At 41.7% G+C, this 144,179-nt stretch overlaps 2 protein-coding genes across 2 annotated transcripts in view; both read left to right on the forward strand.

The window, feature by feature from the left end:
- Window positions 1–11,638: 11,638 nt before the first annotated feature.
- On the forward strand, window positions 11,639–94,109 carry ADAMTS5 (ADAM metallopeptidase with thrombospondin type 1 motif 5). The gene is made up of 8 exons (XM_033940150.1): window positions 11,639–13,252; window positions 44,025–44,157; window positions 62,949–63,116; window positions 64,457–64,740; window positions 66,850–67,033; window positions 72,100–72,275; window positions 78,282–78,457; window positions 90,793–94,109. Exons 1-8 carry the CDS (start codon window positions 12,260–12,262, stop codon window positions 91,352–91,354), a joined length of 2,676 nt encoding a protein of 891 aa, XP_033796041.1. The 5' UTR covers window positions 11,639–12,259; the 3' UTR covers window positions 91,355–94,109.
- Window positions 94,110–131,848: 37,739 nt separating this feature from the next.
- The window catches only part of ADAMTS1 (ADAM metallopeptidase with thrombospondin type 1 motif 1), a 14,479-nt gene continuing 2,148 nt past the window's right edge, over window positions 131,849–144,179 (forward strand). The window contains exons 1-9 of the mRNA XM_033940149.1: window positions 131,849–132,854; window positions 133,508–133,854; window positions 135,075–135,207; window positions 135,751–135,918; window positions 137,527–137,813; window positions 138,727–138,913; window positions 141,222–141,397; window positions 143,261–143,436; window positions 143,670–144,179. The exon at window positions 143,670–144,179 is cut by the window's right edge and continues 2,148 nt beyond it. Coding sequence (XP_033796040.1) covers window positions 132,371–132,854; window positions 133,508–133,854; window positions 135,075–135,207; window positions 135,751–135,918; window positions 137,527–137,813; window positions 138,727–138,913; window positions 141,222–141,397; window positions 143,261–143,436; window positions 143,670–144,179 — 2,468 coding nt within the window. The 5' untranslated portion in view covers window positions 131,849–132,370. The remainder of the gene's footprint in view (window positions 132,855–133,507; window positions 133,855–135,074; window positions 135,208–135,750; window positions 135,919–137,526; window positions 137,814–138,726; window positions 138,914–141,221; window positions 141,398–143,260; window positions 143,437–143,669) is intronic.

The raw sequence follows: 144,179 nt of genomic DNA on the forward strand, positions 1-144,179 counted from the left end.
ATACCTGGACATATAAGCATGTCTAGCTAACAGGGTCCCCCTCCCTCAGTGTGTTTTTCCCTTAATTATTCTTTTCTTTTGAAATTGTAGTTCTACCCTTTGCCCCATCGTTTCATGTATGACGTCTTTAGTTAGTCCATTGGATGTCTCTATGTGATTAATTTTAATGTACATTGCTTTGAATTTATTATAAAAGCATTTTTATCAAATTTTAATAAAATTTGAAACTTGAAATTTTTAGAGAACTGTCTAGGTGTCCAGATGGATTTTTAAAAAGCAGCACTTCATTCAGGCTTTTAAGTTCGGAGCCACGTCTGGAAGCCTCTGAGCATGTGCAGGTGTGACACGATGATATCACATCTGTGTTTACTCAAAGGCTTGGGCTGAACAGGGTATGACTTGGGTAGAATGGGGTGGGTCTAGGTAGAATACGGCGGGGTCATGGGTGGGGCCATATGTCCGGGTTTTAGCTTTAAAAAATCTGGTAACCCTACCCGAGGTTAAAACCTGAAAAAGGCCTTGATGAACAGCTCTTCGGGAAAGCCAAGAAATAAAATTATACTTCTCACATTCATTGTACTAATAAATGCAATACCTCAGTCTTACAATAAATACACATATTTTTGTGTCTCACTTTATCAGTAACCTTATAAGGCACTGTTTAAAGTCTTATTCCTGGAATTGTCACCAAATAGCATAAATCCAATATCAAATTCCAAGCTTCCAACTTTTAGAATATTCTTTCTATGTTACTCCTTTAAATCCTTAACTGATGTTGCTACTTCTGTTTTAGCCATAGACCTCAGAAACACCTCTCCTCCGTCCCATAAAGGTTATGATCTCATAACAGGGAGATTCATGTGTAACCTCCTCATCAGCCAAGGCTTAAATTTTTAATGGATGATGCACAATAATTTTATATTTATTTTGAATACTTTTTATACTTTAAAACAACTAATGAAGTTTATGTACTTATCTTCAAAAGTGTTGCTGTACTTAGGCTGGTGGACCCGACATGTTTCGCTGCCGCTTCGTCAGGGATGCACTCTTGCCGTTAACCACCATTCCGCATAGACTCTTAGGTTATATACCTAAGAGTCTATGCGGGATGGTGGTTAACGGCAAGAGTGCATCCCTGACGAAGAGGCAGCGAAACATGTCGGGTCCACCAGCCTAAGTACAGCAACACTTTTGAAGATAAGTACATAAACTTCATTAGTCGTTTTAAAGTATAAAAAGTGTTCAAAATAAATATAAAATTATTGAGCATCAGCCATTAAAAATTTAAACCTGGGCCGATGAGGAGGTTACACATGAATCTCCCCGTTATGAGATCATAACCTTTATGGGACGGAGGAGGGGTGTTTCTGAGGTCTATGGCTAAAAACAGAAGTAGCAACATCACTTTATCAGTAGCCATGAATGTAATTTCAGTTTTGTAAGAGGACACTCAGTATTCTACAACTAGAAATGGGGACAGAGAAAACATTTACAGTTGTTTTGGGATTTTTAGGGGTTTATCCCCAATTTTTGGATTTCTACAGTTCATTTCACACATTTGTAAATACAATTTTAGCATGCAGAAATAAATTTGATATGCATTACTTCATAGATTAATATGTATTAAATCAATCTTACAGCACAAACTTTTTGCAAAGCAAATTAACAAACTGAATGTAAGCTATCAAATGCATACACACAACCTATCCCCCCCCCCCCCCCACCCCTCATCCACTACAACAGCAAACAAATGCATGGAATACTCTTGGAAACAATTATCAGGTTGATAGATCTGTGATTTTTGGTCCAATATGGCACTGGCTCCTGCATTAAAGAATAGCTTTTGGAACTAAGGGCTAGATTCACTAAGCTTTGCGAGCCTTCTCCAATCCCAACCCGATTCACTAATCTTCTGCCCGATCCAATCCGCACCCGATCTGATCCACATGTGCAAATGAGGGGAAATTGCATGCAAAGTAGGAAGGCAGCTATTCACTAAACAGAAGAAGGAACACCGAATGGGCTTGCCGATCCCAAAAGAAGCGACTGCTGAGGACCAGTCGCTACTGTCCCTGTCGACTCTCCTGCTCTCTGCCGCCCTGTCCCTGCCATATTACATCAAATGTAGCCTGCTAATATTTGTAATTTTTGCTCTCTAAGTTTAAGCACAAGAAGGCAAGCTCTGCCGACTCTCCTGCTCTCTGCCGCCCTGAAATTTGTCCCTGCAGTGCAAGCCTGTGGTTTTAACCCATGGATTAAAAGCGTATTCTGTTCCATATGATCTGGCTACAGTATGTTCTGTTCCATTAAAGCCCCACCCCCCTTTGTTTTAACCTCACTTGTGCGGAGAGCAAGCGCATGTGCGGATCGCATCTACAGGCAAAGAAGATGGTCTGCGCATGCGTCTGGATCACTCTGCAGTGATCCGGGGGGTCACTGTGGGATGTGCCTCCAATCACATTAATTTGCATGAGGACTCGGAGTGAATCGGTCGCCCAGCAAGACTCGGCCATGGATTGCCCACGGATCGCCCAACAAAGGTTAGTATAGTGAAACTAGGCCTATGTCCCACTAAAAATTATGATGCAACAGAACTGATCCCTTAGTTTGTTTTCTCCTTCCAACAACTTTCAACAGGAAGAAAAAGAATCATGAGGAATTTGTATTATAAGCAAAACCCAAGAATAGAGACTTGTTCATAAATTCACATCGTTACAAAATGTCATAAAATCTGTCTTTTGCAAGCACTACAGTACAGCAACAAGCTTAATCATAGGGTTGCCAACTGTACCTGGCGAGTGATGAAGAGAGACCAGTGGCTGACAAAACCTTTGGCAATGTAAATGTCAGTAATGTGCCAAACATCAGCCTTCACAGTTGCAAACAGTCTCTCTCCCTTCCCAGTGTATTGCCTACTCCTCTGAAGCTCCAGCCCTGTCATGCTTGCTGCCACCATTCACTTTCCCTCTTCCCCTTCAGAGGCAACTCTTCTGAATGTGAGGTCAGTCCTAGGCCTGGCTGGCAGTAGCAACAGCCTGTGAAGATATCAGAATAAGCCAGGGCATGCTCCTCTCTCAAACCCAATGGGAGGTCCTGTTCATGCAAGAGGCATGACTGGGAAAGAAGTGACTCCTGACTGAATCCCAGATCCGCATGCCCTCAAAAACTATCACTGCTGTCACAGCTCCAACCTGCAGCTCCAAACAAAATGCATCAGTTAGGAGGAATAAGTGGCAATAGCATGGATAAGAGGGATTTAAGGGAGTGATTGAGTGAAGATCTGGGGAAATGGAAGAAAACAATTCTGTCTGTTTTTTTCCCTTATTTTTCAAAGTTGGCAATCAGAAATCTATCAAAGCCAGTAAGACCACCTTCTCAAGCCTTAAGGGATGTGTACAGGCTGATGAAAAATGTTCAGCCTGTTAAAACCATTAAACACAAGATATGTTACTTATCAACCACTTACAAAACATAAGGACTCGGCCAAAGGCGTCTCCCCAGCTGGAGCTGAGAAAGATGTCACAGAAGTAAAGAGGAAGGAATGCTTTTCATACAACTATAGAACTCTATTCACTAAGCAGTTTTTCATTAACACAATGACAGAAAACCTGCATGAAACTGGGCTTGTTCATTTTTACATTATATACATTTTTACAGTATAGTATTTCTATTTTCTTTTGATGGAAGGAAACTAACTACAGCACCAAGTCAACAAAGAAAATATAAATCAAATACAATTTGTTGGGGGGGAGGGGAAGCATCAATTTCCTCATGCTTTATGGGTTTTCCGCTCAATTAGAGCTGGGGCTGGAGTCTAATCTAATGTAATACACAATTTATTAATCGCACCATACCAAAAAGGTTCAAGGAAATTTACATTCAAAAAGGTCGTAAAATCTACAGGAACATACAAAAGCAATCAATAATTAAAACATCATCATAACATGAATATTACAACAAGTCATATAAAAAAGTTTTCAAATTTAAAGCTGCTTAGGCCGTTATTGCCCTTTATTATTTATCCTCAACTCACCTAGCCCAGTTACCAGCTGCAGTGACAGCTTTAGATCAGGGGCCAAGCGCCAGAGCTCCTTCTAGCATCACGCAATCAAAGGCCCTAATTCTAGTGACTAGATATCATTGTACAATGAGTGAGACCTCTTCTGCCTAGGCCAGGAGTAGGGAACTCCGGTCCTCGAGAGCCATATTCCAGTCGGGTTTTCAGGATTTCCCCAATGAATATGCATGGGATCTATGTGCATGCACTGCTTTCAATGCATATTCATTGGGGAAATCCTGAAAACCGAACTGGAATACGACTCTCGAGGACCGGAGTTCCCTACCCCTGGCCTAGGCACTACAAAAGGCCTTCTCCTTAGCATCTTCCACCCCAGGCAGTTCAAACAGCAGAAGACCAGATTGATTTTTATTTATTATTGTCAACATTTACCCCCTCCTTTACAAAGCTGCACTAGCATTTTTAGTTCAAGCCGTCGTATAACTGCTCGGACACTCATAGATCATTATCACTTATAAAGGGTTTTAGAAAAAGTATATAAGCTGAATCCTATATAATCACAGAGGGGCAGTGATCTGCACCTAAAGGCCCTGATTCTATAAAGGGCGCCTAAGTCATGCCTAAAGTTAGACGTCCAATCTAAGTGGTTAATGAGTGAATTAAGGGTCTTAACAAGCGATAATTGGTACTTAGGCGTGGGTGTAGAATGGGCGTAGTTTGGGCAATGACTCAGTTTGGGTATCCTTTGATTCATTTACATAACACTGAGCAACCGAGGGCGTTGTATGATGCCTATATTGTAGGCGAATGAAAACCAGGTCTACTTTTGAGTTTAGTTTGGGCTTTAGTTTTCTTGCTAAAAAGCTACCCTTATTTTATGACTAAACAGTGCTCCAGTGTTAGGAGTTTGGGCAGATCAGGGGCTGTATCTAAAAGTTAGGCATGATGTTATAGAATAGTATGATTTGCACTAGATTTAAACCAGGTTTTAGCAGGCAGCTAAAGTTACGTACAAGAATTGGCTTTAAGCACTATTCTATAAAGGGATCCTGGATTGTCCTTTATAACATAGTGCTTATCATCAATTTTTTTTTTTAGGAGGGGGCAACATTTATAGAATCCTGACTATACACTTTTGTCTTCCCAGTGTTTAGTGTATTTACCCCATCCTCTCCAATCATTGATTTTTATTTTTTTATTTTATAATTTTTTCTTTATTAATATTTTTCAATATAATAATCACATATTAAGTGTGATAAAAGAAACAAGGAAATTAAATCCAAAGGAAAAGAAAACATAGGAAAAAACAATTCTTCCAATTTGTTCTCAGATTATTAAGAGTGGTGGAGGAGCCAATACAGAATTATAATAAAGAAAACAATTTAAAATAGTAGAACACTAATCTAGGGAGTATTCCGAGCCAATCTAAACAGCACAGTGACATCATACCTTAATATTCAATTCTTCTTTAGCAGAAATAAAATCTGAAAATTGTTTGGGGGTCAAAGGAGGTATAAAGTTTACCATTATAAGTAAACACACAAGTCCCACTATTGGTTTATGGAAATATATGTCTTTGTGAACATTGGCTGAATATTGTTTATGTCTCTTCTTACTGCAGCATCACTTTGGGGTCCTAGAATGCGCTTACCACAGCTTAAAAGGTCTTACCGCAGGATGCACTCAAGCATCTTATGGGAAGTTCCAATTGATGCATGCTATACAAACACTAAAATGTATTTCATATTTTTTGGTTAGGAGGCATGTCTAAGGGACAAAGAGTGGGTGTGTCTGCGCTAATCAGTTAGCACATCTACATTACTGCTTGCTAACTAATTGGTGCAGGATTACTGCGTGAGCCCTTACCACTTACAGAATGAGTGGCACAAAGTTCCAAGCGGTAAGTGGAGTTTTTTTGCACGACATTAACACATGGTCATTAATTGAAGAAAAAGAAGAAGAAGAAGAAAATCAGCCATTTTACTACTGTAGTAAAAGTAGCTTTAATGTGTGAGAAAAACATACGTAAGAATGCAGTAAGGCATTTTCAACAGTAGATTACTAAAAGGACTCCTTAGTTAGGTGTGAGGGAATACAGGGAGCTTGTAGTTGTAGCACTAATTTAATTAATCTTCCCCAATATATGGAGCATTTTCTTCACAACTCTGAAAGATTTGGGGCCTAGAGAAATTTAGACAAGTAAAAAGTAAGTCATAAAATGCAAACTATTGAAGGTACAGCCATAATGATCTTGTACGAGGGGCCGCTGAAAAGTTTTCAGCCCAACCAACAAATCTGGGGCAGTCTCCATCAAGGGCTATACACTTATGAGCAAATTTTATAAATAGCGTCCCAATTGTAGGCAGCAGTAGGCATCCTACCACTGTTTAACTAGTCAATTGGGACACACATTTTCAAAAAAAAAAAACAAAAAACAAACCGAAGCAAGCCGCCTACACTGTAGGTGTCTGTCAAGGGTACAGAGAGGTGCCAAAGGAAACTTAAGTTAGCCCAAGACTAGGCATAGGCATGGTTTTGCCCAGAAGTGGCCTTAGGAGAGCTTGTGGCCCTATGTTTCTCCCTAAGGCACGATAGGCCCATGGGAGTGGTTTTAGGTATCTGACCAATTGGAATCTTAGGCCACTCCCAGTACATCCCAGGCCTTAGGCTCCTCCTGGTGCATCTCAGAATGCACCAGGAAGGGGGAGTCCAGCCATTTTGCCTGCCAGCCATAGGGTATATGCTTCCCTCCGGCCAGACCTTCATTTTAAAAGATACAGGGGGTGGTCTTCCTGTTAGGGGGATGCTGGGTGGCATCTCCAGGTTGCCAGGGGACGCTTTGCGGTGGGGGGGCGATGCTTTGGGGGTGGGGTGGCAGGAGAAATTGAGCATTTCTCCTGCTGAGGGATGCTTTGTGGTAACAACAGTTATTGTATCTGGGTTTTAAAAGGTTTGGAGAAGTTCCTGAAGGAAGAGCCCGTTGTCTACTATTGAGACAGACATGGGGGAAGCCACTACTTGTCCTGGGATTAGTAGCATGGAATATTGCTACTATCTGGGTTTCTGCCAGATGTTTGTGACCTGGATTGGCCACTGTTGGAACCAGGATACTGGGCTAGATTGTCCATTAGTCTGACCCAGTGTGGCTACTCTTATGTTCTAATGTATGTTCTATAATGCATTAGATGCAGTGCCTTTTATAGCATCCCCCCCTTAATGTATATGAAACTAAAGGATAAATATAGGTTGTAGAATAATTTTAAATTGCTTGCATTAATCTGAGTGGGCTTCACAGCTGCAACTGAGCTACAAAATAGTTCAGCGTAAAATACTAGTCTATAATCTAATAGAATTCAAGGTCACAACTGTAACTTAAAACTAATGGAACAGTTGTAAGAGCAGGTGGTGTTTTGTAACACAGAGCTGTGAGCCTGAAGACCCCTTTGGGGTAGAGAGATTCCCACTGTGAGAATTATTCTGTTGCGTACTTTGTACGCTGAAAGAGTTATACAATTAGGAGATGCAGTAGTATTACAAGGATTATAAGATAGGTGGAAGGGGACAGTTTTCAAAATGCCACGTCAAGAATAGGTCCGACGGTACTCCTTTGAGCCCATAGGGCATGCACCGAGTCTGAAAGCAAAGTGTGTTTGCACCTGCTTTTTAATGGAAAATGGTGTGCAGCCGTTGTTTACGGACCTCATCTGAATTGATAGCACTGCCAGGAACTCCTCTTCCAATGTGGCTTGCAGCACGCATGCTATGAAGCATCAAATGCACCTCTTGCCACGTTACAGAAGGATAAAGTTTAAACTCTAAAACACATAATACACTGGAAAATGCCACTGAATATTATCCTCTAAGACACTGCACATACTATACTAGCCATTTTTAATTTTTGTATTAACATCCAAATCCATTATATTTCTTTGCATCTGCCATGTCTGGATAATATATAGAACTACATACATTCTTATGCTTTAAAATATTTATGAATGGACCATGACAATGAATAGCATAGAACAATGTAGGGGCAATGATGAAATAGTCTATGTAGCTGCAAATTACATGGCTATTTTTACTGCACATACGAGTTCGTACATGCAGCTGATTTTCAATTAGAAACTCTGTGGTTAGTTTCATTTTGAAACTTAACTAATGACCTGTAAGGTATGAATGCCAAAAGTACTCATGTGCAGGTGACTGAAGTGGATAACATAGTACTTCTTAGGGACAATATCTACGACTGGGTTAGTTTAGCACATACCATGACATAAATGAACTTCACCCCTAAGCTAGGACACATTTACTGCTAGCGCTCACCGTAGAACTTGCATCTTGCCAAGGAGAGCTTTTCTCTAGGGTTGGAAGGATGAAACAAGTATAGGCAACCTATCCAGATGGGCTTGGAGGTTCATTTCAATCAAGTCTGTGGCACCCAAATCAATGGGAAATATTTCTGTATCTTTCTGCCAAAGTTTTCTTGGTCTCAGATTGCATTTCTTGGTGCTTAAGGATCTTCTTTCCCTCAGTGTTATTCACAGAGTAATTGCTCAGGATTGACACCTCTATGATTAATGCTGTTCTGGTGTGTTTCTCTTTTACCGCTCTGTTTGTTTTCCTTGCATCCAGCTTTATAGGAGCCAGGCTGGGGATGTGCTAGGTTAGCAATTCTCTTAGAGTTATGATCCCCATGCTTTAGGTGCCATAAACAAGTGCCACACATTAATTACATTACATTACATTACATTAGGGACTTCTATTCCGCCTATACCTTGCAGTTCAAGGCGGATTACAAAAGAGCTAACTGGACATTTCCAGTGAAGTTACAACAGTTTTTTTTTTGTTTGTTTGGTTTTTTTTGGTTACAAGGGAGGAGAGGTAGCTGGATTAATTCCGGAAGAACTTGCAAATTGGATGTTAAATTGACTGTACGTTACTGTGTGATATAACAAATAGATTACAGAGTACAAATAAGATTTTGTTACATTTCAGGGATCTGAATACTTGGTTGGTGTTTTGGGGAGGAAGAGATTATTTAAGTGGAGGTTTTGGGGAGAATTTATCTAGGAGGAGGGGGAAGGGTTGGGTTAAGATATCTGGATAAATTTTTTGAAAAGTAGGGTTTTGATTTCTTTTCGAAAAGTTTTGAAGTCGCCCGTTGCCGTCAACAGGTTGGAGATGGAGTGGTTAAGTTTTGCTGCTTACGTCGCCAGAAGGTTATCAAACATCTTTTTGCGCTGAGTGCCCTTGAGTGGAGGGAAGGCAAAAGGGTTCGGAGTTCTTCTTTGTCTTGAGGTGAGGATCTGGTTTAGGCGGTTGTTTAGATAGGGGGGGGGCGGAGCCGTTTAATGCTTTGAATAATAGACAGTAGAATTTGAATTGAATTCATGCTTGCATAGGTAGCCAGTGAGAGTCTAGGAAGGCAGTTGTAATATGATCATATTTTCTCAGGGAGTAGATCAGTCTGAGGCACACAACCTACAAAAGAAAAGAGTGGGAAAATTCCCAATAGGTGCCACGTTAAAAGTTGCAGCTACCATATGATAAAATCCCACATTAAGCCACAGTAACTAAATATATTACTATGGTTTAGTGGAAGGACATCTATGATCTACTGTGGGGCAGATGGATGTTTTTCTACTACTACTATGTACTACTATTTATCATTTCTAGAGCGCTGAAAGGCGCACACAGCGCTGTACATTTAACATACAATAGATGGTCCCTGCACAGAAGAGCTAACAATCTAATTTGACAGGCAGGACATCTCAGGGTTGGGGAGATTATGGTAGAGGAAATGATACAGTGGGTATAGGTATCTGACTGCAGTGAGTGAGAGTTAAGAGTTGAAAGCAGGTTCAAAAAAGTGGGCTTTTAGCTTCGATTTGAATACTGCTAGGGATGGAGCATGATGTATTAATTCAGGCAGCCTGTTCCAGGCATATGAGGTGGCAAGAAAGAAGGGGCGGAGTCTGGAGTTGGCAGTGGAAGAGAAGGGTACAGATAAGCAGGGCTTGCTCAATGAACAGAGTTCACTGGGGGGGGGAGCATGGGGGAAATAAGTGAAGAGATTGGGGGGCTTCAGAATGAATGCACTTGTAAGTCAGTAAGAGGAGTTTGAATTGTATTCGGAAATGGATGGGGAGCCAATGAAGCGACTTGAGGAGAGGGGTAATGTGAGAATAGCGGCTCTCACGGAATATGAGTCATGCAGCAGCATTTTGAATGGATTGAAGAGGTAATAGATGGGTGCGCGGGAGGCCTGAGAGAAGTACGTTGCAGTAGTCTAAGCGTGAGGTGATGAGAGCATGGATAAGGGTTTCATGAGCCATGAGACACTAAACTGGCGGCCGCCCTATAGACGAGGCCCTGAGCCACCAGTGGGGGGTGCAGATGAAGGGGTGCAAAGAGGAGGAGAGACACCAGGGAGGAGGAGAAGTGCTGGTGGCTGCTGACTGCTTACAGGATGTTCCTCTTGCCATGAGAGGCACATCCTGCAGTTAGTCAGCTGGCGCTGGTACCTCTCCTCCTCCCTGGCGTTCACGGCATCCTGAAATCTCATGTGCCATGGCATACAGTTTGCGATACACTGATCTACAGTATACAGTATACTAGCTATTAACATCTCTCACATGGGTGGTAGACGAGGTAGTATGAGAATGGCTAGCTTTTCCAACAGGTGGAGGGAGAAATTCATACGTTGATTACATTGAAATTGCCAGCAAGTGAGGGGGTTGAAAAACATAATTGATGACCTCAGTGCTAGAACAGACATAAATAACATGTCCATATTAAGAATGGGGAAAAGAGTGCATTAGGTCAAATCCTTTCATGTAATAGTGACCAGCTTCCTCCACTAAAAAAATGAACACCTTGCAAACAGATGATGCGAATGGAATGCTGGATGGTGACAAGTCACCCTTGCTTAATTGCAAAACTGGAAAGGCAGACCCTTTTACGAGGAAGTTTAAAGGCAGTTCAACATCGAGACTATCAGTTGTAGAAGGACTAGAACTCCGTGAGAGTGCTCTTTCTGACATTCTCTTAGAAAAAAAAAATGTGGCTTCTTGGAGAATAGATATTGACAGAGGGCTGACCCACTTGTGTGCTGTATTCAGTTACTGAGGTCATCACCCTGTCCCGTCTCACAGAGCAAAGCTATCTTGTAATTTTTTGTTTTGGAGAACAAATACCTATTGACTGGGAGAAAGGCTTACTCGTACATCTAGAGAAAATTGCACCACAGAACTTGACACAGATAAACACTTGACATTTAATGCCGACGACTCCTCGTCTCACTGGTGCTTGCACAACATGGCCACATTGTGCAGGACTAAGCACATTTCCAAACAAAAAAAACTTTTAAATTCCTTCCCATTAAAATGGCATCAGCTTATCCCAATGTACATAAACTAAAAGTAGGGGGGGAAAAACAAAGCCTCACTTCTCACCCCAGGCAAACAATGAGGTCAGCAAGGTTAGTCAAAGGTGGGTTGGAAATAGCAGAGCAGAGACAAGCTATGTGGCTTTAAAAGCTTGAAGAGAAATCTCAGTTTTCTGACCCAAACATTCTTGCCTTTGCTTTTTTTTTTTTTTTTTTCTGTCTGATTCAATGAGAAGGAAGTGTGGGAGTGGTGCCTCAGAAGCTCTCCCTTTAAGAGGCAGCCTGCAGTGACGAATTGTTGAAATTGCCATTCCAGGATAACATTCCAGTATAAAATCATCGCTCCACCTCCTCTCATCTTCACATTTCTCTCTCTCTTCTCCTTGTTCACATCGTCAGACTGGGGCTAAATCCTATAGAAACACGTTCAGGGTTAATCCAGGACAGCTTTGTGTTCCCAACTCTGCTAGAGGGAACCGGCGTGCACTCCTCCTTCAGAAAGGGAAGAAAGGCAGCAGCCTGTGCAGTGAGCAGTACCGGCGGGTCCTTCCGCACAAAAGCAGCAGGATGCAGTTCTGACACTTCTATTCCACAGCCCAACTGCAGCTGTTCACCGTTTGCTTTTCAGATTTTTTATTTTTTCCCATTGAGAAGGGGTTTGTGTCCATATTTTTTTTTTTCCCTGTAGGTTTCCCCAGAGAAAACAAGCACATGAAAGGAAATTCTAGAGTTAAAAGCTAGTGGAGCCCCAGCTTGTTCCAGGGTGTGTTGAGAACATTACTGTTATTATAGCAGGGTTGTTGCTGGTTGTTCCTTCCTGAATTGCCTTGACTTACAGACAGTATCAGTGCAGGATGCTGAGGGAGTTTCACCTGTTCTTAACACTTCTTTTGGCCTTTGCTGCTACTCTTTCTGCCAGCAGCAGAGACTCCCAGCTGCATCTCCAGGCCACCACTCCACTAATTGCTGACCACCCTCGGAGGAGCGGCATTGTGCAAAATATTGACCAGATCTACTCTGGGGGTGGCAGGGTGGGCTATATTCTCTATATGGATGGCAAGAAATTTGTATTGGATCTGGAGCATGATGACTCAATCCCTTCCCCCTCTTTCCAAAGCAGGTCCACGAATGTTCTGGGAAGTCCACTGCAGCAGATCCAGTACAAACACTGCTACTACAGGGGGCAAGTGGACTCTAGCCCCCAATCTCTGGCTTTCCTTAATTTGTGCAATGGGCTAGATGGGTTTTTTGCTGTCAGGCATTCTTATTACACCATCAAGCCTTTGCTTAAGGGGCCGACTGAAAAACAGCAGGTATACAATGATGGCTCACAGAGGGTACTGCATCTTTTCATCAAGGAGCGCTTCAGCTTCCAGACCCTTCGCCCCCGAACCAGCTGCGAAACACCTGGAGCTAGGAAGAAGGATCAAAGTGTCCCGACTCCAACAAGTGCATCTCAGTCAGGGCAGCACTCCACGATGTGGATTCAGGAAGCCCATGTAGATCACAGGATCAGGAAGCGACGCTCCATTTCTAGGTCACGCTACGTAGAAATCCTCCTGGTTGCCGACGAGTCCATGGTCAAGAAGTATGGAAAAGATCTCCATCACTATTTGATGACCCTGGTGTCAATCGCCTCACGTCTCTATGGGCACGCAAGCATCGAAAACCACATCCACCTGGCCGTAGTAAAGGTGGTGATTGTGAAAGACAAAGAAAAGGGGCCTGAGGTCAGCAAGAATGCTGCCTCGACTCTGAAACAATTCTGCAAGTGGCAGCATCAACACAACTCACTGGATGATGAACATGAGGAACACTATGATGCTGCAATTCTCTTTACACGAGAGGTAAGTCAATAAGAGGGTAGGAAAGGTCGTGAAGTTGTTGTTCCTCTCTCTGCTGTGCATGTCTGCAAGGAAAGAACACTGAATTGCAGGTAGAAGTCATTGTCTTAACTCCCTCCATTCTACTGTCTGCTTTCTGTACTGTTCATGCTCATTCACACTCCAGAGATCCTCCAGCCACATTACAAATAAATAAATAACCCCTTAATATTCAGCCGATGGTGATCAGTGATTTTCTACATGCCATCCCAATGATTTTTTAACCCTGATATTCAGTTTTGGTATTTGGATACCAGCTTGCTCTGACTATCTGGGTATAACTTGGTCAGAGATGGGATAAAGTAATAAGGACAGCCTTTTTTTTTCCTGTCCTAAATTTCTCTGGGCTGTTAACCAGTCAACACATTGAATTTCACTGCTAACCAAGAAAAATGCCAACTTGGCCATGATCTTACCCTGGCACTATCCAGATAGTGTCAAGGCAATCTGTCTGCATTTTCAGCAGTATTATCTGGAAAATGCCATTGAGAATTCATGTATAGACCAGGTGAACAGTAAATATCCAGGTAGAAGCCATTCCTACCCAGCTAAGTATTAAGTTCTTATTTTAAAAAATGTCTTTAATCCGGCCATTGCGCATATGTGGGGGCCATCTACTAACAGTCAACATGCACTAATACCACTATTGCATGTTATCACTATTATTGCATGCTATCTGCCTCAGACCCATTTTATTCAATCTGCACTGCAGCAGATAATGTGCAATAAATGTGTCAGCACATGCTAACTTAATAAATGACCCTTTAAGAAACTATTCTTAAGGTATTGGATTGCTTTACTGGTGTATTTTAGCATGTACCATCACCTACATCTTTCGAAAAGTTTATATGAAAAACACATTGCATGATTTATTACTATTCCTTCCTACACAAATTATGTTGCTGTATAATTTACTATGTCCCTTAAAAAAAAAATCTGTAGCCTGCCTCATTCTCTGTGCATGCTTAAGGGGTAAATGCATATCTTCTAATACACCAACACATTCTTCTTAAATGTCCAAGCATTGGCAAATCTGCCATGATAAACTAGGACTGAAGTGCAAAGTTTACAAACAGGGCGGTAGGGGGTAGTGAGGAACATCTTGAAGTGGTACCAGAACGTGGCACTGTGTGACTTACCCAAAATTCCTTTGTTGGCAGCAGATGGTTGTTTTTATACTGTTGTGCCATAGAGGCACATTTCTTTCTTACCACAGTTCACATCCTATTTACCTAACGTTAACTAAGAAAAGCTTAGAAAAAAGAAGAGTCAAAGTTTGAGCCAATATCCACAGGGGTAGGCAATTCCGGTCCACGAGAGCCGGAGCCAGGTTAGGTTTTCAGGATATCCACAATGAATATGTACGAGATGGATTTGCACACACTGCCTCCTTGAGATGCAAATCTATCTCATGCATATTTATTGTGGATATCCTGAAAACCTGACCTGGCTCTGGCTCTCGAGGACCGGAATTGTCTACCCCTGTCCTATGATAACCGTACACCAAACCTCCTTACTGCACCAGCCAAATGGCTGTGTTATTCTCTGCATATCCCCAGAAGGAAAGGCGTCTGGAAAGCTGCAGTTCAAATGAAGGACAGAATCTGAAACCATAAGAATGCAAACATCAAAACAATGTGGGTTTTATATATCGTTTTACTGTCATTTTCAAAAAGTGATCAGTCTTTAGACATTTTAATTTGCCTCGCATTATAAAAGTCTTGCGTCTGCTGCCTCTCTCCTCACTTCCGATGATGGTAATGTCTCTTTTCCTTAGCTCTCACGTGTCCATAGGATACTGCTGCTACAGTAGATGCTCTGGTGTACTCTATTGGAAAGTAATCATTCAAAACGCATAGCTGTGTACTTGAAGATTTGTTAAAAGAGCAAATTCCTTCAGTATTCTGTGCAAACTGATTCACCCTGTTTACATTTTGGTGTCAGCTGTTTTCAAATTCAAGTCGAAACTCGTTTTCATAGTAATGGACCACAGTTGCACTAGGCAGACCTTGAATCGTGAATGATTCTGCAGCTGCTTATGGGAAAACAAGAATTTCCTGCACGGCCAGCTTTGAAGTTTTACCGTTTGCGCTAGCCAGACTTTCAAAATGATCATTCACAAGTCTGAGTGCCCCATCCTATAATCTGGACATAAACCAATAAAACATAGAGAAGGTTTTAGAAGGATAACATGAGCGTATATTTCTCATTGAGAAGTTTTTTTTTAAAAAAAATGTCTAGAGGACAAGGCATCCCCTTCTCTATTCAAGGGAAAGATCAGCCTCTAGCAGTCCATTTCAAACTTTTTTTTCTACCTCTATTTTGAATGCACGAAGGTAGTTGCTTAGCAACTGGACGCAAAGTTTTGGGCTCCATGTATTGATGGGCTGTTACTGCCACTGATCTCTTCCTAAAAGGCATGTTTTTCTTTTCCGTGCAGCTAATGTGTGAGGCATACTTTCCATTCCTGTTTAGGAGCTACGGTCACCTGGAGCTTGATGCATCCGCAGAGGTTAGCTAGCCTTTTGCATGGCCTCAGGATTTAACACCACATCAGACGGGATTCTGGCTCCAAGAGTACTTGGAATTTTATTCCGGAATGGAGCTCCTGCTAGAATGTACAAAAAACATTTTGCTTGAAAGAACACTTTTAGAACACTGTAGCCATGCCTGGATTCCAGAGGATCTCTTTTTCCTTGTCTCTGTCAAAGTGTTATATTTTTGCCACCTGCTGAAAAATACCTAGCAGTTTGTTTGTTTGCACAGATAAAATTAGGCTTCTTTTCACTAGACCTCTCATTCTTTAAACTACTGCACGGTTACACCTGTAGTACAGAGACCGCTGAAAACTTCTCAGCCAATCCAAGAAAAGAATGATGTGGAGCCATGAAACTTGAAAGTTATTCCACACTTTTCGTTTCTATGAAATGAAACAAAAAGTGTCAAGAAAAGTGTGGAATAACTTGTAAGTTTCATGACTCCATCATTCTCTTCTTGGTTGGGTTGAGAACTTTTCAGCAGCCCTTCATATACCATCACTTATGCTCATAATTGGTTAATGGCCCTGAATTAGTTAATTGGCACTAACTACCAATGATTGACATTAACTACTACTAATAGACACTTATTTAGGCAGTTAAGCACATAAGAAGATTAGATGCCTAATTTATTTTTATTAAAAATGTACATAATATACAAAAAATGACACTTTTTTTTTAACAACCAAACATAAATAAAGCAATACCTAGTTCATACTAGCGATGTATTCATTGGGGCCTGGGTCACTGCCCCCCCCCCCCCCACACACACACAAACACTCTGTGTTCAGGTCCTCTCCAAACTTGCAGAAACCCATTAAATGCCTGATGAGGATGCTGAAGCCCTGCCAGCCAAAGAAATTTGGGGTCTGAGCCACTCACCTTCTTCTTGTGCTGTAATTGAAAGCCAGCGTTGTGCCTCCAGCTGCCCATGCCAGGACTTTTCCTCACGCAGGTCAGGTTCATGCAAGAACTGAGCATGTTCGGGGAGTCCCAGAGATGGCAGCTGGACGCAGGCCACTGGCTTCTGATTACAACAGCAGGACGAGGAGATGAGTGACTCAGAATTTGAATTTCTTTGGCTGGTGGGGCTTTAGCATCCCCCACTGACAAAGATATTTTAAACATGCATGAGGTGGGGGGAAGGGGAGGAAGTGTGTCGACCCGGCACACCAACAAATGCGCGCAGGACACTTGTGCTCCGACAAATGAGCCCCGACACTTGCACACATGGACAAGTGTGTGCACAAGTGTGGGCTGTCAAGGATATCTGGAAGGCCCTGATTTGCTCACACTCCTCAGGCCACCTCCCAAGGGACGGGGCCTGAGGAGTGTGAGCAAATAAGGGCTTTCCAGATATTCACTAAAAGGGTTACCAGGGTCCACCCCCCACCCCATAAACCTAACCCTAACACTAGATTGAAAATTCATATTTTTAGTGTAGTGGAGGGGTCCCCCCTCAAAAAAGATCAGGCCGGTCACCACTGGTGCGCACATTTGTCAGTACAAAAATATTATCCTGTGTCGGGGCAGTCACCACTGGTGCACACTAGATTGAAAGTGAATATTTTGAGTGTGATGGGGGGTTTTCCCCCAACCCCCCTCAAAAAAGTTCAGGGTGGTCACAGCTGGTATGCACATTTGTCCGTGTGTGCAAATGTCGGGACGTAATTGTCGATATGCAATTGTCCTGCACGCATTTGACGGGTCACCATGGACCTCACCCCAGTCCTCCCTATGCCTTCCCAAAATTGGAGGAGTGGCTACACCTCTGGATCATACCCCAAACAGGTGTATTTTAGCCACATCATAGGAGCCTAGCTGCCAATATAATTCAAAAAAGCAAACATTTTAAATAGGTATCACAAATTAGAATACACTTTCACAGGGCTTAATTTGTACAGAAAAAAGGAAGTGGAACTGTGGAGTCAGGATCGGGAGCAGATTGGCCAGGAGTGGCAGCAATAGCAAAGAGGGACTGGATTAGGGAGTGATGTGACTGTTCTCTGTTCTGCTTCATGTTCACTCCATCCCATCCTGCTCTCTGCAGGCTTCCTGAAAGGGTGGTACCGGAACCTGAAAAAAGGTCATGGAATTTCATTCCAAGTTGTTTCCCCAGAAATTAAGCCCGCCTAACCATAAAACCTAATTCAAAAACTATGTAGTTAGGCAACAGTTTTATCAGTTTAGCATGTAACTTTTATAGTGCATATATAAAAGGGGGGCATTGGCATAGACTAGGTATGTGTGGGTCACGGGTGTTCCTACTGTTTTGCCATGTGCGTTAATTCTGTCATTTATGTGCACATCTGCTGCGTTTTAGGCACAAACATGGACACCTGCCGTAGAACAGGGATAAGTGGTTGCACCTAATTTTAGGCATGTGATTGCCAACCTACGCTAGGGAAGGGCATTGAAAGGCAAAGCCCACACTTATATGCTTAGCTGCGATATTCAACCACTAAATAGTTAAGTAATACATTTAAAAATAAGCTCTGTTGAATGGCAAGCCTAGCTTTAAATTTAAATTGTGCCATTGCCTTTCTGTGGGTAAAAGTGGAAAATCCAGGGATGGGTTCAAGTAGGCGGGCTCATGTAGGTGAAGGGATTTTATTTTGAAATCCCCACTCCTTTAATCTCATATACCCCCTCCTCCTTTAATCAAGCTGCGCTGGCAAGCAGCGCGAGCTAAATGCCGAGCTCCCCATTCTGTTCCTATTGCCAGCTCGGCATTTAGCGTGCGCTGCGTGGCAGCTCAGATTAATAAAAGGGGGGATAATTTGCACCTGCAAAGCATGCAGGTTAAAATTATCCGAGCGGCACTGCTTTGAAACTCAGCTCGAAGGCTTGCAGGGATGAGATATCTGTGAGCCTGCTTGCGCTCCATATTCTCTGAAAATTACCTTGTGATTTTCACTACGATTGATTGCACAATACACACATAATTGCACAAAACTCCACCAAAAAACTGTTATACATCTATATATATAAAATCGGAGGTATGTATGTGTGTATGTATGTGTGTGTGTGTATGTGCCGCGATCACGCAAAAACGGCTTGACCGATTTGAACGAAACTTGGTATGCAGATCCCTCACTACCTGGGATGATATGTTCTGGGGGTCTCGCGGCCCACCTGCACACGTGGGCGGAGCTACAAACATAACATCTGATTTCACCCATTCATGTCACTGGAAAAAATGTAAAAAGCTGCCATTCTTACAGTATTTAAAAAACTGCTTGACTGATTTGAACGAAACTTGGTATGCAGATCCCTCACTATCTGGGGTGATATGTTCTGGGGGTCTCGCAGCCCACCTGCACCCATGGGCGGAGCTACAAAAATAAAATCAGATTTCACCCATTCATGTCAATGGAAAAAATGTAAACAGCTGCCATTCTCACAGTAAATCAAAAATGGCTTGACCGATTTGCACGAAACTTGGTATGCAGATCCCTCACTACCTGGGGTGATATGTTCTGGGGGTCTCGCGGCCCACCTGCACACGTGGGCGGAGCTACAAACATAAAATCAGATTTCACCCATTCATGTCAATGGAAAAAATGTAAAAAGCTGCCATTCTCACAGTAATTCCAACTACCTGGGGTGATATGTTCTGGGGGTCTCGCGGCCCACCTGTACACGTGGGCGGAGTTACAAACAGAACATCAGATTTCACCCATTCATGTCAATGGAAAAAATGTAAAAAGCTGCCATTCTCACAGTAATTCAAAAACGGCTTGACCGCTTTGAACGAAACTTGGTATGCAAATCCCTCACTACCTGGGGTGATATGTTCTGGGGGTCTCGCGGCCCACCTGCACACGTGGGCGGAGCTACAAACAGGAAATCTTATTTCACCCATTCATGTCAATGGAAAGGATGTAAAAAGCTGCCATTCTCACAGTAATTCCAACTATAAAACACTTTATATGACACTATAACCACTAGGGACATCTTTTCTATTCTACCACGGACACCATACATATAGAGTTTGTATGTTCTAACTGTGTTTGTAACTGTTTCCTTCATGCACCCCAGTTCATAATGTTATTACATTACATGAGTACTCACTTATGCTGAACTAGGCACACAGGTTCCATTCTGAACCGGGAAAAAACTGCATGGATTTCTTTTCAACCTGAGTTTCCACATATTGAGTTGTTTAAATCAATACTGAAACTTTTGGATGCCACTTATTCCAACAGATCTTCCTTTTCAGTTTAAGAGATTGCTAATTCCAGTGAGACTTGCATTCATTCACCACTATAAAGTATCTTTATTTGAATCCATTTACAGTGTTATTGCTATAATTAAATACCCGTGCAACGCCGGGGCATCAGCTAGTCCTAAATATAAATGTTTACAATTCATTACTGTTTCTATCATTTTTTTTTCCACATGTATCTGAACTGGATGTTCAAAAAGCACTTATACATTCAGTATTGTGCCTAATGTTAAAATGCCTCTTTTATATGTGATAATCGGAGGGAAACAAGATTTTATGTATGTGATATGGAAACCGCATAGTTGTATGCGGTATATAAATTTTTAAATAAATAATATAACAGTGAACTAAGGCCAGTACTGGGCAGACTTGCACGGTCTGTGTCTGTGTCTGTATATTGCTGTTTGGGGGAGGATAGGCTGGAGAGGGCTTCAATGGCTGGGAGGGTTTAGATGGGATGGAGTAGGTTTTAATGGAGATTTCAGCAGTACCAGGTAGAGCTTTGGATTCTTGCCCAGAAATAGCTAAGAAGAAAAAATTAAAAAAAATTTAAATTGAACCAGGTTGGGCAGACTGGATGGACCATTCGGGTCTTTATCTGCCGTTATCTACTACGTTACTATGTTACTATGTTATGTGAAGTGTTACACAGATGTAATTTTAGACACTTCGAGGTCTTTTTACTAAGGTGTGCTAACCAATTTATTTATTTAAAACATTTCTATACCACCTAAAATCTAGGAAGTTTACAAAACAACATACAAAATAAATAATAACAATACAGTACTCCCCCGAAATTCACGGAACCCCCGCAAATTTCAAAAAACCACAAATGCGGTTTAAGGGGCTGATCAAAGACAGGAGAGGCTGGAGAGGGCAGCTGGGGCACCGGCTGGTGCTGAAAATTATTTGCGGTATTCTCCGATCGCCTCTTTCTGGTACTAAAGGCAGGCTACACCAATCAGGAGCTGCTTTGACACGCCAGATAGCGTGTCAAAGCAGCTCCTGATTGGTGTAACCATGACTTTAGTACCAGGAAGTGGCAGTTGGAAAATACCGCGAATTACTGAGTCTGCAATTTGCGAACTGCAAATTTGTGGGGTTTGTACTGTACAGCATACAGTATACTCTATAAAAGCTGTCCTACATCGTCCATTACTAACAATACTCATTTCGTTCGCATGAATGCATTAACAAATAACTGTGTCTTTAAGAGTTTTTTAAATATATCCCTGGGTTTACATAATCATAGCTGACCTTTCAATGAGTTCCAGAATATTACTCCTACTATTAAAAACATAGAATTCCCAACCCTCACATGGTTCACATTTCTCTCTCAGCAATGCCAATCTCATACCGTGTTCAAATCTTAATTCCCATATTGGACAATATAACTCCAACAAATCTTGAAAACGTCCTGGGGCTTTATGATACAAACCCTATGGGCATCAGGAAGTGATGTCAAAGGGAGAGCAAAGGCCAGCATCGGCAGCAAGTTGGAGATGCTGCTCATGCTGGGGAAGTTAAAGAAGTATGGAGGAAAGGAACGGAGGCATGTGTGTTGCGGGGGGCAGAGAAGAGGACAGGGGGTGCCACCACCCCGGGCATTTCCCACCCTAACTAAGCCACTGCATCTATCTCCTAATATTCAGCAAAGATAGCCAGATTCTCCCACTGAATATTTACAGTTAGCCGGCCAAATGCTATAAAACTGGACAGGAACCATTCCTGGCCAGTTAGAGTTGAATATTGACCCCAGAGAGCCAGATTCTATAAATGACACCAAAAATTCCATGCCAATAAGATTTGGTACTGAATGATATTCTAAAACAGCACTCCGGGCACCAGACTTATGTTTTAAGGAAGGTTTGGACAAAGTTCCTGGAAGAAAAGTCCATAGTCTGTTATTGAGAAAGACATGGGGGAAGCCACTACTTGCTCTGTATCGGTAGCATGGAATATTGCTATTCCTTGGGTTTTGGCCACTGTGAGAACGGGCTACTGGGCTTGATGGACCATTGGTCTGACCCAGTAAGGCTGTTCTTATGCTCTTACATGTGCCAAGTATAGAACAATCAAGCCATTGTAACATCACTGATGAGGTTGGCTCTGAGGCACTGTGGAATGAGACATTATGACATCACAATCTCAGCTCTGGAATGTTGCTCTCATTGGGGTTCCGGAATCTTGCTATTCATTGAGATGCTGGAATGTTGCTACTCCTTGGGTTTTGGCCAGGTACTAGTGACCTGGATTGGCCACCGTGAGAAAGGGCTACTGGGCTTGATGGACCATTGGTCTGACCCAGTAAGGCTATTCTTATGTTCTTTGCATAAATGCTGGTGCCTACATTGTGCACATTGACCCATCATTCTACAATACAGTGTGCAATTTTTCCATGCCCATGCCTCTCCAGTTGCCTGCTCCCTTTTGAATTGTGCACTATAGGATTTAGGTGCCCAGCAGTATAGAATAGAATGCTGTCATATGCTTGCACAAATCCTAATTGGTGCCAATTGACATCAGTATTTTGTTTCTAGTATCCAATTATCAATGGTTAACAGCTCATTAGTCAATTGTTGCATGCATGTTTTGGGAGCACGCCCAGATCTGACTGCTATTATCGAATCCAGAAGATAGAGTCAATGTTCAAGAGGGTTTAACTGAGCAGGAGATGTTCCTGCCCAGTTGAATCATACTGAGCTGGCAAGGTATTCAGTGGCTCTTAACCAGGGAATGCCACTGAATATTGCTGGATTAGGGGTGCTCCAGGAGCAGAGGTTGAGTGGAGTGAATACTTAGGTGTTTAATGGTCAAGAAACCCCCTTACCCCCATCCCCCTGATATTCAGTGCTATTTAACCTGCCAGAAATAGCTTCTGGCCTGTGGCCTGTTAAATAGCTAACTACTAATATTTAGCTGGAGATAGCAGACTATTTCCACTAAATATTCATGGTTGTGGCTACCCACTAGAGAATGACACTGGGACAAATATTGTTTCCATCCCCATCCCATCCCCGCAGGCTCTGTCCCTATCCCCACCCCGAAGATATAAAAAGACTGTGGGGTGGTCAACACCAAAAAAGGCAGTCCAACTTCACACAGCCAAGGACCTTGGTGCCACAAAGGTAAATGATGAAACAAGCAAAAAAATGGAACCCAGTCCTGGACTTGCAGGAGTAAAAAACAATATTTATTGGTTTATATTAAAATGCAATAAAAATGCAATAAAATGCAATAAAAAGGTTATACTATGAACTCTGGCCGATGCCAACAGTGTATAAAATATAAAAATAGTGCTATATATGAAATCAACAGGCCCTGTCTGAATTCAAAAGGGCCTGGGATAGGCATGTGGGATCTCTCAGAGAGAGAAAGAGATAATAGTTACTGCGGATGGGCAGACTAGATGGGTCATGTGGCCTTTATCTGCCATCATGTTTCTATTAAATGTTGGAAATGTTCCTTGATGCCATCAATGATGGTTGGATCTGTTGCAGTAACAGTAAGATGCTTGAGCAGCTGGGCACATAATGGAAGAACTTTGCAGATGATAAGAGTCTGATCAACAGACAAGACTCTTGTTGCCACATCAAAGGCAGACAAGACACAAATGATGTCATTTAAATCCAAAAACAGCTTCTGCAGTTTTTTTAATCATTGAATTCAGTTGTCAATTGTCTTTAAGTTTTTACATATTGATACTAGTCTCAAATTTTTAGAGAATGACATGAGAACAAAGTTTGTCCCTGTCCCTGCGGGCTCTGTCCCTGTCCCCATCCCTGTCCTATCACTGTGAGCTCTGTCCCCACCCCCACACCATGGGCTCTTTCTCCATCCCTGCCCCTGATTAACAGCCCCAGTGTCATTCTCTACTACCCACTGACTGGCTAGGTCATGCAACTTAACCACCTAGCTACAAATATTCAGTGTTGCCAACTAAGTTTAGCAGGCAAATTGAACTACATAAATAGTGGTCCTGTCTTTGCTTGCTATCGACGCTAAATATTCCCTTTGCTGGTTAAATTAGAGCTAGCCAAAAAAAAAAAATCCCATCTTAAACTTGACCAGCTATATTGCATGATAGTTGCCAATTTTAAGCGCTGACTGGCCAGGTTTAGCAGCCAAATTGGGCAGGTCTATATTTGGTCACTATAACTTAGCCAGCAAGTGCTTAAAATTGACTTAGCTGGATAAGTTTGAGCCGGTCAAAAATAAACTTGATATTCAATGCCAGTCACCGGTCCCTATTTGCCAGTCACTAGAAATAGTCTAGCATTGAATATCTAGGTTGAGCATTGACATCAGGTGGACAGCACACTACTTAGTGTCTGCTGAAAATCACCCAGATTCAGTCCACTGTCTTGGTATCCAAGCACATATGGCTGTTCTAACTCTCCCCCCCCCCCCTGCTTTTATGAAGCTGCATTAGTGTTTTTGATCGCTGGCTGCGGTAGCAAAAGCTCTGACGCTCATAGAATTTCTATGAGCGTCTGGACTTTTATTGCTGCAGCCGGCAATAAAAAACGCTAATGCAGCTTCATAAAAGTGGGGGTTTATGCACTAAGTTATCCTGGCACCGAAATAAATATCACCTAGTGCTCTGTTAATTTCCAGGTCAGCGCACATACCCGAATATTCAATGCCAGGAACCACGCATGCCCTAGCTTTGAATATCTGGAGTTAGTTCAGCCTTCACTTGTGCGTGGCTTACAAGCAGCATACCACGACGGGCTGAAAATTATCCCAATAGATTGGAAGTGCCCAAATTCAGCTGGTATATATAGAACATATTACCTTGCTGTGTTACCTGAAAACCAGGTATAAATCAGGTAGCACAGTGAGACATATAAACTATAATAAAAGAACACTTCTTCATCTCCTGTATGTATAATCTAGCAGGAAAATATTACACCCATGGTGGTGAGTAATTACAGAAGTACCAACCACTGTAGGCAGAAAATGATCCCAAGTCTAATCTATCACCGGCACCTAATTTCTTGAAGTTATCTGGCTGATAATCAGACTGGTGCGCAGGTAGCTAACCTGGTTAAGTTAGGACATCCTTTTTATTGACTTAGTATGCTGAAAATTGCCACTTACTGGATATGTCCACCCTGACTCTGCCCCCTGACCACTCCAGCATTAACCAGATAGTGCCACAGAGGCTTTGCTAATTTTCTGTGGCACTCTCCATTTAAGTGCCCTGGATTTCAGTAGCAGCGGGATTTAACTGGGTAGAAGCCTTCCTACCCACGTAAATCCTACTGAATATCTACCCATATACGCATAACAGGTATGAGGTGCATCTGGAGAGATAGCTGCCCCGAACCTATGTGTCATGCTTTCCTATCCCAAAATTGTAGTTCATCTTACCCCCTACTCTGCCATGTATTATCTTTGACCCTCCTCCCTTTCTCTTACTCATTCTGTATGTTTAGATTGTAGGCCACCCAGCTATCTTTGTAAAATGGGCGGGACAGCAAATCCTTAATAAACTTGGAAAAAGAAAGTCTCTGTTTTCATGCATATTCAGTGGTGCTTAGTAAAATTCAGGTGACTTGCATAATGCATGTACATTTTACACACTGATTTTTCTACATCATACTTTCTTCGATGTTCATTTCAAGGTGTAGCATCTTATAATTTTTGGGATTATCAGTAACAGTTTGAAATGTACTTAAAGGGCAATTCTAAATGTCTAGGCATTCACATTTACATGCTCTTTGCGTGCTTGAATTTCTAGAGTGCTAGAACTTGTGTGCATATATGCCCACATACCCATAAAGGAGAGGATTCAATAAAAGGCACTGAAACTTAGGTGTCAAAGATGTTTAGCACTAAGGGCTGTATAAGTCGCATGCGAGTTATACAGAATAAGGCTTAGGTGTGGAGAGGTTGCCCAACTTTTGGGCGCTAGACTTACGCCTGCTGAAACCAAGTAAAAATGCTGGCACCCAAGTTAGGCAAGCTTAGGTCAGATTCTGTAATTTTGTGCACAACTTGTTGGAATGCCTCTGACATCCCCCCTCCCCCCAACCATGCCCCTCTTCAAATATATGCTAGAAAAGTTGGGTGCCAATCCTTATAGGATAGCTCGCAGCCAGATGAGCATGCAACTTCTAATCAAAGCCAATTAACTGCAACAAGCACCCAACTATTGCTAGTTAAGGGCTTGTTAATTAATTAAGTTGCGCACACATCTTTGGCATGTGTCTAAATTTCAGCATGCAACTTTTGGTTCAATATATAGATTCCAGGGGATAGTGCTACAAGTGTTCCTACGAGCTAACCTTAAATACCATGTATTTGCCTAGGAGGAGCATGGCTTAGATTCCCACTTATTCTCATAAATTACAGAATACTGTAAGTGATGTATATCCCTGCTGCATTTAGATGCACAGGCTCATGCCAGCTATAATCGTATGCATGCAAATACCAGTTTCCGCTAGGTTCATAACATAAAAACATAAGAATAGCCATACTGAGTCAGACCAATAATCCATCTAGTCCAGTATCCTGCTTGAAACAGTGGCTAATCCAGGTCACAAGTACCTGGCAGAAACCCAAATAGTAGCAACATTCCAATAGCAGACTATGGACTTTTTCTCCAAGAAATCTGTCCAAACCTTTTTTTAAATCCAGCTATGCTAACTACTGTTACATCATCCTCTAGCAATGAGTTCCAGAGCTTAACGATTCATTGAGTGAAAAAAATATTTCCTCCTGTTTCTTTAAAGGTAACTTCACTGAGTGTTCCCTAGACTTTGTAATTTTTGAGAGAGTAAAAAAAATCAAATCACATTTACCAGCTCTATAGAAAAAGTTCATACTATGCAACCTCAGGGTGCCTAACAGAGATACTAAAGGAAAAAAGAGGTTAATAAATGCTGTCCTTTTCTCTATAGTGAATGATGACATCATATCTGGTGCAGATGAAAGAATTCACAATATCAACTGATAGGCTACAGTCTTGATTCATTGTCCACGTAACAATATAAGTCAGCATATTCCATTCTCTATAATTATCAGGTTCACAGGGCAGCTGAATGCCTTATCTCAGCTCAGTGTGTGATAAACTCATTGAGCGGAACAAGTGCTTTGGTTGGCCCTTGCTATGTTCTTTTTAACTTCACCGCCTTATCTAAATGGTTATCCTGTGTTTGTAAAGTAGAAGTCATTCTGTATTAAGCCAGCTGCCATCATTCCCATCTTGATTTGGGAAAGTCCTGAGTTCACACCTGCTTTTAGATATTGCTTATTAGTTTATAGGTTGGCATGTCTGTTCATAAAGTGGTATTTATATACACAAAATCTTTAAAAATGTAATTGAATTGAAAGTAATCAAAAAAAATATACTCCTTTCTCATTGGGAGCAGCTCACCCCTCCTCTCCCAGACTAATCGTTTGTTACATTAATCTCTTGGGTAGCTCGGTCAATTAGCCTTTGGTCCTGTGATTTACAACACCCTACTTTTTATAATATCCATATAAAACACTTCCTCTTGTCTCTTGCCGATGAAATAAAACAAAGCGTTAGCATCATAAATAGTAAATTAGGAAATCTGAAAATTGTCATCATTGTCAATGGAGTCAGACATTACTGTCTGGGGGGTGGTGAGCAAAATCAAACAGAAGGGTCAATGGAGTGGGCAGACTTGATGGGCTTTGGCCCTTTTCTGCCGTCATTTTTCTATGTTTCTATGTTTCTATGTTTCTACTCTCAGATAATGGTGGGGGCAGAAGTCCTTGTGGGTTTTGCTATCCCAGGACTACAAACCAGAAGCTAATTGTTACAAGGAAGCTCCTTGTGTTTACTTTTGAAACTCCCACCGGCATGCAAATTGTAGGCACATTACATCCTGTATAGAAGTAGATACAAAGTCCATGCAGAAATGTACGCATGGAAGTTGAAGGTGAATTCTCCATGTGTACTTTTCCCTTCCCGGACCTTAACGCCTCACCTTTTTGGAACAAGTATAAGCAGGTGTGCTTATACCTTTACTGTCACTGATGTGAAGGAGATGATGGCACTGCCCTGTTGTAAGGATAAATACACATCTACCATATTTTCTCATATATACCCCGTGCCTATATATAACCCACACTAACATCATAAGGACAAACTCATTTTATTTTCTTTCCCTTGTAATTTTGATATCGTCGAATCATTGTAAATGCAGAAATAGAACGACTTTATGTTTATTTTTTGTTTATTTAAAATCATTATTCTGCATGTAAAAGCTTGTATTGCCCCCCCCCCACCCACTCAAGCATAACCCATGGCATGCCCCATGAAAATGTAAAATCATGTATTACTCAAGGGGTATATATGAGAAAATACAATTGATATTTAAAAGCATCTGACTATTGTCCCCAATTTGTATGAGTAAAAAGCCATTCTGGCAAATTCATAGGTAACAGAAATTCTAAGGCTTCCTGCCTGTCTAAGATTACAAGTAGCATGGAATGTTGCTACTTTGGGAGGGGGGAGGGGTTCCAGGTACTAGTGACCTGGATTGGCCAGAGTGAGGATGGGTTACTGGACTAGATGGACCATTGGTTTGACTCAGTAAGGCTATTCTTATGTTCTTAATAGCAGATGAAGGTGTTTGTGCACCCCACTCTGGATTTCAGCTGATCCTAGAGCAGGGGTGTCAAAGTCCCTCCTCGAGGGCCGCAATCCAGTTGGGTTTTCAGGATTTCCTCAATGAATATGCGTGAGATCTATTAGCATACAATGAAAGCAGTGCATGCAAATTGATCTCATGCATATTCATTGGGGAAATTCTGAAAACCCGACTGGATTGTGGCCCTCGAGGAGGGACTTTGACACCCCTGTCCTAGAGGGTAAGGGAGGGAATGCTGGCATAGTGGCTTAGGACACTGTTGAGGTGATAGTGGTGCAGCACAGGTAGAGTGGCTTGCTCTCTTTTTAGGCTGAGTCAGCATCTGTACATTAGATTCTGGAAACAGAAAATGGGAAGAGTTCAGAGGCAGGAATCATTTTGCCTTTGTACCCCACTCACCCTACATTCAGCAAAATGTGGACGGCTTTGCCACAGTGGTTTTATGAAACTAAGCTAGAATTATTTTGAGCTCTCATTTCTTTGTTAGGGGTCTTGTATGAACGACCCCCTTCAGGAACATAACATAAGAACATAAGAATTTCCGCTGTTGGGTCAGACCAATGGTCCATCGTGCCCAGCAGTCTGTACGCGCGGCGGCCCTCTGGTCAAAGACCAGCGCCCTAACTGAGACTAGCCCTACCTGCGTACATTCCAGTTCAGCAGGAACTTGTCTAACTTTGTCTTGAATCCCTGGAGGGTGTTTTCTCCTATGACAGACTCCGGAAGAGCGTTACAGTTTTCTACCAGTCCCTGGGTGAAGAAGAACTTCCTTATGTTCATACGGAATCTATCCCCTTTCAACTTTAGAGAGTGCCCTCTCGTTCTCCCTACCTTGGAGAGAGTGAACAACCTGTCCTTATCTACCAAGTCTATTCCCTTCAGTACCTTGAATGCTTTGATCATGTTCCTTCTCAATCTCCTCTGTTCGAGGGAGAAGAGGCCCAGTTTCTCTAATCTTTCACTGGGGACTACAAGATGAAGTGATACAGTGTTTTCTTTGATGTACATGTGGTACACTGTTATCACACTAAGATGCACTTTCACAAGGAAGTATGACTGATTGGGTTAGGAACTGGTTGAGTGGAAGGTGACTGAGGATAGTGGTAAAAAAAATAGTGCTCACTCTGAAGAAAGGGATGCCACAAAGTCTGGCTCTTGGGCTGGTTCTTTTTAACATTTTTGTCATATAGCTGAAGGGATGTCTGGTAAGGTTTGATGCTTTGAGGATGATACCAAAATCTGCAATAAAGCAAACACCCCTGATGGTGTGGATAATATGAGGAAGAATCTAGCAAAGCTTGAAGAATGGTCCAGAATTTGGCAGCTAAGATTTAATGCTAAAAAATGCAAGTCATGCATTTGGGCTGTAAAAATCTAAGGAAGTGGTACAGTTTAGGGGTGAAGTACTTTTTGTTCTAAAGAGGAGCAAGACATGAGTGGGGCGCAGAGAGGAGAAGTAAAGCTTTTGTCATTTGACTATTAGGGCTCCAGTATACCAGAGTTCGTGCATTAGTTTTATGTTATATTTGTGGTTTAATTGTGAATGGTTGCTATAAGCCACCTTGATTTATGAGCATAGGTGAGTTAAAAATGAAATTAATGGTGTGAGGAGCTTTGGAACACTTCTAAACACAGTTGTGGTTCTGGGATGGTCCAAAGAACTCACATGGCTATAAAGTTTTGACTAGGGGCTTCTTTTACTAAGCCGCGTTAGGGCTTTAACGCACGGAATAGTGTGCGCTGAATTGCCACGTGCGCTAGACCTTAACACCATTGAGCTGGCGTTAGTTCTAGAACTGTAGTGTGCAGTGTAGCACATGGTAATTTCCTGCACGCGCTAAATACGCTAGCACACCTTAGTAAAAGTAGCCCTAGGTCTTGAAATGTGTCTATATCAATAGAATTTTCAATGTTAGGTAAACTTATGACTTTAAATGTGGAGTTGTGCCTTATGCACATGATGGTTTTGGGGATAGTCTCTCATACTGGAAGCTCCTCTGTGATAGCTGCTGCTTTCAGTTCCAAGGATCTTTGTGCCAAAATCTGTGGTATAGTGGTATCCAGCCTCCTTATCTTGGTGGCATCTTGTTCATTACTTTTTCCATAGCACAACTCCTTCTTTGAGGTGAATTCACTCCTAGGAGTTAAGTGGCCTCTGCTCTCCTCACTAGTATGTGGGGCATGGGATTGTGGTCTGTTGAAACTGTTGCTTTTGCCTTTTTCTATTGACTTAGGCTTCTCCATGCCTGAAATAATATCCAGTGAAGAAAGGTACAGAGCAAAATGGGAGTTTACAAGTTAACTCCTGTAATGACAAGATCTCTGAGATCTTCTCAGTGTTATCTAACTCAGCACTGTTTCAGATTTCTTTGTTAGAGACCTGGAAAAAGCTTTTAGTTATATAGGTCCCCAGCTTTGGAATCTAATGCTGGAATATTTATGATTTATCAATAATTATTTGATCTATCAAAAACAGTGTAGAACTTGGATAGTTTTAGGTGTTTTGAGAATTAAGACAATAGGAAGCAATGTTCCCTCTAAGCCGGGGAAGCAGATGTGCACGTCACGATGTGTTCTGAGTAGCAGTTGGTTTGGGCTGGGCTGGCTCATGGTGAGAATGTGGGGTGGGGAGGGGAGGGGCCCAAAGGCAATCAATTGTTGAAAATTATGTCAAATTATATTTAAAAATTGAGAAGTTAAATTATTTCTATTGAACTGAAAAGAAAATATTTAAAAAACTGTACATAAAATGTGTCTCACTACATGGAATAGTTTTTGATCTAAGAAAGAAATGTATACTTTTTACCTTCATTCATTTCTCTAAAGATAGCAATCACATTGCACCTCAGTTGTAGAAAAATCATTTGCTTCCTGTTTTGTTTAGGACAAAATATTAAATCCTTAACCTAAATTTTAAGGTCCTTGCCTCTGGCTAAATGATATGTTTATCAAATCTTCTGGTCCCCCATTTGCATGCCATGCAATTTGAAGAAGAGAAGGTGCTTGTTATCTTCTCCTCCCCCTCCCAAGTGCACATGTTAATCAGCTTTTTAATTTGCTGCACACACCCCCCCCCCCCATAATTCTCTACCAAAGATTCCAGCTAACTCCACTTAGAAAGTTCCTATTGTGGATTCAAAGTTTTCTTAAAGGCATATTAGGTTAGATTCCTAGAAAGTGACAAAAGTCAGGCACAAAAAATTTAGTCAGGTGCTATTGCAAAACTTTGCACCCAAATTTATAGAATTGGCTGGAGTGTACCAGCCAAAACTGCCCTTACAAACTTAAGGCAGCCAAGATCAGGGTAGGAGGGCAGTTTCCAAATTTTCAATCATGAATCTTGAATCATGGCTATAGATTTCTTTACAATGTATATTTTTTTACCTTCAGCATGTACAGTGCTTTTACACCTGAACGATGCAGGTTGTGCAGGAAAGATGATCGCCAATTAATTTAATTTAAAGAGAATGCTGTGCCTCGTACGATATGTTCCTTCTCTGTTGTGGTCCGGCATCATTTCTTCCTTCCATTCCCAACCCCCCCTCCCCAAACCCCCTCCCCTCAGCTTACCATTAAGCCATTCTTTGGTCCTGCCAAGCAGTGGCAGCCCTGTTGAAAAGCTGCCTGCAGCCTACACCAGGCCTTTTTCCCTGTCCTGACCAGGGCTGCCCCTTTCTGAGGGAAAGGCCTGGTACAGGTCATAGGCAGCTTTTCAACAGGGCTGCCACTGGCATGGCCGAAGAATGCCATAATGGTAAACTGGTAAGAACATAAGAACATAAGAAGTTGTACCCGCCGAGTCAGACCAGAGGTCCATCGCGCCCAGCGGTCCGCACCCGCGGCAGCCCATCAGGCCCATTGCCTGAGCAGTGGTCCTTGACTATTTCTATAACCTATCTCTACTCCTATCCCTATAACCTAACCTCAACCCTTATCTGTACCCCTCAATTCCTTTGGCCTCTAGGAACCTATCCAAACCTTCTTTGAAGCCCTGTAACGTGTTCCCGCCTATCACAGCCTCTGGATGCGCGTTCCATGTATCCACCACCCTCTGGGTGAAAAAATACTTATTAGCGTTTGTTTTAAACCTGTCCCCTTTCAATTTCTCCGAGTGCCCCCTTGTACTTGTGGTTCCCCATAATTTGAAAAATCTGTCCCTGTCCACTTTTTCTATGCCCTTCAGGATCTTGAAGGTTTCTATCATGTCTCCTCTAAGTCTTCGCTTCTCTAGGGAGAATAGCCCCAGCTTTTTTAGCCTGTCAGTATATAAGAGGTTTTCCATACCCTTTATCAGTTTAGTTGCTCTTCTCTGGACTCGCTCGAGTACTGCCATGTCTTTCTTGAGGTCTTTCTTGAGGGGATGGGAGGAAGATGTGATGCTGGATTGTGATGCTTCTCTCTTAGAGAAGGCTTAAGGCGAATCGGGTGGGATCAAACTGTGGCAAGGCGGGGTCGAGTATTGAGCCGTGATGAGCGGCATTCAGTAACTGGTGTGCTGCGGTGTGAAGGAAGCTGCGCAGCTGCTCAGCTTAGAGGGAACATTGATAGGAAGTAGTCCAGAAATCTGTGTTTTTTTAAATTTGATTTCATAATAAGGGTTGCCTTTTTTATGGTTTTATATTGGTGTTTTACATATTTTTATTTGTATGGTAACTCTGGGGTGTATTTTATATATTTAATAGTTTCCCATGTTATGGATTTACATTCTATTCTATGTTATAAGTTATGGAAATAGTATGGAGGAGTTTATTGATAGGCAATTAAGAAATATGAGTATAAATCATGAAACCAAGCTCTAGTTTCAGGCATCTGTAGCAGGTGGCATGTGTATTCATAACTGACATCAACTTCTAGCCAATTGTGCATCTTGAGAAACTGTACACTCTGTCAGTGGAGAGTCTGTCAGCAAAGCCACATTTTCAAGAAAATAGGATGAGAGAAAATTTAAAGTGTTCTGTATTAGAAAAATATTTTTCCATGCGCCAAGTAGAAGTTGGGGGGAAAAGTAAAAGAAACATAAAAGATTGACTGCAGCTAAGATTCAAAAAGCATTGCAAGAGCAAAAACATGTCTATGCAATAACAAAGGTAAAAAAGGAGGCAGCTTTCAAATAAAGCCTGCATGTGTACATTATTTGAACATTTTCTACCCAAGTTTCAAGTTTTTATTTATTTATTTGCTATCCCACCCAACGGCAGCTTACAATCGTAATTTACACTGGGTTTTACTATGCAGCATAAGAGCATTTTACCATGGGCCAGTGAGGTAAATGCTCTGACACTCATAGAAATTCAATGAGCATGATCAGAGCATTTACCTCACTGGCCCGCGATAAAATGCTCTTATGCTGCTTAGTAAAAGGAGCCCTTAATGAAACACGCAAAAGGACGGGGTTATTACAAAGACATGATTTTAGCGGAAGGAGAGTAAAACTACAATGGAAAGTGTGGGGGTAGTACAAAGGGGGCGCTGAAGTGGCGGTGGAGACAGAGACTGTGTCTGAATTCAAAAGGGCCTGGGATAGGCACGTGGGAACTCTTGGAGAGAGAAAGAGATAATGGTTACTGTGGATGGGCAGACTAGATGGGCCATTTGGCCTTTATCTGCACATCTCCTTACGAGAGGCATACAGGGATATGGGTGACTAAAATTACACCAGGTGTACACCTGGTTGGGCCTCCGCATGTGCGGATCACCGGACTTGATGGACCAAAGGTCTGATCCGGAGATGGCAGTTCTTATGTTCTTATGTTCGTGTTTCTATGTTCTATCAGATCTTGGTGTTATCTCTTAAAGTCTGACAGGATGGAGTTTCTAAGAGAAGGGTCAATTTTTATTTCTGAGTATGCATCACGAAAGTGAAGAGTTTTTGGTCAGATTTAAAAGATTCTAAGAAGGTGTGAAGGCATACATGAACTGGAAGTAGGCCCTTTTACAGAAAAAAATGGATTAGCGGACGTGCTCATGAACAATCTGTCTGTAAGTAGGGATGACTAAACGATTATGTTCTGCAGAACGGAGAGCTCTTTGTGGGGTATAAGGTATAAGGAGCCGTGAAAGGTAAAGTGATTCATCTGATTTTAGTGTTTTAAAAACCAGTACTAATATTTTACAAGTGATGCAATGAGTAATCGGTAACCAATGTGATTTTTTGTTAACAGTGGAGTAATGTGATGAAACTTTTGTGTATTGTGTATCCCGCTCAGTCTATAATCTTGTGAACACATTTTCACGCTCACCCCACAGCGGATCTGCATGCACAACTTAATTGTTTAACAAGCATAATTAGCACAAATAATTGGCAATTACAACCTCATAATTGGCACTAATTAGAAGTTGCACAACTTGGAAAGCATGATTCTATAAAAGATACATGCCAGTTCTAGTACATGAATCTGAAAAAGGGGCAAGGCCAGAAGAGGAGTATGGGCAGATTGTGAGTGTTCCTAAAGGTTAGGTGCCTGACTTATAGAATATGCCCAATGTACGCACCAGTTAAGCGCAGGTATTTCAACCTGGTTTTTCTTGGCCTAAATGCATGCACCTAAAAGTTATGTGGCACACTGGAGCTTAGTATGGGTCAATAAAAAGTACATGCACTTTATAGAATTACGTTAAGCGCCATTTAGTTGGCGCCAATGTTTTTGTTCTATGTGTAGAATTAGGCCCTTAGCGCACAGAATTGCATGCACAGGTTATAGAAGAGTGCCGGTTACACATGTAAGTTACCTGGCAAATTAGCTGCTAATTGATACTAACAACCAATGATCACAGATAATTGGAATTAATCTGCAGTTATGTGCTTAACTGCCTTAGTTGCTATTCAAGAAAAAGTGAGGAAACTCTATAGCATGTAACTGCAAGGGGGTGTAGACTAGAGGTCTGCACGGGAAAGGGGATTGCGGGAATCCCCCCTAACCTACGGTACTCCCATGGGGACCTCCCTCTGGCCCACGGGACTCCCATGGGAACCCCCCTCTAGCCAATGGGACTCCCATGGGGATGGAAGGCTTTGGAAGCAGGGTTCGTCCATATAATAGTAAAAGAGGGGGTTTATAAGTTAATTACCTGAACAGAAAACAAAAAAAGGGTTCCACCAAAGAGATTCCACAAGGAAAACAGCAGCACAAACACAAAATAAACTGGAATTGATGATCCTGTCAGAAGTAATTGCTGCTTTTTATGGGGACGGGCGGGGATGGAGAGGATCCTGGCGGGGACGGGTGGAGATGGAGAGGATCCTGGCGGGGATGGGTGGGGATGGAGAGGATCCTGGCGGGGATGGGTGGGATTTCTGTCCCCGCACAATTCTCTAGTGTAGACATAGGAGGGGCATGCACAGGTCAGGGGAGTGCCCAGTACTTACCTTACATGCTAGGATTCTAGAACAGTGTTTCTCAACTCGGTCCTGGAGTGCTCCTTGCCAGTCAGGTTTTCATGATATCCACATTGAATATGCATGAAATAAATTTTCATATAATGGAGGCAGTGTATACAAATCAAGTTATGCATATTCATTGTGGATATCCTGAAAACCTGACTGGCAAAGGAGTACTCCAGGACCGAGTTGAGAAACACTGTTCTAGAATATTGTCCTTTATGTGCACAACCGCAACATATTTATTTGTAAATCTTTATTGACATTTCAAACTTTATAATGTATACAATTGAAGAATCAGAAAAAACTGTATGAAAATACATTGTAATCATCACAATTATTACATTAAACAATTTTTATCCCCTTCTTATCCTAATTATAAACAATAAAATTATATATTATACTATCAATATAATAAAAAGAATTAATTTTACTCTTCCAAATAAATATTCCACCCTCCCTAGATGTGTAAAGGAATCTAACGAAAAAAAAAAGAGAATCATAATTTTAATTATAACGTAATAAAATTAGTCAATGGATCCCATACCTTATTAAAGGACTTGCTAGTACCTAAACGTTCTGCCATTATCCTTTCATATTTATACGTTACACACACAGTTGCCCACCAAAAATTGAAATTAATCCTATCATGATTTTTCCAATTGTATGTAATCATTTGAACCCCTATTCCTGTCAAAATCATTAAAAGGCAACTTTTATTTTTATCTAAAGTGGGTTTAACATGGAGAATCGTTCCACATATTATCACCTCATATGTCAAGGGGATAGATCCTTCAAGAATAAGATTAATTTGGCCCCAAATTGACTTCCAAAAACTAAGTATCAATGGACAAAAATATATCAGATGATCCAAAGTCCCTATATCAATATGACAATGCCAACATCTATTAGATGGAAATCCAAAAGCACACTTGTACGTGCGCTCTGTACCCCAACCCCCACCAACAGGAATCCATCCCTGATACACGTGTACGCTTCTGAGTGTCGATTTAAGAAAGATTTTTTGCAGATAAAGCCTTTCATAATACCACAAGGGCTACACATATAAAAATATGCATGATTCCAAGAAAGCATGTATTGTTACATGACCCATATGAAGTTTTATACTAAGCATGAGTGCTTTTATGGCATACACATGTTACTCGTTAAGGCCTTGCTGTACTTGGAGAATGCCAGAAAGCCAGCTTGTCAGACGTTTTAAAAGGCAGCTCAATATATGCAACCATTATCTTCTCAAGACAGAAAAACTAGAATTTATTAAGGTTGGTATTTAGAAATGATTTATGCAGTTAACAGCCATGTGGCTGACTATTTAGAAACAGAGGGAGTACTTTAATAATTATCTAGCTTGTGCAAGTCCTATGTGTACATTTCCAACTGCCATTCCTTGTGGGTGGCCAATCAGAGCAAAAGAGCGCATAGTTTTGAAAATTAGATATACAAGCAGTGTTTTTCTCCCCCTAACCTAAACACATCTCTTGCATACCTCTTTTTAATCTGACTAAAGTATGTCCTTTCTGAAAATCTGCATGTACTTTAATCTTCTGTAAGGTGGACCATCTATCTACCTGTGTTAGTGCCTGTTTATTCATATACTGTAATTCCTTTGAAAACTGTCCTTGTGGAGGATAATTTTATAACTAATGCCTAGTCAAGAAAAACACATAGAGGCTCATTTTCAAAGCACTTAGACACCAAAGTACCACACTGGTATATCTTAAGTGCTTCGAAAATGAGCCCCATTTAATTTATGTGTTTATATGCCTGTATAGCATTTCTCCAGGGACAGAGGATGTACACATTTATGTGTGTTCATGTATGTGCTAATAAGAATAGAAAGAGAAGTTTATATGTTCAAATACACAAGCAGGTGCCAATCCCTACTCTACTCTATAATTCTCCAACTCTAGAATGCTAACAGGAAGCAACATGTATGGGCACCTACTTTTTCCATGTGTATATCCCATGCAATTTTACAAGGACGCACTTGAGCATATGCACGGTTCTACGTACTCTATAATTTCTTAATCCATGAAGAGCATCAGAATTCAAATTACCAATACCCAGAAATAGCAAATGAACGCTGAGAAGGAAGAGTGTAATTTGATCTGGGCCTATGCTTTTCTGAAAATTATGTAGGCGTTTGGAAGCTCTGAGGAATTTGAAGTGGTAATATATAGGCATGATGAGGCTAGCCCAAAAGGCACCTCTGCATAGCAATAAAAATTTCTCATTTTCTCTCCAAACTTATAATTTAAAAATATCTGAGGCTGCTCTGAGGAGACTTAGGGCAATTACTGTGGAGGGTCATTTTTGATGCTGATCTGCAGAAGTTAAATTTGTTTAAATACGAAATGACACAGAGGCTTATGTCTAATCTGTTACAGCTGTTAGCTCACCCTATATGAAGCAAAAAATAGTGCAGTGGATTAGCAAAAGTATTTGAGATTTCTTTCAAGTTCTTTTCATTTTGTTGTAGTGTAACCATGTTTCTAAAAGTAGGAGAGTTCTGAAATTCACTAATGAGAAATTTGGAGTGCTCTTACGAATTTGAGCAGCCTTTCTGAGAGTTAATGGTTTGGATTTTACTTCAATTTTTTTTCACATGGATCAATTAACAGTGCTGAATTTTATTTTTTTTTTTTTTGCAGTATATCTTATGTCCTAGCAAACAGAGAAAGCCATAAGATAGAAGTAATCTCTTTCCAAGGCAATAATCAAGCTGCCCACCATGGGTTCTTTTTTAACCATAAGGTTTGCACCAGTACCTAAAGCACAAACTCTGTTTCACAGCACAGCAACAAGGCGGTTAGTAGAAGGGGAGAGAGATGATCATAATATCCCCATTCCAAAGGGTTTGAACTAGCTCCCTTATGAAACCAGACTGAAATTTAAAAGGTAGATATTTAAATGGTTTAACTGGGCAAAAGCAATCATGGAGAATGGATCATCCTCAGATTTTCAGTGGCACTTAACCACACAGTCCTGCTGAAAATCCAGTGTGACTGCCACGGTTATTAGACCCAGGCGGTCCAGGGGCGGAATTGGCATAGCACTGAGATTTAACCTGTTCGCGGAGGTATTCAGTCGACAAACCAGATAAGTACCTGGATAAAGTTAGGAGAGCAAAAAAAACCTGCTTTAACTCAATACAGGCACTTACATTGTACTGGTCACTGTCTCCCAGATAAATTCTGACAGCATTGAATGTACGGGTCAAAATTTGGCACTTCTGAAACACTGACCACTGCTGGCTGAACAATCAAGCTGTACAACTTAACATGTCTAAAGAACAAAGAGAAAGAGAGCACATTAGTGAAGACATTGACTGTGTACTTTCCATTTACTATTAAATAATTTACCACCTCCCATCTTCCCCTCCCTATGTATATAACCAGAACATCTACCAGATCAGGTCATCATATTAAACTCCAGAACTGTAACTATCCATCTTTATCAATGCATAAGGATCAGACCACCGAAAAATCTCCCAAAAATTGTATTAAAGAATAAAAAGAAAAGGAAGATGTTGTAGTCTTATATCTCCCCTTTCTCTATAAGTCTTTATTGATTTTCCATACTTCAAAAGTGCAATACATGAATATATAACACATAAAACGTCAATTTAAGCACATCCACTTACAATTATATATATTACCACTCATTTTCTCCCCCCCACCCCACACTCAATGATTATACAATAAAACATAGCAACGTTTATTTGCCCAGTAACCTTACCCTCTTCATATTAATAAAATCTTCCCACCCTTCCTCCCACCCCAAGTGTAATTACTCTAGGGTCAAATTAGGACAGAAATATCCCCTCCCCCCTATTTTGGATGTGTATGAAAGTAAACAAAACCCGACATAATCAGAGACCTGCTATAGAGAAGTAACATACGATGCCAACGGGCCCCAAACCAAAGTAAAAAGAATATTGTGCCCCAGACTTTCTGTATTCATTTTCTCAGATCCATAGCTGGAGCACAGATTAGCCCACCAGAAAGGGAAATTCAGACAATCATAGTTTTTCCAGTTTCAGGTTATCATCTGCATGGCTATCCCAGTCATTATAAGGAAAAGACGTCATTTATATCTATCTAAGGGGGGTTAACATGTAATAGTGTTCCGCGTATGACCGCCTCATATGTAAGTGGAATTGATGAATCTAATATAATGTTAATTTTCCCCCATATTGACTTCCAGAAGTTGAGTATCAAAGGACAATAGAACAACAGATGATCCAGTGTCCCAATGTCTAAGTGCCAGCATCTATCTAACTATCTAACTTGTGTAACCTAACAGGGGTCCAAAAAGATCTATGTAACAGGAAAAAACCACGTTTGTCTCATAGATGCTGATAGAAACATAGAAACATAGAAAGATGACAGCAGAAAAGGGCTATAGCCCATCAAGTCTGCCCACTCTACTGACCCACCCAATTTAGTCTGTGTGCTAATGACCCAATTCTTTAACTTGACCTTCGTAGTGATCCTACGTAAGTGTCCCATTTATTCTTAAAGTCAGGCACGCTGGTAGCCTCGACCACCTGCACTGGAAGCTTGTTCCAGCGATTTATCACTCTTCCGTGAAGAAGTACTTCCTGGTGTCGCCATTAAATTTCCCTCCTCTGAGTTTGAGCGGATGTTCTCTTGTGGCCGAGGGTCCCCTGGGAAAGAAAATGTCATCTTCCACCTCGACATGTCCTGTGATGTACTTAAATGTCTCAATCATGTCCCCCCTCTCCCTACGTTCTTCAAGAGTGTAGAGCTGCAGTTTGTGCAGTCTCTCTTCGTACGAGAGACCCTTGAGCCCCGAGATCGTCCTAGTAGCCATCCGCTGAACCGACTCGACTCTGAGCACGTCTTTATGGTAATGTGGCCTCCAGAATTGCACACAGTATTCCAGATGAGGTCTCACCATGGCTCTGTACATTTCATTCTCCAAGTCCAAATTTGTGGTCATCGAGTCACAGAAATATACATCTCCCCTTTCTATCATATTTCAAGGCCTTATCCAGCTAACCTTATCCCTAACAATCACCCTCCCTCACCTAAAATCTTTGAGCCAATCAAGAAAATTATGTGCCTAGATTGGCTAAGCTCACCGATCTAGGCGACTAACCTCAGGCCCCATTTATAGAATCTGGGCCTTTATTAATAGGGTGCATTCTTTCAGAAACATGTGAACTGTTTCAGAACAGTGCACACTCTTTCCAACCAGTGCACAATGTTAATGATAGAGAGAAAAAAAAATCTTAAACTTTGGGATTTGTCCTGTCATTTAGGGCAAAAAATAAAACATAAAATGACATGGAAAATGTTGTTGACGCTTCCTATGTTGTTTCAAATGAATGCCCATCTCTTCTGTATATAGATTTGAAAAAGCTGTTTGCATGTATATCTGCATGAATAATCCATGTGTACATCCATTTGAAGCCTGTCCTAATTAAGTGCCACTGAATGTCTGAGGTTAGCCCCCAGACAAGCAAATTAGATGGTCAGGAGCTTCTTGTGTCCATTTAAATTGCCTGGCTCCAAAGCAATTTAAATGGCCCCATGAGAAGTTTCTGCCATTTAAATCATTTGTCCCAATCTAACCATGGAAGTTTAGTGGCACTTCACCAGTTAGGAGGAGAGTGTGACATAGTGGCTACAGCTTCAGCCTCAGCACCCTGAGGTTGTAGTTCAAACCCTTCGCTGTTCCCTATGACTTAATCCAACTACACCACATTCCGGAAAAAACTGAAAACCTACCTCTTTGACACTTGAACATTTCAGATCTTCCCTTGCCCAAATGTATCCCCCCCCCCCCATTTCTCCTCCCCTTCTCTTCCCTGCCTCTCTCCGCTTCCTCTCACTTCTCTTTGTAAGTCATCTTGAGCCTGCTTAGGTATGCACGACGCAAAAATAAAAGATTAGAATCTTCCATTGCCCCAGTTACATTAGATAGATTGTGAGCCCACCGGGAAAGATAGGGAAAATGCTTGAATACCTCATTGTAAACTAACAAATTCCATTTAGGGCTAGATTCACAAAGCAAACTGATTGTGTACCGATCGGTTTGCGATCCCTTTACTATCAAATTTCCCTCTGGCCTGATTCACTTACCTCTCCTGTGATCCGCTTCGAATCAGTACATGCAAATGAGGTGAAACGCATACAAAGTAGGCTGGGATGTGATTCACAACACCAAATTTCAGATCCGACTGGGCTGGCCGATCACCTGAAGAAGTGACTGCTGGGGACCAGTCAAAAACATTTTTCCAACTCTCCAGCCCTGCTCTCTGCATGCCCTGCTCTCTTCTCCTGCCCGCTCTGCCCCATGCTCTTCTCCTGCCTGCTGCCCCAATGAATAAAGCAAAAAATTTAAAAAGTCACGGCCCTGAAAACCTCCTGCAGCCCCAACTCTCCAGGACTCTCCCACTGCCCCAAACGCCAGCTTGCCTGCTCCAAAGAACAGCCTGCCCCAATCGCCTGCTTGCCCCCAAAACTGCTTGCCTCGATCACCTGCCTGTCCCGACTCCCACCCTTCCCCGCAGTGCAAGCCTGTGGTTTTAACCCATGGGCTTTTAAGCAGGTTAAAACCACGGGCTTCTAACGTTAAAAAAGAAAAAAAAATCTAAGCTGGGCCCGGAGGTCTACAGATGGTCTGCATATGTGCGGGGATCGTTTAACAGCGATCCATGCCTGCAGAAGGGGGTGTTCCTCCAATTGCCCCCATCTGCATATTTACTTGTTTGGAATTCGTCGGACCTGGCCAGATCGGGCCCGATCAGGCAGGGTAGTGAATCAGGTTAGTGAATCAGGCCCTTAGCCAACGTAGGCACCTAACTTGTTTAATAGACAATCGGCACCAATTACTGTCAATTAGCACCTCGTAATTGATGTAAATTGCACATAATAGAATGTTAAGCACCTAACTTGGTAGGTGCCTACCACTTTGAGATAAGCACCTAGTCCAAGATGCCTACCACAAAGTAGGTGTGGTTAGGGGGGCAGATCATGGGTATGTTTTGCATGTAGGTGCCTGTTTTGGACTTGGGTGCCAGTAGGCACCTAACTTAGACACAGGTATTTAGGCCAAGAAAACACTAGCCCAAATTTGCACATGAAATTTTAAGTGCCATTTATAGAATTCCCCTGAAAATATATTGAGTCCTTAGTGCATCTATGGTTATATTTCTATCATTTATACAGTATGATCTACTTATGTATTTGCTTTTATAAAACTTTCAATAAAAAGATTTTAAAAATGAAATGAAAATATATTGAGTCCAATAAAAAGGCATCACTTTATTTTCCATTTTATTTGTATTTATCCAGGATTCAATTAAACACAATCCAGGAAACATGCCTTCTAGATTATAGGGAAAAGTTATTCTCTGAAACTTCTGTTATAGAACTTTGTTTCATTGTTTCCTCTGTTCCCAATAACTGTGCCTTGCCATTGAGACCTTGGTGATTCTACTTACAATGAGGATTTATATGCCTTCTCTGACAAATACTCTTGTCTGCTTCCATTATGGATGGATATTGCAGACTCCTGACCTCTATGTGGGTCACATCAAGAGACTGTCTTGTATTCATAGAATTCCAGGGTAGAGTTCACTGCGCTAAGAAACCCAACAGTTACTAGAGATATAATATATAGGACAAGTTTGGAATAGCTCAGTTGTATTATTTCTTCTAATACTGTGCATTACACATCATAACCATCCTTTCCCCTAAAAAATTCAGCCTGTGTTTCCCTGTTTTTCAATGTCAAACAGAAGCTCACATTGACAGATCACCCTTAGAAAGAAGTCATGAAAGGACATTGCATTCTCAGTAATTATCATTTCACTTCTGGCTCTTTACACGGGGTCGGCAGCCGCACTGTTTTCTCCCTTCAAATGTGAAAACTGATTTCTTTTTTCTACCCCCTCCCCCTCTGTGGACAGGATTTATGTGGGCACCATTCATGTGATACTCTGGGAATGGCAGACGTTGGAACCATATGCTCTCCGGAGCGCAGCTGTGCAGTCATTGAAGATGATGGTCTTCACGCAGCTTTCACAGTCGCTCATGAAATTGGTATGTAGTGCCTTTACTGTTCCATTGCCAAATCCAACACTTGTAACAGCTGTATAGGTAATGGAATACTCTTCAATTAATTCCAGACTTCTACTGTTGCAGCTATACGTTAAAAGCTTATGCATAGATGCTTTGGGTGGTTTGGCAACAAGGCGAACACATGAGATGTTTCCTTTTTTTAAAAGTATTATTAAAAGCGGTATTGCAATGCATACCAAAGCATCACTAAAGTCTACAACCCATCTGTTTGTTCTCCTTCCAGTAGTGTTGGCACTGGCTCAAACTAAATGTAGCTTGTCATGATACTTTCGCACAATATATTTCGTAGCTAAACATCAACAAAATCATTTATTCCAGAGCAGTTCACAATGAAATTCATTTATTTGGGGGGAAAAAGGGCATTATTTTTTATTGCTTAATGCTAAATATCCAAAAAGCATGGATATTTGTAGGTTACAGTGAAGTTCGAAACCTCAGTGAGGAAACTGCATGGGTGGTCAAAGCACACCAGAGAACCAGAACAGTTTGGAACAAGCAGTAAAAAAAAAAAAAAATGCTGAATGAAATGTAGTGTCATTCCATGCAATATTTTTGCCAATGTGAGATGGCACCAGCTTTTTCATGCTTTCAACTAGAACCGTATTTTCATGCAGCACATTTCCAGGAAATGTGAGGATAAAGACAGATGTTGACTGCTTGTGCCAGTACTGAAAAACTGGTATACTAAATGTATTTTTTCATGCTGGTGTAACTTTATAGGTGATTGAAGCATATAGAAGTGTTTCATGTGCTGAAGCAGGCATTCATAAAATTACCCTGATGCCCATAGACATACAGTAGACCAGGGGTCTCCAAAATCCCTCCTTGAGGGACGAATCCAGTCGGGTTTTCAAGATTTCCCCAATAAATGTGCATGCTTTCAATGCATATTCATTGGGGAAATCCTGAAAACCCGACTGGATTCGGCCCTCAAGGAGGGACTTTGTAGACCCCTGCAGTAGACAGTAGGAAAATACAGCGAAGGAATCAGCACTAAGGAATGCATCTCATAAAATACATCCATAATTCTTACAGGCCCACACAAGTTACACACAAGGTTAAGCCTTTGTACAGGAGCTTCCCAATGGGCTATTTTATATAGGCACACTATTGCTTATATTAAATAAACAATAAGGACTAAATTCAGTAATTAGAACCTAATTTGGGCATCAAAAACATGCACACAGAGTGGTAATCTATAAACAGTGCTCTAAGTTGGGTACTGTTTATAGAATAGCACATAGTGCCAGGATTTGCATCCAACTGATAGACATGAAGATTTACATGAACGGAACCCTGATGTAAATCCCTGAACCTAGATTAGGTATAGATTCCCTAAATTATTTAATAGTGTGTGCATCTTAGGCTAACACCCTTGGCCCCCTTGGTCACACCCCTTTTCAGTTATGCACTAAAGGATTTACACACGCATCATTATCAAATAGCTCTTGGCAAGTTTAGAGTTTATTTATTTTCCGCTTTTTTACAAAATGGATCTCAAAGTCACATACATAATACACATAACAAACATCCGTACAAAATCAGACCACAGACAAATACTTCTTCTCTCCACCTCTATGTCCATTGTCCCCCCACAGCATAAAATGATTTTTCAATACCCATACTTCATTTTACAAAATAAATACCCTTTTTTCAATTTTCACATCTCCTTGCTGCCTTATATGACTCGGGAGCTTATTCCATTCTACAGGACCTACTCGTGAGAAAATACTTGCTCTTGTTATTTGTAGTCTTATTTCCTTTCTTGTTGGTAAATATAAATCGCAATGGCCTGCAGATAGTTTTTGAAGGAGAGCATAATGTAAAATACTATCAATCAAGTATTTTAGCGCTTGCTGATGAATACTCAAATAAATTAGTAGCAACAATTTATACCGCACCCTGTATTCCATTTCAAGCCAACAAAGTTTGATATAATAATCTGACACATGATCATATTTCCCTACTCCAAAGAGGCTTTGAATAATAAAATTTTGGGTAACCTGTAAGGCATGCATTGTGGTCACAGAAACTCCTAAAATACAGGTAGCGGTAATCAAGGCTGGACAGGACAATCGCCTGAAGAGCATGCTTATAGTTGCTACCAGAGAGATACGATCGAAGATTATTCAATAGGTGCAGCTTAAAATATGCCTTCTTTATTTGTCTGTTGCCTGTATATGTTCGTTAAAAGACAACTGTGAATCAATGATTACACCCAGATAAAGAATCTCAATGAAAGTTTCATTGGTATGCCTAATATTCTAACAAGAGGTAGAGTGTTTATATCAGATTGTCTTGATAGGCACATTACTTTTGTTTTCCTGATGTTCAGCATTAATTTATTAATATCCATCCATTCTTTTGTCTTAACCATTACCTCATTCAGTCGCTCAATAGATGCGACAGAGATACATCAACTGAAAATAAAAATTGCATGTCATCCACATATAATCTATACGATACCTCAAGTCCCTGAAGCAATTTACATAAAGGAAGACAATATAAATTAAACAAAACAGCTGAAAGAGCCGACCCTTGTATGACACCAGTCTTTACAGTCCTTTGAGCTGACAGTTGCCCAATATATATTTCCTGTTTCCGATTACTTAAAAATTATTGAAACCATTTTCATTTTAAGACAATCCCACAGAGCCCACACTCACCAAGCCTGTCTTATATCATGATCCAGTGTATCAAAGGCGGCCGAGATATCAAGAAACGCAATCAAATAATTCTTCTAACATTGATACTAATAAAGTCTCAGTGTTGTGATGCTTTTGAAATGCATATTGATGGGAATCTAAGATTTCATTCTCTTGCAGATATTGAATCAGTTGTATATATACCAATTTTTCTAAAATCTTCGATAACACTGGTAAAGAAGCAACAGGTTGGAAATTTTTAAACTCCTCCACTCCTAAGTTTCTATCTTTAATTGTAAGCTGAACAGTAGCAATTTTTAGCATATCAGGTACTGTCCCATCTTCCAGTATCAGATTCATCATCTGCATAATTACTGGACATATTTTCTTGTCCAACTCTCATAACACAGTTGGTGAACATAAATCACCACTTGCAACAGTCGGTCTACATGCACGCAATGCTCTATTTACCTCTTCTTCCACTTTCTCAAAACAATCCCAGCAACCTCTTATTCCTAAATTGATGCTTTTTTCACTGGTCCTGTAGAATACCTTTAATGAGTAGGTCTACCTTCAATTCAAAGTATAAATTAAACTCATCTGCAGCCAAGGGCACAGGGGGTTGACTCATAGCTTCATTACATTAGACAACTCTCTAGGTCTATTCAATGCTACCCTTAGTTTACTTTGATAGTATTTTTTTTCTCTCTGCATGTACCATGACTCTATATTAATTAAGTTTCATCATGAACAATTCTTTCAATTCAACTGTTTTATTCTTACACCACTTATGCTCACTTTTCTTCAGCTGTCTACACATTAATCATTATTTGTATTTGTTAACTTATAATATATTGATTGGCATATGTCAATTTTTGCAATTTGTGTCTGTTATTATGTTTTGCAGAGTACAGGGGGTCAGACATCACTATTTCTCTTTCTTTTGTGTTGCACTATGGCTTCTTGAGGAGTTTTTTTTTTAATTTGACTATTTCTATTTTTAATTTGTGGTTACTCATTCTATACTGGATGACGGTTTGTCAGTGTTCTGCATGTATGAAAGAGGCATGGTTTTCTGTTAGCATTAAGGCTCTAATTCTATAAACAGCATCTAACTTGTAGGCACCGAGGAGCACAAATATCAATCATAAGTTAGGCACTGTATATAGAATCATGCCTAGTATAGCCTAAAATGGTCTTAGGTACCAGTAGGCATTGATACCTTAGACCAGTGGTTCCCAACCCTGTCCTGGAGGACCACCAGGACAATCGGGTTTTCAGGCTAGCCCTAATGAATATGCATGGAGCAGATTTGCATGCCTCTCACTTCCATTATATGCAAATCTCTCTCATGCATATTCATTAGGGCTAGCCTGAAAACCCGATTGGCCTGGTGGTCCTCCAAGACATGGTTGGGAACCACTGCCTTAGACACTCTATACCAGGGTTTTCTTGGCCTAAATGAATGCACCTAAACCAAAACATGCCCAAGATCTGCCCACAATCCACCTCAAACACACCTACTTTCTTGTAGACACCTTGGAGTAGACGCCTATCTTGAAGTGCCTATCATTTAATTAATTGCAATTTTCAACAGTGCCAATTAAGGCCAATCTAGGCACTAACTTTAGGTATCTTTTACAGAATCAGCACCTAACTGTGCAGGATGGATCTGTACTAATCTGGCTTCTTTAATTTTCCAATAGGGTTTATTGATGCTCTAGAATCCATTACAGTGATTGTTAAGGTATGGTAGAATTGCTCTTTAGGTTCTGGGTGACATTTGTAGTTTTCTGTATTACTTCACAGTATGTCTGGTACTGGATTTTGATTTAGATAACACCTTTCTCAATAATAGCTTAAGACAAATTTAATTCAGGCACAATAGGTGTCCCCGGAGAGCTTATAATTTAAGTTTTGTACCTGATTCAATGGATGGTTAAGTGACTTGTCTAAGATTTCATGGAGCAGCAGTGGCATCCCTGGTTGTCGACCTGCAGCTCTATTAGGTACAGCTAATAGAGATAAACATGGGTATACTATTGAGAGAGTGTGCACTTTTTCTGAAATAGTATGCCCTCTTTGCAACTAGAGAGCACCTAAAACAACAAACAGAAAAGCATAAAATGTGCTTCTCTTAATGACATGCAACAACATGGGATATGCCCATACTTTCACTTTGAAAGGAAAATGTTGCCAAAGACAATAATGCCCACTTTTTCTGTAGACACATTATATAAAGATAATTTGAGGCATCGTACTCTAAGTCCAGACATCTATAGCAGGTGGTGTGTGTGTCTTTATGATGAACATTTTCTAGTTGCAAATGCATCATTTGAAGCCACTGACTTTATCCACCATCATGAACAGCCTGTTGGCCAAGTTTAATTCAGGGAAATAAAAATGCTAAGGAAAAAATGAGATGATTTATAATAAATGAACTCTATATAAAACATATGTTTGCCACCAAAGTGTATAAAAAAAAAACAGCCCCAACTTCCCTTGCCCAGTTGAATGATTATGCTGTAACATGGACATAAACACCCTAATTCTAGAAACTTGTTTATTCAAATTTAAGCATGGTGTGCAAATCTGCACATGCAATTTATAGAATAAGGTTAGTTGCACGCAAAACTTAATTTAATAATTGGCTGTTTATTTGAGGTAGCATCCAATTATTGACTTTAGTTATGTTATGTGGCGCTAATTGACACCAGTCATCAGTTGCACACACAACAGCCCTTAGTCACTATTCTAGAAGTTGTGTGTACAAATTCTACCATGCACAGCTATCACCATGTGACCCGGCCAAGTGGTATTACCTGTCACATACCCTCAGGCACCTTTATTCTCCAAGTCTCTGTTAAAATAACAACACAAATACAGGGTTATATACACATCACACACACATTCCATTAAAACCCTGACCAGATCTTCCCAGCTCCTCCTGTCATTCTCCAAGTCCTCCCTGGACTCCATCTCTCCAGGTCTTCTCAAGAATCCTTCCTGACCCTCCATTAGCCCTCCAGGTCTTCAGCAGCATTCGGTGCCTTTTACCAGTCCCTCCTCCGGTTGCCGCTGTCCCAGCTGGTCCATATGCCTTGCTGCTCCTCAGTCCTTTGGCCAATGCCTCCAGTGGCCTTGGATTCTTCCAGCTTCTCTATTGCTTTGTCTTATCCAGCACTCATGCACTGAGTGCTCTCCCAGCCATTCATCTGTCTTATTGCAGACGCACGCACCGAGGACTCCTAGCTGCTCTCCGTCACTCAGTCATCTTATCCTGCACCCATGCACTGAGGGTTCATCCAGCCCCTCAGTTGTCTTATCATAGATGCACGCACTAAGGGCTCGCCTGGATTTTTCTTCACCGGTTCCACCTCCGGTCATCAAGCCTAAGCCCCTCGACTCCAGGTTCTACCAGGTCCCCAGCTACTTCTTAGCTCTTTCCCTTCCAGCAGACCCTCCTACTACCGGTCTTCACTACAGGGCCAAATCTCTCTCCCAGATCTCTCTGCTGGTGTATAGGTCCCCACAGACTCTCCCACCACCGGGCTTCCACTTCTCCGCTGCATAGCTGCTTGGTTAAACAAAATATGGTGTCAGGATTACAAAGAATTGATGTATGATTACTACCCCCAATGAATGTTCCTACAATGATTTAACTAAGATCTATGAAAGATATGTGCATATTTACAGAATAGCTATTATTCTAATAAAATATGTGTGTAATTAGTGCATAATTGTGAGTGCTTATTATAAAGAATTATGCTGCATGGGGGTAGGGTTACCAGATTTTCCAAATGGAAAATCCAGATCCCCCTATACCCGCCCCCCAGGCCCACCCAGTTCCACCCATCTCCGCCCTGTTATACCCCAGTCCCACCCCAGTTTTTCTGACCAAGGATGTGTCTTTTTGTCACAACTTGCTGTTGAAACAAGTTTGTCTGTGGGGATGTTAAAGTTTTAGACACCCCTGTATGACACTGAGATTTTTCCTCCATTTTTTTTTTTAACTTGAAATTTTATTGAGTTTTAGTGAAATACAAAAAGGAAAAAGGTGTACAAGGGTCATAAGAACAATCAAGGACAATCATATAAAGGCAATATCAAAGAAATCAGGGATTAATGATAATAGATAATATAATACATTACAATGGTCAAGCATGTCCAATTATGTTACACAAAAAGGGAAGGTAAAAGTGGTAGAAAGAGAAGACAAGGGGGGAGAGGGAAAGAAAAGTAAAGAGGGAGAGAAAAGAGTATAGATTATATGCCATCTTTCAGTTTGGTTCTAAAACAGTGCTGGGGAATATTCTGGATGATTATAATATTTGAGTGAGTTTTGGGGCATCCTTACTTGCTTTTGTTTGGTTTTAACCACACTTAGGTGCCATTAACAGCCTCGCATCTAGCGGCACGTATGTAAAAACTTAGGTGCCTGAAATGTAGGCCACGGTTTTAAAGGCCTACATTTCAGGTGGCTAAGTTTTGGGAGAATCTTGCTTAGCAGCATTTAAGTCATGCTTTAAGGCAGGGATGTCAAAGTCCCTCCTTGAGGGCTGCAATCCAGTCAGGTTTTCAGGATTTCCCCAATGAATATGCATGAGATCTATTTGCATGCACTGCTTTCATGGTATGCTAATAGATGTCATGCATATTCATTGGGGAAATCCTGAAAACCCGACTGGATTGCGGCCCTTGAGGAGGGACTTTGACACCCCTGCTCTAAGGTGTTAGGCCACCTATCTTTTACAGAATTGGATAGGCGCCTATCTCCCAAATACATGTTTTTTGGTTCGGTATTTTTTTATGGGGGGGTGTTACCAGTTATTGAGGCTAAGGGTATTTTGCCAGTTAAATTAGGCGCCCTTTATAGCCCCTATGCGCTAACATATGTACTTGCTCTCAAGCTGGTATAATGTCCAAACCTTACATGTAGGCCCCAGGGCTGCTGGATTTGCACTGATATAAACAAGGCCCAAATAGGTGCCTTCCTGCCTAATTAACCTAGGTTGTTGTTGTTATGTGCCATCGACTCGTGCTCGAGTCCTAGCGACTTGATGAATTGCGGATCTAAAAAGAAATCGGTTTTATGCTAGTCTAGCAAGGTCTTCCAGTGTCATCCCCATGGTTGTTTTTAACATGTACAAATACAAAAACGGGCATTGAAAACTATAATTAAAAATCAAAAAACACCCACCAACTAATTGTACCTCAAGTGTCAATTTTAACTATAGAGATGGGCCTCAGAGACCTAGAAATCAGGCAGTTGACTGCTGGTGGTTTTTTCAGGTCAATATCTCAATCGGCCCAAACTCCAATGAGTAATTTTTTATGTTTTTAAATTTTTAAAACTTTAAAAAATATATTTAATTATTTAACATTTGAATTCATTTTCTCATTCATTATTTAAATTCATTTGCTTATTCAACATTGAAAGATAGTGCCTATATTTTCAAAAAAGCTCTTATCTTGCTGAACCCCGCTAGACATAAACGGCGCTGCTTGGAGAAACCCAACGGGGCTCCATTTCACCCCAATAGACTTCGTCAGGGGATGGTATTCAGCAGTACCTAGGTTTTAGAAAACATACTATATCTAATTTGCATTAACAAACTTTCATTATAAAACTTTAAAAGTTAGTACTAAATGCCAGCAACGTACGGAATACAACTTGCTATCACGTTTGGAAAGTGTTTCAAAATGGCGTCCTTCTCCAGTGATCTCTCTTCTGATGGTGTGACCAAAATAAGACAGTCGTAACTTCATCATTTGGGCTTTGCGTGACAAGCCGGTTTGATCTCTTCCAGAATCGATTTGTTAGTTCTTTTGTACCCTGTTATAAAATGACCCTCAAAAAGATTGAAGGGGACTTGTACGGTAGCAGCTGTGCAGGATCCCTGTCTAAGAGCTATCTTTCTTGGTATTGTCAGATGATGTTACCCAGAGTACATTTCATATTAGGCAACAAGAGAGCAATGAGGGAGAATGCTGGTTTTATAAATTATTTTTAAATAAACTACTTTGACAATTTTGAGATGCTGCTATGATACTGAAGTATGAAATCTGGCTAATATTTGGGGAAGAGAAGCCACACCCAGAATAATTATCAAAGACAGCAGGGAAGAGTCACAGTGTAACATATACAAACTGCACAAATTAAAAATCATTGTTAAGTTCCAGTTTAAATTTTGATTTTAAAACACTTGGCCAGCTCAGGAATATTTTTATTGACTTGTAATGATTGCATCAGCTGCTATACATGTTTTCAAAACCAGCTGTTTTATTGAAACTGGGCATTTATGTAACGGGTTTTATGCTTAGAAAAAATGAGTCTTCCTTAGAATAATTGAACTCTTGATTAATCATGCATTTGTCTTTCTTTAAAACTTTCTTTAAACTTGTTGCTTTAGTGCAGCTGCTAAAATAATTCTATGGCAGAAAGAAGGTATTCTGACATGAAAGCAAAATGTTCAGCCAAATCATCTTAGGAAACGGTTCAGACTCAGCAGCATCTCTGCTGAATGTTTTGCTGTGGTCAGAGGTTTTCAGTGCTTGTGCTTACCTAGGTAGAAATGTGCCCCTGGAAACCATTAGATCAAACCAGGTCCTGTTTGGAATTCTGTGATGTATCCTTATTGCATTCACATTCCAAGACCAGTGCCACCAATCATGGTATGATATATAGCAAAGGGGCAACAGTATTTGAGTAGTTTTGTTTTGATTTTTTGTAACATGTTACCTTTCCTTTCACCCAAATGCCAAATCTGACCTAAGCCCTTTAAAGGGTTAATGCATAGGTGGACCTCTCTCACTGGTGGACCCCACCGAAGATCCACCCCAAATGGCCCTTTGTACAGCCCTATGTGCAGACGGAGAAAGGCTCAGAAGGACAAGAAGGATAGCAGAACCAAAGAATGAATTAAAGACTACAGAGAAACAATACATTTCTTTAACAAGCTTATATCCTGCCTAAAACCTAAGTGGGTTACAAACTTACATATATAAAATACAAATGAAATCAATAACATAAAAAAAGGAAATAATAATGAAATTACTCATTCTGAATCATCCTCTCTATTAAACAGTGTTCCTCATCTATTTTAAAAAGGTTTCCAAGTATAGGGATGTTTTAAAAATATTTTTTAAATGCTGAATGTTCCTTAACTGTCCAACCAGGTTATTCAATAGTTTCACCCTAGCTATTGAAATGGCCTTAGCTCAGGGATCTCAAAGTCCCTCCTTGAGGCCGCAATCCAGTCAGGTTTTCAGGATTTCCCCAATGAATATGCATTGAAAGCAGTGCATGCACATAGATCTCATGCATATTCATTGGGGAAATCCTTAAAACCTGACTGGATTTCGGCCCTCAAGGAGGGACTTTGAGATCCCTGCCTTAGCTCTAGCATCTACTTATTTCACCCATTGCAATCCATCCATTGACAGACACATTGCACCTTCAGATCTTAATAAACAATTTAGATGATACCACATCATAGTTTGTGATAAGTACCAAGGGACTCCATTGTGAACAGCTTGTAAAATCAACACCAATGCCTTAAATACAATTCTGCTCTTAATAGGCAGCCAATGTAGTTGCTACAAGCGGGGGGTGTTACCATGTTCAAACCTACCACCTCCATAAATAAACCAAGCATCAGCATTTTGTATCACCTGCAGTGCTCTACAGGAGGTATTGAGCATTGCAGTAATCCAACCTTTGTAGTACCATACTTTGAACCACAGGCCGAAAATCATATTTCAATAACATTGGTATCAGTTTACTTAAGTGTCAAAACTTGATCTTTCATGGACAGAGTTGAGTCTCTGAATAACCCTCAGACAACCAAACCAATCCAGAACCCCAACAAACAGCATGAGACACAAGTAGAATCCACTGGAAGTCCCAAACCCCAAGAGGCCCACCAAAATAAGAACCTACATCCCAGAAAACAACCACACAAATCTATTCACAATGAAATGGCCATTACTTGCAAGTCTATGGCTAATGGTAATGAGAATTGTGCTGGGAATTAACTTAAACCAAGACTTCAAACACACAATTCCAGTAATAATATCTGTCCTCAAAAACCTGTGATCAAACATTATAGAAACATATCACAGAGATGTCCAGTAAACCAGTGGTTCCCAACCCTGTCCTGGAGGGCCACCAGTCAGTCATGTTTTCAGGATAGCTCTAATGAATATCCATTGGGCAGATTTGTATGCCTGTCACCTCCATTATATGCAAATCTCTCTCATGCATATTCATTAGGGCTATCCCAAAAACCCGACTGGCTGGTGGTCCTCCAGGACAGGGTTGGTAACCACTGCACTACACCATACCGACAAGGCCACAAATAACATAACTTAGCACATTATGGGAGAAGTGAATGGTAATAATGGTTATTGTACAAATCCTGATCCCTTGTGCAAATATAGAATAGCTCTGATTTCTGTACTGTCTCCCTCTGGCTTTCTGTCTTTCTTTAATCTTCTAAATTATACCTCACAGAAAAAACTACATATCACAGAACAAGCTGGCATTGCACTTAAAAGAAGACCACCCACAAATCACCAAGCAGAGGCAGGGAATTACCTGGCAGGTGCTGGTTTAAACTAATTAATTTGTTGTCTCCGATTTGTAAATTATATCAGATTCTCTGGGTTTGCTTTATTTCATTATCTGTGGGAAAAAAATGTGTAAACCTAGCCAGTCTGGGGTAGCCTTCATAAGATTATACTGTTTGGCAGAATGGGGTACCCCTTCAGGGTTCTTCTTGCTGGATAATGTACTGTATTTGGGACCAATAAAACTTGGGGGGAGGGAGGCTTCTGATAAATTAATTCACACTCTGTACTTAACTATTCAATCCCGACCAGAGTTGGGGATCTGAATCAAATATTTATTACAAAATAGGGTACATACTTTGCATCTCATTATTAAACTACTGTGCATGCATTAAGGTAACATAATACACAATATTTTTTTTATTTATTGTATATTTTTTTTTTTAAACTTTATACCCTGCCTATCCCTAGGTGGTTTACTTCATAAAACATACATAAAATTCCAAAACAAATCTTAGCAAAAGCTATCTTTAATCCACTTTAGCAACTTTCCCTCTTAGTAACAATTTCATTTTATTTTTAGTGGCTAGAGCTTTCACATTAAGCAGCAATTCCAGGATCTTGTCTAGGCATATCTAATTAGTCAAACATTTAGAACATGCATAGTTTAAAAAAATTCTCAAATAATATCACTTCCCAGCTCAGATGTCATAAGTATGATTCCCTGTAAGCTGTGCACACATGCATGTTCATATGTCACCACTTGGCCCTGCACATACCATTTTCCAGTGACAGAAAGATTTCCTTCACTGCTGCAGACTCTCCATATCTGGGGCTCCCATCTCTGAGACTGGAGACAGGAAAGAGACAAAAGAGCTGGGGATTCTGCTGTGGCCCCCTTAGTGCCCCTGAATTTTGAAAGAGTGAAGCAGATCGAGCTTGGGCAGGAACGGTGGACGGGGCCCAGTTACCAGTTCCAGGAATCCTTCATGCTGCTCTTTCAGGGGAATGAAGGGCTTGGTTCACCTGGATGACCTCAAATGAATGGAACAAAAGGAGAAAAATCTCCCAACACCCTCAAAAAATGGGGTGGAATGGAGACAGAGCTCTGCTGCTGAGGATTCCATGAGGGCAGATGGAGCTGAGAGTTTGGCATCTCCTGGAATCTGCACTTCATTGATTCCTTAAGTCAGCATCCTCCACCCCTCTCCTTGAGAAATGATTGGGGGGGGGAGTTCATTCTCTGTGTGCTGGGTATATATTGACTGAATGGCTAGCAGTGTGTCTGTAAGTTATGTGTACTGTGTATGTACTGTTCATATAGGATATATACAGTATTTTATGTGTGCATGTGTATACAGTATTTTATATGTATTTTATGTGTGGATATATACAGCATTTTATGTGTGCATGTATATGCTGTGTACAGGGGTAATAGAGTCTGTGTGTGGTAAATGGGGATAATATCTGTGTCTTTATGGGGTGATAATCTTTGTGTGATCTCTGAATTATATTACCCTGTGAGTGCTACTCTTTGTTATGCAATATGGTAATTCATTACAGAGTGTAGTGAATTACCATATTGTGTAACAGTGAGTAGAGCTCAAAGGGTAATGTAACTGAAAATCTTTGCTGAACATGGTTGCCATAAGAGATCTACATAGTCCAATTCTCAAAATAATATCAGAAATGTGTTTCTTTCTCTATAACTTTCATCCATTTTCTTTCTTTAGAATCATTAAATAATGTGTGTGTATGCCTTTGAGTTGACCACTGACCCATGAAGGCATGCACGGTGAGGAATCCTCCCTATGATGTTTCATGGCAGAGTATGGGAGTAGTTTGCCATTGCCTTCTCCCTCACAGTGTTTGGCTCCACTATGTTGCTGCTACCCAACATAGGGCCCTGCAGCAACAGCACCTGGTAATCCCCATTGGTCCCCCATCCAGGCACAAGCCAGGTCTGACTCTGCTTAGCTTCCAATAGCAAGAACAGAATTACCCAGGGCAGTCTGGCCGTAGGCTAAATAATGTATTAATACAGTACTCCCTCGATATTTGCGGGGGTTCTGTTCCAGGAACCTCCGCGAATATTGAAAAACCGCAAATACGGTTTTTAGCAGGAGAGACAAGAGAGGGCAGCTGGAGAGGCAGGAGAGGACAGCCAGAGCGCCGGCAAGGTAAGGAAATCACTCGTGGTATGCTCCGACCGCCTCTTCCTGTACTAAAACTGAGCCTCACCAATCAGGAGCTGCTTTGACACACAGCTCCTGATTGGTGAGGCCCGACATTATTACAGAAAGAGACAGTCAGAGCATACCACAAGTGATTTCCTTCACTCGCCGTTGCTCCAGCTGCCCTCTCCTGCCTTTTCGGCTGCCCTCTCCCGCCCAGTTATTCACGGTCGGAAAATACCACGAATGACCGGGACCGCAAATTGCAGACTGCGAATTCATGGGGGAGCACTGTATTTCCATTAATGACTGATGCATCAAAATCTAAGTGATGTGACACCCCACCCTACCAAATACTTCTCATCCATTGCCCATCTCCAACTTCCCCATGTCTCCTTTCTCTCTTTCACTGTGTTCTGTATCTCTCTTAACACCTCTATGACTATTACCCTCTCTTATTCCAGTCTCCTTTGTTTCCTTCCACTGTGCTAGGTCCAGTTCTGGTTTCCTTGGTCTTCTATCTGCTCTGCTTTTCTTCCTGTGATATCTCATGGTTCCCTGATTAGTCACAGAAGTTTGCTTATTTATTTATTTACTTGGCACACCTATTCAGAAGGTGAGGTATAATCAGGTACACTAGGTATTTCTCTGCCCACAGAGGGCTTTCAGTCTAATATTGTACTTGAGGTAATGGAGGGTGAAGTGACTTGTCCAGGACCACAAGGAGCTTCCCTGGTCCCTGGCTTCCCTGTTTTTCCTCCATTAATTGGACCATGAACCAATGCTCAGCACCTCCCAGCTGTGGTAATGATTCTCACTTCCTCTCTCATGTACATTAGTTTGATAGGTACTGGTCATTTCAAGTTCCTCTTTCACGGATTGGCCCCTGATAGGCTCTCTCCTCTTAATTACTTCACCTCTCCTCTCGCCTCTTTCATCCTTCTGTCTCTCACATCCACATCTATCTCTATATCTCTCCATCTCCCAGATGCTGTCACTCTATTTTATGATCCTTTTTTGTTAGCATCCTATAAAGACTATACCAGTTCCGTTGTTTCCTTCATCATCGGAGGACTGGCATTTCCAGTTGCATCATCAACTCTTTAATGACAACAGAGTTCAAAGAGACGAAGTTGTTGCCTTGAAATTCTTGTTCTGCTGTCCAAATAGAGACCCAGACTTAGGGGCAAGTTGCAATCTATTCCCTGTGGTTCTTATATATTGTACCTCTGGAGCATATGATGGAACAATTAATTCAATGTTCCTGTTTGTCTTTGGTCAACAAGAACTCCATTGATTCCTAGCCCATTATTCTGCACGTGATCCAGTAGGGATGTGTATTTATTAGCACATATTCAGTGTGTATGGGCACTTTAAAAATCCACCCCCCCCTTTTACAAAATCGTAGCAGAGGTAACAACTTTGACGCTTATAGAATTCCTATGAGTGTTGGAACTGTTACTGCTGTGGCCGGCTAAAAACCATGCTACGGTTTTGTAACGGGGGGGGGGGGGGGGCGGGGATTAGTGTACTTAACTGGACATACCTACAAATTAACACACATAAAATCAATTTGTGTCTGTTAAAAAGGTACATGTACAAAAAGGTTATTAATATGAATGTATGAAATGAACTGAAAATTTTTTTAAAAAACTAAATTGAGAAAATTTTTAAAAACTAAAAACATTTTTGTCTATTCACATCCCTATGATCCAGTCACCCCTCCCTTCCCACCATTTCAACTACCGAATGACTTAGGGACAGAGTTGTGCAATTAATATATTACTGAGTTATATCATATGGTTTATTGTTTATTATAATGTGATATGTTATCTGCCCTGAGGAGATAGCAAAGCAATGAGCAATAGACAATAAATCCAAACCTGAGAGGAAAGAATGCCAATTGTCAAATGAAAGGAAATAAATTGAAGGAAAGGGTAAGAAAAGTAACAGTAGCAGTAATATTTTACTAGTAATATACAGTATTACCAGCAACATTACACTTGTAATATATTACTTTTAAAAGTATGAATAACCACTGTTGAATAAGTTACGTTCCAACAGCAATATAAAACAGTCAATGGTTTCATTATGAAACAGAATATGTTATAGTTAATAGTGTAGGTAGGTTACTGTGAAAAATAATGTATTACAGGCAGTCCTCAAGTTACAGATGCCCGACGTAAGTACAACTCATACTTAAGAACGCAGTTGCGGCTTCATTTGATTTTACTGAAAAGTATTTCCAGTGGCGTAAACTCCTACACTTCTCCTGCAGCATATTCAGGAATGATGCATGACTACATTAAGAACAGTGTGTAATTGTGCATGCTAAACCCTTGACCGATAGACTACAAAGACTACAAAGAAATGTCACATAAGGATAACTTGTATCATTCACTGTAATTTTCTGAGTGTCAAATTAGATCTTTGGGGACAATGGCCTAGAAAATGAATGAACTAAATAAATAAATAATAAACTTTAGAAGGAACACTGTTAGGAAAACTTGGCCCTTTTGTCAGCTGGGAGCAGAAGTTAGCAGCAAGAATCTTAAAATCTACAAGTTCTGAGTTACGTCCAAATCCGACTTAAGAACAGCTATAAAAACATAACTCGTTCTTATCCCAGGAACTGCCTGTACTTGTAAAAGTAATATATTACCAGCAGTGGCATACCAAGGAGGGGGGAGGGCGGTCTGCCCCAGGTGCAGCCTTAGGGGGGGGGGTGCACAGCCGGCACGGTCCCTATCGCCCTCCCTCCCTCCTTACTTAAGGTGACCAGCGAGTGAACCCTTCTGACCCTCCCAGCGAGAGCAGCAAACCTCCCTCCAGTAGTGTCGGCAGCCGCAGCGCTAAACAGGCTGCTTCGCAGCTTTCTCCTGCCAGTGAATCAGTGATGCTTCACCGGCAGGAGAAAACCGCGAAGCAGCCTGTTTAGTGCTGCGGTTGCCGACGCTAATGGAGGGAGGTTTGCTGCTCTCGCTGGAAGGGTCGGAAGGGTTCATTTGGGGGGGGAAAGATAGAAGAGTCAGCAGGGGTTTGGCTGGGAGGAGGGAGAAGCGGTCAGCCACGGTGCTCCAAGGCCTGGGGCCATTACCTTCTTCGGGCAGCAGCAGCTTTTACAATTCACTGCTGTTGCCGGCTTCAGGCCTTCCTCTCTGCCAGGTCCTGCCTACTTCCTGTTTTCATCAAGACAGGACCCAACAGAGAGGAAGGCCTGAAGCCGGCAACAGCAGTGAATTGTGAATGCTGCTGCTGCCTGATGAAGTTCAGAACACCAGGCCTTGGGTGACAGAAGGAGGAAAGAGAGCAGAGGGGGAGAGAATTGGGGAGAGTGTTGCTTTATCCAACTGGAGGGAATGAAAGGAGATGCCAGGGCTTGGAGGGAAGAAGAGACATCAGGGCATGGAGGGAAGGAGGAAGGTATGCCAGACCAAGGGAAAAGGAAGGGGGAAAGGAAGAAGGAGATGTCAGAGTATGGAGGGGGAGGGAGAGATGGAAGAAAAGGAAAGGAGAGAGATGCCGGGAATCAGGGAAGGGATGATGCCATACCGTGAGATGGGAAGGAAAAAGAGAAGAGAGAGATGTCAGAGCTTAGGGGAGGGGGTGGTGACAGAGAGAGAAAAACATAGAGGTGACAGAGTTGAAATCAATCATGTACAAAGAAGAGAAGGGGCACGGGATAGATAGTTTATGGAAGGAGCATAGAAAGAGGGAAGATGCCATATGGAAGAGAGAGAGAGAGGGTGGACACTGGATGGAAAGAGCACAGAGGACAGTGAATGGAAAGGGCGAAATAGAGGGTGAACAGTAGATGGAAGGGGTAGAGAGAGGGAAACAGACACTGAATGGAAGTGTGGGGGAGAGGAGGGATAGCTGCTGAATGGAAGTGTGAGGGAAAGGAGGAGACGATGCTGGAAGGAAGTGGGGAGGAGAAAGAAAAAAAGGGCACATGCAGGATTGAGGGAAGAGGATAGAGTTAGTAACTGGAAGGGGTGAGGGAAAGAGGTGACAAGCTATAGGTAGATACAGTGAAAGAGGGAAATTGAGGACTGAATAGTAAAAAAGAATTTAGACAGAGGAAGAAAATAAATTGAGAAGGAAGACCAGGGAAGGACTGGAGGAAGGAAGCAGAGAGAGAAATGCCAGAGCAGGGGGGAAGGAGAGAAGACAGAAACCAGACCAATGAGGGTGAAAGGAGAGATGGAAGGGGGAGGCATACAGTTTCTGGAAGGGGCATAGAAGGAGAGAAGATGCCATATAGGGGCAGAGAGATGGCAGACAGTGGATGGAAGAGAGTAACAAAAAGATGAGGAAAGCAGAAACCGGAGAAGACAAAGGTAGAACAAAAATTTTCTGTTTATTTATTGCTTTAGGAGACATGTGTCACTGTTTCTGTGGTGTTGCATTGTATGCAGAGTCCAGCTTCTTGCTGGTTCAATTTAACCTTTGTCTATGTATTTCTATTTTATCCCCCCTTTTACAAAACTGTGGAGCGTTTTTTAGCGCCAGCCGTGGAGGTAGCAGCTCTGATGCTCAGAATTCTATGAGTGTCAGAGCTGTTACCAACGTGGCTAAAATCCACACTACAGTTTTATAAAAGGGGGAGGGGTTAGTTTGTGATGACATTCCATACTAGGCGAAGGTGTTTTCTGTGTTCTGTGTGTTCGAAAGACATGGTTTTCTGTTAGGATTGACTGCAGGATTGATCTGTACTAGTCTGGCTTGTTTAGTTTTACAATGGGTGTATTGCTGTTGTATTTCTCACTGCAGTATGTAAGATGCTGCCTTTTCCTAGGTACTCATGTGTGACGTGTGGCTTTTCACTAAAAATCATGTTTTTCATACAGATGGGGGGGTGCCAAAAAAATGATGGGCCACGGGTGTCACACATACGAGGTACGCCACTGATTACCAGTAATATATTACAGCCCAAGTCTGAGATTCTAAGCTTATGCACAAGACAACATTTTCAATCTGATTTGGAGGGTTTTTTTTTTGTTTTTCTTTGTCTTTTTCCTGATTTGTGGACTTTTTTGCCTCATTTCACAATTTAGTTTTAATAATTTTTAATGGACATTAGAACTTTAAACATATGAAAATTGTTTTAACACATGCTACTTGTTAAATGGACTTGGCATATAGTAAATCTTTAAAGATGTGTTGGCAAACTGAATGTTTGCTAATGAATGAACATTCAGATATATTTGTTCTTATTCTTTTGGTTACTTCAATCAGTTAATTGCACCACCATACCGTAAGATCAATCTGTATTGCTTCCATTAACTACTTGTATAGGCTGGAAAAGTAGTGAATGGTTTTAAATCTATCAATATAATCTCATAATCTCTTAACCTTATAGGACATCTGCTTGGACTTTCTCATGACGACTCCAAATTCTGTGAAGAAAACTTTGGCTCCCTTGAAGATAAACGCTTGATGTCCTCTATTTTAACTAGTATTGATGCCTCCAAGCCTTGGTCAAAATGCACCTCAGCAACTATTACTGAATTTTTGGATGATGGTCATGGTATGTATTACTGAAATATGGGTATTATTATAAAAGAGGGAATTAATGAATAAGATACATTTTGTTGTCCTGATACTATATCAAAATTTGCTTTATTTACCAAATTCACCTTATGGACCAGATTCAGTAAATAGCACCAAAAAGGCACCAGAAAGATCTGCCCTGAAATCGCCAAGTGCCCTTTATAGAATAGCACTTAGGGCTCCTTTTACAAAGGTGCGCTAGGGCCTTAATGCGCGGAATATCGCACACTAAATTGCCACATGCGCTAGCCGCTACCGCCTCCTTTTGAGCAGGTGGTAGATTTTCGGCTAGCGCGCACTAATCCGGTGCTTGCACTAAAACCGCTAGTGCACCTTCGTAAAAGGAGCCCTTAGTGACACACACACCCAGTCCAACCCAAAACACCTCCAGACCATGTCCTCTTGCCACATGGATGTTTGTGAAGCAGCAAGACCACTGAGGTGCTTTCTGACAATACAAGTCTGTACAGCGTGTTCACACCCTGAAGCAGCCATGAATGTGAAACGCTGGCCATCATCGGCGTGACAGACCTTTCCTAACACAGATAAGCCTTTTATTTGCCAATCTTTGGAATTTCAGTGGATTTACTTGCATTGCACAGAGCTCCGATTTAATTTGTATATGAGGAGGGTTTTTTATGCCTATGAGGTTTACCCTGCTATACCTGTCACCTGTCTCTGTAGGGTGGTGGTTGGGATCTGAAGCTTTTTCCTCCTCATTTTTCATTTTATTGGTTGCTCTTCTCCTCTGGCCACTTGTTGAAGTGCCCCTGTGATACAAGTATGTACCTGTTTTGTTTCTGATGACAAGTACAAGTGTGTTTGGTTATTACGTACTGCAATGTTAAACATTCATATCCTGCCTTTGTAAAACTGGAATTTGGACGTCCATCTAATATGAACATCTAAATTCCAGTTTTCCGATGTTCAAAAGAAGAATAGAGCTTCTAAGAAAACCAGTATAATGTGTCCCAACAAAACTATAAAACAATCAACTTCCCATTTAGAGATGGCTACAAAACCGCCCCTGGTATAGCTTGTAGCTGAACTCTGTTGGCCTGAGGTTGTGTTACTACTATTTCTGACTTTCCTCTGAGGTTCTCATTCATCAAATATTTTTGCCGAAATTATAACTAAAATGAGTCTGCTGAAAAACATGGATTTCCATTTTCCAATATTAACTTCGATACCCGGCGCCATGTTGCGTTCTGATGGAAGACTCTCATTACTACTAAAATTACATCATTCATTATAATATTGTTTTGTTGAAAGAATTGTGGTTGCTAACACTGAATAATCAGAGGATTGGTCTTCCAGGCAATTGTTTACTGGATCAACCGAGGAAGCAGATCTTAGGTCCTGAGGAACTTCCAGGGCAGGCCTATGATGCCATGAGGCAGTGCAAACTGGCATTCGGACCCGAGTACACAGTGTGCCCTGGAATGGACGTCTGTGCTCGACTGTGGTGTGCAGTAGTGCGTCAGGGCCAGATGGTGTGTTTAACCAAGAAGCTGCCAGCTGTGGAAGGTACACCATGTGGGAAAGGAAGGATCTGTCTCCAGGGCAAATGTGTGGACAAGACCAAGAAGAAATATTACTCGGTATGCTCCAAGCAAATGATTCACAGTATGGATTTAAAATTGGTAGATCCTATACTGTCTGACAAGAAGTCACCTTCACTTAATCAAGGAAATGACCCTAAAAATGAAGAAATATTTTCTTTCCAACTGATTAAAAGCTTGCAATGGAGCTTATTTAATAAAATAACTGCTATTCTTTACATATCATCTTCCCTTTCTAATATGCTCCTTATAAAACCCAAGCAATTAATGAAAGTACAGTTTACTAAGATTTATCATAGGCTGGAATATTTCTGCAAATTTAAATATCCCCTACGGCACATGTACAGGCAGGCAAAGTTTCTGCAGAGGTCTAGACAGGATGTTTTAGCTTAGCCTTTCTCATTTGTATCACTTAAAGGGCAGTTTTCAAAGGCATTTCAGCACATAAAACAAGGTTTTATCTGAAGAAATAGGTTATTTGAAAACTACCATCCATATACTGTATACAGGTAAATTATAAACCCAGTTCCCTCTGATATTCAAAACTATTTAATTGGCCAGGAACATAACTTGGCTGATTAAATAGGTCATAGGGTCATGAATTTGATATTTCGCTTTTCTGTGGGTACAACCAAGGTGGTTTACATATATTATATGCAGGTACTTTACTTTTTCCATCCCTAGTGGGCTCACAATCTAAGGCACCCTTGTACAAAGCCACAGTAGTGAGTCCCAGCATGGCAAATGCTATTCGGCCCATTCAATTTCTATGAGTTGCATCGCATTTGCCACACTGGGGAATTGCTACCACAGCTTTATAAAAAGGGTCCTAACTTATGAACGTGGGGCACTGGAAGATTAAGTGACTTGCCAGGGTCACAAGAAGCTGCAGTGGGAATCAAACCCAGTCTCCCAGGTGCTCAGACCACTAAAATAGCATATTATTAGCTAACTGCAGATATCCAGCAGGAGATAGCCTGCTATCTTCCTCTGAAAATTTGTGGTGAGCAGCTAGCCACTAACTGGCTATATCACATGGCATATCAGCTAGGCATGAATATTCAGTGCCTAACCAGCTATGTTTAGTGGGCAAAATAGGCTACATAATTAGCAGGCCTATCTTTAGCCACTAAGCAATCAACCAGTTAGTGTTTCATATTGATTAAGTTGCTGCGGCTAAAAATAAAACTGGGGATTCAGTGGCAGTCTCCAGAAATGACTTGGCATTGAATATTCATTTTGAGTTCTGGCATCAGGTAGACAGTGTGCTACCGGCTGAATATCAGGCCCCAATGTGCACAGAATTGCACCTGCATATTAGAGAGATATTCCTTGAGGATGGGGTTGGAGTAGAGCATATGCTTACCTGCTTACTTCGTAATTTTCAAGAGCATGTGGGTGAGTATATGTGGGAAAAGTACCTGCAGAAGCAGTAGGTTCAGATTTGTGTACCTGCCTTGTCCAATACAATTTTCAAAGCAAAGGTTTTTGTTTTGAAAATTGATGCAAAGGCTGCAGGAAAAAAAGTGCTTACACGCTTTACCCTTAAGTACACTTGTTGAAAGCGACCTCTGTATTCTGCTTCAACCATGAAATATCTGCAAACTGCAATCTGTAGTTTATTCACTGTGTCATAGGCGGAGAGTCTGTGGGAAATAACTGATCTACTTCTTGGCAAAATATCACCATAATTTAAATGGAATGGTAATTGCATGCCTTCACAGATTTTTTCCGGATTAGTTAATAAGATTCTGCTAACATCTGGTGTTTTGCCACCTTGTTGAATTCCAGCTGCCACAGTTTACACAAACAGTTTCCATTATGCCAGTGTTAAATTATATACTTTTGCAACAAAATATTACGAATGTCAGGAAGTACCCAGAATCATTAAAGGAACAACAAGAGAGCACCCCCACCTGGTAAAAGGAAGTAAACATCCTCATACGTCCTTAGCACAGATTCAGAACAGGCCAAATTAAACATCTAGCTGTCATATTGCAAGATGTAATGTGATGGACAGCGAATAACAGCACAGGATATTCTAAGCCAAGGAACTATGGAAAATCCATGTTGCAAATAGCTGGGATTTTATTTGCTAGTTAGTTTTTAATTCATACCTTGAGTAACATTTATTCTTGTGATTTGCAGACTTCAAACCATGGTAACTGGGGCTCTTGGGGTCCTTGGGGGCAGTGCTCGCGCTCCTGCGGGGGCGGAGTTCAGTTTTCCTATCGCCACTGTAACAACCCAGCTCCAAGAAACAGCGGCCGCTACTGTACAGGGAAGAGGGCTATCCATCGCTCCTGCAATGTCAGCCCTTGTCCTGCAAATGGTAAGTACAAAAGCCATCAAAACTGCCACCAAGGCTTATTGTTTTACTATTGCAAATCCTAAATGAGAAACAGATTATGGGCTGATACAGTATTTTGCAATTGAAATATATCAGTTAATAAAAACATCTCATTAATGCAAGAATTTATAGGGCCTAAATGATCTATTCTTTACAAATGGAGGATATCTAGATGAAAAGGTAATAGTTGTAAATATTACCTGAAATATTAATTTGTGCTGTTCCTCATATTTGATCATTTCCATGAGGTTGTACTAGATAAGTGAAACTGTTCTTCTGCTGCAAGATATAACATTAGCATTCGCATTCCCATCACCTGCAACTGAAAGCTAATCACCATCAATCAATAATCACACAACTCAGTTTTATTGGAATAAATATTTGGCCGCAGCTTTATTATCTATCTGAATATTATCTTCACTTACAATACAATCTGTGTCCAAAAACCAACAAACCCCCAATGCATATTTCACACACCCCCAGGGAGCTATTCGGTGTCAAACTAGCTCCCGTTAAGTCTTTAAATTTATAACATTCCCCCAAACATGGCCCACGGTGACGCAAGGCCATGCTTCCCCTCCCCCCAAACATGACCCATGGTGACGCAAGGTCATGCTTCCCCTCCCCCCAATCATGATCCACGGTGACGCAAGGCCATGCTTCCCCTCGCAGCGGTATCGCATACGAGTGTTACATTTATTTATTTATTAACTGCTCAGTTCCCAGATCCAACTGGGCCAAACCCCATTTTCCGCCCCACCCAAAGCTGCGACCACCTCCCCCCAACCCCATAAGCTCTACCAAATCCACCCAAGTCGACATATAACATGTACACCCCCCACCCCACCCCACAACACTAGCACAAAACATAACACCAGCACAAATGGGAGGGAGGGAGGGATAATCTTTTCCTGAAGAGACTACTCTACTGTTCCCCTTTCCTCACAGAGTTCACTCCAGCCTGCCACAACATCCAACCAATCACGTGACTGCTCCACCCCATCACCTTAGAAACCTCCCTAATCATTTTTCTTTCTTACAAGCTCTGTCTATTCACCCTTTCTTACTTCCTCTTATAAAATTGTCAATCCTTATTCTACAAACCCTTGATAACACCTCATATATTCCCCTTACCCTCTGTCCCCCCTCCCCCCATCATTCAATAAATATTACCAGCCGGTGACATCAGCTCAGCTAATGTTATATCACACCAGATGAATCTGGTGTTCTTCTTTATTCTAATTAAAAAATCTTAAAATATACCATCTTTTCTTTTTTTTTTATTTATATATAAACTTGATATACTGCCTATATAAAAAAACTTTATTTTAAGCAGTTTACCTAATAGTGCAGAATGAACATACTGTAATCTAATACAACATGATAAGACAAAATGTAATGAAATCATAAAACAAAATAAAATAAAACATATAAAATCAACAATTTAAGAATAATTATTCATTTCAAGTTTTCTATACTTACATGAATAATGTTGAACTAATTCAGACCTCAGATATATTAGCATATACACTGCATGTCATTATGTATCCCCAAATCTAACCAACCTATCAAATTTTACTATTTCAAGTAATAAAATACTCTTTTATTAAGGTGCATAGGATAATATGCACGTGTTAGCGTTTAGCGCGTGTTTAGGGTGCGCTAAAAATCATAGAGCACCTTAGTAAAAGAGGGGGTAAGGGGTCCTTTTACTAAAGTGCATTAGACAATTATCATCTGAATTACTGTGTACTGATACCACAGAAATGTGGTAATGGGTATCACAGTAGCATAACAGCACATGCTAGTAATGCATGAGTTAGTTGCAAAATGCAGGAAGGGATGGAAACAGGGCAGGAAGCATGGGTTTGAGGTATGGTCAGCATGCTATGTGCTAGGTGTTACAACTGCCAATGACATGGCTGCACCACCACCTCAAAGGGAGGCATAGACACATACTGCAAGATGCAGCCGCCCTCCTTCCTATTGCTTTCCCCATGACATCTGAATCCTTTCTAGATACCCCTGATCTGCCCCCTTACCCTCTACTCCCTGATTGTATAACCCAACCTCCTTTACAGATCTCCCTCAAAACCCTGGATCTAAACCCTTAAAAATTGCCTTCCTCAAATCAAAGATCTATCCTCAAGTTGTCAAACCCTCCCCCATCCCTCCAGCCCTCCCCACTAGGAGTCATATTGTTCATTTTGATTCCAGAGCCAAACTGGATGGGACTAGAAGGGAACTGCTCCCATCCTAACTCACAGAACTACTAGAGTTAACCTCTGGATAAGTTGCAGAGGTGGTAGGGAGTCCGGGGTTGCATCGACAAATAGATGGAGCTTATATTCAGGGAAATGCACTTCTAAAGAACTAGTTCTGGGGGGAGTTCAGGAATTTTAGCACAGGTGTTAGAAGGGTTCAGGGATCTGATCTATCAGGGTTGGTGATTCAGATGTGGATCTGTAAATGAGGCAGGTAGTGCCACCACAGTTGGACATGATAACTTATTTGCTTATTTCTGCAGGGGTCCACACTACATTTCCTGCAGTGGCAGATAGCACAGCCTTGCATTTAGTGCACAGTCTTTGCACGTACGGCACTTCAGTAAAAAAGCCACTAATTTTGGCAAAGTCTCCTGGCCCAAATTTAGGCATAGCAACATAAGCAACTAACTAAGATGCCAAAATTTGAAGGCACCAAATACCTGGAATAAACAAGAGCTTGATTGCACTTGCTTTCAGTCTATATTTTTTTTTAATCTCTGTTGTAAAAATTTACTTTCAATCCATCCTCCTTTTTCTGAAGCCATATGGTAACCCTACTCTACAGTAGGTGCTTCACATTATTTTATTCCAGTATTAATTGCATATGTTCAATCACTGGCTTCTGAAAGTGCAGGCATAATCTTCCTAATTTTACACATAGCACACAAAGTTGCACGCTCAGGTTATAGAATAATGGCAGTGGTGCATGTAACTTAATAGTTTAATTAGCTGCTAATTGGCATTAATGACCAAGTATTGGCTATTATTGGTTTTAATTAACACATTACTGTCATTAGTTTGCATTCTACAACCAGTGTATGCAAAATCCAAATGCAACTGCAAGGGGGCTTGACCTGGGAAAAGCATGGGTGGGTCAGGGACATGCCTAGCAGTTAGGTGCACAGATTACAGAATACTAGCATTTATGGACTTAATGGAAGGCACTTAGGCACGAGCATTTATGCCAGCCATTGAGCTAGCTGTAAGTGCTTGTGCCTAAAGATACAAAGGCAGCTAGGTGTTATTATAAAATAGGATAAAAGCAGATACCTTATTGTTCAGTTGACCTAGGCACCTAGCAGAACCAACACTGGTATTGCTTCTTAGGGCCAGATTCTCAAAACTAAAATCTGCCTTTAACATGCTCGCTAAACCAGTTCCCGCCGGTTTAGCGTGCATGTATTTTAGCGACAGATGATAAAAACAGCTTAATGAGTTTTCTAGAAGTCTCTGATACAGCCATGCAAATGTAGTACGAGGTCATTAATATTAAAATGATCACTCCAAGCGATTTTCTAACCTCGTTGTGCTACATTTGCAGCCAAAATTTGCCGAGATGTCTGAGCTGCCGTTGCCTTACTTTCTGATCAGTGCCTGACAGGAAAGTAAGACTTGACAGTTCAGACACCCCCCTCACACACACACACACATACACACACACATATACAAACAAATTAAAATAGTAATAATTTTAAAAAATAGAAACAAATTGAAGATTGAAAGGAGAGATACCCACTCTCTCCTGCCACATCACACAATCACCCAACACTGCTAACTTCCCTTTCCCCCCATGGTGGCGGGAGAGATGCCCATGACCACCCGCCACTGAAGTCAAGCACCCTTCCCCTACACGGCATTGGAAGAGATGCCCACTCCCTACCACCACTGAAGTCAAACATCTCCCCCCCACAGCAGTAGGAGAGATGCCCCCTCCCGCCACCAAGCAACACCCATGACACCCTTCCTCCAGCCGTGGGAAAGATGCCCACACCCTCCCACTGCCAAGAAATGCCTCACTGACACCTCCAATGCCTCTGACAACCCCACATCCCCTTACCTTATTTACAATGGCTGGCCAGAAGGATGCCTACTTCCTCCAGCCAGCCGGCCCGCCTCTTCAAATGGCCTGAGGCTTTGATTGGCCCAGGTTGTTTAAGGCCCTTCCTTAGGTGGCTGGGTCAATCAGAGCCTTAGGCCCCTCCCAGGATGCACCGGCATCCCTCCAGCCAACCATCATAAGGTAATGGGGAGAGGTGGGGAGTCATCGGAGGCACTGGGGAACGGGTTTGCATGGTAGTGGGAGGAAATGGGCATCTTTCCCGCTTCCTTGAGGAGGTGCTTGACTTCATCAGCAAGACAGAGTGGGCAACTCTCCCGCTGCCATAGGTGGTGCTTGATTTTGGCAGCGGGAGGGAGTGGGCATCTCTCCTGCTGCCCGGGGGGGGGGGTTGTTGCTTGACCAGTGGCAGGAGGGAGTGAGCATCTCTCCCTTTGCTGTGTGTGTGTGGAGGGGAGTTGCTTGACTTCAGTGGTGGAAGGGAGTAGGCATCCCTCTTAGTGATCTCTGATTTGTTGGGGTTTTTTTATTTTTGCAATTATTCTGCGCTTGTGCCCATCGTTATCACCAATGATGGGCACATGCAAATTCAGTGAATATTCACTACTGTCCGCCAACCTCATTTGCATGCGAGGTTTTTGGAGAATGATTCGCCTTTCTGCTACAATAATGGCTGCGACAGTGGCTCAGCGGATTTTATTGCAAAGTTTTAAGAATCTAGCCTTTAGTCTGCTCTGCTATGATTCCAGAGCAGGTAACATAAGCAAATTTTCCCCTGAACAATGGCAGTCATTTACAAAGCGAAAAAGTATATGAAGAAGTACAAAAAGATCAGGGAAACAATTTACATTTAGATAAAGAAGATAAAAGAAAACATCTGCATAAAAATTAATATCAGAATATTTATGCATATTCATGTTAACGCTGTTATGATTAACCTTTAGCTAAGCCCTTTCGACAAGAGCAGTGTGAAGCCAGGAATGGCTACCAGTCTGATGCTAAAGGTGCGAAGACATATGTGGAATGGGTTCCAAAGTATGCAGGTGTCCTCCCGGGGGATGTGTGCAAACTCACTTGCCGAGCCAAGGGAACTGGCTACTACGTGGTGTTTTCCAACAAGGTAAATGACATCTTAAGAAATTAAAGCTGCATTTAGGGGTCCTTTTACTAAGGCACGCTAGAGCGTCTTAGTGTGCGCTAAATGCTAACATGCGCTGACACGTCCATAGAATATAATAGACGCGTTAGCATTTCGCGCGCGCTAAGGAACACTAGCATGCCTTAGTAAAAGGACACCTTAATTGATTAATAAAATTATTTGCATAGATCTACCGGTATGCTCTGCACTAAACAATGTAATTTTAACTAATGCTTCCAACATGGCCCCATTTTAAGAGCTCTGTCTTGTGAGCCCACCTGGGATCACAAGCCATAATTGGGAAACTGTTCATCCAAAGTAGTTTCTATATTCAAAAGAAGTAAATTATATCTTGTCTCATTTACTTTTAGGTAGTCCTAATTTTCCATAACCTTAGGGCTCCTTTTAAGAAGGAGCGCTAATGGTTTTATCGCACGCACCGGATTAGCGCGTGCTGTAGCACGCGCTAGCCAAAATTCTACTGCCTGCTCAAAAGAAGGCAGTAGCGGCTAGCGAATGCGGCAATTTAGCGCGCGTTTAGCCCCTAGCACACCTTCGTAAAAGGAGTCCTTAATGTAGTGTATATATCAAGAATATTTGGGGAGATTTTTTCTTCCACTCAGAGAAATTATCTGAGCTTTCATTTGGTATGAAAAGCCAAAAGTGAAGCTCAGTGGTTTCTGACTCCTAATAAAGCTACAGAGGGCTGCGTTTGAAATATCTGGAGATAACAGAATCTGCCAGAGATTTTGTCATTTTCAAAGCCAGAAGCAATTTGTAACATCAATAACTTGCAGAAATAAGAGGCTATGAAGAGCAAGATAAGGCACCCACCTTCACAGTCCATAAAGTAAGAAACTGTCATTCCTCAAGGGTGATGAGGGCACAATGTGGGCAGAGAAAATCTATGCATTGTAGTTTATAATGCCTGAAGAAATCTCTCTGGATGAACATATCATGTACCAAATTGGGGCTTGTGTAAAGGGCAGATTTGCACAGAAAGCCAACCGGATGATTTTAAAAGCGATTTAAGAGGGCTCACAACGTACGTTTCTTGTACCTGGGGCAGTGGAGGGTCAAAGGGAGATGCAGTGAGAATTGAACTCAGTTCCCCAGAATCTCAGCCGGCTGCACTAGCCATAAAGTGGCTACTCCATCCATAAAAGTAGATGCTGCACATACTTTTACAGGGCAATTTTAGAAGACCCTACTTGAACATATATATAGGGCTAGAATCAGTAAATGGTTGCTCAAAAATTGGCACCCCCCAAAAAAAAATTGGCACACAATGCAATTCTATAATGGGTGCTCAAAGATAAGCAGCCATTATAGAACTAGCGTTGAGTGCCAATTTCTCATAGCATCCACATTTGGGTACCAGGACTTATGCCTGCCAAAACCAGGTGTAATTCTCAGTGCCCAGTTTGAGCGCACATCCCTAGTATTCTATAACACTGTATGCAAATTTTAGGAATAGCCCCCACTGCAAATTCCATGTGCACGCCCCCTTTTGGGTTTCATGCTATAGGATTTGAGGACACATTCTTATAGAACAATGTGCAGTAGGATGTACACCTAAATCCACATTGGTGACGATTAGTGTTAATTAGTGTCAATCAGCACACAATCACTGACGCTAAGGGCCGGATTCTGTACATGGTGCCTTTATCGGTGACCGCCTAAATAAACGCCACTGATCGCTTGTCAATCACACAATGGCACCATGTACAGAATCACAGCTTTCATCAAAGGTAGGCGCCGGAAATGTAGGCCAGGGTTTTAAAGGCCTACATTTCTGGTGCCTACATTTGATGAGAATCATGTCTATGGAGGCATCTTAGAATGCCTAAGGTTGTTTCAGGCATAAACCACGCCTACTTCAAGCAAAGGCATTCTATGGTGCCTCCGTAGATGCGATGAGGGAGCCATTTTTCTAAGCACTTACCTTTTTAAAAAAAAGATTTTAAAACCTTTTTAAATGGCTTTTACTGATTAAGTTAGGTGCCAGTAGGGTATCTACCAGCACCTAACTTAAGATGCCATTTATAGAATGGGGGCCTAAGTGCCTATACATTAGGCATTGCTAGGGGTGACGAAACTAAATTGCGCGAAACAACGGCGCGCTGACAACTGAGCGCAGACAACTGAGCGCAAGGTTGACGGTGCGCCGAAGAAAAGCACTATTTTAAAGGGCTCCGATGTGGGGTGTGGGGGGGAACTTTACTTAACAGACATTGCACTGGCGTTGTGGGGGGTTTGGGGGGTTGTAACCCCCCACTTTATACTTAAAACTGAACTTTTTCCCTAAAAAACAGACAAAAGTTCAGTTTCAAGTATAATGAGTGGGGTTACAACCCCCCAAACCCCCCACAATGCCAGCGCGATGTCTGTTAAGTAAAATAGGGGGGTTCCCCACCAACACCTCCTGTCGGAACCCTTTAAAATAGTGCTTTTCTTTGGCACGCCGTCAACCTTGCGCTCAGTTGTCGGCGCACCGTTGTCTCGCACGATTTTGTCTATGAACCATTGCTAGGGCCTTAATTAGGGTTACCAAACATCCGGATTTCCATGGACATATCCTTTTGAGGTTTGGACGGCTTTTCAAAACCCAGCACATTGAGGCTAGGGCGGGACTGGGGGCGGGACTGGGGCGTAACAGGGTGGGGATGGATGGAACTGGACAGGCCTGGGGGGCGGGTCTAGGGGTCCAGATTTTCCAAACGGAAAATCTGGTAACCCTAGCCCTAATCAAGGACGCTTAGTGACACCTAACTTTAGAATCCACACACAACTTTTTTTTTTTTAGTTGACTGCACAAGTTTTCAGCCAATCAAAAAAAAAAAATTAAATCATCAATTAAGAGTTCCGTGCCAAACTCTTAGGACACTTAATGACACCTAAGTTGAGGCCCTCTCTGATGTCTAATGGCACCTATCTGAAAAATGGGTCCGGTTAGGGGTGGAGAATAGGCGTGGTTGACTTAGGTGTTGCCATAAATCCGAGTTAGGCGCTGGTAGATTAGGCCAAGTAAAACATGGCCTAATGTATCAGCACCTACCACTAGGATGCCTAGCAATGCCTAAGTGTGCATAGGCACTACTAGATAAGATTCTATAAGCTGCACCTAGTGGTTGATTGACAACCGTGGCAAGTGGCACCTACAATGTAGGCACCGCTAGAGCTGTTCATAGAATTAGGCCCTAATTGCCTTGTTAGCTGTGAAGTGGAGGAGTGGCCTGGTGGTTAAGGCTTAACACTCCATTGCTCCAGGTACATTAGTCAAATTGTGAGCCCACCAGGACAGATAGGGAGAAATGCCTGAGTACTTGAATGTAAACCACTTAGGTTATAAGCAGTGTATAAATGCTGAAATAAATACATAAAATTTAGTTGGGTGCATCATATCAGTACCATGTAGAGAATCCCGGGGATAATGCTGTTTTACATGTTCATGTCCTATATATAAACGATGTACAGAAAAACAAGGCCCCTTACATAGTATCAAAATACTTTGCAGTTGTGTAAACATTTAGTATGATCTTTGATGGGGGGAGGAGGGGGCTTTGTTAGTTTATTCATAATTTATGTTCAAAGTACATTCCTTAAACCTTGACACATCGATGAAGTTTTCAACACCACTGATGTGCTGGCTCAGTGTATTCTGGGGTTTCATTAATTAAGAGCTTAACTGTTTTTGAGAGCTTGCTGTGCTACAACTCCATCCTGTTGAAGAATAAGATACACAAAAATTTCAGGGAGAAGATTCTGCTGTTTTCGGATTATTTTGAAAAATGTTGGGGGGTCCAATTTTTTTCTGGACATTGTGGCGCAGTTCTATGAGCAGTGTGCATCGCTTAAGTGTGATTCCGTAAAAGTTAGGCTCATCCAGATATATAAATTCAGTGGTGCCTAAAGTGGGCTTAAGTGTCAATAAGCGTCCTAACCTCTTGGCCTAAATGAGTGCGCCTAAGTCCAAAACAGGTGCCTATATGAAAAACATGTCCAAGATCCGCTCCCTAACCACACCTATTTTCTCAAAGTGGTAGGTGTCTACCATGTTAGGTGCTCACCATCCAAATAAATCCCATTGTTAATTATTGGCACCAATTAAGCCTTTTAACTAATTAACCCCCTCCCCCCATTTTACAAAGCCACATTGGTCTTTTTTATCGCTGGCCATGGCGGTATTAGCTCCAACGCTCATAGGAATTTTATGAGCGTCAGAGCTAATACCGCTGCGGCCGGCAATAAAAAAGCCTAGCGTGGCTTTGTAAAAGGAGCCCTAAGATAGGTACCTAGATTGTCTAGGGGTGCTGATCTAGGTGCCTAACCTTAGGCATCATTTATAGATCTATACATAAAGTATAAAAAAAATATTTTGGATTTTGGAACTAGGCAATAAAGGCATATGATCTATACCGAAAAAGTGTGCTGCAAAATCCACATTTTTCCAGTGCAAAATAGATATGGGTTGGGTGGGATGGGAGGGTGTTTAATTGTATGGTTCCTGTGAGCTTTTATGTACCCTATGCAATTGATATGTTTGTGTTTATTAGCATATTTTATATTCTCTCCTGTTTGGATTTGTTAATGTAAATTTCAAAATTTTAATAAGATTTGGAACTGGAAAAGATTTCCTAGAAAAACTAGAAACTGCTTTCTACCACTTTGGTTAATCTGTTGCCCTGAAGAAGATCAAATAGAGAGTTGTTCAAGTGTTTAACTACTATGGGCTCCTTTTAATAAAGTGCGCTAGCGTTTTTAGCTCACGCAGGAAATTACCGCATGCTTTACTTCTAGAACTAACGCCAGCTCAATGCTGGCGTTAAGGTCTAGCGTGCACGGCAATGTAGCGCGCGTTAGAGCCCTAGCGCACCTTCATAAAAGGAGCCCTATGAAAGGGATCATCATGGCTACAATTAATGCCAGCTGGCTGCTATGTTGTACATGAATTGATAAGCAAAACAGTTATAAAGAATAAAAATACCAAGCTGCACTTAATGAGGTTTTTTTGACCTATGATTTGCATTAGTGCCCGTGAGGTGTTGTCACAACACATAGGGCTCCTTTTATCAAGGTGCGCTACGGGGGTTAGTGCGTCGGACATTTCATCACGCGCTAACCCCCACGGCAAGTCAAAAACCTAACGCCTCGTCAATGGAGGCGTTAGCGGCTAGTGGGCAGGCAGTTGAACGCGCGGTATTCCGCGCATTAACCGCCTACCGCACCTTGATAAAAGGAGCCCATAGGCACTTCAAAAGCTATTCTGAGATCATTTTCCTTGTATTTTTTCAAAGATATTCATGTCATCTATTCATCTGATGTTCAGGGTTTTTTTGTGCATGAGATATGTTTGGTGAGCACAGATATTTTTTTCCATATTTGCTTTTGAGCTACAATTAATCATGTAATTTTAGTGTTAACTCCTGTTATTAGTAATTGGGGGGAGGGGATTTCCTCTTACTAGGTGCTAACTGTGTGCTAATTATTTTTGAGGGTGTATGTCAGGGGTGAAGTGTTGGCATTCCTGGGCTAACCAATTACAGCTCTCCCTCCATATTAGTGGGTTCAGCACGTGCGACTTTGATTATTCGCAGTTTTTATCTTGCTTGCTCCACCCCCCCTCCCCCAAGTGACATCATCCTGGAGTGCTGAGAAAAGGTCTGTTGCTCTTTTTCAGCACATGCTTCAGCGTGGTTGGGCAAACTAGAGGAGGTGAGAAAGCTTGTTCACCTAAATGGGAATGCGCCTACAATTTCAACACCTACTGACATCTAAGACTGCTTAGGCACCACTAGGTATGATTCTATAAATGGCGCCCAGTGGATGATTGACAATTGCACTCAATGGCGCCAAGCAGTTAGGCACCGTTTATAGAATCAGAGCCTTAAGGTCTTCCCAGTTGTTTCATTGGGCAAAATGTTTTGTGCATCTGGCCTGGTGTATATGAACCAAATGTTAATGTGCAGAGCATTTATAATTCTCCAGGTGACCGATGGCACCGAGTGTAGACCGTACAGCAATTCGGTCTGTGTCCAGGGAAAGTGCATTCGAACAGGCTGTGATGGCATCATTGGATCTAAGCTTCAGTTTGATAAATGCGGAGTATGTGGAGGAGACAACTCCAGCTGCACGAAAGTCATTGGAACTTTCACTAAGAGAAGGTAATGGATTTATAAAATATAACTTCTACTTCCTTAAAGGAAACATTTATTCTTGCGTTATGTATGGTGATCATTACCCACTGTTCTACCTGCAGCGATCAATAAGCATTGAATTACCTTCTGGGAACAATTACAATTATAGTACATGAGGTTTTAATATCAAAGCAATTTCCTGAGAATTAGTGGGTTTATTTTTGATTCATTAGGAAATGAGTATCCTGACAATGTGAGGGGAATATCACATGACATGACTTGTGGATTATTTTCTTTTTCTCCCATGTGAGCACTCAGTATTTTGTTACTTTTATCTATTAAGCCCTTGGAAAAATAGTCATTAATAAGATCCACCAAATAGTATCCAGATTATGAAAAGAACGACTAGCAGACATCTGCAAAACATTTTCAGATGGCTCAGCATACACCTCCAACCCAAATCAGGCACTCCCCCTTCTGTATATCTCTTTCTCACTTCCACTGTCCCTCTCTCCACCTGGAACTCTTTCTTCCTTTCTCTTTGCCTAAGCTCTCTCTGGTACTCTCTTCCTTTACTCCAGCACATTCTCTCTCACCTTTTCCAGGCATCTACTCTTTCGCCATTCCTTTCCCAGCACTCTCTTTCTCTCTCCTGTCCCTTTCTTTCCCCTTCAGTTCTCACTTTCTCCATTCCCTTTACCTCATGCATTCTCTGTCATTCTCCCTTAATCCCCCCCCCTCCACCATCCTTCTTTTACCTCCTTCCCTTCTTTTCTCCACCATACCTTCCCATATTCTTTATCCCTTTCTTCTTCCTTTCAGGCTCTCTCTCTCTCTTTCTCTCCCTCTTCCCTTCAACCACCTAATACTCACTCATTCACTCTCTATCCCTTCCCCATCTCAAACTCTTTCTTCAATTCCTCTCAAACCCTGCCCCTCTTGAACTCTCACAGCATCTATAGCACACTTCCTCTTGGCCAAAAAAGCAAACAAAATGCTAGGAGTTATTTTAAAAAAGGGATAGTTAACAAGACTAAAGATATTATAATGCCTCTGTATCACTCCATGGTGTGACCTCACTTGGACTATTGCATTCAGTTCTGGACTCCTTATTGCAAGAAAGATATAGCAGCACTAGAAAAGGTTCAAAGAAGAGCGACCAAGATGATAAAGGGGATGGAACTCCTCTCGTATGAGGAAAGACTAAAAAGGTTAGGACTCTTCAGCTTGGAAAAGAGTAGGATGAGGGGAGATATGATTGAAGCCTACAAAATCTTGAGTGGAGTAGAACGGGTACAAGTGGATCAATTTTTCACTCTGTCAAAAATTACAAAGACTAGGGGACCCTAGATGAAGTTTCAGGGAAATACTTTTTAAACCAATAGGAGGAAATATTTTTTCACTCAGAGAATAGTTAAGATCTGGAACATGTTGCCAGAGGTTGTGGTAAAAGCGGATAACGTAGCTGGTTTTAAGAAAGGTTTGGACAAGTTCCTGAAGGAAAAGTCCATAGTCTGCTTTCCCTTGATCAGTAGCATGGAATGTTGTTACTCCTTGGGTTTTGACCAGGTACTAGTGACCTGGATTGGCCACTGTGAGAACGGGCTACTGGTCTGACCCAGTAAGGCTATTCTTATGTTCTTATGGCCCGAATTACCACATGCATTTTTTTTTAAATATCAGAGGGTATCTTTGGCAAGAGCAGTAAAGTAACTTGCTCTAGGCCACCGTAGGTGTCAGTGGGAAAATCCTGGTGTCCTTCCTCCCAGCTCATTACTCAAACTATATAGATAACCATCTCTTAAGAAAGATACTAGACCAACCTTGTCAAGCAGAAAAGATGCAGAATTTCCATTCACACCAGCAAGTCCTGTAGCAGATGTCTCAGGAATGGGAATGAATATATTTGGTTTGGAGAGAGCTTAGAAATGAAATTATGCCATTAAAATGTTGTTACAGATATAATTCTCATCATTTTGCAACTTCCTTTTTCTTCCACATAACACTTATAAAACGCTCTTTTTTGTATAAGAATGTGGGTTCTTTGACCAAAGTGGAGTGATGCACAAATGTTTCTATACTTCCATAATCAGTCAGATAAAAACATAATTTGGCAGCACATCAGAATTACATATTGCAGTGAATGTTCTTTTCCGAAGTTCTGAATAAACAGATTCTAAATTGTCTTGGTAGTGAGACAGCTCCGTGCTGTCTTTTTTTCCCAGAGCTTGTCAGTGCTTGTTCCCTCATTCCTCTCTTTCTCACTGCCACAAGACAGATTGGAGCCAAGCATTCCTTATCCCCTTCTTAAGCTGCATCGGCTGCCTTCCCCTGATACATGAACCTCAGCTTCTGACAGGTGTTTGTTTTTCTTTAAGCCCCTGTTCAGCAGAATTTCTGAGCTGTGTGAATGGCTGCATTTCTGAATGCTCCCAGCACTTTTTTTTTCTTATGCCACAAAAAGATAACTGAGTTCACGTTAGGCAATACTCGGCTCTGTCCCTTGATGATTTACTGCTGTGCATAATTTGCTGCACATCTGGGAATCTATGTTTTTAAAGTTATTTCAAGTCTCGTTGTCTCACTTCTGGATAGAGTGAAAACCAGTAGTTAGTATATAAATAATGAGGAGTGTGCAGTCTGAAAATTTTCATGCTGTATTTCCCATGTTGTTTCTGGGGGTGTCAGGTCAAAAGTGCGCCGGGACAAAGGCGCGCCCAGACAATTGAGCGCAGCGCGCGCTGCTGTGCCGCTCTAAATTACTGTTTTTAGCGCTCCAATGGGGGGGGCGTGGGGGGGAACCCCCTCACTTTACTTAATTGACATTGTGCCGAGTTGTGGGGGCGTTGTGAGGGGTGTGGGGGGTTGTAACCCCCCACATTTTACTGAAAACTGAACTTTTTCCCTGTTTTTAGGGAAAAAGTTCAGTTTACAGTAAAATGTGAAGGGTTACAACCCCCCAAACCCCCCATAACGTCGGCGCGATGTCTATTAAGTAAACTGGGAGGGTTCCCCAACAAAACCCCCCATCGGAGCCCCTCAAAACTGTAATTTAGAGCGGCGCGGCGGCGTGCGCTGCGCTCAATTGTCGGCGCGCGCTTTTGTCTTTTGCGCCGTTGTCTATGAACCGTTTCTGGGAATATTTATTTGTGGGGGGAGGGATGGAGGGGGGTTATTTCATTATGATATCAAGATAATGATGTTGTTAAGAGTATGTGCTCTTTCAAAACTCTTTAAAAAAAAAAAAATGTGGACCTTTCGTGAAAAGCACATTGTTAGGGGTAAATTCTAGGTATGTGGCCTAAAAAACCAGCACCGAAAAGGTTGGCACTTAGGCCCAAATTCTGTAACTGGCGCCTAATTTTAGGCACCTATTTCGGAGGCGCCCATCTAGGTAGGCGCCTATCTAAATTGAGTAACAAGCTCAATCAAGTTTTCTAATCAGCAATAATTGAAACGTATGCGCCTATCAAGAAAGAGCGATTCTGCAACAAGGCGCCTCTAAAAATTTAGGCGGCCTTCACAAAAATAGGCGCTTATGCACGTTAGCCGTGGGCGTGGCTACATGTTAGGCGCCTTGTTGCAGAATCGCTGCTCTTAAGCGTGCTTAAGCAGTTCCATGGGCGCCTAACTTTTAGTTGTGCCTATTTCTTGGGCGCCTCCAAAATAGGTTCTGCTCAGCGTGATTCACTAAACAGCACCCAATTTTACTTGAATCATGCTGAACAGTGCCTAATTAGGTGCCTACCTTTTGGGTGCTTCTTTTAGAATTTGCCCTTTAGTTTGATTCTCTTAATTGCCTTTGAAGTTTGGCATAGTTTACAGAATCATGTGTAGAGCCAATGAAACCCAGGCCTATATGCCTGAGTCTAGGTTGTGCATGCATTGAGCATATTCTATAGCATTACACCTAACTATTAGGGATGCCCAGCCCTCACCCATGTTCCTCTTCTGGCCACACCCCCTTTTGAGATCTGCACACTAGGATTTACGTGCACCACTTCGTGGAATACGCTTAGAAAGTTAAGCACGTAAATTCTAATTAGTGCCAATAACTGTTTGTTAATTGGTATTTATCGGCACTGATTGGCTTGGGAGAAAATTAAGTTGCACGCACAAATCGGAAATGCAATTATGGCTGCAGTACTCAGAATTCAGCCCTTAGCCAATAGTGTGCAAAAACACATCCTATTCATGTGTGCAATGGATTTACACAAATATGCAGTCAGCAAAGAGTGTGCACTATTTGTGAAGCAGTGGCATTTTACCACAAAATGATCGTTGGCCCGATTGTGTGCAGTGTATCGTTTGGTATACAGTGATTCATGCTAGTTTCTTTCCCTATTGGTTATTCTTTTTGATTTAAATTCTCACTGTTTTTTCATTAGCACCAATTGGGAAAGTTTTTTTGCCGATGATGTCAGGGTGGATGAGAGTGGGTACACCTCTCCAATAAACTGAGGGGCTCATAATCGAAAGAGAAAACGTCCAAAAAACGGCCTATGTCGGCACTTGGACGAACATTGTCAAAATACATCCAAGTGCCAATAATGAAACGGGTTTTGGAGGTATTTCTAAACGACCCAGGCCTTCATAGTGCCGCTGAACAACCAAAGCTAAACGGGGTGTTTCAGGAGGAGTGTAGAGGGCGGGAGTTGGGTGGGACGTGGGCCGGCTTAGACTTAGTCGTACAGCATGTATAACCGAAAGTTATACAGCCCAGGATCAACGGAACTTGGACGTTGTGACTTAGACCTTTTCCTATCGTGTGTCCCGGATGACGGGACATTCCAAAAATGTTGTTGCCATCGTATGTCCCATGGCACGGGACATACAGTACACCTTCTACCTATCATTTGTCCCATCTATTGGGCTATTGTGTTTACAATAGCCGTAAATGATAACAGTGAATAATACAAAACTTTGCTAAAATAATTACGATTGGAACCAGCGTAACGTAAAATTTATTACGATAGGAAAAGGTTAAAACATGGTCTAAGTCACATAAACCCACCTAAAGTCACCAGATAAGCACTGCAAACACATAATATAGACCCCCACACACTACCCCCCCCAACCCCATAAAAATCGTAATCACACTTTTAAAATTCAGCCTCCAGATCATCATCACTCGGCAGCCCGGTGTCTTAAGCCATCTTGGGGGTGGATTAGGGACCCATGGAGAGGGGGCCACATGCCCATAAGCCCCTGTAATCACTGCATTGATACTGAAACATATGCACTCCCCTACACACCCCCAAAACCCTTTTGTACTGGCATATAAGTGGCTCCTGCAGCCATAAGGGCTATTAGGGTAGTAGATAAGTGGGTCTAGGGGATTTTGGAGGTGGTTTGGGGGGGCTCACTGTGACCTATAAGGGAGCTGTAGTGAGATGATGACATTTTTATTTATTTATTTTTATTTATTCAATTTTCTATACCGTTCTCCCAGGGGAGCTCAGAACGGTTTACATGAATTTATTCAGGTACTCAAGCAGTTTTCCCTGTCTGTCCCGGCGGGCTCACAATCTATCTAACGTACCTGGGGCAATGGGGGGATTGAGTGACTTGCCCAGGGTCACAAGGAGCAGCGTGGGTTTGAACCCACAACCTCAGGGTGCTGAGGTCGGAGCTTTAACCACTGCACCACACCCTCCCCTTCATGGCACCCTTTTTGTGAAGTTCACAGCAGTGCCCTGTAAGGTACCACACTATTTAGGTGCCATGTCTGAGTGTTCAGTCCATCACTTTGCAGACCCCTCCCACATCCAACAGGGCTTGTTCTATGCGTTTTTGACTTGGACAAAAAGTTGGACGAAAATGTGGTATAAAGATGGACGATTTAGCAGCTTGGACGATCAGATCAGCAGGATGTATAGGTAGACGATTTTCGGAATGAAATAAAATTTGGACATATTTTTTGAAAATGTGTCCTAAGCTATTTTTTACTTTGGACAACTTGCGACTTGGACAAAAACGGACTTAGACATTCCTTTTGATTATGCTCCTCCACGGCTTTTTCTTTCACTAGTTATTGCATTCTATTAGGCTCTTTGTGGCTTAAATTTAATGGAGTGATTTTTTCCATTTGTCTTGTCTATTTATAAAGTATCCACTTTTTTGAAAGAGTGTGCATTCTTTCTGAAAGAGCATGCACCCATACTGTAACAGCATCATTCCGGTGATGTCAAAATGAAAGAAAAAAACACAAACCAGGTGTGCACTATTGACAGTACATGAAAATCCATGAAATTTGATATATTTTTCTGCTTATTTGAATTTGCAAAGACGTAAAATGACATGAGAAATGCAATTCACATTTCCCAAAGTCATTTCAAATTAATGTACATCCGTATAACTAATTATAAAAACCCAAATTATGTTGATGATTGGAAAAAATCAAGAGACTCTCAGGTCATAGGGACTTATATGTTCAGTACATCTGCTAGACATCTAAATCCCCTATCTTTTCATTTTCAGTTGCACTACATGGATAGTGCTGCTACAGATCTCCTCTAATGACTCTAGTACTATCCTTATATAAAGAGTAACGATATTCAGCCACTATCCACAGTATTAAGCAGTTTAAATTAGGACTGAAAAATGTGCTAACTTAAAACACAAACCTTATATACTCTAATATAAACCGATCCAAATATGAACCGAGGTAACCTTTTCCCCCAAAAAAGGAGGAAAAAGAGGTTACCTCGAATATAAACCGGGGAGAGGGTGAGGTATTATTCAAGTGCAGTGCCTTGCCTTGCCCTGCCAGTCTCTGCACCCTGTTTCCCCTCCTTCACTTCTCTGCCAGGCTCAGCATCCAGCCCCTTCACTCCCTCTCCTGCCCTGTAAGTCTCTGCATCCAGCCCCACTTCCTCCCTGCCATGTTCTGTACTCTGCCCCCCCTCCCAATGATTTGCAGGCCTCCACTGGGCCTGCTATGAGACCTGGTGGTCAAGCAGTGACTGGGACAGGAAATATCTCTCCCACCTCTTGTCCCAGCTGATTCTAAGAATTTTTACCTCTTTCTTGCCTCTCCTGTAAGAACATAAGAACATAAGAAGTTGCCTCTGCCGGGTGTACCTTTAGTATCCCTGGTGGTCCAGCAGTAAATCACAGCAGGAGCAACCTTCCTTTGCTCCTGCCCATGCAGAGCTGCTAGCTGATTGGCTGCCGTGAGTTCTCACACCAGCCTGGCTCTCCTCTGAAATTACTTCCTGGTCACAGGGCCAGGAACTGACATCAGAGGGAAAGCCAACACTGGCAGAGCAGCAGGCTGGAAAAGCTGCTTGCAGTGGCAAAGATTTAAAGAAGTATGAAGGGGTAGGGAAGGAGGGCATGAGTATGGCATGGGGTGGGGAAGGAGGGGCACAAAAGATGGGGGGTGGGGTACAGAAAGAAGGGCACAGGCGGCTATTCCAGTGGTAGGGCTGGAATAGCAGCCCAGCACCATCACAGTCAGTATGAAAGCAACAGAGCAGTAACATCCATGTCATACACTCAAAGCCTGCCATGTTTCACTCCCCCCCCCCCAAACAGGAAGTTTGAGTTAGAAGAGGCAAGACCTAACAGGCAATGAGCACAGTGCCTAACTGTGCCTAACTTTTAGATGCCTGTCCAAGCGGTTGTCAATCAACTGCTAAGTATCCTTTATAGAATCATGGCTAGTGGTACCTAGGTATTAGAGAATGACACGGTGACAAAATTCATCACCGTTCCCGTCCCCGCGGATAACCGCGGGAAACCATCTTCATGTCATTCTTTAAGGAGAGAGGAAAGAATCAGAGTATAATTGGGCACAACCACTGACCCGCAAGCTTTGCTTTGAAGAATGCTGGTGTAGAAGGACCGAGGTTGAAATAGACACTAGAAAATGACATGGGATTATTTCCCGCGGTTATCCACGGGGACGGGAACAGTGATGAATTTTGTCACTGTGTCATTCTCTACTAGGTATCCTTAGATATCATTAGACACCACTATATTTGGCCTGGTTTTATCTTTCCTAAGTTACCAGCACCCATCTCACACACCTAGCGACACCTAAGTTTGCCACGCCTATTCTCCATCCCACAGCACACTTAATTTTCAGGTAGGCATCGTTAGGCATCGGAGGGCACCTGCACTTAGGTGCCACATGGATATCCATGCATAACTGTAAATATCAATTAAAATAAATTTTAATCGATTTGTAATGGCGTTGTCAATTAATGTGTCAATTAACCAATTAAGAAAATTAAATTGCATGCGGATTTAGGTTAGGCATCGTTAGGCATCCATGATTAGGGCACCTAGCATCCCCTAACCTAGGCCCCATTTATATAATCAGGCCCACCGTGCTGCTCTTGGCCTGCATGTATTTTTATTTAAATCAGCTCCAGCAGTGTAGGTAAAACAGTGGCAAAGGGAGGGGAAGAAAATTGGGGGGAGCAGAGGAAGGTAAAAGATGTTTGATACCTGGGAAGAAGCGAGTAGGAGATTTTAAACAGAGAAATCATTAGGGAAGGGGAGATGCTGGAGACCTGGGGGTATAGTACATGGAAAGGAAGATGCTGGGGTAACTGAATAAAACTCTAATCAAAGGATCATAATATCCAGAACACAATCTACCTGAACTAATATGTTGAAGAAGGTAACAATTTTAGAATATTAATAACGTTCTGTTCAAAATAACTAGTCAGAACATTAGGTTCCAGGTCAACAATCCTAGTACATGTTCTCTAGGATCCTGAGGTGGTCAAACAAACCAGGAGAAAGATCTCCACAATCCAAGCAGACAAGAACAAACCACAGTGGAGATACATAGTAATGCTGGTGTGCAGTTTATTCATGAAATATAAAAGTATGGGCGGTGTCTCGACATGCACGTGGTTCGGCCATGAGCCTTTCTTAAAAGGATCAATTACTTGGGTAAGTCACCTCATCCAAGTATTCTAAGTTCATCCCTCCTAAACCACCCTTCCCCTCCATTCTAAACTTCTATTAAATTGCTGTATAGTTCATTCTTAACCTGTACTCAAATTGCTGTATAGTCCTTGTATTTAAACTACTGCATTGTCTTTGTATTGTCCAAATGTACTCCACTGTGAATGTTTGCTTGTAGGCCGTTCTGAGCTACTGGGAGGATGGGATAAAAATCTAAATAAATAAATAAAATACCATACTTTTATATTTCATGAATAAACTGCACACCAACATTCCTACGTAGCTCCACTGTGGTTTGTTCATGTCCTCTAGGATCCTGAGTCAGTGTCACAGTAGCAAACAATTCCCTGTGATGAGTCCAGGAACCTTGGAAACACAGAATTTAACATTGCTTTTTCTTATCTTCAATCTCTTTATGATAATCACTCAACAAGCCCAAAATAAATCTGTATCAGCAGTCAAGCATGATTTCCTCCTTTTCCTTTTTGCCCTCCTCATAAACCTTTCCTTTTAATCCAGAAGAAAAGTAGAGAGCACATAATGCTCTCTCATTCTGTTCTTCCTGTTATCCTGGTTCACAAGCTCTTGCACAATAATTTTATTACAAGTCATCAGCAAAATTTATCAATCATAATGACTATAAGTGTCTTAGACTCCCTTAATTATCTGTACTAATCTCTTTTTGTCAAACTTAACAAATCTACAATAAAAACACACCTCATCAAGCTTCTGCAAAAATGTGCCCCCAGGGGTACAACATAAATAATAAAGAATCAGCAGACCGAGGAGCCGGTTGTATCTTTAAAGAAGACTCAATTGAAGTTGAATGCATAAAAGCAGGGATAAAAATTAAATCATGCATCTGGCCTTTTTGATATGTGACACTTCAAACAATCTGTTTATAAATCTCAGAGATTCAAAGGCCAATAAACAATTCTCCACAAAGAGAGCATATGAAACTTAAAATCCCTAATAAAATTGTATGAGGCAATTCTACATAACTCATATGACCAAACATCCAGATAGGGAGGTCTATATACCACACACAAAAAAAACCAAAAATAATACATTCAAATTTCAGCAAGTGAGAGAAAAAGACCTGTGTCACACAGGATAAAATAAAGCAATCTATCCTGAGGACAATCAAACTTCAAATGAACATTTGAAGAAGAAGACACATCCTCGGTCTCAAAAATCTCCACTTAGACTGACATTACTCCGATTTCCTAATTTTCAAATCTTTATAAATATAGTTAGTCAAGCATTCTAAATATAAAGTTGAGTAGAAATAAATCAATAAATCAACCACACTTACCTTCAAAATATGCCTCCTCAACCCAGCTTCATATAGAAAAACAAGAAGGGTACTTGTCAAATACTCTGTGTTTTAATGATAAGTCCACTTCTTAAAAATGTAGCGATCTCCCAACAGAGCCCCTGTTTCACAAAAAGCTTCTTCAGGGGATCCGCTATGAAAAAAAAACATATTCAGAAAAAAAAAATCATGTTGTACAAACAGCAAATACAAAATACTTAATAAGATAGAAAAAGTACCATTCAAATGAGCTTAGCATTTCAAATCTTCCTAAACCAAAATGGCTTCTCAGCATTCCGGATATAAGGTTCTCCATGATCTCAATACGTCAAAAACATGACATCAATTCAAGTATTCAAGGCCCTGGTAATAGCGCATAAAAGAATCTATGTCACCACCCCAGCCTACATAGAATCCAAGCTAACCCTGTACACCCCCACCCACCCACCTCCTCCACTTAGAAATGAGAAGCGCCTATGCATCCTCCCAGGAAGGTCTCTCCTGTCAGAAACCACTCGTAAATGCTCCTACAGCCACTTCATCCCCCAACTCTGGAACAACTCCCCCCGCAAATCAGATTCCAGAACTCATTGATGACCTTCCAGAAAGCGGTAAAGACCCTCCTCTTCAACTAAAATTACAACTGCAATCTACCCCTTCGCCCCCCTTAAATTCCCCTTTCATTCTACCCTTTCTTCTCCATTCTTAACCTGTACTTAAATTGCTGTATAGTCCTTGTACTTAAACTACTGTATAGTCTTTGTACTGTCCAAATGTATTCTACTGTGAATGTTTGCTTGTAGGCCGTTCTGAGCTACTGGGAGGACGGGATAGAAATCGAATTAAAGAAAGAAAGAAAGAAAAATTTCAATAATATTGAAAGACACCATAGGATACATTCTTCATTCATATTCCCCTATCTAATATCTCCAAATCTCCTAGTGAATCCAAATTCAGCTGAGTTAATCCTAAAATTTTACTTATCAGAACAAGTGGCATTCTCGAGTAATGAGGTATATCCAAGTCAGTTATCTGAGCCACTGGAAACTGGCACAGCACCCCAATTTCTTTTGAAGGTGAATATCCCTCTGGGGAGGATGCTTCAAAGCATGAACTTCATCAGCTTGTTGTTTCCTCCTCCTGGCATGGTGTATTGATTAGAACCATTTCTTAGGCTTTCCGGTATTTGCTCAGTGCTCAGCACTGGTATCAACTGATGCTGATGCCAATAAATTAGAACCCTTTATCTTAAACTGGTGGGAGGAGCTAGTTAATGTTAGCTGTCTCCCCAGCTTCTATCAGTGCTGGTCTCAAGGAAGCGTAATGCTTGTGTGATGTTGATACAGCACCATCATCCAGCGTAACTCCAGTGCCACTGATGCACATATGTTTGAATCAGACATTATTTTTAATATACTGTTGATTTATTTCAATATACATTTCAACAAGAAGCATAAAGAAATTCCCAAACGATACTTACAGTGGAGCAAGAGTAATGGTAATCAAGAAAATAGACATCAGGAGAAAGAAAGAGAATAACATTATCCTCAAATGAACACAATGATGTTAAGAACATAAGATTTGCCAAACTGGGACAGAACAAAGGTCAATCAAGCCCAGTATCCTGTTTTCAACAGTGGCCAACCCAGGTCTCAAGTAGTAATGCAGATTTTATGCTGCTTATCCTAGGCATAAGCAGTGGATTTCCCCAAACCATCTCAATAATGGCCTATGGACTTTTTTTTTTTTAGGAAATTAGCCAAACCTTTTTTAAACCCTGCTAACCTAACTGATTTAACTACATTCATTGGCAACGAATTCAAGAGTTTAATTGCATGTTGTGTGAAGAAATATTTTCTCTGGTTTGTTTTAAATGAACATCCCATATATGTACAGCAGAAAATGTTACAAAAAGCTCTAGTAGATGTTCAGTAAAAGCTCCAACACAGGGTTTGTCCAATGATGCCACTGCTTTTCCTGAGAAAAAATCAATTACAAAGGTCTGCCGTATAATTCAAGGCTCACTTCAACAACCTATATCTTAGATGTGTCATAAGTTCTGTGCACTTATAATATTAATGGTCAGCTTCTTAACCTGAATATCTCCTCTTTTTTTTTGTAGTAAGGGCTACACAGATGTTGTGAAGATACCAGAAGGGGCAACCCACATCAAAGTTCGACAGTACAAGATGAAAGACCAAAACAGGTTCTCGGCTTACCTAGCCCTAAAAAAGAAAACCGGTGAATATATAATAAATGGAAAATACATGATCTCCACATCAGAGACCATTATTGACATCAATGGGACTGTCATGAACTACAGTGGCTGGAGTCACAGGGATGATGTGCTGCATACAATGGGACATTCAGCCACCAAAGACAGTCTAATAGTGCAGATTCTTTCAACAGACTCAAGTAAACCTGTAGATGTGCGTTACAGTTACTTCATACCCAAGAAACAACCTCAAACTACTAACAGCATTACCAGCAGCATTAATAAAGTGCCACAAATTACACAGCCGCATTGGGTAACTGGGCCGTGGCTTTCCTGTTCTAGAACATGTGACACAGGTTGGCATACCAGAACTGTCCAGTGCCAGGATGGGTATGGGAAATTGGCTAAAGGGTGTCTTCTGTCTCAAAGACCATCAGCCTTTAAGCAGTGTTTGTTAAAGAAGTGTTAACTTCATAGAAATGGCTGATGAAACCAATTTTGACATCTAGTATAGGTCTACAAAGCCAAAGTTTCGATGCGCTTCTCTACAAATTATGGGCAGAATCTGCCTTTTCTGAACAAAATAAAAGACAAGTTTCATTTAATGAAAATAGGGTAATCTTAAAATATCTTAGGGCTTAATTGAAATGGTGACATTAAAAAAAATAATAATAATCAAATTGAAAGGTCATAGAATATTTGAAGGTGACAGTTCTCTCATACTTATCACCTACCTCTAATATGTCAGAAGAGAGTGCTGTCGAACTTTACCTACCCATGATAACAATGGATTCTGCTTGTATTGTGTATAAACACTTATCTTTGGTATGTCACTTTATATCATTTAATTCTATAAAAGAAGCTTTGTATAAACAAGGTGTTTGACCAAAGTATTCCTACAGCCACTGTAACTTTGGTCTATTAATTGTTCTGAACTGGCTGTAGAGCTTTACTGGAAAAAGAAGACACCGCTGCTTCTTTGGTTTTTAATACATTTTGTTCTGACAACAGGAGACAGCTTTCCTTAGTAGAGACCTCCTGACAGCAGATTTAATATTTAAAAAATAGTGTTCCACCATAAGATGACATACTTTATTAGTCTTGCAAATACATGCAAGTCTGCCTCTGATCTAAAGAACCATTCAATTTTATTTTGTGTGGGCAAATTTTGAAACAATAAAATATGTACCTTGACCCATGGATCTTTCAGCTCGGATGCTGAGGCTGTTTCCAGTGCTTCTCATATTTTCCTCCCAATTTTCCACCAAGAAATCAAATCTTTACTCACGGCTGCTGAAAAGCTTAAATATTTCAAACAGAAAGCAGGGTATAACATTTCATCAATGTTTTCCCACAATATACAGCTTTGGTGTCCATCAATGAGAGAGTTAGTAAATTCCGATGAGATTTTGTTTGTAAATAAAATGAAGATGCTATTGCATTATACTGTACTTTCGGTATCTTTCCCTTAACAATTAGAAAGAATTGCAAAGTGTTTTTAGCGCTAGCCACGGTAGTAACAGCTCAGACGCAGAAGCTCGCTTCATGTATGGCTGTAGAATATGCAGTCCTAACCTTAAATGTTCAAGATTTGGAGATAATTCTAGAAAGAAAGCAGCAGCATTTCACGCCTAGCGGCGCCTAAATTGACATAGGTAGGTGTGGACACCTTAGGCACCAGTATAGTAAGTCGGAGTTTTCTTGTTCATGAATCCATGCCCAAACTCCGCTCCAAATGTAGGCACCTTGGGGTAGACGCCTACATCTAAGTGGTAGGCACCTACCAGCAAATTAATTTTTTAGTCATTATTAATTCTTCTTTTTTAATGGCGTTTTCAGTTATTAGCGCCAATTTAAAAAATTAAGTTAAGCACCTAGATTAGCTAGGTGCCATGATCTAAGCGCCTAACTGTAGGCACCCTTTATAGAACCAGGGCTTTAGTGGCGATTCCTGTGCTTAACTTTTGGTGCCAGACTTATGCCTGCTGAATCCTGGTGTAAATGCTGGCACCCAAGTTAACTGCACTGAGGCAATATTCTGTAACTATGTGAGCAACATTTCAGACCACCTCTGACACCAGGACAGGATTAACCAATAGGCCAAGTAGGCATGTGCCTAGGGCCCGAAATGGTCAGGCGATGAAGGAGGGCATCAACATTGTTTTTTCCAAACATCGATGGGCCTCTCCAGCATCGATTGGCAACGCGGGGCCCCCCCCCAATCGGCAACGTGTGCCCCACCCCTTTCAGCAAAGCGGTCCCCCCCATCGACGTAAAGTAAGACAAGCAAGCAACGCGGGTAAGAAAGGCAATGAGAACTGTAATTGTGCAAGCGGTGCTGCTTGCCCACAGCTTCCCTCTGAAGCAGCTTCCTGTTTCTGCCTGGGCGCATGGTGGGGTGGGGCGGGGCAGGGGGCCCAGTGTACTTGTGTGCCTAGGAGCCCTCGATGAATTAATCCTGCCCTGCCTGACATACATCCTTTTCAGCACACACTAATAGAGTCAGATGTCATGCCATATAGAATAGCATGCAGCCAGATGCGCAAGCAAATTTTAATGAGTGCCAATTAACATCAATAATTGGTTTTTAGCACCAATTATTGGTGGCTAAGGTCTCGTTATTTAATCAATTTGAAAGTGCATCTTGGGCAGACACCCAAATTTAGGTACACAAATCTGAACCTCTATATATTTATAGAACCTGGGAGATAGCAAATTGTGAAACACAGGCACCTAGGTAGGCCATAAGCAAGGGCTTATAATTACATCTGGAAGTTTATTCTAGAAAGTAATTTAGATTTGAAACCACTTGCATCTTTTTTGTCTCTTCAAACAGTGGTTTCAGAGAATTCAGAATATTCTTTTATTCCTGTGGAAACAGTTCTGTCCAATCAGAAAAAAATCACATTAATTACAGATGTACAAAAAAAAAGCAACTTAGCACTGAAAAAATTGAATAATTTATTGTTTGTACAACTGGTGAATGGATGTAAAAATTTTATTTATTCTTATTTAACATAATACCAATTGTGCAAATTCTTCTGTATTTAAAAGGTTTTGCTCTTGTTCCTTTTGTAATTATGCTTCTTGTCTGGGTGGGACGTACACTTTCTAAGTTTACATAATGTATAGCACTGGTTGCTTTTGTATTTTTTTACAGAAAGCTTTCTGTGTGAAATTGGTCTCTGTGTGTATATATATAAATATACAGTGTACATACATTGCTCTGACCGCAGCTCTCATTTTTTCCATTTTCTGTTCTAAATTTAACTGATGTATGGTGCTCTCCATTTGGTGGTATATTCTATTGTACTTGTAATATCATATGAAAAATCAGGCCAGATATTAAAAAAAAAAAAGGTGAGCTCCTAAATTTGTGTCTCGCTTTGAAACCTAAGAGGGCCATTTTCAAAAAGGTATAAGTTCAATTTGGGCGTTTCTTGCTAAACGTCCAAAGTTGTAAGCACAGAAACATCCGTTTTCGAAAGACGAACCACTAGACGTGCCCAAAAAATATTTTTTTTTTTTTTAAATCACCTAGTTGTACATCTAGTCCTTAGGATGCCAAACTTTATACCCCAGTTTCAACAAAGAAATGTCCAAGTTGAAAACATCCAAATCCAGACCATTCGGATGCAGGAGAGACCAGTATTGTAATGGATTGGTCACACAAATATGCCAACAGAGCAATGGAACACCTTAGAGGGCATTGCTATGAACTCTTTATGTGAATAAAGAGTGCCAGAAGTACATCTCAACACATACCCCTTATAATTTATGGTCAGCCTAACATAGATGTCCTTTATTTCATCCAAAAACTCAATGATTCATTGAGTTTTTGGATGAAATAAAGGACATTTAAGAAATCGATTGAGTCCACCAGTCTATATAGAACATTTCCACTCCTTGCTTTGCGAGCCTTACATAGAAACATGATAGCAGATAAAGGCCAAATGGCCCATCTAGTCTGCCCATCCGCAGTAACCATTATCTCTGCCTCTCTCTTAGAGATCCCACATGCCTGTCCCACGTCTTCTTCAATTCAGACACAGTCTCTGTCTCCACCACTTCTTCCAGGAGACTTCCATGCATCTACCACCCTTTCTGTAAAAAAGTATTTTCTTAGATTACTCCTGAGCCTATCACCTCTTAACTTCATCCTATGCCCTCTCATTCCTTAGCTTCCTTTCACATGAAAGAGACTCAACTCATGCGCATTTATGCCACTTAGGTATTTAAAAGTTTCTATCATATCTCCCCTCCTCTACCTTTCCTCTAAAGTACACATATTGCGATCTTTAAGTCTGTCTCCATACGCCTGTTGTTTTTTACCCTCCCCTTGTACCTCCCTTTACTTTTATTGTTATGATGTAATTATTAACCTTTCTCTTCCCCAACTCCAAGTCCAGGTATATCAGTTTTAAGACCTCTTTAACTAAGGTGCGCTAAGCGATTAGCGTGCAATAATTGATTTAGCATGTGCTAAATGCTAATGCGTGCATGGTAGTTTATGGACGCTTTAGCGTTTAGTGTGCACTAATTCGATTAGCGCACCTTAGTAAAAGAGGGGGTTAGTCTTCTTTATGTTTCACCTTTTTCTTTTTACCCCATTTTACATTTAATTTTATGCTTTTAGCTTTGTAAACCGGCCAGATACACGTTGATGGTCGGTATATTAAACTGTAAATAAACTTGGAAACATATCATTTTAGTAACCTTCCTCTGGACTGACTCCATCCCAAAACCTAGACCAGCTTGTATACCACCTAATAGGCTTCATGGCTATAGGTGGCACCTATATTACAGTAGAGTAGGGCTTTGGTGGCCTCACATTTTCCACCATAAATGTAGTGGTTAGAGTGGCTTATGGGCCTGGGTCCTTCTCTCTATGGTTCACTAGCTCACCCGCAAGAAAACAAACAGTGGAGTTGTTCAAAGAAAACAGGTGAGCTGGTATGTTTCATGACTATGCTTTATTCACTCAATGACTCTTTTAATGACTCGGCATGTACATGGTTCAGCCCAACTGGCCTGCATCAGGAGTCTATAAACCAGGGGTAGAGAACTTCGGTCCTCGAGAGCCGCATTCCAGTCGGGTTTTCAGGATTTCCCCAATGAATATGCATTGAAAGCAGTGCATGCAAATAGATCTCATGCATATTCATTGGGGAAATCCTGAAAACCCGACTGGAATACGGCTCTCGAGGACCGGAGTTCCCTATGCCTGCTATAAACCATAAAGACACAAATATAATTAACAAAAATATATGTTTATATTCATATGAACAAAGGCAAAATAACAAATATGATTTTAAAACATTGCTGAAAAACTTAAAAGAACCTAAACGAATCAATTTTAATGAACATAACATTTATATCTTATTTAAAAAGGAATTAAAACCAATGAATACAACCAATGAATAAAAACACTGAATAAAACATATGAAAAAAAGGCATCATCTTAAAAAAATATGATATAGACCATCATCAAAAAACACCAGGAAGAGAAAATACATATAAGAGCAAAACACAAACAATCATATTATTCAAAGTTCAATATACAAGAACAGATATGTGACAATCAGATTATATCCACAAAGGCTCATTTGAATAGTAGGACCCGTGTGTAGATCACATAAAAACGCAGAAATAAAGAAAGAAGTAATCTACTGAACCACTCCAATCATATTGTGCATGCAACGATAAACATTCAAATCTGGTTGAATAAATCTGTGATAATCACATTATTATCCATGGAGCCCCATTTAGATAGTAGGACCCATGGATATCACACATAAAACCACAGACATCAAGTAAGTAATAATTTACTCAAGCAATCAAATGAAGAAACCCATACCTTTCTTTAGTAGAAACACCGTTAAGGTCTATGGCATGTTTTGTACAATAAGCGGCAATGAGCTTATGTATGATAAAATAACAACGTTCACTAAACAAAGTTAAAAGATTGATAAAAGTAAAAGCGCATGTATGTACTTGGCCACATCAAACACATTGTACCTCGCCAAATGTGACTCAGAAATGCTGTTCAAAAAAGGAAATTTAAAAAAGACCATGCAACAAGCAGCTAAGAGCTGAAATAAAGGGCAAACAAAAAAATTTAAGAGAGAAAACCGTGTCATGTACTACATCTTGCCTCACTGAATGTACCCCCAAAATTGAAATCACTCTTCAAACCGCATGTGCATTTTGCACCCCCTGTCTTAACACAGAAAAGTAAGAGTGTGCTACTTATTAAAATGAAAATAATACGACTGTTCAATCATATATTGAGAGCTACAACATAGAATTGGTGGACACTAGTACTAAAGGAAAAGGCTGATTAAGTTCATGTAGCCTCGTAACCATTTGCACAGTACATAAAAGCCGTACACAATTAACTGCACGAACAGCACACATATGATGAGGCATAATGTAGTATATGACGCCAGCGCATATACGCAGTTTTCTCTCTCAATTTTGTTTACTGATTTTTAATACATTTGTATTAATAATAAGGATAGGTTGTTCACCCTCTCCAAGGTAGGGAGAACGGGAGGGCATTCTCTAAAGTTAAAAGGGGATAGATTCCGTACAAACGTAAGGAAGTTCTTCTTCACCCAGAGAGTGGTGGAGAACTGGAACGCTCTTCTGGAGTCTGTCATAAGGGAAAACACCCTCCAGGGATTCAAGACAAAGTTAGATAAGTTCCTGCAGAACAGGGACGTATGCTGGTAGGGCTGGTCTCTGTTGGGGCGCTGGTCTTTGACCACCGCGTGAGCGGACTGCTGGGCATGATGGACACTGGTCTGACCCAGCAGCGGCAATTCTTATGTTCTTATGTTCATTTAATATATTATTAAATGTATTGCATTTGTATTAAAAATGCACATTAATTTGTATTAATAATGTGCTAAATGTATTAAAAATGCATTTTATGTATTAAAAATCATTAAGCAACCTCTAAATGTTCACCAAAAGGCTTATAATTTGGCACAATTAACAGTGGCCATAGAACAAAAATAGACTTGTGGAGGTCATGTCCCATGAACATGGGGTTTTTTGGACCTTTCTAATGTAAATGTCTCTCAATTCCTTTCCCTTACCTCGACTTAAATTGAAAACCACCTAGAAGGCCTGTCTAATAGGTGGGATAGTAAAGCTGAATTAAACTTGAAACTTGATTTACATTATGAGTCAAATTTATGAGCCTAGTGCTGAAAATCAGTGGTAAACTATTTATTTAAAAATTTATATATCACATACAACTATGCGGTTTCCATATCACAAACACAGGAACTAATAACCTCCAATTCATACACTGAAGCAAAAGCTCAAATCTTAACTACTTTTTGTCAAAGCATTCAGTTGAATGTCTTGCGCTGGATTGTCTTTGCGCTTACTTGTCTTGCGCTGAATTGTCTTAGCGCTGATTTGTCTGCGCGATTTTGACCTGTCACCTTCTATCATAGGCAACCCCTGATGTTAAATGGTAAGAAATAATTCAAAAAAGTGCAAGCTTCACTTAACTTTTGTTTCCCGGCAAACAAGCTTGATAGTGTTGAGCATCAGTAAACTGCAGAGCCCTGAAGAAATGATTTTTGAATCATGAAACGTTGCCCTTCGTCAGCTGGTATTAGAGGAAGTTTTTCACTAGTGCCTGCTTCATATATATATATATATATCCTTTTTATTAGAGTCAACCAGAGAAACAGGCATGTTTCAGAAAAACATATGCAGAAAGAAACAGCTAGTAACAATGCAATACAATCAGCAACAGCTTATAATAGAGTGATACTGTGAGAAATCTGAGTTGTTGCCTCTGATGGGGATGGGATGGGAGCCATGGCATGATGAGTTGCAGATTCCTCCAGTGCGTAAACCGATGCGATATTTTGCAATCTACCTGCACACGAACCCTAAGATCATGTATCGCTGTAACGTTGGAGCTGCTATAGACAAAATCAGAGCCCTCTGTGCGGTGTGGCGGGAGATCTGCAATGATAAAGATTTGCTTCTACAATCTCCATATGACCTTTCCCTCTCCAGAGCTGTATATACCCCTTTTTCACACCAACTAATACCATGCACATTGTGAATGCTCACACTTTTCCTGCAGAGTGAACATAGGACATAGGACTAATTATTTTGGGTGCTGATCTGTGATCTCTGCTCAATTTTGGGCGATCTTTAGAGAATCCAGGGGATGGTGCCTTAGCTACAGCTCTGAATCTATCTCTGAGAATGTGAGAGAGACTACAGAGTCTTTCTGGTGCTGAGAGACCCCCTCACTTATATGCAAGAGCTTAAGAAGAAACAAAAACACATTTGCAATTCCAAAAGGAGGTGGGAGGATATATATGATTCATTTATTTTGATACTCATAAATAAAGCTAATTGCAAGTAAGAAACTATACTTTTTCTGTTAAAAAAAATTAGAAAACCCAGTTGAATAAGTAAACTTTGGCAAATGTGCATCTTTAATATCTTGCATTTCAGTTCCTATTTCTTTAGTTTTGCGCTACATGCAGAATCTGACTTTTTGAGGTTCCCAGTTCATTTTTCAAGTTTCAAGTTTATTTGTAATTTGATATACCGACCATCACAATATCTGGTTGGTTTACAATAATAGAAATTAAATATATATATATATATAAAATTATAAGATATTTAAAATTGCATAAATAGCTAAGAGAGAAAAAAAAAATGGGGAAAGTTAATGACAAGACAAAGACATAATTGAGACAAGTGGGTGACGAGATGAGGGACGGGGAAAGGGAGGTTGTTAATTACATTATGTAAATGAATAAGAACATAAGAACTGCCGCTGCTGGGTCAGACCAGTGGTCCATCATGCCCAGCAGTTCGTTCATGCGGCGGCCCTCTGGTCAAAGACCAGTGCCCTAACTGAGACTAGCCCTACCTGAGTACATTCCGGTTCAGCAGGAACTTTGTCTTGAATCGCTGGAGGGTGTTTTCCCCTATGACAGACCCCGGAAGAGCGTACCAGTTTTCTACCACTCTCTGGGTGAAGAAGAACTTCTTTACATTTGTACGGAATCTATCCCCTTTCAACTTTAGCGAATGCCCTCTCGTTCTCCCTACCTTGGAGAGGGTGAACAACCTGTCCTTGTCTACTAAGTCTATCCCCTTCAGTACCTTGAATGTTTCAATTATGTCCCCTCTCAATCTCCTCTGTTCGAGGGAGAAGAGACCCAGTTTCTCTAATCTTTCACTGTACGGTAGCTCCTTAACCATCTAAGTCACTCTTCTCTGGACTCTTTCGAATAGTACCATGTCCTTCTTCATGTACGGCGACCAGTGCTGTACGCAGTACTCCAGGTGAGGGCGCACCATGGCCCAGTACAGCGGCATGATAACCTTCTCCGATCTGTTCGTGATCCCTTTCTTTATCATTCCTAGCATTCTGTTCACCCTTTTCGCCGCCGCAGGACATTGCGCAGACGGCTTCATCAACTTGTCGATCAGAACTCCCAAGTCCCTTTCCTGGGAGGTCTCTCCAAGTACCGCCCAGGATATCCTGTATTTGTGCATGAGATTTTTGTTACCTACATGCATCACTGTACACTTGTCCACCTTGAACCTCATCTGCCATATCGATGCCCATTCCTCGAGCCTGATTATGTCACATTGTAGATCTTCGCAATCCCCCTGCGTCTTCACTACTCTGAATAACTTTGTATCGTCCACAAATTTTATCACCTCGCTCATCGTACCTATGTCCAGATCGTTTATAAAGATGTTGAAGAGCACGTGTCCAAGCACCGAGCCCTGTGGCACCCCGCTGGTGACGCTCTTCCAGTCAGAGTATTCACTATAAAGGAAGGAAAGAAAGGGAAAGGTAATAAAAAGGATCTGTGCCACACCATCCTCAGTTCAGAGAGACAGTGTTATAGGGGCCATCCAGGGCCTATTTGATCCTACTATGCCTCTGTCTTTGACTAACAGTGTTTCTAAGTAGAATGTAAAATACAGTAGATCCTGCAGCAATTAAATATACTTCCCTGTGACACTTGAAGCTCTAACTTGCTTACTGCTTTTAAAACCTTGTTTTCACATTCCTACATGTGAATAAGTGAACAAGTGCTCACGCCAACTCAATATTTTTGAAAGTAACTCATACTTTTCTTTCCAGATGCTTTTCATCCAACTGCCAACAACACCAATGGATAATGTCATCTGTATTTGATGAAAGGGACTCATATTTACATAATATGGACTGCACACAAAAAAACTACTTTATTTAGTTAACTTCATACTTACAAGATTTTATTGAATTGGAATGATATCCTGTTTTCCATATAGCATCCCGTGTCCCAAAATCAACATTACCTTCTGCCATGTTCCATGCTGACACGCAACAGTGCCTCAACTCAAGCTGTGAGAATAACATTTATCATTAAACATGAGGCTCTTGCCTATAAATAATGCCCGAGACTTCCATTGCATGTTATAAGAGAATGATAAAGAAAAGGAAGGTAAGCTAATGTTTCATCAGCCAGAAGTAAATAACAATAGAAATAAACATAATAATATAACACAATGGGCTCCTTTTACTTCTAGAACTTGCCATACAGGATATCTGTGAGCACCTCAAACCCCTCCTCCATGCCCGCATCCACAGGAGCAATCCCATGCCCATCCACCTCAAAGTCACTACTTACCTAGCATTTCTGCGCACCGAGAGCTTCTAGTCTGTCCTAGCAGCCAACACAGGCCTCACCCGGTCTGCCATCTTCAACTGCCTTACCCAGTTCCTCCAAACCTTCCTCACCCCCAACCTTGACTATATCACCTTCCCCGAAACCCCTCTGGCCACACAGAACAACATGGCACAGTTCTATGCCATAGTCCACTTCCCCTCGGTCATTGGCATCATTGACTGCACACATGTCACACTCAGACACTCCCCTCCCCCTGGGCAGACAAGGCCACCTACTGCAACAGGAAAGTATTCCACTTTTCTGAAACTGCGACAGCAGTTTCTAGCGCAGAGAGTCACGCTGAATGGCCCGCGCTGCTCTCGACGCTCATAGGAACTCTATAAGCATCGGGAGCAGCGCGGGCCATTCAGCGCAGCTCCCCGCACTAAAAGCTGCTATTGCAGTTTCGTAAAAGGAGGCCTATGGGGGAGATAGTGGATGTGTGTGCCCGATACCTATGCTCCACCCATGATGCCTATATATTCCAGCACTCAGGATTCTACAGGAAACTAAACAGAGGGGAGATCACCAGCTGCTGTCTCTCATTCTGCTTCCCTCCACCCCCAGGTGACAGAGGCTATCCCTAATGACCCTCATCTTGCACCCCAAAATGAGGAAGAGGAGGAGTACAGTCGCAGACAAAGTAGCACCAAAGCCATCATCAAGTGAACCTTTGGTCAGCTAAAGAACCAATTTTGATGGCTGAATCATTCTGGGGCAGAGCTCCTCTACAGGCCTGAAAGGTGGCCCAAATCTTCAAAGCATTTATTTATTTTATTTGTTTTCTATCCCGTTTCCCCCAAAGAGCTCATGAGAGAAGTTCCACATAAATGAAGGCTGACCCAACGCACAAAATCCAGGACCGTGCAGCCATTACACAAGCGTTTCTAACCCCCCTCCCCCCCAACGTCAATTCTGATTTTGGAGAGAAAGTTCCGGGCCAGCCAGGCAGCGATTTGCTGGCCTAGAACTTCCTTTCCGACATCAAAATTGACATTGGGGGAACGCTTGTGTAGTGGCTGCACGGGCCAGGCTTTTGCACGTCGGGGAAGCAGAGAAAACTCAAAGGCAATGCGAATCTCTTGCGGAGCTTAGGATGAGTTCCACAATCAACTCGTGTTGCCCATTTGATCTACTGGTCGATCGCGATCGACCTTTTGGGCACCCCTGGTCCACATCTATGGAGAGAAAGAATACATCCAAGAAAATATTAACCAGGCATTACAAGGAATAAAACATAATTCCTAAATTAAATACCTAAATATTTTGCCTTAATACCTCCCATGCTGGAAAAGGAGTCAGTTTATTTCCATTTGACTCCCTTTCCAACAAAAGTTATTCCAACTGGATTGGATCAAAGAAAATATATATTTTTATTAGAAAAATTCACTAAACATTTTTTTATTTTTTTTATTTTATTATTTTAGAAGACTACAACAGTGTATTACATTTGTTACAGAAAGAGTATTACAGACCTATTTTCATAAAATACACCAATTCATACAAGAAATTATAAAAAATATTGTTTTACCCTCCCACCCTACTTATCAAATAATAATAATATTCAATAACTTATTATTACATAAAATAATATAAAATATAAACAATTATTAGAAAAGTACATCAATTCATGTGTATGAAATAATAATAAAAGTTAAATATCCTTATTCAAATAAAATAATAATTTGATATACAAGTATATTTTATAAATATCTCCCACCCTCCCGGATGTGTAGTGAAAAAATCAGAAAATGAGGAAATTTCTTACTGAGAATCAACAAATAAAGCCAATGGACCCCCATATTTTATTTTAAAAAAACACTGTGTCCCAAACGTTCAGCATGCATTCTTTCAAATTTATACGTATTACATACACTTGTCCATTAAAACGTATAATTTAATCTATCATAATTTTTCAAATTTTTGTTATCATTTGAATAGCTATTCCAGTAAAAATCAAAAAGAGACGGCTTTCATATTTATTTAATGGAGGTGTAATAAATAACATGGTACCACATATAATGGCTTCATATGTTAATAAAATATCATATTTTAATATAACATTTATTTGTCCCCAGATAGACTTCCAGAATTGTAAAATAAGCGGACAAAAAAACAACAGATGATCTAAGGTCCCTATTTCAGTATTACAATGCCTCTTTAAATCTTCAAATGCACAACTTATATCTTTTCAGGGAGCTATGATTCATAAACACTTATCACCTGATAGTATACTTTCTATCAGCTTTGTTGCATCCCTTAGTCTGTTGATATTATATGGGATCCTCAGCGCCACCACTCAGAGCTCAAATGGATTTCATAGCTCTAAGCTTTATGTGCCAGCTCCTCATTGGTTCCCTTTATTTAATATCAATCTCATACGCTTATATTTGCTTTTGTAATATTTTGTTTTTATATAAATGTTTTTTAGTGATAATAAATTATTTAAGTACTTAGCTTTGACTTGTGGTCTCTGGCTAGGGGAAACATAACACCGACATGTTTCGCTCCTTGAGCTTTATCAAGGCTTTACCCCTAGAAATAAAACAAAAGCTATCAACTCTTATTTAAACAACTAAAGACAAATAGAGACAGAACTTAGAGCAATGCATTTCTTTTAAGCTGTCCTACCTATTTGCTTACCTATAGTTTTCACCGCCAAACCTGCGACCACTCTATCCTGCAGATATGGCGGCGGCGTTTCTGCTAAGGTTTTAAAGGGACCGGGACCCGCCTTGGACGTGACTGCGTCATTACGTTACTAACGCGTCATCCGGGTTTACCGATTCTAAACTATTAAGATTTATACATTAAAGAAGAAAAGCCTAAATTCCAGCTACCTCCTCACTTTTAAAGTTTACTGCTTCATAAGAGTGTTACAGCAAAGAACCCCACTCTAGTTCGGCATTTAAGCCATGTGGGGTCACTGTGTTAAGGGTGTGGATCCATCGTTGTTCTTTATAGTTCAAAAACTCTTCAATATTGCCTCCCTCCCGTCCCCATTCTACCTTTTCAATTATACGCCATTGTATTTGCTCTATAGTGTGTTGGTGTTGTAAAAAATGTTCTACCATCGGAGCTTGTATATTTTTTGTTTTTATACGTGATTTGTGTTCATTCAGTCTTATATGTATGGGTCTAGAAGTACGACCCACATATACAAGACTGCACGGACATACTATGATATATACAACGTGAGTTGACTGACAAGTTGTGTTAATACTTGCTGTAATAACTTTCCCCGTTTGAGGGTCTTTCCATGTGGTGCCCATAATAGTCATGGAACACCATTGGCAGTGCCCACAACTTGTGTGATATCCTGTCTGATTAATCCTATAGTTCCCTAATTTCTGTTGGATTAGGACTTGCCCAATAGTTTTTCCTCTCTTAAAGGCAAACATAGGAATTTCTTTGAATATTTCATGCGTTTGCAAAACATGCCAATATTTTCTAATATTAGCAATGAGCTCTTTTGCCGCTTCGGAATATGGCAGCACACAGATTAATCTTTCAGTTTTTTCTTCAGGCTCTCTTTCAGATATCAAAAGGTCTCTATTTGCGTATTTAGCTCTTGTAAACGCTTGTTTGATAGATTTTGCAGGATATCCTCTAGTTTTGAACCGGAGTTTCAACTCTTCCGCCGATTCCATGAAATCATATAAATCTGATGATACTCTTCGGAGCCTTAAAAATTGGCTCACCGGTAAATTAAATTTTAAATGGTATGGATGGTGGCTGGAAAAGTGCAATAACGTGTTCTTCGCCACTGATTTTCTGAAAAGTTTTGTTTTCAGCCGAGATTCTTCTTTTATTATAAGTAAGTCAAGAAACTCTACCCTGTCTAAACTATAAGAAGGGGTAAATTGAAGATGGGGATTTTTAGTGTTAATCCAATTTAAGAAATCAACCAAGAGACTTTCAGAGCCCTCCCACAAGAAAAAAATCGGTAAACCCGGATGACGCGTTAGTAACGTAATGACGCAGTCACGTCCAAGGCGGGTCCCGGTCCCTTTAAAACCTTAGCAGAAACGCCGCCGCCATATCTGCAGGATAGAGTGGTCGCAGGTTTGGCGGTGAAAACTATAGGTAAGCAAATAGGTAGGACAGCTTAAAAGAAATGCATTGCTCTAAGTTCTGTCTCTATTTGTCTTTAGTTGTTTAAATAAGAGTTGATAGCTTTTGTTTTATTTCTAGGGGTAAAGCCTTGATAAAGCTCAAGGAGCGAAACATGTCGGTGTTATGTTTCCCCTAGCCAGAGACCACAAGTCAAAGCTAAGTACTTAAATAATTTATTATCACTAAAAAACATTTATATAAAAACAAAATATTACAAAAGCAAATATAAGCGTATGAGATTGATATTAAATAAAGGGAACCAATGAGGAGCTGGCACATAAAGCTTAGAGCTATGAAATCCATTTGAGCTCTGAGTGGTGGCGCTGAGGATCCCATATAATATCAACAGACTAAGGGATGCAACAAAGCTGATAGAAAGTATACTATCAGGTGATAAGTATTACAATGCCAGCATCTATTAGATTTGAAACTATCTAATTTGTGGAAACGAATTGGGGTCCAAAAAATCCTATGTAATAAAAATAACCATGTTTGCCTCATAGATGCTGACGCTGTACACTTTAATCTCCAAGACCAAATTCGTGGCCAACGAGATACAGAAATATACTGTTTGATTTCGAAGCTCCAAATATCTCTGAGACTATTTTTAGGTTTTTTATTCAAAAATTCTGAAATTAATTTATACCACTGAGAAGCCTGATGTCCTATTAAATCTGTCTGGTAGCAAAGGATCTGCAAGCTATAATAGGTTTCAAAAGTTTTCCATTCAGGAAACCCACTCCGAATGGCCTGCTTCAACTGCAACCATCTATATTGTTGAGATTTTAAAATACCAAATAATTGTTGCAGTCGGGAAAATTCCAGCAGATTTTCATTGGATCTTCATCTAATGTTCTAATTCCAGCCTGCATCCAGTTCTTCCAGGCGATTCCAGCACTGCCCACTTTAACCTTGGAGTTTAACCATAAGGATTGTAAAGTAGATTTCATTATAGGAACATCTGTTAGTTTGTCAATGAATTTGATTGTTTTCCAAGTATCTAATATAATTTTGTTGTCTTTAGCATATCCGGGTATTTTATACTCAAAACGTGAGAAAGTCGCATAGGAGACATAATTTTCCATTCCAAATATAACCAATCAGGCATATGTTCCGTAAGTTCTGGGAGGATCCAATACATTCCCTGGCGCATAATATAGGCTTGATGGTACCTATAAAAGTTGGGAAAATTTACCCCACCCTCCACAATCTGCTTTTGTACAGTTACTATAGTAATTCTAGCCTTTTTACCTACCCAAATAAATTTATTTAGAATATTATTCAATTTTTTATAAAAAGATTTCTGAAAGTAGACCGGTATCATACCCATTTGATAAACTATAGGCAAAATCATCATTTTTATAGTCTGGATTCTCCCCCACCAGGACAAATGCAATGGGTTCCACTGCTCACACGTCTCTGAGACCTTTAGTAAAATGGATTTTTCATTTACCTGAATAGTTTTTTCTAATGTTTTCTGAATCCAGATACCTAAGTATTTAATACCTCCTTCCTTCCATAAAAAAGAAAATTTATCAAATAATCAGATTTACTCCAGTTTATTTTATAACCTGAAAATTTTCCAAACTTTTCGATCAATTCTAATAAATGTGGAATGGATGTTTCCGGATTCCTCAAATGAAGCAAAATATCATCTGCATATGCAGAGATTTTATGTTCCTTACCTGCAAAAGGAATACCCTGAATCTCCTCAGCCTGTTGAATAGCTAACAATAAGGGTTCCAAAACAATATCAAACAGGAGAGGAGATAACGGACATCCTTGCCTAACCCCCCTTTCCAGACGAAAACGATCTGAAAAAGAATCATTAATATATAATCTAACAAAAAGGGAGCTATACAAAGTTTGAACCATTTGAATAAATCCGGAACCAACTCCAAACCAATCCATCGCCTGATACATAAAGGTCCATTCCACACGAACAAAGGCCTTCTCCGCATCCAATGATACAGAAAAGGCCAGATCATCAATAACTTTGATAAATTTAGTATATGTAATGCCAATCTAGTATTATTAGAAGAATGTCGTTGAGCAACGAAACCCGTTTGATGCATTCCAATAATATAAGGAAGAGCCTTAGCCAAACGTAAAGCCAATAATTTAGCCAAAAGTTTAGCATCTACATTTATCAAAGAAATAGGCCTATAGTTTGAAACCAACATTGGATCCCTATTTGGCTTTGGTAAAACAATAGTCAAAAATTCTGCCATAGTACCTAAAATACAACCTGTAGTCAGTTGAGCCTGATATAAATTTAACAAATAAGGTAAAAGGGTATTTTGAGGGATCCAAGATGGCTGCTTGAAACTAGACGCGCTGAGCTGCTCGCGTCGGGCTTGTTCATAAATTAAGAATTTCTTTACTATTGAACCCTGAAAAGGGCTTTTTGGTTACTTACAATTATGCCTAAGAGAAGAGGACGGAGCACTGCTGCTGTCTCGCGGCATCCCGAGGTTCCCTCTCTAGGCAACATTGAACGGCTTTTGAGGCGAGTGCAGGAGGTTTCCCGGGCGTCGGAAGGCGGCCCGCTGAGGACACAGGGAGGCGAACCCGTAGCTGTTCCTCCAGGGCATGATGTTACGCTGAGCCCCGATGCAAGGGCGCCGCCCCCACAACCTCAGGTTACCAGTTCTCCCAGGGGCAGGGAAACCCCGGAGTCGGTGGTGTTCTCTCCCTCAGAGGCAAGATTAAATCTGGGAGAAGATTTGGAGGTTGGGGCTCATAGTCAAGGAGCTCTAACAAATATACCTGAGGAGAATCCAGCTTTACAAGGGGGCGAAATCCAGGAGACAGGCCTTGAAGAATCTCTACAGAATGGTGAGCACTCTACTATTTTACAAGCCTCAATTTCTTTGGTTAAACCTGAAGTTGTAACCTTAGATTCATTATGGGACTTAATTGCTGGTTTTGTAAAGTCCACTACGCCTAAATTTCAATATCTGGAAGGAAAAAAACATACAAAAGAACTTAAAGATTTAAGAAAAGAATTGTCTGATTCAGATGCATCTATTCAGAAAATTGAAAAGGAAATAATTACATCTAAACAACTTCAAGAGACTTTAATTAAAGACAATACCAACTTGAGAAGGAAAGTTGAAATGCTTGAGAACAATTCTCGTAGTAATAACTTAAGGCTAATTAACTTTCCTAAATTAGAAATGGTAAATCCAAGAGAAATGCTTAAGAGATATTTGATGGAAATCCTAGAAGTATCAGAAGAAATGTTACCACCATTCACACGTGTCTATTATTTGCCGATGAAAGTTTCTGTAAATCAACAAAAAGAACTGGGTCAACAAACTTTAAATGTTTCAGAATTATTGGAGACATCTGATAAAGACTTAGCATTACCAGCAACCTTGATTCTAACTGTGGTGCTTCCGTTAGATAAAACATGGTTATTAAGACTTTACTTTAAAAATAGACAAAAAAATTTTCTTGGTTGTAAAGTACAGATGTTTCCTGATCTTACAAGGGAGACACAGAAGCGTCGCCGTGAATTTCTTCTTTTGAAACCTGGGGTTACTTCTCTGGGGGCTACCTTTTATTTGAGACACCCATGTAAATGTATAGTGTGTTACTGTTCTGTTAAATATGTATTCTTTGAGCCATCTCAATTGACAACTTTTGTAGCTACGTCTCGTCTGGATGGAGGAATATCTTGAACCCTAATATAATTAAGAAACCTCATTTTTCAGTGCTTCTGCTTTTAGCATCTTGCCAAAAAATTTCTGTTATTTTAACTTTTCGCTAAATTTAAAACTTGGATCCAGTAGGAGGACTTGAGCATAAATAGTTAAATAATGTTTCTTTATTGGATGTTAAATTACCTTATGATTATTTGTTATTATGACTATTGCTTTCTGTACAAGTGGTTAGCTTGATTTAAATTGAAAATTAATAAAGAAATAAAATATATTTTTTTAAAAAGTAAAAGGGTATTTTGAAATGATTTATAGAATTCTATCGTAAAACCATCACCACCTGGAGCGTAATTCACTAAACATTTAAAGGGGAACTTTAGAAAAAATGTGACCCCCCTAATGAAAGAACACGTGGCATTAATTGCAGAAAGGCCTTATGTCATTGCTGTGTGGCTCATTCCACACAGGGAAAAATTTGCAACTTGCCACCACAAAAAAGGAATCCTTCTTTTTTAAATAGAGTCTCATTACAGTATCTTTATCCTTTTCAGAAAGAAAAGTTACCACATGGGTAACCCTCTCTGAGATGCTTAGGTTGTGATTACACATTCTTAGCCTTTCCTTTCCTCTTCTCCTTCATCTCACTCTAAAGGTAATAAGAAGTAAGGTACCTGAAAAGACAATAGTACCTGGTTCCAGGTTCTTCTTGGGCTCTGAAAGGGCATGCCCTTTTAGTCATGTCTCTTTGGGCCACGTCCCTGACGCTGCCCATCTGTGGCCATGCGTCACAGGAGTGGCATTCTTAAGTTCACCTCCAGCCAGCCCAAAGATGACATCACTGGGACAGTCAATGCAGCCTCTCTCTGGAGCTCTCAAAGGCCTCACCTCCATGCAAGTACACCACCACTTCTCTCTTTCAACTCGGGAAGGGAGAGGCATGCTTAAGTTCACCTCCAGCCAGCCCCAAAGCTCACTGGAGCTCTTCCACACAGGTACACCACCGCTTCTCTCTCTCTCTGCCTACTACAATATTTTTGAGTACAAAATAAAAGTATTTTAATTACAATGAGTGCAACTATTGTTAATGTTTTTATCCCAACAAGTTTATTGCTCTACAGTTCAATCCACATGGCTTTTAGTAAAACTAAATTTTGAAAATGACTGTCACTGTTGCAAGCTTGCTTGTGAGTCATTATTAAACCAGCATAGCTAAAAAGATATTCAACTTGATGGAAGACAGAAAACAGAGAGTAGGTTTAAATGGTCACTATTCTCAATGGAGAAGGGTAAATAGTGGGGTTCCCCAGGGGTTTGTGCTAGGACCGCTGCTTTTTAACATATTTATCAATGATCTAGAGATGGTAATATCTAGTGAGATAATTAAATTTGCTGATGACACAAAGTTGTTAAATTGCAAGAGGATTGTGAAAAATTGCAAGAGGACCTTGTGAGACTGGAAGGCTGGGCATCAAAATGGCAGATGATGTTTATTGTGAGGAAGAGCAAACAAAGTGGTGCATGTGGGAAAAAGGAACCTGATCTATTGCTAGGTGATACTGGGTTTTGTGTTAGGAGTCACTGCCCAGGAAAAGGATCAAGATGTCATTGTTGAAGATACATTGAAACCCTCAGCTCAATGTATGGCGGCAGCTAAGAAAGCAAATAGAATATTAGAAATTATTAGGAAAGGAATGGAAAACAAAGATGAAAATTTTTAAATGCCCTTGTACTGCTCTATAGTACGGCTGCAACTTGAATACTGTGTGCAGTTCTGGTTGCTGTATCTCAAAAAAGATATAGCAGAATTAGAAAAGGTACAGAAAAGGGCGATGAAAATGATAAAAGGTTTGTGATGACTTTCCTATAAGGAGAGGCTAAAGCAGCTAGGGATCTTGAACTTGGAAAAGAGATGACTCGGAGGTGATATGATAGTGGTCTATAAAATACTGAGTGGAGTGGAAAATGTAGATGTGAATCGCTTGTTCACTCTTTCCAAAATTACTAGAACTAGGGGGCATGCAATGAAGCTACTAAGTAGGAGATTTAAAACAAACTGAAGAAAATATTTCTTCACACAACATGTAATTAAACTCTGCAATTCATTGAAATCAGTTAGCTTGGTGAGCTACCAGAGGGTGCTTGGAGAGAGTGGAGACTTTTGCCTTCACTAAAATAGCTACTACAACTTCTGTCTGTTTGCCTTAACTTTCTCCTGCCTGTGGGACTGGTGCTGAATCAGGCAGACATCAGAGGAGATGGCCGGTGATGTCATCGGGGTCCGTCTCCTCCATGTGAAAAAGCGCTGCACAGGGAGTGGCCATAGGGGCACGCCCTGCCCCTTGGGAGCCACGAGGAGTCAGGAGATGTTCAGAGGTTATACCATCGTTGGGTAAGATTTATTTCTTGTAAATATATTTATGGGTAAAAGAAAAGCTAAACCCAAAAGCTCCACCCCTGCTGCAGCCGGCCCTATGGACTGCCATTTAATACCCATGACCTCCTCACAAGCAAACCAGGCGTATGCTTCCACTTTGGGTGCATCCATAAGTCCCCTTGAGAGGACTCCACCCCTTCCACTATTATCCAATGATAGGAAGCTTATGTCAGCCCCTATAGATACTTCTGAGGAATCCCAAAAATCAATCACTGTATCCAAATTACAACATACATCATTACCTAAAGTATTAACCTTATTGGATTCTAGTGATTATAATCGGTGTACCTCAGAGGATCCAAAGGATATTACCTTGAAAGATTTGTGGTCACTAAATAAGAGTGTGGAAGGGTTATTAAGATCAGTTGTTAAACAATCTTTAGATTTCTCTGTCGAAGATGTAAAGAAGTTTGAGAATGTGGATTCCAATTTAGACCTAGTAGATAAAAGATTAATGGTGATTGAAGCACAGACATCCATGCTGCAACAAGTTTCGACTTCTGCGGTTAAGGATGCCTGTGTAATTCTTTCAAAAATGGAAATTATGGAGAATTTGTCACGTTCAAAAGATCTCCGCTTTGTTAATTTTCCTATGACTCATCTGATATCTCCAGAGATTTTATTACAAAAATATTTCAAGAGATATTAGGCTTAACTAATTCAGAAACTTTTTCTATACAAAATTGTTATTCTATACCACAGAATAAAAGAGTAACATCAGACCAGGGAACAGATCTTTCGTTTTCTTCTGAGTTTGATTTAACTCATTTCCTAGAAGATTCCCAAGATGTTATTAAAACTAGGGCTACTCTTCTGATGACCTGTTTAAGTGAGTTAGATTAAAACTTATTGATAAAACTATATTTTAAAAATAAAACAACTAAATTCTGTGGGGATAATGTTTTGATATTTCCCAATGTTGCTAGAGCAACTCAAATGCGAAGGAAGGAATTTCTTCAGTTAAAACCTAGGGTTATAGCTCTAGGAGCAACTTTTTTTTTTTTTTTTAATTCCCTTGCAAGTGTATAATTACAATACAAGAGAAGGAATTTATCTTTTGGGACCCCACACAGCTTCAGCAATTTTTAAGTTTTCATGAACAAAGAAAAAATAACGAAATAGTTTGAGAATTGATCTTTGAAAGGAAGCAAAGAACAAGAGGTAAAGCACTAGAATGATTTAACCTGGGGAAGGGTTTTTCTTTTCTTAAGTTCAATACTTTATATTTTATAATTATATTTGAACTTTTCTCAAGTTTAATATTTCATTTTCTTTAATTGTATTTGAATTTAAGGTGGCTCCCCCCAAATTAATGTGGGCTAGAAAGATTGTATTAGACATTATTTATATCTTTTATTTTTCCTGATGTATGTATATCTTTATCCTTTACTGTTCTTTAAGAATTGCATGAAAAAAATTTGATAAATAGAAAAAAAAAAAAAAAAAAAGAAATCAGCTTAGCCGGGTTTTAAAAAGGCTTGGATAATTTCCTAAAAGAGAAGTCCATAGGCCATTATTGAGATGGTTTGGGGAAATCCACTGCTTATTCCTAGGATAAGCAGGAGAAAATCTGTTTTACGACGTGAGATCTAGCTAGGTACTTGGGATCTGGGTTGGCCACTGTTGGAAACAAGACACTGGGCTTGATGGACCTTCAGTCTGTCCCACTATGAGCCGCACTATTACTGATGTCTTTTTGGCTGGGTCTGCAGATATTGATCAAGGGAAACACTGGCTTTGTCAAAATCGTTGTCATTATCATCTACATTAAAAACAGTGCAGTCTAATTGATCACTAAATGTACGGCCTTAAGATTAATATTTGTTCTGAGTGAAGGCAATAATAAATATGAAATCAGCAGCAGTTGCACACTCTTATACACAACAATATAATGACTTCTTATACTACTTGCTTCAATTCTTCCATGAATATCTCTCTTATTCATTAAAGGTAAGGGAACATTTAAATTCAATTCTGTGAAGCGTTTCCACTCTATCCCTTTTCTGTTCAGGGCCCCCTTTTTCTCTCTCCATCCTTCCATTTAGCATGTTCCCCTCTCTCTCCCCCATCCAACTACTCTCCTCTACCTCTTTTCCATCAAAAGTCCCCCTTTTTTTCTCCTAATCCTTCCATTTCTCATGCCCACCTCTTTCTCCCCCACCACCCTTCCATCCAGCATCTCCCCTCTCCCACTATTCCATCCAGGGTCCAATTTTTCTCTCCTCATCCTCCCATCCCTGTCTCTATTGGGCTCATTATGTTTTTGTACCTGGGGACAATTGAAAGCACCATAGTGGAGAAAACAGGCTGGGCTCTCCAAGGCACTCTCTTCAGTGGGTCTTTGGTAGGCCAGCTGTGTAGAGAAACAGGAAATTGCCATAAAGGGGCAGGATATGGCAGAGGAGAGGCTTCCAGGTTAGCAGAAGGCAGCTTGTGATCAGCATTGCTCTCCTGTGTCCCTATCCTCCCCATGTCCCTATCCCTTCTCCTTTCATACCAAGCATCTCTTCACTTTCTCCCTGTCGCTCCCTTCTCTCTCTCTCCTTCCCACTTTCCATCCCTCACCCTGAGGCCGGAATCTCTCCCTCTCTCATCCCACTCCCTCCTCTCAGTTCTCTATGTCTCCTTCATAGGTCTCCAGAGTGTGTGTCCCCTCTTCTATGCAGCATGATTTCCCCTTTTTTCCCTAGTCAATTAGCCAGACATCTCACCCTCTCCCTTCTTCCTCCAGCACCCCTTCCTGTCTTTACCTCCCACCCCCTTCTCAGGCTAGAAGAGAAGCACTTAGTTCCCCTTCTATCTAATCTGCAGATTAAGCATTTCTCCAACTTTCTTTCTCCCAACGGTTCCAGCATCTCTCACTCCCACTGACTTCCCATAGTCCAATGGTGCTACTGTGCCTCAATTGCTACTGACAGGGACACAGCAGCAATTGAAAGAAGTTGCCCCGGGACCTCTGTCTTCCCTGCGATGTGTCCTGCCTCTTCTGATTCAATATCAACTTCCTGTTTCACATAGGCAAGACACATTGCAAGGAAGATGGAGCCCCAAGCAGCTCCTTTCAATCACTAGTGTCCCTGCTGGTAGCGATTGAGGCACGGTACCACATTGGGCTGTGGGGAGCAAGAGGAAGAGGAAGAGAAAAAGGAAAGCTGCCAACAGTTTGGGACAGTAGGTGAGTGAAAGTCAGGGAGATTGTGGGATACAACAGAAAGACTTGCAGAGTTGGCTCACAGTGGGTGCCTGAATGACTGACACTGCTATGGGGGGAGGAGGAATGGATTAGAGAGGAGGTGCCCATTGCCAGGAGGAGAGGAAGTCAGGAAGAAGGAGACGTGCCCAGACTAAGGTTACCAGATGTCCAGGAAAACGTGGACATGTCCTCTTTTTAGAGGATTATCCGGGTGCCCAAATGGACTTTCCAAAACCCAACAGTTTGTTCAGGTTTTGAAAAGTCCCAAGCTCCAGCCATATCTGGAGGGCCTCTGAGCATGTGCAGATGACATCACATGCTTCCACGTATGCTTGGAGACTCTGCAGATGCAGCCTGGAGCTCAGGGAAGAAGAGATGAGGTTTTGTGTGTGTGTGGGGTGGGGGGTGGTTGGAGGTAGAATGGGGGTGAGGCTAGGGGCAGAATGGGACTAGGCTGGGGCCGGAACAGGGTGGGGCCATGTGTCAGGGTTTTTACATCGCTAAATATGGTAATCCTAACCCAGACTTCGGAGAGAGGGTGGGCGAGTGAGCCTGTGGCTACACCACTGTTGGGAACGATAGAGTTTTACACCTGGACAAATGGTCACAAACCCTCCCGCTATAGATAAAATGCCAATCACCCCAAAGAGGACATGTCCGGGGAAACCAGGACATATGGTAATCCTAGCTAGAGTCAGAGAGAGTTCCCAGGAGGATAAGTGTGTGGGGTGCTGGATGGAGGTGAAGATCTGTTTTATTACTAGAGTCTGGCTGAGTTAAGACCCTGCTATAATGAAACTCTATTGCTTGACTAAAACTATATCCAGGTGGTAACCAACTCATAACTGGAACTGTGTTAAAGACTGTGGGGCATGGCAAGCCCTACAGAGAATAGGATCTGGGAGTAATGGAAAAGCCTGGAGGCATAACTGTTTTCTTTGAAGAATAAACCTGTGTAGGAGACCTATGAGGAAACAGGCTCTGGACTGCTGTTTAAATAAAAGTTTCTTTTTCCTGGCCATCCCATAGTGTGCTTTGCGAGTCTGTGCAGATCCTCTCCTGAACACCTTGCCTTGCTGTGTCACAGGGCCAGACAAGCAGACTTCCTCGCTAAAGACTAAGGGGCTAATAATCAAAAAATAAAAACATCCAGAAACTGTCATAAGTTGGCACTTAGACATTCTAATTGCCAGGACATCTAAGCAGGGCAGGATTAATCAGTAGGCCAAGTAGGCATGTGCCTAGGGCCCGAAATGGTCAGGGGGACCCGATAAAGGAGGGCATCAGCATTGTTTTTTCCAAACAGCGATGGACCCCTCCAGCATCGATCGGCAACACGGGCCCCACCCCAATCGGCAATGCGTCCCCCCCCCCCCATCGATGGAAAGTAAGACAAGCAAGCAACGCGGGTAAGAAAGGCAATGGGAACTGTGATTGTGCAAGCGGTGTTGCTTGCCCAAAGCTTCCCTCTGACGCAGCTTCCTGTTTCCGCCTGGGCGCATGGTGGGGTGGGGCGGGGCAGGGGGCCCAGTGTACTTGTGTGCCTAGGGGCCCTCGACGAATTAATCCTGCCCTGCATCTAAGTGCCAATTTTTAAAGTCATTATTCTGGATGTCTAGCAAGGCACTTTGTTCACTGTGTGTCTGGAGTTCCAAGGGGTGTGTTATGGGTGGGCTTTGGGTGGGTTAGACTCGGACGTCTTATGGTGATAAGTGAACTTTTTGCAGGCCATCCTAGACAAAACTTAGATGTTTTGGGCTAGGCCTGTTTTAGAAGCATCTACATGCCAAAAAGATACCCAAACTGGCCATATGACCACTGGATGCATTAAGTAATGATCCCCCACACTTCCCCAGTGGTCACTATCCCCCCTCCCACCCCACAAAGATCTGAATGAAACAGTACATACCTGTCTCTAGTGGTATGGGAATTCCTAGTAGAGCATCGCAAAGATGTCTTAAGTAACCTAGTGGGTGAGCTAGTGAACCACAGAGAGGAGGATCCAAACCCATAAGCAACTCTACCCACTATATTTATGGTGGAAAGTGTGAGCCCACCAAAACCCTGTTCTACTGCCATATAAGTACTACCTGCAGCCATAAGGGCTATTGGGGTGGCAGACAGCTGGGTATAGTAGGTTTTGTGAGAGTTTGGGAAGGTTCACCATAAAATATAAGAGGGTTATGGTGAGATATACATATGGCACCCTATATGTGAAGTTCACAGCAGTGCTTTCTAAGGAGTCACACTGCTCTGTTGGCATGTCTATGTAGCCAGTCCATCATAATGAAGGCTACTCCCACATCCAAATAATTTAGATTGGGACGTTGTCAACTTGGGCGTTTCTGTGTTTGAAGATGGTGTATAATGAAGCATCCTATGGGTTGGATGTCCTGTCGGCCAAGGTGTCCAAGTAGGCGATTTAAAAAATATATATTTTGGGGACGTGTGGCGGTTCAGCTTTCGAAAATAGATGTTTCTGTACTTTCAACTTTAGACATTTAGGGGTCTTTTTACTAAGGCACCCTGGTTTAGCGTGCGCTAAACGCTAATGCACCCATTATATTCTAGGGGGCATTATCATTTAGTGTGTGCTAAATTGGTTAGCACGCCTTAGTAAAAGGACCCCATTATCTGGAAATGTCCAAGTAGGACTTAGATGTCCTTTTCAAAAATGGCCCTCCACTAGTCTAGTGGACAGTCACCCCAAAGTACAATTCTCCATTAGATGACCAGAGTCTGTTGTGAGACATATTTTTCATCAAGAATTGCTACCAACTTCAGCTTTATCTTCGTTTCAAAGTGACCTAACTCATCACTGTTCTGTTTTGCTGGAGACCAGAAACCAGTTCAACACACATAGGCAACCGCAATGTTCTCATAGGATATATTCACTGAACAGCAATATTTAAGATGAAATTATCCACTGTTTACATGACGAAGTTCGCAATAGCAAATTCCTTTTCCAGCTTTTGCTGCTTCATTTGGTTTACTGGGGAATCTTTTTTTACATATTTCTTCCACTTTTACTTTTTACTTTAAAATGCAACCACCAGATGTAACTAGGTAAAAGTAGTGAAAATTGGTAAAATTATTACTTCAATCAAAGTAAAAGTAACAAATGTTACCCTGTAGTTCTATAGAAGTAAAAGTAACAAAACTTTTTAACTTAAGTACAGTAATTAATTACATTTACTTAGTTACTGTACAACACTGCTCAGTATAAAGAGCTCTGAATCTAACCCCAACCACTGTAAAGCCAGTGTGAGGGCATTGGATGCCTTAGGCAAATAAGCCTTGCCCTCCCCCCAATCCTAACTTATTTTTTGCTCCTGATTTATTTTCTTCATCCTCCTTCTTCTCAAGGTTGACACCTTAAGCATGTTCAGAACTCTTGTTTGCAGCCCATGACTTCCTGATGCTTCTCTCGTGATGCTTGAGCTCAGCATCGGGAAGTGCCATCCCGAGAGCCATACATCTTCTGTGTACTTTTGGTACCAGCTTTTTCTGGCTGGGGCTTGAGAATCCCTGTCAGCCATGCTGCTTCACCCAGCCTCCCTTACTTGTTTTGCCCTGCTCCCCAAATGTTAGCAACTAGGGTAAGGTCAGTATTGAAATATACTTCAGTTCTATGGATGAAAGTTTGGTATCCCTACACAAATCCTTCGAATTATCCAGCCCTAGAGATACGAGAGCTCTATGGACTCTGCCAGTGGCTTTATTTCTCCATCTGAGTTCCACATTAAGCACAGAACTATTTCATCATAAAATAGATTGAAATGAAATGACTCTCATATCAAATCCAATTTAATGGAAACCATAAACATTTTCCAAATGGAACACATTTGATTTCCAGTACTGTTTTTTGTAGATATAGCAGGAATTCTCCAATTTCCTGGGAACACCCTCCAATTTGCAGTAAATTCATAAGAACATAAGATGTATCACGCTAGGTCAGACCAGAGGCCAATCAAGGCCAGCATCCTGCCTCCAACAGTGTACAGTCAGGGTCATGTAGAAGTTTCCAGCAGATTTAGTGCTAGAGTAACCTGTTATTCTCTTGTTCCTGCAAACTCAAATATATGCTCTAAGGAAGGGTGTTCCATAGCACATGTCCATTTCATTAGTGTGCCTTAAAAAGTTAGGGCACTTTAACTAAACTTCATTAGGCGATAACACATGCCAAACACAGCTTGAAATGGGATGCACTCAGGCGTCTTGCTGTAATCTATAATAATAAAACCCTAAGAGTGCATGCGCACTCCTACTTGCGTGTTCCGTTTTCCATGATCAGTCAGTAGGTAGTAGTGCGCATGCGCGCTTAGGGTTCTATTTCCGTGTGAGCACACTTGCGGACCTCAAGGTGTTGTTCGGACTGGCCTGCTCCCTGTTCCCTTAGTGCCTTGCCGTAGTGTATTTTTAAGTTCAAAGACGCGGCGGCGGCTCCTCTCACGATCCCCATCTGCGTCGGAAGTCCAACGCAGGCGGAGATCGTGAGAGGAGCTGCCGTGACAACTTTCAACTTACAAATAATTCTGCCAGAGTCGGCCAGACAGCAGGAGATGAAGGGCGACGGTGTAGGAGATTCTTAGAGGGCTGGGAGAAATGTAATGGGGGAAGTTAAGGCAAGAGGGAGGGCCATGACAAAAACAGAGAGGCGTGGAAATTTGAATTACCATCGGGGAGGAGGCAAAGTGGAAAAGTCCAGGAAATCAGAAAGTTCAGGGTAGGAGGGAAAGAAGGAAGGAGAGGGTCCGGTTAGTTCCTCGGCCTGGAGGAGGGAAGTAGATAATAAGTGATGTTGTATCGAGATTGGAAAGGAAGGGTGCAGCTGGACAGGGGGGAGATAAAAGTAAGGGAGAAGGGCTGCTAGCACCCGTTAATGTAACGGGCTATAAAACTAGTTTATCATATTTCCCTATCTGTCCCAGTGGGCTCAAACTCTATCTAGTGTACCTGGGACAATGAGGGGATTAAGTGACTTGCCCAGGGTCACAAGGAGCAATGAGGGATTTAAACCCACAACCTCAGGATGCTGGGGCTGTAGCTCTAACCCAGTGCCACACACTCCCACAATTTTTTTGAAAGGGAGGTTCAGGGGTGCAAAGTTGGCTTTACTGTGCTACGCAGTTAGTGCAGCTGCATTACCTTGGGCTAACTGGTTAGCACGCAGAGTGGCACAGCGAGGGTGAGCGGCGCCCGGGGAGTTGGCGCCCCTTCCGCACGCACATACTCCTTTCCTGTATCTTTTTAACTTCAGCGCGATCAGCCACCAACTTACTGCCTGTGTCGGCTTAGGCGCTCTCTCTGATGTCACTTCCTCAGCGCGGGGTTCCAGAATTGACGTCGGAGAGAGCACCGAAGCCGGCATGGGCGGTGAGTTGGTGGCTGCTTGCGCCAAAGTTTAAAAAGGAAGGGGCGTACGCGGGGCAGCTTGAGGAGTGGGAAGGGGGCAGAGAGAAGGAGGTGTGCCCGCCTTCCTTTCGCTGCCTGACTGTGTCCGTTATAGGTAAAGCTCTGGTTTTGCTAGAATTTGCTCTATAACAGATATTTGTCTTGCGCGCATTTTACTCGCCTTTGGTGAGAGCAACACTACTTCCAAATTTCTTCATTTGCAGGTATGTTTATATTTTAGGTTCACGGTTCATAGACAAAAGCACGCGGATAAAAGCACGCGGATAGTATATTTTCATTTCATTACTTTTGAAAGCTATATAAGATGTGCGCTACAGAATCACAAGATAACCGAGGGTATAATAATACAACTCTGAGTGCGCTTGTTCAGATTAAAGTTTTATTGTTTGTGGTCGTTTGTACACTCGCATAATTAACTTTGACCCGAGTGTAGCAACTATAATGGAACGCTTAGTGCACATGCACGGATCAAAGTTTGGTCATTCTTTCACCCGCATGCATATTCATTGGGGAAATCATGAAAACCTGACTTTGACACCCCTGCACTATAAGATCCTGCATGCTATTGTCTGGTAACGGGACAAAAGCATCTGGGTCAAATGCGCGCTGATACTGTGGTGTGCAAATGCATTTTTAATCACTATAATTACCATCTCTTGTAGCGCTCAATAGTCTTTCGCTCATTTGTCTTTCACTCATTTGTCTTTCACTCATTTGTCTTGCGCTCAATAGTTTTGCGCTCATTTGTCTTGCACTCATTTGTCTTTTGCTCATTTGTCTTGCGCTCATTTGTCTTGCGCTCAGATGTCTTTCGCTCATTTGTCTTGCGCTCAATAGTCTTTTGCTCATTTGTATTGCGCTCATTTGTCTTGCGCTCAATAGTTTTGCGGTCATTTGTCTTGCACTCATTTGTCTTTTGCTCATTTGTCTTGCGCTCATTTGTCTTGCGCTCAATAGTTTTGCGGTCATTTGTCTTGCACTCATTTGTCTTTTGCTCATTTGTCTTGCGCTCATTTGTCTTGCGCTCAATAGTTTTGCGGTCATTTGTCTTGCACTCATTTGTCTTTTGCTCATTTGTCTTGCGCTCATTTGTCTTGCGCTCAGATGTCTTTTGCTCTTTTTTATTGTGCTCATTTGTCTTGCGTTCATTTGTCTTGCGCTCACTTGCCGGCGCTCAGATGTCTTGCGCTTATTTGTCTTTCCTCAGATGTCTTGCGCTCGCTTGTCTTAGCGCTCAGTTGTCTTGGCGCTCACTTGTCTTGCGCTCACTTGTCCACACCCATTTGTCCGCGTGCTTTTGTCTTGCGTGCATTTGACTATGAACCATTTTGGCTAATTCCAAAAGCTATAGGAACAGAGGAAAGAACATTGGAAAAACAGCAAACCTGAATGATTGCCTAAACCGGAACAAATCAACCAGGCCAAGGAGAACTCAGACCCCATTCACCCCCCCCCCCCCACCTCCAATCAAAGGCACACAGTGAAAGAAGATGTACGACAGCCTACAAGCAGCGAAACTAGATCACTACTTCTCCAACATACTGATAATGACTGATTACAAAACATTCCAAAAGGAAATTAAAACCCTGCAATTCAGAAAATTTATCATGACAAACTAATACCTCACCTTAACTATTCCCAATTCTTTGAATTTCCCAGCTAAGACTCAGTCGGATAATTAGTACCCTATCCTGTAATTCTCCTGGAAATGTCCAGTTCTTCTCTTTTGTAATCCGCCTAGAACAGCAAGGTATTGGCGGAATAGAAGCCACTAATGTAATGTCATGTAATGAAGTCGGTCAGGACTAGGATAAAGGAAGCAACTTTACTGAGGTGTTTCGGCAGCTTTCCTGCACCAGGGGATATTCTCAAATGCAAATAACAGCACTAATCTTCCTGTGTAGGGTCAATTTAATTCAATAACAATCCCCAAATCAGATAGCAATCTGCTGAAACACAGCCCATGTCAGGTCTTCAACAAAATTGCTCCCTTTAACCTACACCTTGCCAGTTTCATTATGTTTGCTCTTAGTTCCAAACGTGAGCCAAACAAACCTTTCAGTATTAACCTCAACTAGGTCAATTTTCAAAGACAGCAAATGAAAAATATAGACTCTCCTTTTACTAAGTGGCGCTAGCAGCTGCCATGTGTCAAAAGCCCCAAAGCCCTTTAAATCTCTTAGAGCTTTGGGGCAGTTAGCGCAGTGGCAGTCGCAAGTGCGACTTTGTAAAGGGAGGGGCTTGGTTGTCAGTGGAACCTCAGAAATAGGTTTTTGGATTAAAATTATTCTTAAACTAGCTAGTCAAAATTTGAGCAGTTGCACGGGTGGATAAAGTTGAACTAGTCATTATAGTTTATGGATTTTCAGAAACCATTTGATAAGTCCCTGATGAGACAGGAGGCAATGTGTTACTTTGGACTGGTAGTATGTTAAAAAAAAGTTGGAAATGAGACGGTAGGACTAATTCTACAACAGGGCACCTCCCTCTAGGTGCCTCAGAAATACAGGGTGAGATCCTATTCTATATGGACATTTGAGTGACTTAGGGGGGAATTCATCAAGTAAAAATTCACCCTTTACCACACCTTGATTCCAAATGGGATTCAGCAACCTGTGGGATTCCAGTACCACAGATTGAAGCCAACTCACAAAGTTATTCCTACAGCCTGTGAGCATCACAAAGCCACAGTCCAATGCTCCTGGGTCTGCAAAGCTGGTTCCTCCCAGGCTCCTAGTAACCCCTCCAACTTCAGCCCACCCTCCACACACACACACACAAGGGCTGAGGTGTTAGAGAGTTCTCCAGGGGTGTAGGGAGATCATCCAGGGGGTCTTCAGCAGAAGCAATGCCCAATCAGTCCTGCCCTGTGCCAGTCCAGCGTCCAAAGGGCACAGCTAGCAGTAGTCTCAGTTATTTTATCATGAGTTTTGGACCCTAATATGACTTGCGGTGTATTACCCCAAGACATTTTAGGGTATTTGTACAATAATTGGATGCAAAACTTGAATTTGTGTATTTTAAATCTCATTAGTACCTAATCCACGGTGACTTAAACATCACTATGGTATTTCTAGTCAAGTGGTGTTAGCACTGTTTAGGCATGTTAAAGACCAAATGGCACAAATTAAGGATCTAACACAAATTGATGAATCCCTTATTAGATATTAAGGAATATTTGGGCACCCGTGAGACCACAGGAACTCACAGCAGCCATATTTGTTCTCAATTCCTTTACAAATATGTACTATGCTATTTGAGTGCATATTTGGAGAATATCACTTAGACACCAAATGACATTTATGTAGGTCAGGGAACACTTTGGGGGAGATTCTGTATAGGACACAGGTCTCAGCAGCAACCTATGAAGTGGCTGAGAGTTGCACACCAGCATCTTATACAGATCCCCCATCCCCAACAACACCCCAATTCTCTAACCGATGCCCATGTCACAGGCGCCGGTTAGAGAATCGCACCTTATCCCTTGCTATCACTGATTGCAGCAAGGGAATACTCTTGCCACAATGAGCAGCCGCAGCAGGGACCCCCCCCCCACCCCCACAAAGTTGACCAGTAGGAGGGATGCCCACTCCCTCCTGCCAGAACCCCTGAATGCCCCCATGAAGTTGGCCAGTAGGAGGGATGCTCACTCCTTCCTGCCGGAACACTGATGCCCCCACACAAGAAAACCCCTGGTAGGAGGGATGCCCACTCCTTCCTGATGCCACCCCATGGAACTGTCCAACCCCCCCCCCCTGCCCTCCCAGCTCCTCCCATCTCTTTCAAGATGAAAGTCTGGCCAGAGGAATGCATATACCCTCCAGCCAGTAGGCATGCCACTCCAAAATGGTGGGCCTTCCCCTTCCTGGTGCATTCTGGGATGCACAGGAGAGAGGCCTAAGGCCATGATTGGATCAGATGCCTAAGGCCCCCCACCCAAAGGGGAGTCTTAGGTTAATCAGAGTCTTAGGCAATAAAGCAGTTAATAAATCCCACTATATAAAGCTAATAGCAATCTAAGGAGAAAGGGAAAAGGGAGGAGTGAGGAATCCCGCTCCCATCAGAATTCTGGGTTCAATCCTTGCCCCCAAACAAATCAGCCCTATGTGCAAACTGCACCACCTTTAAAAAAAAACTATCCGCACAACAGCTCCACCACTCCACTAATTGCCCCACATTAAAAAAATAATCCCTTAACTGCCCCAGAAACCCAAAATCTAGCTCCACAGAACTGCCCTAGCCCTGAAACTAACCCACCATCTCTCATACTGTCCACTTCCAAAGACAAATAGCCCCCAAACTGCCTTACCACCCCCAAAATTGCACTTGTAAACTGTGCCACTACCTTCAGCTCCTCCTCCCCCCCCCTATACCCACAGAACACAAAACAGAAATACATTTGAACACAGAGGAGTTTGAATGAACCATGTTCTGCATGCTTTCTTCACGTTTGATGCTACATTTAAGATCATCACCTAGGCTACTGCAACCTGCTTCTCACTGGCCTTCTGCTAAACCATCTCTCCCCTTCAGTCTATTCAGAACTCTGCTGCACACCTCATATTCCATCAAAGTCACCATGCTCACATTAACTCTCTCTTCAAGTCATTCCATTGGCTCCCTATCCGTTCCACATACATGTTCAAACTCCTCTTACTGAACAACAAGTGTATTCGCTCCGCAGCTCCTCTCTCCCCACACTCCCGCCTGTGCACCCCGCTCATCAGATAAGTCTCCCTTATCTGTACCCTTCTCCTCTACTGCCAAATCCAGACTCCGTCCCTTTTACCTTGCTGCACCAAATGCCTGGAACAAACTGCCTAACTCGATACATCGAGCTCTGTCTAAGGCAGCAATCAATTCCAAACTCCAACCCACCAATATCTGTCTTATCATTCCCTCTGTAATTGCCCCACTTGAGCACAGTGTATTAATGCACCCCTTTTTACCTCCCTTTTAATTTATTTTATCTCAATGTACTTTTTTCCCACAGACCCTTTTGTTACCATGTCTTTGTCTGATCTGTCCTCGCTATTTAAACTATCAATGCCTCCCTTTTCTTTTTATATGGAAATGTGTTTATTGATGATAATGAAAAATATACAATAAGTTTATTATTGTAAACCATCTAGGTAACCTTTGATAGACAGTATATCAAATATGTAAAAAACTTGTCCAGTTTGTCTCTCTGGACTAGATTGTAAGCTCTTTTGAGCAGAGACTGTCTCTTCTGTGCTTTGATCTACAGCACTGCATATATGTAGGAGTCTATATACTGCATATATGTAGTAGCACTATAGAAATTAGTAGTAGTATTGTATTGATAAATGCAACTTTGATCTTTAGGCGCCACCTGGTGGCTAATATTAGCCATAGACCAGATATAAACCATTTTATTTTTGCAGAGTAAATGGTTTCTGCATGCCATTTCAACATCTATAACCTAGTCAAATAAAGGAAATGCTCAGCACAGGCTAGACATAGCTATATATATAGTTAGTACTATACATAGTCTAGCCTTCTAACATTAAAATATAAATAGCATGATTTCCAGAAATCATGTCATTGAAGTAATTTCAGTTGATTCATGCTTTTCTGCAAGCGAAGATCACACCCAACAGACACAAAGCTGCCTCTTCTTTAATTTGTATCATTTATAGGAGTCTACCTATGAAAATGTTCTGATTCATTTAAGAGCTATATATAGCAACAGGGTGTAACTGTGCTGAAAGCTGAAGGGCGGTCACTCTTGGAAAGTTTGTTTCTCAGATATTACATAAAAGATTGGCCTTCATCTCTGTTTTTTGCCATAATCAGTGATGCAAATTGAGAAAATAATGGCAAAACTCGATAAATATCTTTTGAATATATACTAAGCAGCTGAGAAGAGCCAATGCAGATGACAAGATTTGATGTGTTATAGCACCATCTGGTGGATGCTCAAGAACGATTTAAAAAATAAAAATATTAAATTTTGAAAAAGCCTTTAAGGTGGACCATAACAGAAATTAGATTATTTTTTTAATGGATATAAGCATAATAAAATATCAAAAGAGAAACAGTGTGAACATTTCAGTGCATGTGAAAAACATGCATCAAACCAATGCATTCATATACACCTCGAATGTGCAATTGAAAATGTGTAGTATACTGGATTTTAACATCATTTCAACAGTATTCACCATACCGAGAGCAAAATGATACCAGGATCTACTCAGTCATGGAAACTTGCTTCTGAATCTATTTTGATACCTCATGTGAATTCTGAAGAATTTGCCATCAATGTCTTACCTTCAACAAACCATCAGCTTTAGCCACAGCACAACCTATAAAGGCCTGGGTGATCTAGTCTGTAATGAATTTCAGCTCCTTTGAAGATAGTCAAGTGATTTTCTAATGTGACTTAAAATTAGGCCCCTGTCCATCCTAAATGTGGATGTAAAGCACCTCAGCAAAGACGTTTCAGATTTCTATGGAAACTGGTTAGAAAGGACCTGGTATGAAAGGACAAAATTAGGAATAAAAAGGAATCCAAAGAAGCAGAGTAAGCCAGGTCTTCAAACGAACCCACACTTTAATCAAGTGTGGCTCGTTTGAAGACTTACTCTGCTGCTTCTTTGGATTCCTCGGGATTGTTGCAGAGTGGACTTTCTCGGTTGTCTGGTTCAAAATGAGGAATAAGGCATATAATGCTATATTTGCCATGTTATGCTATGCTCACTAGGGTTACTTGAGAGGGGCAGAATGAATATAGTGCGTTATGAGCGGACAAAGAAATCATGTTTTTATATTTGCTCTAACAGGCAAATTGAGATTTTGTGGCAACCAGCTACATTTTCGAAAACTATTGAAAACTTTTTTTTTTTTTTTTGCTCTTGCATTTTTACACTAATTGTTCCCCACATTGAGCTGAATAGGTGATTTTGTTGAGACAGTGTATGATAAAATGCTTAGTAAGTTACCTCTTTAATTGTTTATACCCTTGTTCACTGGAAGAATTATGAGATTTGTGTGTTTTAAAGATTATGTATGTTGGTGAGCTGCTTTAGCTAAAAGCAGAATATAAATGTTTTAAATAAACATATAATACAATGTCTGCCATGCTTGTAATACTATATTTATTATGCTATGCTAAGTTTTTATTTATGACTGTTTGCCATGCAAAGGCTGCCATCCTATGGTTTGCCGTGCAATGCTCGTCATGCTGTCACACTGTGCCATGTTTTTCATATGTTTTACCATGCTTTGTTATGTATGTAAACTTGTAACCCGTTCTTAGCTCTCCTGGGAGGATGGGATATAAAACCAAATAAATATAAGATACTCCTATAAACAGGCATCTAGAATTATGTGCCACTTATGTGTTTTGGAGGTGCCGACAATTTGCAGTTTCATGGGTATGTGCACTGGGTGCTATTCTAAAACGTAGCCTCTAAGTCAGTGTCCGCAGTTCGAGGCATCTGGACGTCACCGTGACGATGTCACACACATGCTTGGCATCATCACATTGACGTCCAGGCATGCGCGAAGGCCCTGCAGACGGGCCCTGAGCTGCCAGTGCGGGGTGCCAGCAGGGAAGAGGAGAGGTGCCAGCTCTGGTCGACTGCCTGCAGGACGTGCGTCTTGCCACAAGAGGCACGTCCTGGTAGGCAGTCGGCCAGAGCTGGCACCTCTCCTCCTGCCCAGTGTGTTGTGGCCCGCCTAAATCTCAGGAGGCACATAGTTTGCGATGGTGACGGGACAAACGCGCGCCGACATTTGAGAGCGGACAATTGAGCGCAAGACTTCGGTGCGCCGCTCTAAAAGCTTATTTTAAAGGGCTCCGACGGGGATGTGGGGGAACCCCCCCTTTACTTAATACTGTTCGCACTGCCGTGTTGGGGGAGGTGGGGGGAGTGTAACCCCCCACATTATACAGAAAACTTAACTTTTTACCTATTTTTTCGGGGAAAGGTTAAGTTTTCTGTATAACGGGGGGTAAGAACCCCCCCAAAACCACCCCCAACGGCAGCGCCAACACTATTAAGTAAAGTGGGGGGGTTCCCCCCCCGTCAGAGCCCTTTAAAATAAGGTTTTAGAATGGCGTGCTGAAGTCTTGCGCTCAATTGCCCGCTCTCAAATGTTGGTGCGTGTTTGTCTCGCACGCTTATGACTGTGAACTGTTTGCAATACACTGCCCTAAGTGCTATAGTGCAGAACTGAAAAGGGATCAGGCACATCAGGGGTATCCTTCAGTGTGGGTGAAGCCTAATAGTGCAGAGGGTTCCATTCCCACTGCAGCTCCTTGAGACTCTGAACAAGTCGCTTAACCTTCTCCCGCCCCGGGAACAAATTGGGAGCTCACTGGGGTCAGAGATATAAAATATGTAAACTGCTTTTGTTGTGCCACAGAAAAGCGGTATATCAGATGCATTAGCCTTACTTTTTCATATACGGTATGACAACTTATGCAAGCCACTGACCTGGCATAAATGAATACACTTAACATGCAGGGTGGCGAAGCAGCGCTAGGCTAGTGTCCCAACAGCTTAGGTACATAAGTGCTGTTATAGAGCTGGTGCTAAGGCCTGCCTTATACTGAGGTGCCAAGCTATAGAATTGCTCTCATAGACTGTTTGCACACTCCTACTTTGTCCCTATCTGCTATGAATCTTCCCATAGACAATTTGTACAGGAGGATTTCCAGTGGCCTAATCCGATCAAGCCACATGTTTGTATTAAGGCATGAAGCCATTATAGAGAGCATACATACAACTGTATTGTACCAACACAGGCCAGGTCCTGCAACTAAGACAGCAGAATTTGGGGCTCTGGCACTAGAGAGGGCAACCCCCGTCTTCCCTTCTTCCTGCTGGATGTGCCACCACTGCTGCTAGGGCCTGGAGCTCTAAGAAGATTGAGTGCAGCATGAGGTCTTTAAGCACAGACCTACTGCACTCATGTACTGCCATGCCCCCCTCTCCCCCCCCCCCCCGCAGCAACCTCCTGTTGGAGGGGGACCGGACTTTGAAGCGCTTAAGTGTGGGCCTGTATTTGTTATTGACAAGGACATGGGGGAAGCCACTGCTTGCCCTGGATTGGTAGCATGGAATGTTGATACTCCTTGGGTTTTGGCCAGGTACTAGTGACCTGGATTGGCCACCATGAGAACAGGCTACTGGGCTGACCCAGTCAGGCTATTCTTATGTTCTTAAAGACCCTGCACAGGATGCTCAGAAAGGAAGAGAAGGGGAACTACTAGATACAAGGTAGGGCTAGGGATAGAGAAGGGGAGATGGGATGCTGGCCATCTTGAGAGAAGGGAATAGATAGGGGAAGGCGAGATACTACCTCATTGGGGATGGATAGGTAAGGAGTGGGTCTATGGATGAAGGACTGGAGGAGTGGCCTTGTGGTTAGATCCAAATTTCCAAGTTTATTTAAAATTTGTTATACCCCTATTCAGACTTCTAGGCGGAGTACAATAAATAAAAAAATGGGTATTACACAAAATACGGGTAAACAATACAAATTCAAATTTAGTCAACCAGACATACTGGAACAAATCTGCTGCCTCCATACCCTGAGGTTGTAGGTTTGATCCTAACAAATCACTTAACCCTCCATTACCCCGAGTCCTGTAGTTAGATTGTGAGCCCACGGGACAGATAAGGAAAATATTTAAAGAGTCTGATTAGTATTCAATGTATTGGTGAATCTGTTCATGAAAAGGTGGTTCATAAATCCCAATAAAGGAGTGGAGTATACCTAGGATGATTTGTCTAGGGCAGGGGCTGTCCGACCCCCAGTTGGGTTTGCAGGATTTCCACAATGAATATGCTTAGAAAGGAGGCTGAAAACCCAACAGGGTTGTGGTCGGACACCCCATGGGCCTGCCCTTTACCATGTAGTTTCTAATAATTAACCACTACCCTAATATGATAGTTTAGTTATGTACTTAATGCTGCTGCTATTATGTATTTATTGATTTGTAACGTATGTAATGGTTTAATATTATATGATGCCTATTGTATCTATTTTATTGTGTATTTTGACATGCACTGACTACTGGTTTACCAGTAGAAAGACATGGCCCAAATTCAAGCTACAATATTCTGTTTTCTCAAAAGGAGGGGTAATTTGTAAAAATAGAGTGAGGGCAGGGTAGGTGGCCAGGCCTATCTAGCTATGCATAGGAATGGATGAGGGAGAGAAGAACTTGGCTGGCTTCTGTGCTCTCCACAGCCTCTTTAGTTAAGAAAGGAAGTTTAATAATAATAACTTTATTTTTATATACCACAATACCACAAACAGTTCAGCGCGGTTTACAGAAGAAGAGACTGTATACAGACAGCGACATTACAAAAAAATATTCGAAATTACATTTGCATGTTAAGATTAATGACATTTATCTGGAGGTATTTTAAAGGTACATCAAGGCAGGAATTGTTGGGTCAATACTAGGAGCAGGGTTTCTGCCAAAGGAGCTAAGGTTTTTTGGTGTTTTGGGGGGGGGAGGGGGTTCTTCTATTTTTTTTTCCTTTTATTTTTAATTTCTTCTCTTAATCCCTCCCTCATGCTTTTTTTTTCCCCTATATTTGTTTCTTTCCTTTTTTTTTTTTTTTACTGTATTTCTTACCTTCCCCTCCCCACTTTATTGGTACTGTAAGTATATAATATGTTAAGTCTATGTCTTCTATGTTGTACTTCCCTAACTGTTTGTAATCTTTTTACTTTGTACATGGCTTAGGAGCAAGATTAAGCGATTTAATCAAATGTTTAAATAAAACTTGAAACTTTTGTTCACTCTCTGTTCCAAACAAGCTTGGGCGCCTTATCAGTCTCACCGGATGGATGGGGACAACAGACAGGCCACTCCTTCCCATCCCCAAGGAGTATCCCTAGCTCTGTGCCCCTGTGCAAAGCCTCATCCAGCACACAGTGATCCAAGTTGTATTTAACGTTTGATAAAACGCTTATTTAATTTAAAAAAAAAGTTTCAAAGCGATTTACATGAATAAAAAAAATAGGCATATATAAGAGACAGACATAAACCATGACTAACTTGAAATATAGGTAAGAGGGTAGAATTCCAATTATGTTAAAAAAGAGAAACAATTAAGGGGAAAACAAGGGGAGGGATAAGGGCTGAGCTTCCCACCAGGAGAAGTGGGTGTGCGGGCCCCGTCGTCCTTTGCCCAGCAGACCTCAGGCTTGGGAACCATTAGGAGCAGCCATGGATCGTGCACCTCGCTGCGAATTGAGGTCAGAGCTGAGCTCTTTGCTTTTTCTCCTGATCCGCAGCAGTATAAGGTTACCATATGGCTCCAGAAAAAGGAGGCTGGATTGAGACATCCGGGTTTTACTTCCATGGAAGCTGCCCTCTTTTACTTCCGTTGCTTTCAATGGAAGTAAGACCCGGATGTCCCAATCCAGCCTCCTTTTTCGGCGGCAAGCCCGTGAGAGGGGGGACCTCCGAGGGTGTCGGGACGGCCGCCCGCGGCGAGGGAGCGGCTCTGATGTACGGGAACCCCCGTGCCAGCGTTTCCCCGCACAGGACGTGACCCGTGCCCTCTCCCTGTGCCCCCGGGGACAGAGGCTGCTGGCCCGGCTCCCGGGGGCGGTCACGTAACCGGCTGAGCTCAGAAGCCCACGGAGCCAAGAGGCGGCTCCTGGGCGGAGACTGGCAGTCGGCGGGCCATAAAGCCGGGCACTGGGGACCCACCGGCCGCAGATCCTGCGAGAGGGGCTGAGCCAGAAAGTCCGACGGAGCCCGGGAGCGGGGCAGACGGCAACTTCTCGGAACTTTCCCGGCCGCACCGCCCCAAGAGAGTGTTGGACATTGTCCCCCCGGGGAAAGCAGGGAAAGAGGGCGACGCCGCCGAGGAGAGGATCGAGCCAGCCGGCTCTGGACAGAAGACCCCGGGAAAGGGAGCGGCGTGGGCGATCCGTGCTCCAAACCATGGCCGCCCAGATCTGGCTACTGCTGCTGCTGCTCGGGCTCGCCCGCGGCTTCCCGCAGGTGGAGCTGGTGACCCCTCTGCGGAGCCCCGGGCCCGGGGCGAACTTCCTGCTGCGGGGCTTCGGGCAGACCCTGAGCCTGCGGCTGCGGCCCGACCGCGGCTTCCTGGCGCCGGGGCTCCGCCTGCAGCTCGCCGACGGCCCGCGGGGCTCCGACCTGGGCGGCTGCTTCTTCTCGGGCACGGTGAACGGCGATCGCGCCTCGGCCGCCGCTCTCAGCCTGTGCCGGGGGCTCCGCGGCGCCCTCTACCTGCGGGGCCACGAGTACTTCATCGAGCCCAGGAGCCCTGACGCGCCGGCCGCTACCCCCGGGACGCGCGCCCCGCTCGGGATGCACATCCTCCGCCGCAGGAAGAGCGCCGCCAGGTGCGGGGTCGCCGACCGGAGCCTGGGCGAGGAGGAACCGGAGAGCAATAGCCCGCCAGGTAGGGCTCGTTCGGGGAATGGAAACGTCTTGTAGCCCTGGGCGACCTTGCCACAGTACGGTGGAAGTTGCACCCTTGGGGGAGGGGGGACACGGCCTCTCCCCCCCTCCTAACCGATTTTTGACAGTTGCCCCTTGTCCTAAAATCCACTAGGCAGTTGAATCGGCTGGGTCTGGGGGAGGGGTTCCTGCCCTCGGTGCCTGGGCTAAACTGGCACAAAGAAGTCAGGAGTTGCCCCCGTTGGAAGTCCAGTGGGTGGAGTGCCAAGGCCAGGATCTAAGATGTCATTGAGCAAGGGGGGGCAGATGCTCTGGAGGGCACTTTACACGTGGAGCCCAGACTCTGTCTTCTCTCCTCAGCGGTTGCCTCACAGCAGACGCTCCACCATTTGCTGTAATAAAGCTGATTTATTGGGCTGGGTGTAGCACTTGAGTGCCTGAACTATTCAAGTGAAAAGTAGCCCCTTCCAGACATTGCAATTTCAGCAATTATAAGGCACCTAAATAGAGCTCCCTGAAAACGTTCCCTCCTCCTAAGAAAGTGTAGTTTCTCCTTATTAGCGGCTGTCTTTTCTTCCGTGTTTAGCTGAGGTCTGTGATGGGAAAGTGTTGCGCATTATATTCACCCACACTTCTCTCTCTTTCGTAACCAAGAGTCTGGAAATCGACGGCGAAAACGGTTTGTGTCTAGCCCTCGCTACGTGGAGACCCTCCTGGTGGCAGACCAGTCCATGGCGGAATTCCACGGCAGTGAACTGAAGCACTATCTCCTCACGCTCATGTCTGTGGCCGCCAAGCTCTACAAACACCCCAGCATCCGGAACTCTATCAGCCTGGTGGTGGTGAAGATTCTGGTCATCTATGACGAGCAGAAGGGGCCAGAGGTGTCCTCCAACGCTGCCCTGACACTGCGAAACTTCTGCAACTGGCAAAAACAGCACAACCCTTTGAGCGACCGGCATGCGGAGCACTATGACACTGCCATCCTCTTTACTAGACAGGTACAGTAAAGAAATCCGTCCACAGACCTTTCTGGTTTAGAATATGTCATTTAAGAGGACTAATGAGTATTGGTGTCGAAGTCGGTCCTCGAGGGCCGCAATCCAGTCGGGTTTTCAAGATTTCCCCAATGAATATGCATGAGATCTATGTGCGTGCACTGCTTTCAATGCATATTCATTGAGGAAATTCTGAAAACCCGACTGGATTGCGGCCCTCGAGGACCGACTTCGACACCTGTGTTAGAGAATGACAGGGGGACAAATTTGTCCCCGTCCCCGTAGGAACTCAATTTCGCCGTCCCATCCCCGCAAGTTTTGTCGCTATCCCTGTCCCGTTCCTGGAAGCCTTCTTAACTGCATAAGCTCCGAACACTTATGATATTAGAGTGTTTGAGGCTTGTGCAGATGAGGACGGAGCATACAGGAATGGGGCAGGGACAGGAAAAGAACTCGCGGGGATGGGGGAAAAATTTGTCCCCGTGTCATTCTCTATATCAGGGGTAGGGAACTCCGGTCCTCGAGAGCCGTATTCCAGTCGGGTTTTCAGGATTTCCCCAATGAATGTGCAGGTTATCTATTTGCATGCACTGCTTTTCAATGCATATTCATTGAGGAAATCCTGAAAACCCGACTGGAATTCGGCTCTCGAGGACCGGAGTTCCCTACCCCTGCTCTATATTGTATCAGCCTGGCAAAAGTGAAGCCAATGCTAACAGATCTGGTGAAGTCACAGAACTGAGATAAGGCTTCTTAAAAGATTAGCAGATATTTAAATATGCAAGCTTTTTAAAACTTCTCCAGCACAGTTAATAGGGATGGAAGAAAACTGAATTGTTACCATAGGGCAGGGGTAGGAAACTCCGGTCCTCGAGAGCCGTATTCTAATCGGGTTTTCAGGATTTCCCCAATGAATATGCAGGAGATCTATTTGCATGCACTGCTTTCAATGCATACTCATTGGGGAAATCCTGAAAACCCGACTGGAATACGGCTCTCAAGGACCGGAGTTCCCTACCCCTGCCATAGGGAATCTAGGTCCATAAATTAGATGCCCTCTGTAATGCACCACTTATGAGCATCTTTACTAGAAATGCCTTTCCAAATACCACAAATAGCGATGTCCTTTTTTATGAGCTTTGACAGACTGCCAGATCTGGCTGCTTCTTGCCAAGTGTAAGTGGTATGTCAGTGATGAATGACTATGTGGTGTTTCTTTCCAGGATCTCTGTGGTGCCCAGACCTGCGATACCCTCGGCATGGCTGATGTGGGAACTGTCTGTGATCCAAATCGAAGCTGCTCTGTCATAGAAGACGACGGCTTGCAGGCTGCCTTTACCACGGCTCATGAATTAGGTAATTAATGCAGGTCAGGGCAGACATGTGATTGCAGAAAAGTTCTGCATGCCAATCTGCTGATAAGGAGGCGGGGAAGTCTGTTAGTATAAATGCCATCCCATCATTATCAGATTTGTAAATCAGGCGCAGGAAACTTATTTTGCAGGGAGGACTTTTAGTGAGGAAACCGCTCAGCATTTAACACCGAGTAGCTCCAGTGCCAATCACCGTTCTCTTCTAAGATTAAGGAACGCCTTAGGGTCTGTTCTGGTATTTGGTCTTGGAATAATTTTATATGGATTATTAAGAATGAATGACTTAGGGAATCAGAAATCGCTCTGCAAGGAAATTCACAGTGGAGGGGCTTGGGCTCTGTTTGCTTCCAGCGAATTGGAGGGGAGAGGTTAGGAGGTGGGACTAGGGGCGTGTTACGTTCCACGAGTTAGAAAGAATTTATCTTGGCATTAGTGGGTGGTTAGGCACTGCGTGTCCTTTAGCTTTTAACACGCCTGCAGCCAGTGCTGGAAAAAGGCTGATGCGACCTCTCCATGTACCCCTCAGGGCATGTGTTTAATATGCCACATGATGAATCCAAGCAGTGTGGCAATCTCAATGGCGTGAACAGAGACACCCATATGATGGCATCGATGCTTTCCAACCTCAACCGAGACCAGCCGTGGTCTCCCTGCAGTGCCCGTATGGTCACCTCTTTTATGGACAATGGTTACGGTAAGTTTAACAAAATATGGATCTGCCTTTTTATGTTGTTTGAATTGCATAATTCAAGCTTTAAATATTATTTTCTAATTTTATAGACATCATTAAATAGTTACAGCTCTTAATGCAAAGGTCCATATGGTAGTAGTCTAATATATGTGCATTTTGTTTTGTTTTATTTATGATGCTTTCTTGTTAAACTTACTTTATGACCTCAGTATAACACAAAGAGGATACAGAAGCTTATTCAAATTTTGTTATTAATTGAAAACAGAAAGAGACGTGGCCTGTTTTTCTGACCTCAGATATAATGTATTGAAAGAGAACAAAACAACATATTTAAAGACACTTTTAGTAAGGGCTCCTTTTACACAAAGCCGCGGGCCAGCGAGGTCAATGCTCCGACGAGCATTGACCTCGCTGGCTCACGGTAGAAACCTCTATGGCGGCTTTATAAAAGCCAGCGTAAGTGCTCAGTGGCTCAGTGGCGCTGTTTGCACGGCCATAACGAATGAAGCCCTGAGTCATGATTTTTGGTTCCTGAGTCTTTGCTTAAGGATAATAATGTACATGGAGGGAAATTCTATAATGGGTCCTGATTAGATCATATTCTGTACAGGAAAGCAGGAGCCTACTCTCCATGATCTGGTGTACAAGCATGCACTTATGTCAGTCATAGAACTAGAGTAAGTGCTCATGCCTAAATGCTAGAGATACATGTGTAACTGATAGGTTATGAGCATGAGTCCCGCCCATGCTTTGTCCAGACACTACCTCAAATACATGCAGTGTAAGATATATGCATATTTATATAACAGTGCTTGGGCAAACTTTTGCCACATTCCCATGCATTTGCCTGTTTTATAATCATTGTATGAACATTTATTGCCATGTAAATGTTGTGCCTGCTTTAACCCTTTCATGTCCCTGGTTGCCATGTGGCAACAGAAATAAGTAAAGCTTTAATGGGCATGAAAGGGTTAAATAATTATAGTTCCCCCCCACACACACACACATAGTGAGCCTAAGATTGCAACATTCCAAAAAGGAACCCTGGTGTTTGGCCCAGGACCATCCTTGCAAAGATCAAACCTTGGTTGATTTTATACTGCTGTATATGGCCTCTCTGTGGTTAAGGAAATTACTGTACATTAGGGGGTAAGATAAGGGAGTGATTGAAGGCTCATGGTGCCAGACCCTGAGACTAGTTCGGACTAAGCTGGAAGTATAAAAACAGCAGCAAGAAACTGCAAGGTCCAGAAGATTTATTGGGTAAAAATCCTGGGCCTGTTTTAAGATACTGGAGTTGGAACTAAGACTCTTTGCAAAGGCTGAAGAAGAGGTCTTGGGAGTTTCAAAAGCTTACGCTTATTGACCTTTTTGCCCAATGAACTTGTTGGCTTTCTTCTAACAACGATTATAGGAGTATTTTGCAATTGGAGCAACGTTTAAGTACAACAGCAGTTTGGTTTGACATAGTATTCTGGGATAGGGCTGCTGTTGCAGAACGCATTCCCGTTCAGTCGGGAGCTTTTATTCCTATTCGTATTTAGTGAATTTTGCTAGCACAGAATGGACATTTTGATCAAACGCTTGCCTTATTCCATCCTGCTCTTCTAGGAGAGTGCTTGCTAGACAAGCCCCAGGAACCTCTTCAGCTGCTCTCCGACCTCCCTGGAACCCTGTTTGATGCCAACAAGCAGTGCCAGTTCACATTTGGAGATGAGTCCAAACACTGCCCAGATACAGCCAGCACATGTACCACCCTATGGTGTACAGGGATGTCCGGAGGGCAGTCCGTATGTCAAACCAAACACTTCCCTTGGGCAGATGGCACTAGCTGTGGAAATGGGAAATGGTGCATCAATGGCAAATGTTTGGACAAGACAGACAGGAAGCATTATGAGGTAAGGGTCCTAATGCCCAAGGCACTCCTACGAACTGCCTGTGACAATGCTGAAGTAATAAACAAATAAAACAAAAGGAAGGAAAATAAGTTGTCGCCCTTTTTATTGGACTAACGATACATTTTTTTACAAGCCTCGAAGGCAGATCTGCATTCAAAAGCTTGTCAGAAAAAAATGTATTAAAAAGGTATCGCCTTATTTTTCATTTTTTTGCATTTTGTTTTATTTCTATGTATTACCTTTAAAGAGGTCTAGTATAGCAGCCACACTATTTTATCCAGGTAGGCACGATTTTGTGTACTGTTAGAACTGTAGTATGGTTGAGGTTATGATGCATTGATTTGTGAAGGGAATTCGGTGTAATAGTCTAAGCATGCTATAAAGCAGTGGATTCCAGTAACCCTTAAAATTATGATCAGCTCTTGAAGAAATGTTAGCGTCTGAAATTCTTAGAAGCTTCTCGTGTTTAGCCAATCCCATCATTAAGAATCCAAGTCGGTCTCATGCGGACACCATACTGATACTTGCAGGATATGAATACAGCATAGAGCTGAAGAGCTAAACCCCTTACAGGGCATCACATTGATGCATGTAAAGTATGAATATACTGTAGCATGAACTGCTGGCAAGCAAATGTTCATCCAGCCCCATGCAGAAACCACATTTATACATGTAAGTTCACTCTAGCTATCCATGGATAGCTGGAGTGAACTTTTAAAAACACATCGCATTTTCCAAATAATATTTTCCCATTTTTTTCTTGAAAGAAAAAAAAAAAGTAAAAAGAGGAGAAATAAATTACGTTTGGTACAGCGATGAAAGAAGAAATAGGAGCAAGTTCAAAGTGTAGCATATTTGTTGATGTGCTTGTTGAAGTGCTGTCGATTCATCTTTTGCTTTGATGTAATTATAGAGTCCTGTCCACGGAGGCTGGGGAGCGTGGGGAGCATGGGGAGAATGCTCTAGAACATGTGGCGGAGGTGTACAGTATTCCCTTAGAGAATGCGAGAACCCAGTCCCGAGGAATGGAGGGAAGTACTGCGAAGGCAGGCGGGTGCAGTACCGCTCCTGCAACATTGAGGACTGCCTGGGGAAGAATGGTAAGTTGGCTATTTGTTCAAACATAAGTTCCTACCAAAAATACATAGCTTAAAAAACAATGCATGCCAATAAGTTTTGTTTTTTTTGAAAAGGAAAACAGGATCCCAGATATCCATACCAATGACCCAACAGATGTCAATTAGTAATACTTGGATGGTTAATAATAATAACAGTTTATATACCGCAGGACCGTGAAGTTCTATGCGGTTTACAATGGTTAGAAATGCTACAGATTGAGTAGAATTAACATAGTTAAAATCTATTGATTAACAGCTGTAGAGATCAGCTATTGTGGGAGAGATTGTGCAAATCAGCTTCCTATGTACTTTAAGAACAGATATGTTTTTAGGTGTCTTCTAAATTCCCCATAGCGTAAGTAATTGTTTCAGATCATTGCCCCCTAATGCTGCTTGATTACATAAGAAGCACCATCCCCGGATCAGACCTTCGGTCCATCAAGTCCGGTGATCCGCACACGCGGAGGCCCTGTCAGGTGTACACCTGACGTAATTTTTAGTCGCCCATATCCTTCTATGCCTCTCGTAAGGAGATGTGCATCTAGTTTGCTTTTGAATCCTAGGACGGTTGATTCCGCAATAATCTCCTCTGGGAGAGCATTCCAGGTGTCAACCACTCTCTGAGTGAAGCAGAACTTCCTGATATTAGTCCTGAACTTGTCCCACCTTAGCTTCATTTCGTGTCCTCTTGTCCGTGTCAAATTGGACAATGTAAATATTTTTTTCTGTTCTATTTTGTCGATTCCTTTCAGTATTTTGAAGGTCTCGATCATATCCCCATCATCCAAGTATTACCAGTTGATATCTGTTGGGTAAAATCGGTTTGGATATCTAAGATCCTTTTTTTTTCCTTTTCAAAAATTTATTGGCATGCATTGTTTTTTTAAGCTAGGTATTTTTGGTAGGAACTTATGGTGATTACATTTTCGTTTTTTTTTTGTAACACGATTTTTTCAAACCCCAGTAAAAGCAGAAGGACTGGCAGCACAAGTGACTGTGCTCTGTACTGCTGTATAGAGAACCTAGGGTCAGTCTGTGGGTCAGTTTATTTGGTCTCAAATCAGCCAGGGCAGGAAATGCAGTAGAATCGGCATCCACAGTCCCTGAAGAAGTATAGGTGCAGCTGTGGCATTTAGGCCGGGATTCTATAGATAGCACCTAGTTCCTAGGTGCTGTTGCACGCAGGTGTCAATCACCCACTCGATGCCCTTTATAGAACCGCACCAGAAGGCATTAAAGCACACGTCGACAATACATTTTCTCTGTCACGGCTCCACAAACGTGGACTTCCCTCCCCATTCACTTAAGGCAAATTTAAGAACAAGTTAAAATGCTTTCTTTTTAAAGATGCTTTTGACTGTTAGCTCCCCAGATTTGGATTGCTCCATAAAACACCAACCTCCGATCTCTAACTCTTCTGCTTAACCCTCCCTCTTGGGGGGGGGGGGGTGTTTCCTTCATTTTCTATCAATTATTCTATTTCTTACCCTTTTTTCCCTTTTGTAGCGTATGTCCTGTCCGTCTAGTCTACGTTGCCTGTATTGTCTCCCTGAAAGTTGTGAATGTTTTAGCCATGGACATCGCTTAGAAGTATGATTAAGCAATTAATCAAATTTTAAATAAAATTTGAAAACCTTAGGCACACTGCCATTTAGGCCAGGTTTTTTTCTTGGCCTAAATGAGTGCAACTAAGGTAGGCACCTACCGGCGCCTAAGTGAAAACATGTCCCAAATCTGCTCCAAATCCATCCCTAATCATGTCTACTTGCCAGTAGGCGCCTTGGCATATTTGCCTACCTTAAAGTGGTAGGCACTTACTGAGTTAGGCGCCTACCGGCTAATTATTTTTTAAATGTTTTTTAATTGATTTTTAAATGGTTCTTTCAATTATCAGTGCTGATTAAGACAATTAAAAACTTAAGTTAGGTGCCTAGATCGGCTAGGCATACCAGTTTAGGCTCTGTTTATAGAATCTGGCCCTTAGCAGCCAAATTTAGGGCTCATGATCCCAGGGTTCTGAAAAGAGGTATGATATGTGGCCTCCTGGCCTTGACTGGGACTTGCTGAGTAATCGGGCTAAGAGGATTGGGAGAGGATGTGAGACAGGCAAAATTTCCGGTTAGATACAAAGATTCATAGTGCCAGATCCTAGCTCTGTCTTCAGTTGAACTGGGAGCTGAAAGGAGCACAATGAAACTTCTAGGCCAAAGAATGAGAATAAGATTGAAGACCCTAATAACCATGCAACAATCATCAATATACTGATCCTCTAATGACAATGTCTCTACAGGTAACACATTCCGAGAAGAGCAGTGCGCGGCTCACAACGACTTATCCGGTTCCACTTTTGGAAAAGTTCCTGCAGTACAGTGGGTTCCCAAGTTTGCTGGTGTTTCTCCAAAGGACAGATGCAAACTCGTGTGTCGTGCCCAAGGCACCGGATATTTCTTTGTTCTGCAACCTCAAGTAAGTTGACCATTTCCTCAGCACAGGCAAATTTAGACTATTGTATGTTGAAAGGAAACCTTTGTTCATACAGCTAAATCAGACTCCCAAGTTCTCCACAGGCAATGAAATTTGCAGATGTGCACATTTCCATAATTCAGGATCATTTTAAAGCTCATTATGTAATGCTATTGTAGGATTGATGCTGATGTGTAATAAGGTTTATAATTATCGTAACAGGTTTTGCTAGATTATCATTCTGTTCTCTAATACATGTGAGCTGAAGATGAGCCCTCCTGCTTCAGGCCGCATTAAGTTAATAAACTCAGAGAATGATTAAAGACACATCATCTGTTTAGTGTTTCAACAAATGAACCAGAAACACTATCCTCACATACCTCAAAGAATGCATTCAGCTGACCTTACTCTTTCCCCAGAGAAGCTAAAAAATGTAGCAACTAGAAAACTCCATAAATTCTTCCTTATTTTTTTGGTGGACACTATACAGTAGTAATAAAGATGGCCACTAGTACTCAGGGGGGTTGATATCCAGCAGGAGATAATTGGGGTGTGGCCTCCTACCTGGTTATCTCCCACTGACTGGGTGAACCCCAGATTTTCAGTGACACATATTGAGAGAGTGCTCCTGAAAATATAAGGAGACTACAAGATACTATTTGGTTAGTGTTGTAATGGACCAGGAGTGGAGTCATGGCAGAGCCAGGAGTTACCTAGGCACAGTTGATATTCAGTGCCGGTACCCAGATAACTATCCAGTTAACCTAGGACAATCTTAAGTTAACCAAGTATCTACGTAAGTATCCTGTTGAATATCAACAGTACCCGAGTAATTCTCAGCAGGCCTACTTATGCCGTCGCCATCTTAGTTGGAGAAAATGGTCCAGTGAGATGATGATATGCTTCTAGGAGAAGAGACAAAACAACAAAAGAGTTCTTGCCTTAAATTGTAACACACAGAAAAAGAAAGGCAAGTGAGATATCTAAATCAACCAACAGTTTCTTTATTAGAGTCTCAGTCGGTGACCCACCTGGGATCCCAGTTTCGGCAGTGTGAACTGCCTTCCTCAGGAGATATATAGTCAACAGGGGTATAGATAAATGCTTGCTAAAACAATCGCGTTATAGCAGACATTATCAGTACTGTATAAACAGATCGCCTTGGCGTCTTCTCAATGAATGCATACTGATATTGTCTGCTACAACTCGATTGTTTTATCGAGGATTTTCCTATACCACCGTTAACTATATATCCCCTGAGGAAGGCAGTTCACACTGCCGAAACTGGGATCCTAGTCAGGATCATTGATTGAGACTCTATTAAAGGAACTGTTGGTTGATTTAGACATCTCACTTGCCTTCAAGGGGAAGAGCGTTGAGAAAGCTTCGGGCGAAATATATTGGCTTGAAGTTCTCCAACTCTGTGACCATTAAGCTAAGTAAACTATTAAACAAATATGTAAGAAATAAGTTAAGAAATTTTGAAAAAGTTTACACAATTATTACTAGAATAAGAACCGAGGACGAGTGGACACGTAAAGCTTAAGACAATGAAATGCTTGAGCCTTGAGTGGTGCCACTGAGGTTCTGGGATTACAGTATATAACACTTGGTAGATATTGAAGAGTATAGTCAGATATATGTACCAGCACAATTTAGCTGGTAATGGCCAGTGTTTGAATATTTCATCATAAGTGCAATTGTGCTCTTTGTTGTGTTTCCATGCTTCTCCGCCTTACTCCCGCTATAGAGAATACACCACACTTTCACACATCTGATGATAAATGATCAAGTAATGACAGATAAATAGAGAGACTCTGCACATTTATGTGCAAGTAAAATGTTATCTTCATTTTATTTCACCAGGTTATTGATGGGACTCCTTGCAGCCCAGATTCTACCTCTGTCTGTGTCCAGAGTCAGTGTGTAAAAGCTGGATGTGACCGTGTCATAGGCTCCAGTAAGAAATTTGACAAGTGCGGTGTCTGTGGCGGCAACGGGACTACGTGCAAGAAGATGTCTGGCACTTTAATCAGTTCAAGGTACGTAGAAAACAGACATCATGCTTCCAGCACGTTGAGATTTTGAACTCCTTGCTGCAAAATCTGCAACTGCTGGATCATGTGTGGGCTTATAGTTTAACTGAGTTATGCAAAGTCCAGTTAATAAGTTACCTGTTAAAAGGAAATGCCTGGTGAAATGCAGTTTCGCAGAATAAACTTTGCCATCACAGCAGTCAGAAGATCTAACATTGAACTTTTTTCTTTGCCTGCAGACCTGGATATCATGACATTGTCACTATTCCTGCTGGAGCAACAAATATTGAAGTGAAGCAGCAGCACCAGAAGGACTCTGGGCACGACAGCAGCTTCCTTGCCATCAAAGCTGCTGATGGCACATACATTCTGAATGGTGACTATACGCTATCTACACTGGAGCAAGACATTACCCACAAGGGCAATGTGTTGAGATATAGTGGTGCTTCTGCTAGTTTGGAACGCATTCGCAGCTTCACTGCCCTTAGAGAGCCTTTAACTATCCAGGTCCTTATGGTGGGTGAATTACCACGGCTTCGAATCAAATACACCTACTTTGTGAAGAAAACAGACAAGTCTTACTTGAAGAAGCTTCCTGGTAAAAATAAAGACTCTTTCAATGCTATCAAGGAGACTGTCTTATCTGAATGGGTCATCCACGAGTGGGGAGAATGCTCCAAAACATGTGGGTCAGGCTGGCAGAGGAGATCGGTTGAATGCAACGACCCCAGCGGGCTGCCTGCTACGGA

The sequence above is a fragment of the Geotrypetes seraphini genome, chromosome 4, assembly GCF_902459505.1.
Source record: "Geotrypetes seraphini chromosome 4, aGeoSer1.1, whole genome shotgun sequence".
NCBI classification, from domain to species: Eukaryota; Metazoa; Chordata; class Amphibia; order Gymnophiona; family Dermophiidae; genus Geotrypetes; species Geotrypetes seraphini.

Excerpts from the sequence above, each read along its gene's own strand:
- ADAMTS5 (XM_033940150.1), top strand. The coding sequence starts at position 12,260 with ATGCTGAGGGAGTTTCACCTGTTCTTAACACTTCTTTTGGCCTTTGCT. Across the intron at positions 63,117-64,456 it reads ATTTTTGGATGATGGTCATG|GCAATTGTTTACTGGATCAA; the intron begins GTATGTATTACT and ends TTGGTCTTCCAG. Across the intron at positions 78,458-90,792 it reads GGAACTTTCACTAAGAGAAG|TAAGGGCTACACAGATGTTG; the intron begins GTAATGGATTTA and ends TTTTTTTTGTAG.